The sequence below is a fragment of the Cygnus olor genome, chromosome 4 (genome assembly GCF_009769625.2).
Source record: "Cygnus olor isolate bCygOlo1 chromosome 4, bCygOlo1.pri.v2, whole genome shotgun sequence".
In the NCBI taxonomy this organism is placed as follows: Eukaryota; Metazoa; Chordata; class Aves; order Anseriformes; family Anatidae; genus Cygnus; species Cygnus olor.
In genome coordinates, this window is record NC_049172.1 from 59,562,296 (window position 1) to 59,706,474 (window position 144,179).

Here is a 144,179-nt window from a genome sequence, read left to right on the forward strand (position 1 = left end):
GCCTTGATGATTAGTTCAAAAAAAGGAATGTGTTGCTGAAATACTGAACTTCTTGATGTCTGGATATTCACCATCAGTAAATACTGTTCTGATAAACCTATCTAGGGTAAAGGATAGCTGCCATGTAAGCTCTGGTACCAGGTTTTGTTGTAGCTGGGGCTATGCCCTTTTCACAACCATCTACACCGACAACATAAGGCTTATTAACAGTCATCCACAGATTCACTCAGTCTTCAAATGCTCTGCAGCAATATTTTGCATGAATATCAAAAGTCTCAATGATCTTTTCAGATCTCCAGCCCCTTTATCTTCTAAAGACTGAGGTAAGTCAAAGTGATACAGTAAGCAGGATGCCATTTGCCAAGTTATTAATGATTTTGTTGATGTAATTGACTCCCAAAAACATTGAAAGGAATATGAACGGGTTAACTTACTAAATTTATTACATTTTTACATGAAGATACCTCACTGCACATTTTTCTCTGTTATGAGATGCAAACATTCTCTCTCAACTGCATGCTGACTACTGTCACAAGACCCCAGAGTTGGCAAAAATGCTCAGCACACAACATCTTCCATTCAGGCACATAAAATAAAATGAGGATGCAAATTTTCAAAGTAGATCAGTGGACAGCAGCTCCTCAGGAGAAACATAATTCTGATGGGTGCTGGTCACATGGAAATATAATCCTTTCATTAAAATGCCTGAATGGCAGCCCAACTGCTTGTACAAGACCAAAATGCATTGGAAAAATCCTGACACTTCAGAGTATGATAGGTAGATTTGTTCCAATGAAAGTATTTCTCTCCTTGAGAACTGTATCTTTAAAAAAGTTTAGTGTCACATTCAGCAAGGTAACCAAGCTGATCTTTTATGATTTGAATTTGGTTAGTTGGGTAAACTGCTTCCTCTAGGCTGTTCTGTTTTCTATTGCTCTCCATGCCTACATCAAGACAAAGATACTGTCAATGCGCTAAGTACTTTGCAGTGGTGTGAATTTAATCATTCCCTCATTCGATAGGGCATCCTACCAGATCTACATGAAATTTATGGCTTTTCATGGGACTCTGGTAGATTTTAGGTGTTTAGGGCACTGGTTTATTTAGCTACCAACTTGAATGGCTTTGCAATATTTTATCCAAGCAACCAACTCTCTTCCTTTTACACCACCGTTATGCAGACAGTTCAGTCCCTCTGGTTCTAAGAAGGAATTAGCTCACCGTTCTAAAATCTCATGACTTCCAACCTTTCTTGTCCCCCGTTGATAAGACAGAGTTCAGCTACAATTTCTTGGATACACTGTTAATGGCGACCAGCACTGGGGATGCATTTCTAGAGGCTTAAAAGGAATCCACCTTCTGTTCAGATTTAGCAGCGGCTGACATGAATATGTTTCCTAAAGGACTATTTTTATGCTGCTGAGTTCACTGCAAGTTTAAATATCAAAATACCTTAAGCCCTCATATAAGCATTTTTAATTTTGCTTAAATCCAAACACAGCTACATTGCTTTTAAGCCTTTTGAAAACACTAGATATAGCAAAACACATCATAAGCTCTGGTTCAAAGAGTATCAATTAGCCTGCTCTTTTACTAGAACTATCTGGTTTAGTGAGGTAATTGGAAAAGGCCAACAGAGGCCTTGAAGTATTATTTGTTAAGCTAAGAGGCTCCAGCCAGGAATAGGTCTCCATCATGCCAGTGGAATTTAGAATCAGACAGCCTTTGCTTCAGAGACTTGGGCTAAATATACCAAAGTGTTTAAGAACCTTAGAAACCTAAAATTCATTGAGGGTTTGTGGGTCAGCTGCTTAGGAAATGTCTATCCCAAGGAGTTGCTGTATTGAAAACCAAAACTGAAAAAGGTCTAAAAAAGTTGAGAACTCAGCAGAAAGGAGGAGGAAGAAAGGAAAACTAAGCTGCACAAGTTAACAAAATGTAGGCTTAGGAGATTACATACGGTTTGTATTATTATTATCAGTGTGTGAACCAGATATTTTTTTAATTCAAATGAGGAAATTGGTTGAGTAACAAATAAGTCTGTACTGTATTGTACTATACATTCCCAGCAGTGTGTAGGTCCAGCTTTGTGTGTATTGATATTAGACTTCAAATTATCCTAATTGCAAATGACTGATCTTAAGGATTTGTGTCAAACGGCTTTTTTTAATGCAACATTTACTGCAGCAATCAATTATGAACCCCATATATAGAAAGTGCCTTCCTGTAAACAAACAGGTGCAAACACATGCCTTAGCACAGCAAGACTCAATAAGTTTGTTTACAAAGTAATTCACAATAAATCTCACAGGTGGTTTGCTTTTTCTTCCAAGCACAGCACCAAGAAAACACATTAAATTCTGAGGAGATACATGCATGTGCCTGAGAATGCACCCACATAAAAAGGGGAATGATTATATCAGAATTCTAATTTTTGAGAAGAATATTCTTGCAATTTGCAACCCATTAGGTGCAAATACAGTTTGTTTCTGTTACATTTGAACAGTGCCCCATTTAAATTCAGAGAGACTGGGTGTGTGTTAACTGTTGCTGGTGGGACTACAAGTTTTACTACATAACCACAATCTAGGACAAACAATTCTTCACTAGTATATAATTATACCATGTTGAGAGTAATGCTCAACTAGAAGACAATATTTTTTCTTATTCTATTTTTCAAATTATAAATTGCTTAGTAAAATTTATAACATTTAAGCTCAACCAGCTACCATTCATTCTTTACATTTCAATTAAACACCAGTATTGGAAAAGATTTATCCTTTGTGTTAGGGAAAAAAGAGAGAGAGAGAGAAGGATATCTAACTGCATCCCTGAAAAATATAAATGTCAATTCAAAATTCCAGATTGTGCCATACCTTCCAGAGTAGCCTGGTTTAGTGTTTATGGCTGTATCTGTGGGTTAGCTAAAAGTAGAAATAACAGCAGAAAACTATCCTCCAGGAAAATGTGTAGATAAGGGGTTTTTTTTTGGAGACACCCCGAACTTCTGGTATTACAGACATGTAGGAGCATTTTGTCATGGGAAACTGAAGGATTCTTCTTTTCTCCTTTCTATCATCTTTCTCTCACCATCCTGATTCCCTGCCTTAATGCTGAAGTGAGGCAAAACATCAAACTCTCCCAGACCTAATAGCCCCATGCCTGTTGCTTCTGTCTTCCTCCACATCTGCACCTAGTATTTAGCAGCTAACCTCTTCTGCTCGGGGCAGCTTCTAGGGCACAAATAATCATGCAAAAATACTTCAAAACCCTATTTTGATCCTGACGTGTTTTAAGAACAAGACACCTACAGCACTGCTGCTTTAAAATACCCCACCCCCACCGAGCTGGAAACAGAATTGTTTTAAAGGTTTTCAAATGTCCTCTGTTTTAGGTGTGAAATTGGTAGTGAATCTCTTGGTGTGAATGATTTCATTTGAAAGGACATTGCTCTAAGCTTTCTAATTCTTCACATGCTCTTTGTAAAAATGTTTATATAGAAGATGATGGCCTTTCCGTGCTAGGCAGTTACAATTGCTTCAACAGATCACTGCACAAGAGAAGTGAACTCCTGCCTAATGAAAGCTGGCCTACTTGGAGTTCCTCCAATGCCCTTTCACTAAATGTAAAGTTCATAATATTAATCAGGCAACTGCTTATACTGGGAATCGAGTGAACATTTTCTGAAATTATAGCCGAGTTTTGTCAAAATGTTAGCTTTCCTTACCATGTGTCTGCTATCTTCCACTCTGATGACTGAAAAACAAAGCCTGTTCAGTGGGCAGCTCTGTGGCATTGTATGGAGCCTGCAGCACTAGCTGAAGGAATATCAGTACAGGAAGAAACCACAAGGACCCAGCCAAATTTAAATTCAATGTGCCACAAAAAACATTCTGAGGGAAGGACAAGCTGTGCTAGTAAAAGTGGGCCGCATATTGTAAATTTTGGTGGCAAAGGGAAGGCTTCCGTTCAAGCCTCTACGGGATGCTGGCACAGTTTTTGCAGTCATGCTCGGCAGGGGAAAATGGCTTGGTTGGTCTGTTTACAGCAGATCCACCAGCCCCCCCTTCCTGAATTCTTGAAACAAAGGCTCCTTTGCTCTCTGGTGAAAAATATAATCTGCAGAGGACAGACTGCTGCCTGTTGAACAGCCAAGCTCTCCATGACCAAATCCTGCAGAAAAATATTGCTTCTGCTTCTTAGTACAGATCAGAATAACCAAGAGCATTTTCTCTGAAGCCTTCCATTTTTGCAGTCTTCAAACCAGTGGAAGAAAAGAATTACCAAGGCAAACACGGCCCCAGAAGTGCAAAGGTATATATCTTCTTGGTAGAACTGAGATTCAGAGTAGGAGATGGAGCTGAGATTCAGAGGTTCATCCAAATCTGCTTTGCATGTTTTCCTCAGAATGTTATCCTCCCAGCATACAGGAGACCTCAGCCAACTGCTTTGATTCTCCCATTCTTTCTGGTTCAGCTTCAGTTGCTTTTATACTTCACAATTCTCTTTATTTCATCTTTTTTTCCATTCCCTATTTTCTGCAGGGAATGCTGCCATTTCCTTTTTTTTTTTTTTCCTAGTAAGTCACCTTCATCTTTCCCCCAGTCTATACCAACAGAATTAAATAAAGAAATCAGATGTGCAACAAATTTTATACCTGACATCTAGCAATCTGGCCAGCTTTTTTTATGTGCTGTATCCCTTTACACTTATACTTTTATATTATCTGCTGAGGTTGTGAAAACTCTTCTCCTCAGAGCAGGAGCTGTCTTGTGTTTGTCACAGACATAGTTCCTAGCTGAGTCTGAAGAATCCCCTTTAATTCTCTAAAATAAATAAATAAATAAAAATCTGGGAAAAAAAAATGCCCCTCTTAGTGTAAAACAGTCAACATGAAGTTCAGTACATCAGAGTATACTGATAAGCTATCTAAATGTATTTGCCAAATAAGAGATTTGTCTATTGTAAGCCATCCAAAAATATCCTTGTGGCTAGGATTCCTGTGACTAAAAACATTCTGATGAAGCAAAATGATTTAAAGTTACAATTAAACTGAAGTAAGCAAAAATACATAGGAAACATAACACTAATCCTATCCCAAAAGATTGTGCTATCCAAAGGGATCTAGAATATTAATTAGTAAGTTGTTGCAAACCTATAAAAAATCATCCCATAATTACTCTGAAAAAAGTTGCAATTTCAAAGCTACACTGCAGAATAGCATACTGGATTAATTATGCCAGACTGCAGCAATAACCTTGAATTAAAGCTGCAACCTTCTATTTTTAAGAAACAATTGCCTTTCTGGTTGATGAAACCTGTCGTCCCATCAGGTAACAGACGTGACCAGGAAAGAGAAAAGCGATAATGAGTCAATCCAAGCTGTTTGATACATTTCAAATCTTCCTCCCACAGAGTGTAGCTGCCACAAGCTACATCACCAGTCTGGTTCTTGAAAACTCGATCTCCTCCCTGATGGGTGAATGTGTCCCAGACATTAGGGCCCTTTCCATCTGCATTCCAGCCTTCTGCTTGAAAAACAAAACTTGGTTGTTACACTTTTGACATCAAAAAACATATGTTGAATGTAAATATTTACCACAAAGTAGGCACAAAAACCTCAAAATCCTAAGAGCAAATCAAGCAGTATCTCTCTCCCCATGTCATTTAAAGTAACTAGGAACTTTCAAGCATTGGTATATACATTTGCATTACGTTTTGCATTTATTCATATTTTTGCTTGCTGCTAATTATTTGAAAATCCTGTTTCAAAAAGCACGAGTTCTTACACACTTCATACTTCCTTAGCCAAAAATCAGATGTTTGCAACTCTGGAGATATTACAGGTTTTCACAAAGGGCATTTTCTAATGCAGCTTCCATCCATAAATGTAAAAGATCAGTCCATATCAAAGAAAGCCTTTAGGGTATGAGAAATATATCCAGCAAATCGGCACTTATGGCTTTCTAGATGTCCTTTGAAAATCCTGACAGTCTGTTAAAAAGAAAGGAATGCCATTATGAGCCATGGCCCTAGGCATATACAAGCTGAATTAATAACACAGCTCTGCAAAACTTCTGCTTTTTGCTTAGCCAAACGTTCACAGAAATGAATTTTAAATGTTCAAAATCCCTGCACCATTTTCTTCACTCTCATAGTTTTGGGAAATTTCTTTACAATCCCAAAATCGAGATAGTGAGATTATGTTTAAAATATTCAAAATTTAGATGTTGTTTGAGATTACACATCATTAACATTACATAGTACTTAAGCCAAATAAATGCACCTTCCTTCCTGACGAGCTTCTTTGTCTTTCCAGAGCAATGCTGTAATGGAGGCAAACATTTTATTTTTAATGTGGAGAGCTCTGTAAACCTACACTCCTGCAAAGTGTGATTTTATCATAAAATTCCAAATAACCCCAAAATGACCAACATCATTTACCAGCAAGATTTTTCAGAGCTCCAGTGAATGCACTGTTCCAGGGTTACTCTCTGAAAACTAAAATGACATTGTGTGTTAAAATCATGTATAAATTAAATATCAGTTGGGTTGTAAGATTAATAACTATATAATAGCTACATATCAATCCTCAATAAAAGTGTTTTAATAATCAATTAGTATCATAGAAATTAGAGATGGAGAAGAACTATTAGGAGGTCATTGAGTCCATCCCCTGCCAACGCAAGATTGCTCCCTTAAGTATATTCAGTACTTAATACACATCTGTCTTATTAAATCTAAGTTTAATGCAAGGTTAAGCATATTGAAGACACTTAATTTAAAGCATTACTAAAATTTGTAATATCACTTCTATAACCTAGCTTTTCAAAGATCATTGTCACATTTCATGTTCTTTACAGAATTTTATTGCAGCACACGAACACCAATACATCTACATTTGGTTGGTCAGTAAATTAAACTCTTATGTGGGACAACCTTCAAAGTAGGTCAAATTTTAGATCCAGACAGTTTGAGTTTCTCTTAATCTCAGATTTTATCACAGACTTTGCACTCTGCCTGTATGGTCTTCAGAAAAATACAGTACTAAGAATTTTCTCTATCCTGCTTTTGATTTCAAATATGCCTGCAAAAATAAATATTCATTTCAGAGGAGTGCATGAAATAACAAACAATAATAATTCTTTGGTGGTACATAGAATGTGGAAGCCTTTAAGAGCAGGCTTCCTGCACCACATCGATATGGTACAGCTCCTTTTCACCACAGTGGGGGTAAAGGGAAGCCAAAAGCTGCCAGAATGGGCAGCTAAGACACCTTCATTTAAGAATCAGAAGCTAGTACAGATGCTGCACCATTGCTTTTTGTGTCTGCCTTCCTCCAGCAAGGGAGGTGAGAGGGAGGGGGAGAAGCATTTGATTTTCAGCACTCTGACAGTACTTCTTTGGTGGTCATTAGCCACTATAAAGCCGATGGCGGCTGTGGCAAACAGACCCACTTTCAAGCATTCCTCATCTTGTTCAGAGAGCCTCTCTGTACCATGTGGAGTACCTGAGCTAGCTAAATAAAGTGTAGGAAGCAATCTAGCCAAGGCAACAGAGAGCTCCACATACACTAAAGTATCCTGCTGAGCCACAATTAGCCTGCACAGAGCTCTGCTCTGCTTCAGCTAGCTTCAATGAACTGAGCCTGCTGCACCTCTAAGCTTGTTCAGAAACCCCTATGCTACACAGCAGTTCATAGTGGAGACATACCCTGAGTTTTAGCAAGCTTCAGGGCCAGGAAAAAACAGCAATAAGGAACTGATTTTACATTTCAAACACACAGGTGAGGTTTAGCTATCAAATCCTTACATAGTACAATAACATGCCATCAAGTGATTAATCTAATGATGAACATGATGAAAGGTGATGCATATTCCCCATTCTCTGCAATTATTACAATAGAATAAGATAGGATTATTTTCCTTTTAAGTGGAGCTAGTGAATTGGGGCTATTACTGATCAGACTATTTTAGTTTTCATCTGCTTTCCAAGTTAGGTTTTCTTCTAACTCAGCTGTGCTTTTACCTTTCAGAGTGAAGTTTTCCTGGCCTGGTCTCTGCCAGGTAAAATTTTGTTTGAATTAATGTAGCTCGTATGTAGGCATATGAAAGAAGTGAAGAAAACCACTTTTACCATTACAAGAATTTTTAGCAACTTTTCCCTCTCTTTCAAAGAAAAAAAAAATCAAGCAGAGAGTTGAAATTTAGCATAGAAATGGCCCTCAGTAAGAAGAAGTGCCTTTGAGTGTTCTGGTGCAAATTGATTTTGATTTGACTGAGTCATGAACCTCCGAAATCTGCACTTTGAGCATGCAGAGTACAATTGGTATGATTTTTTAGCACTTTGAAATATACAGAGTGAAGAAGGTTGTGCTGTGCATAAATACATAGCTGACTAAAAAAAAAAAAAAAGTAGCCTGTCAGCTCTTGCCTCATCTACTGTGTATCTTGTGACATGTGCAGCAACTAGGTTTGGAGTCTACAAGAACTATTGCTTCAATCGTGCTGCCTTTAAGTCAGAAGCTGCATAGCTTCCACAGCTTTCAGGAGGAGGAATTCCCTGTTGAGTTTCTTACTTCTGTGGGAAAAGGGTCATTTGAGCAATGTCTAGACCACATTATAGATTTTTTTTTAACGTTTCTCCCACTCAGAGGCCTTAGGAAAGCTCATTAAAAATACATTAAGAGAACATTAAAGTTGCACATCTAGCCACTCAAAAGGCAGGAAATTATAATGTCATCTGTATGCACACACAATTCACATTTTAAGAATAAGTTAGCAGAGCTCTGCGCATTGCAGGACTCAAGTTAGGATCTGGCCCAGAATATCGATTCCCAGGGACAAGCGAGCTGTTCAGGCTATTAGGTGAAACGAGCAGAGCTCGTTAAAAGGTTCGAGGCATGGGCAAGTATTCTGGCTTTCAGCAATAACCAAGAACTAAAGGCTACATCCTCAAAGACAATTTTAGATCTACAACTCCCATTTAGGCACTGAAATCAATGGGAGCTAAGTGCCTGTACGCTGCAGGGTATAATATGAGAAAATCAGATCTATATGTATTTTAGAGGTCTCTAAACACACATTTATGAAGAGAGAAAGGTTGGGGGTTTACAGCTGTCGGTGTCCCTGTATCTTACAGGTTTGCATTCCCTACTCTGCCACATAGTTTCTTACCATCCTGGGCAAACTACTTTACCAGTGCCACCATTTAGTGTGGAACATGGCACGTGCATGGGGGGGTCTCCCACTGTTAACCTCCCAGTTCACTGTTTTTCATATTCCTTGAAGATGAATTCCTCCCTGAGGACCCCCATGAGTACCAATGTCTGATGAAATAGTTCTCCCATCCGTGCTCTTTTGGAACAGCCAATAGTAACCTACCTAAAGTAGCTCTAGAGAAAGGAAATAAGAGCTAGTGGGAAAATGACTTATTTCTGCCCCTCTCCCCCCCAATAGCTAGTGGTGGAGGTTCCTCCTCCATTTCCATTACTTAACCATATTTCTGAGATCTGAATCACCTTTTACCCTCCTCTTACTGCTCAGGCCAGAAGTGTTTAAGCAGAAGTGCTACATGCATTTGCATCAGAGGCAGCATCCAGGCAGTGAGGCAAAGATCAAACACTCTCCTTCCTGGATCCTGACTTCCTGCTCACTTGAAACTTCTTTAACACTTTGGCAGCTAAAAATTGACACCTTCAATTTGATATGCCGCTGTAGCTGCACCCCAAGCAAATCCAGCTGGAAAAGCAATATCCTCTAGCACCAGCTGCAGAGGACAGGCGAGTACACAGCATTATGCGATGCTATGGAGATGTGGGCTTCGTTTGCAGACAACAGTTTCTGGCTCGATCACTCTTCCACTTGTTACAAGCAGATTCTATATTGAAGACAAAAATAAACCCTGTGCAGCTTCACAGGCTGAAGGGTAAGCCGTGCACTTTGCATATCTCCGGATTAAAGCAGAGAGGTTCAGTTAGCTAACAGTGAAAGCGAAAAAGGCAGCAGTGGAAAAGCCTACAGTGGTCACGGTAAAAGGGCTCCACCTAGTCTGCAGCATTGGCACACAGAGCAGGTTCCCATTCCCCTTCACCTCCCCCTCGTAACCCACTCCCCAGCCAAAGGACTTTGGTGACCCTCTAGTCAACATCACTCCTTCAGTGACCAGGCAAAGAATCCTTTCCACTCCTTGCTAGCTTCAAAAAGCAGCAGTGCCTCTGCATTTCTGGCATCAAATGTGTATTTTTTCTCTCACCATACCAAAACAATTGGCCTGTCCATGCTGTAGTGGATGAGAAAGGACGTTTTAGCCATTGTATGCTTAGCAATGGAAATCAATGAGTAGAAGAATCAGTTTTATGTGGGAGTACATGCAGAAGATCTTTCTCCTTCTTTAAAGTCCCATGGATGCTCTTTTTTTTCTTCTAGAGCAGCAACGACAACCACATGTGCCAGGATCAGCATCTGCAGAGCAGTCCTCAGGTGTCTACCTCTACCTTCTGCCAGCGCTGTTACTGCTCCCCTGCCAGCAGGCAGAGAGGGAAGCAGCAGCAGGAGGACCAGCCTGGGTAAGACTGTAACTAGTGGGATGGGCTGAAGTAGTTTACTGTCCCTTTCCAGAAAGCTGCAACACCTGGCACACTAGATGGCACTACTGCAAATTTATTTATTTATTTTTGAGTTAGAAGTTTTTCTCCCATTTATTACACTACCACAGCTATACTGCTTTTGCCAAGGTCAGTATCTACACTTATTGGACTGCTAGACAATAATGTCTGACAACTAATATTTTTTTTGTTTACTTCTGTTTCACCTTTTTGATTTTGAAACCTTTCCAGGTGAAGACCTACTCCTACAAAGTGTTATACTTGCATGTAATACTTTCTTTTACAAGGAAAACAAGAAAAACCTTAAGATACACAGAAAAGCCACTAATACAGCTAGTGCACATACTTTTCCCAGAAAAGCACACAACAGAAGAGTCAACTTATTAGGAAAATATATTCTTTGCAGAGATGCAGAGAAGCTGATTTAAATCCAAAGTGCACATTACAGAACCAGACAGTGCAGATGCAATGCAAAATGAATCAGGCTTTCACAGCAGGCATGCATTTCCTCAAGTGTCTTTCAAAGGAAAGGTAAAGGCTCTTTGAATACAAAGGAACAAAGGGGGAAATGAGGCACAACATATCAATTTGTTCTCAAAACACACATTGATGCATAGTTCAGACAGACGTACATCTCTCTCACAGGTTTCATACTGATGACTAAAGACTGATGCAATGAATGAGTTAATGCTCTCTGGTGGAAGCAGCCTCCTCAGGCTTTCATTTGCAAGGAGGTAAGCATTGGACAGTTAACACTAAAACTCATCAGGGACATCTTAAATCATGATTAATAGGTATTAATGAACCAGAGTAATTATGCATATTTTTTACATCATTAAATGTTATTGGTAGGTACCTTTTAAAATGTAAGTGACATTAAATCTTTTCCCAGAAAATCATACAATTCAATTTCACAAGAGATGTAATAAATATGTAACTCAATAATATGGGGGAAGAGGCAGACAGGAGATAGTAGCAATAAAAACCCAATAAAAAGTTTTATAAAAATGCTTAACCATAAAAACAAGGCTAAAAAGTGTCACTGCTGATTCTCTGGCAGGAATCAACAGAGACAGAGATGGGTTTTAGGAGAGATTGAGTGGGAGGAAAATATTCCATAAGCAGTCTGGGGAAGAGTGAACAAAATTTGCCTCAGAGGTTAAGGCAGATTCACAGTAATGAGATAGCAGACTATGTCAGATAAGTAGGCAGATACTGAAAGATGCAGAGCTTCAAAATTCAGAGAAGCTGAGTTTCTAGCAGCTAATCTCAAACTCTTCTGGCAGCCCAGTTTCTAGATTTGTGACCCCACTTTGGCTAGCATTTCTGGACTCATGAACCTGTTTCTTGTTGCAGAAGTGGGACTTGCAATCATATTTCCATTAGACCCACTCCATGTCATGGCCTTTAGGATGCATGCCTGGCTCATCCAGCCTTCTTCATCCTTTGGCAATTTCCCCCACATCTAATAAGTAGCCTCACCTCTACCTAAAATTCAGTAGTCCACTGCTCCATTGTTTTGTCCAATACATATGTACAAAACTATAAGAGAACTCAGTTCTACCTAGAGGCAATTTTTTTCCAGATTAGATTTTGTTGGCTTTGTTTGTTTGTTTGTTTGTTTGTTTTCACATTTGTACTGACACAGATTATATGTAACTAAAAGAGCTCAAGCAAAATATCCCTAGGAAAATTTGAGCAGTTCTTGGATATCCAAACACACTCGGATAAACATATTTTTTGGTAAGTCAATAAATAACAAGGGTAATTGGGTTTGATGCTAAGAGTTGGCAACCTATCTTTATAAAATGCTAGGTATTATATAAAGGTCAAGGGTGAACAGGTTTTGGTGTCGGTACCTTTAGTCATGTGGGATTAATTAATATCAGAGGAATTATATCTTGTCAAAATTAATTTTTCCCGACTGATTCTGTTTCTACATATCCTATCCTGTTTCTACATTCCTATCTACATATTATAAATATGTTTAATAACATTTACTATACAATTTATAAATTAAACTTTGGAGGGGTTATGAAAATTAAAATCTCCTGAAACAGTACACTGTGCAGGAACAGAAGAAGGATACAGATGCTTTGCAAGCGTATGTCTCTGAAACAGCCAAAGATAGAAGTTCACATATTCTGCAAGTTGTCTTTGAAATTGCTACTCATAAATTTAGCTTCCATCCCTGGCAACATAATGGAACAGCTATTGAGAAAACAAATTTACTAAAACACTTTGAAGTCTGCCAGACAAAGTTGATTTTTTTTAATTTTATTTTATTGTGATACAAAATTAATGAACAGACAGCAGAAGATATACTGTCATGTGCCTGAATATTATCAGTATACTGTTTTCTTTTGGACATTTTAGCACTGAGCTTAGGTGTTCTCAATTACAGAGACAGTTTCCACCTTGCACTGTTGCTGCAGGAGAGGACTCCTAACTTTGATCCCCTAAATTAAGCCTTAATTAGAAGCTTCTGCTGCGCTGTGGATTAGCCTTTCTTCTCCCATCTCTACTGTGTCAAAATACTGTTCCCAAGCTTAAATCAAATTGGAAATGAACTCTCATGTTGACTGAAATGAAGGGTGATGACAAACAATGAAGGGTAATGATAAACAATAACTTTGAAGGGAGGCATTTAGTGCAGTACACAAAGATTAGTATTAGTTCTGATCCCATTTAATAGCTTCAATAATGAGCTAGAAGAGGGAGTAAATGGTACATTAATGAAATCTGCAGATCTATTAAACTAGGAGGAGCTGAACATACTGCTGAAAATGGAGAAATAATACAAGGGGTCACGGCAAGATTAGAAACACAGTCAGAATATTGTAATGACATTCAGTTTAGAAAATAGAAGAATAATATTTGGGTAAAAAAAAATAATCAACAGATGGTTACAGGTATAATGCTGGAAGAGATTTAATATTAAGAACACCAGGAAAACTAGGCAAGTGTCTGTAACCGAGCAGTAGAGAAAAACAGTGAAATTTGGGCAGAACTAGTAAAAAATAAGCAGTAATGACTCATCTTAAGCAGCTCTTCTGTCATCAGCTCTCCTCTGCATTTAGTCTGGGCACTGGAAAAACAGACCATCTTTCAGATGTTCAGAGATTGTGTAACTACAGAATTTTTTCCAGGAAGAAAACTTAGAAGCAAGCCATCCATTTAACAGAGTGTTGTCCTTCATGGAGTGAATGACATAACTGTGAGCCACTGGCTAAGAGACAGTAAAAGCATGAGACTGAAGAAATAAAATATTCTTCCACTGCTTCCGGTAATTGCATCATGCAGCTTGATTTTTTTTGATATTGCTGAGAAAACTGCCGATGCAATGCCAGCTGCTATGAACTTTCCAATACCAGATATATGTGCACAATATCTTGGAGAGCTAAAGCTAGTAGTGAGCAAGTGAATTCCAGTTGAGGAACTAACATAAATTAATCTTGCTGGGAATAATGGGTCACAAGCTATAGTGGGGTGCCAAAGTAATGTTATATCACTGCCCGTATCAGAGAGGGTTTCGGCAATTTGTCATGGCACAGCATTAGGATGTATAGCATGTATGTAAAGTGATATTCCATATTGGTCATCAGTCATCAAAAGTCCTTGGTAGCTGTTGGCTGTTGAAGGAATCGTCCTTTATTGCTGAGTGCCTCCATACAGAATTTTTAAGTGGGCCTGACCGCTCAAGAGTTTGTCACTGTCACAACATTACGACCCAACACTGAGTGTGCAGAGAGCAGGGCATTGATCCACAACTTTAAATTTGCACACTTCAGTAGAAAAACTGGCTCATGTAAAACCACGCTGTATTCATTTATATCTCGGTGTGTCCTGCCATTCCACGTTCCTGGCTTGTTCACCTTGTAAGTGAACAGGCTTAAAACCAATGAGCTGTCATGCAAAAATGTCAGGATTAAAAAAAAAAAAAAAAAAGTAGAAGAAAGGAGGATGTATATATGAAAACCAATAAAACAAAAACAAAAACAAAAACAAAAAACAGAAGCATACACAGGCATGAGAAAGATCCCTTGAGAATGACACCTGTTTGTTGAGAAAGCACCTTTTCACCAATGTGTCAGGGAGAACTGCCTAAGTTTTTCAGAAATTGTCAGTTTCAAGAAATCTGCCTACTGGCAAAGTTGCTTGATTTGATTTTGCCAAGAAAATATCTGCTACAGCTAATCAGGTTGTTTGAAAGTAGCTAGGATGACATCTGAATGATTTTAAATGAAACTTGTTACCATTTTTAAAATAGAAGGTCCAGAATTGTTACGTGCATTTGAAATCTGTGCAATTCCTTTGTTCATGTCATGATATTTCTCCACAGAGCTGAATTTTCAAATATGTATATCATCTTCACTGCACATACCAAGCTCTGTTTTAAAACCAGTATGCCCCATTTTTCCCCATATGTACACTTTGAAATCCCAATACCTTACCCAAGGGTTACCTCACTTTGGAACATCATCCATGTGTCTGTATGAGTGCAAATCTGCAGGTCAAACGTGACTGTCTTGAAAATGTAGGCCCAGTACCTGGCTGTTTTGATGTCTCCTCTGTGAAACTTCTGCCTTGTTAGCTACTAACTAAATCATATTTATCCTTAGAAACCTGGCAGATCACTTGGGTTATATTCCTGGGTCTCACTTACATGCTCTCTGTATTAATCTCCCACTGTAGCATTCACAACTTGCATATTTCCCTGCACAGCAAAGGTTTTCTTTTTGTTGCAGGTTTCTGAGAGCATATGCCATCAACAAGAAGAGGAGGGCAGGCATTCAGCCAAAGCCAGGCAGAGCTTGCACTGACTGCAGCCCCATGCACACATCGACCTGCAGCCCCTGCTGCCACTCCGTTCTCCCAGCGGGAGAGGCGTGTGCTCCAGTCGCATCACATGGAGGGCGAAAAGGCAGGTGAGAAGTCTGAGCTCTTACAAAGATGATGCAGCTCAGTCCTTGCAGCCTATCAACCAACACCAATGGAAATCACTCACTAGCTTCAACCAAATTTGACAGAAAAATTAACATTTGTGAAAATACATGGCTGAGTAAGTGGACAGGATTATATTGGTGTTGCAAATGATATAAAGCCTGAAAAGTGAGGGCAACTAGAATATTAGGCACCAGAGAATGCACTACAAATGTGTCACCATACCACCTGGGAAATGCTTCACGCAGGATGTGTAAAACCACAAAAAAGCAAAAATCAACACCCCCGATATAAACCCGGTTTTAAAACTTTGAATGATCATAGAGCCACTCTTTTATCAGTTTTGTGAAGATTTTTTGGCTGAAACACTAGCAATCCAGAATTCTTAACACTTTATCTTTCTTATCTTTTTTTTTTTTCTTTCTTTTTTTTTTTTTTTAACCTTTCAGGTATTTTTATTATTATTATTTATTTTAACATGTCTAGAATCAGGTAGAAAGGATTCTGCTCGGACTGATTTTGTACTGGGGATGTACTGTCTAAACCCAATGATTTCAACATTTATGATCTGTATTAAGTCCTGTAAAGTCCCACATTTTGTTTTCAGAATTAGCTAGAAATAGGGAGACAAGCTTTTATAGCAGTGAAACGGTATCTTTCATTTTCTTTTCTTACAGAAATGCTGTTTCCAGTGTCACTGACTATGACTAATGACATTGACTATGACTTTAGCAAATATGCTTGAAAAGCTTCTTCCACCAGTCAGGATTAAGAAATCCCATTATATTAGTGCATTTACATAAAATCCACTTCTCTATATCAGCAATATGGAACTATCTACTATTAAGCAGCAGCACACTATGAGAGACAGTAGTTGATATTACTTTTCAAAAGATATGTGCTATGCCATTATGCTGTAAATATTTTTTTCCTTTTGCAAGATATACTATCCATTGTACTGTTCATTTTTATCCTGCAAAATATTAGTAAATACTACTGCTTGCACCTGGAAAGTGAGATAAGTAGCACAGCAATACTTTAATTTGACAAAGTAATCCAAGTACCTATTTGGAGTTCAGTAAATACAGGTTATTTTTCAGACAACCTATGCTTTACATATATATTTTTGGTCTTCCAAACAGTGTTACAGATGTGCAGTGATGTCTGGGGATGATGTTATTCTGGAAATATTGCAAAACTTGTACCTGACCCTGAATCTAAACTAATAGAATCAAAAGAAAAAAAAATCAATATAACTGTTTAACATAGCTGTCTCTTGCTTGATTTAAACACACAAATAAATAAATAAATAAAAGATTAAAGGATATGGTAGTTATAATGGTGCAGCACTGACCTTTTTATCATCACAGAGGCTGACTTCTTAGCAAAGAAGTCACACAGATGAACACAGTATCTCATTCAATTTAAGTTCTTTAATCTTTCCCCATGTTTTAGCTTTGCTCAGAGGAATCTGAACATTCACATAGTGCAGATGAAATCATGTACATTTTTCCTCTTCTGATTAAATACTAAAGAATTTTATAAACAACACACACACAAAAAATTGGAGTTTATGGGTAAGTAAGTCTGTTTATGTATCCAAGTCCTTCATATATTAACTGCCTCTTTCAAACTAAACTGGTGAATAGACCTAGCAATGGTTGCTGTATTAGAGCTTTTGGCTGTTGGGTGATCAGCTTCCAGTAGGAGGCAATAACTAAAGACATGAGCATGGGAAGGTTGGCTGAACACACATACTGACCTCTTAGAAATGGTTCTGTCTCCTTACATTCCCAAGGAGGCCTGTAGAAAAATAGTGGGTATTTGGGTATAATTAAAGGACTGTATCATGATCTATGACACGGATTGGGAAGGGGGAGACACAGGCAATCTGTTATTTTCTAGCCTTTGAAAAGCAAATTTTGGAAATTACCATTCTGTTAGCAGAATTCATACAGCACTTTATTAAATGTATTTAAAATCCAGCCACTGGTGGTGCTGCTACTCACATCACTTTCCTCTCTTCGTCTGAGCCAAGGCAAGAAGTTGTAGCAATAGAAATCTGTTACCTTTTATGTGGACTATTACTACAGCTTGTCACTGGTTCCAGTTATTTGTTTCCTTGCCAAAGACTGAGGAACTTTACGTTGAGTTCCAAGTTCTGCAGCAGTGTGCTCTACTGATTATAAATTATTTTTATACTCCGCTTCTGGCCTGCATTCCTGATCTTAGCGCCTGTTGGTTTTTTTGAAACAACCTTTGGCAGCAGTAGGAAAATGGCAGGGAATATTTTGTTTAGCCTCTGAACTCTAGAGTGGAGCCTGCTCAGTCTCTGCAGCACTGGCTCAATCCAGGTAATTCAAAGAAGCTGAGAAAGGCTGAGGCATTCTCAAAGTGGACTGAATCTTTGGCAAATTATACAATCAAACTCTAACAAGCTCTCCACTGGGCTTATGTAAAGGGTTTTTCTTCCAAGGCTTATACTGGTTCCAAATTTTAATGAATCTTGCCAGATATGGCAAGAGGCTTATGCTAACGTGCATTTGTCATTTGTGTCCAAATTTCGATTTCCTCCTTCAGTTTGGAGATGCTAAAGCTACCTTTCTTTCTTCCTGTGAAAATCTCATGTTTCAGACACCTCTGATCTGTACCAGGACAAATTTGAGACCAGAAAAAAAGAGGCAAGTACACTTGTACACCAAAACAATGCGTAGATGCAAGATAGAGCTGTTAGCTTAAATGTTTGCAAGAAAAGAGCCTAGTTCTTATGTTGCCCCAGTAGGTTAGAACATTAGAACTAGATGAGTGTCCTAATCAGCATGTGTTGGCTATTCTACATTGAATTTGAATTTATTTATTTATTTATTTATTTATTTATGGCATTCTGGATATCTTATTGACAAAAGTACATCACAGTGCTACATTCTGACTAAATATATCTCAGTTCTACTGGTTCCAACAGTAAATAAATAATAAAAAAAAAAGTCATAATCATTGCTGCTTTTTAAATTCTTTTTTTCCAATTTTACAGTTTTCCTCCTTTTATACATACTATTGTGGAATTCCTCAGCGTGCAGTGAAAAAATGCAAATTCAATCACGGTTCTGACAAGTACATTACAAAAAAAATCCCATTTCAGACTCTATAAGGGTAGAAAGAGCCTCTGTGATCAAAATCAGCACAAGCTTTCCATTGAAGTCATTGGAACTTGGATGAGGTCTTAGCTTTCACCAAAATAAATTATTTAGTCAACCTGAATGAAAGGAAAGGAAAATACGACACATGATGGTACCCAAATTTTTACTACCCGCAAAACATTTTTTTTTCACACAACTGTAGCTGATATTTTAAAAGCTATTTTCTCAGTCTTCTTTTAACCTGGCTGCACTGTCACTATTGCAATGGGTTGTTAAATGGGTATTGCAAAAAGGTTTGGGATTTTTTTCTTTTGCTGTCTCCCTCCCAATCAAGATTAGCCAGCTCCTAGTCAACATATGCTATATATAATATTTCTAAGGGTTTTCTAAAGACTGCAGGTTGTGTATACTCAAAAAATCTGTATTTCTCTTGCAGTTCCAGCATAAAGTCTTGGACTGATGCCTAGAACAGACCCAAGATGTGTATCTCTCAGCATGCTCTGTCATGTGCTATTGGTTATAAAGCTTGCAATTGTTATACAGCTGGAGTAGTGCCTTAAGCATACCTTTGCCTTTCAAGGAGAAGGTTCAAACAAAACAAAACTTTTGTTCTCCCAGGAAATTTCGATGAGAATGTCAGCATGACAAAGAAAGCTGGGAATATTTTCTTAAGAGAAGATCTCGTGATTAGTATAACTTTTGTTTCTGGCAATATCTAGCTATTTGCATGGAATACTTTACAGACATTAATTTATGTAGGCATTGGTTTATTTTCTTCCCAAATTCTTATTTTCGATTAAAAAAGGGGTGACATGCATTTTTGAACTTTTTTTTGGCATTTTTTTCCTTCCATGTGCTGAATTTTCCAGTGAGAAGAGTTCCCAGATGGAACGAGAACACAGTAAGTTGGGAATAACACTGTCAAAGGAAAAGTACTATAAAACAAAAACAAAACAACACCAGTTGTTTACAATACAGTAAACAATTTCCAGTGCAAAAAGATTCCAGTGCTGTTATGCTCAGATCTTCTTTCTCTGTGCCTGAAAAGGTGCTATGAAGGAGAAGAGAGTCCCTAGAGAAAAGATAAATGATTTCTCAAAATCCATATAAAAGCTCAATATCAGGATTAGGAAAACATTTAGATCTTTCATCAAGCAAATGTCCTTTTCAGGGGACAATACCTACCTATACATTCTCGCCTCTACTGTAAAATTATTCTCTCTCACTATGCACATTTCTGAAGAGTTAGGAAAATGTGCAGATATATGTTTTGTTCTACCATACACAATTAGAAAAATGGAAATCTGGAAGTTTTTTGTTAGATTTAATTAAAGTAAGTTACTGTGCTGCTTTGTCCTGGAAAGCATATGCGTAGAAATGCTCAACAGAATATGAAGCTCGGAATAGCCCTTCAAAAATAGACATTAACAGAGCTTTATAACTTAGATGTTAAAATGTCAGAAAGAAGACCTTAAACTCAAAATCATGTATCCCAGCTCTCCCGTTCTGAATATTTTGTATGCAGTAACTTGTATGTACTGCCAAGTGGATGCTGAAATGTATCTTTTCATCCGTAACGTTGCAATGGCAAGTCTTCTGTACTAAATTTACTTTGCATTTTAAAAGTTAAAAAGTTGAATGATTGCCTATTAAATTCAATACTACCATATCTCAGCTCCTGTGGAGAAGTAAATCTTAAAGGCTTGTGTTCAGTATACAACCAATTCAAACACGAACACTGTAAATGATGTTAGAGATTACCTTTTTATCATTCAAATTTCTCCTGTGAATCTGTCAGGGAAAGAGGTGGTTTTATAAAAGAAATAATTAGAATTGCCTTTGAAGTGAGTTGTGATCACAATCTAATAAGAAGGTAGATAAGTATTTGATGGTAGGACTAGAATTTTAACAGATGCAGCAAATCTATCTGCAAACAATAGCTTTTTCATTGGACAGCATCAGAAAACTGCTACGCTTTTCTGTTGTGGTTTCCCTCTGCTGTTGTCCACCTATCACTTTAAAATTTATCCCCTTAACAATCATTAAAACTTGAATACAAACTCTTCTCAAACTATGTTTGTGTATACATAGTGTAGCTATTCATCACTATGATAAATGAAGGGAAGTTTCTGTTGAAAGCTGGAAATAGCCCCTTTTTTTTTTTCCTTTCCTTTCTTTTTTTTTTTTTTTTTTTTTTTAAGCTATTTGAGCCTAATTCAAGGAAATTTATAGAATAATGCCATTACCCAATTCACTGCAACCTTCCATGAGATCACTCATGCCACTCACTTTTTCAGGCACGATGTCTCTTTATAATTCTTTGACCACTGTGGAGTCCCTCCTAGGTGCTTATTTCCTAAGTGAAGTCACTGCATCACTTAGTGAGATAAATGTTTGTGTGCACTTATTCTGAACACATGAACCTCTCCAAGAGGAGAGGAAGTAATTCAAGTTTCCAAATATTGGCAAACACATAATTTTCATTAGTTTCTTGAAGTTCTATTTCTTTCTGCACATGGTCCATACTAATGAAAAAGAAAAATAGCTTGGATAATCTGTATAACTCTATCAAATAGGAATAGATTGTTAATAAAGCACTGAAAAGAACATGGCTAAACTAAGTACATGCCAAGCTAAATTTCAAAGTCTTCAGATATGAGTGTTGCTTAAAATTGTGCAGGCAAAAACACAATCCTTCATATGAAAAAAAGGAAACAGTTACATGACATATGATCACAAAGCTGGATGAAATGATTTTTGTCAAAACTTAAAATAGTAAGTGACCAGGATAAAACTGACCTTTGGTCAGTAATCATAACTGAGAAATTTCAGCTGTAAAGGTGAAAGCTTGACAAAGTTATAAATAAATGAAAAGGAAAGAAAGAAAACATTAAGAAAATTATAGCTGTCAATATGGTCTCTATCTGGAATACTATTACTGGTAGTTTTTCGATATAGCACAGACAGCAGAGTAAGGTGATCTATGGAAAAACAATCTGTCATTATTTAAGAGGAAATGAAGACTGTAGTGGAGATGAGATCATGGACCATCCAGAAGACCAACCACTGAAAAAAAAAAAGGGGGGGGGGAAGGTCTCTTTTAGCCAACTTCAGTGTTTTACTGAATCGACCTTTGAACCACTAAGTCATCAGTTTCCAAATATCCAGTTTCACTGGCAAATTACTCAGCAGAATATGACATGATCAATGATCTGAAAGTTTTCAGCTGGTTGTATTGATCAAATATATAAACAAAACACAACTGTCAGCTGCTCTGAGTTCACTACTGATTAAGTGATGTTTAAAACAATTAATGAATAAATGCTTGAACACAGAAGAAAAAAGCCTAAGTGATATAAAAGAGTAAAGATGTTTATTGTTCACTTAATAATTTGCTTTATAATTGATTTTTTTTTAAATCATTTGACTGACAAAGCAAAGGTGTGAACTATAATTACTAGCTACATACAATTACTCATTTTTTAGATTTCCGTTACACACATCTAAAGTGCAGAAAGCAGAATCACTGTGGCTGCCAAACTCTCTTCCAAATATTGGTGACAAAAAATAAATCTCAGACAATGCCAATTATTACAAAAATGTGAAGGTTGATTACGTTTTGTACAAAAAGTCACATAAGCAAATGCTGTAGAACGCTGAGGCAGGGCTTGGGCGCACAAAGGAATTATCGTAAACTAATGAGCTTCCAGGTGTCGTCCGAGCTTGGGAAACTAACAATATTCGCACTCTTAGCCTGAAGCAAAACTGAAGCAAAACAAGTTAGATTAATCTTCAGGGAGAGCACCCTCCGTTAGCAAGACCAGCCCCAAACAAGAGTCTAGTTTGCAATGATGCACTACCTCATGAAGAACACCTACCTGATTCTCCCTTGTCCTGATCTGACAATAGGAATGATTTCAACCTTTAATTTGGGAATTTAATTTCCCTTAGACGTCAATAGAGTGATCCAAGACTTAGTTCTATCTTGCCTTTGCAGAGGAAGAGCCTATAAAACAAGGGCTGCTATAAAAGAGAAACTTGGAATCAAATTCCACATTGGTCTCACTAGAAAACTGAATTTATGTCTTTCTTGGCCAGTTAAGATGGGAGACAATCTAGCTGTTAGAAAATAAGGACCTGAGTTAAAGAAAATGGAGGGGGAGAGAATCTACTGTGGAAAGAATGCTGTTTAAAGAAAGGGTGAAAACTGAAAGATTAGCTTACTGTTACTCTAGTTTTATCTCTTGTAAGTACATTTTTTAATTCTTTAAATCAAAGTTCTTCTGCTTTATGTCTGCTGCTATTATTTCCCTGGAATTTAAAGTGCCTGTTTTGTTCGGCAAGTGGCTGTTAGAAATCTCAGGCTATTAAAAGATGGTGCCAATGTTAACTATTATACGAAGGATTAAATCTTAACTAAGTAGTATTAAAAAATGACTGTATAAACCTTTAGGTTTTTGGTACTTCCAAGATTTTTCAGAGAAAAGAAGACCAATATGAAGGATTAATAGTTAAGGTTATGCAAAATCCACTTAATCAGCACAGCTAATTTTAGCTTAAACTAAAGCTGCTGGCAACTCTATGCATTTTGCTTTGGGGCTTTACTTTTGAAGGGAGGGATGAATGTATTTTTGAGGTAAATCTATCTTAACTGAGAGTCTACCTAATACTGTTTAATTGCTGAAAAGGTGATTTTAATAGCATTTGCATGTAGGAAAGGAAAGAGGTCTTCAGCTGTATATCTGTAAGATCCTAAAATAAACATTATATTTTTCACATTTTTATAATATACTGTTTGATTGTAGAATAGGTAAGTTTTATAAACAATACAGTCATCAACATGGGCATCATTTATGAAGACAGAATTGTTCTGATATTATATACCCTATTCAGAAAAGAGCCTAGGAAAATTGGAGCACACTCTGAAGATATGAATATAATAACTTGCCAGACTATCTGGGGTGCATATACTGAGGATGAGTGTGTTTCACTGACAAATGCTACCTAAGCAAGGCAGATGATGTACAGAGTACCAGCTCAACCACTCCAAGCATTTTAAGCCAAAAATATAAACTTGCTAAGACTTACAGATCTTTTATCCAGCTCCAAAATCACAAAGGATTATTCAATGTGAATGGTTATGATATGGTTATGCTCTTAGTCAAAATAACATGATATGACCGCTAAGTTTCCTGACCACTGAGAGTCAGACAAAATCTGGCTGCATCTCAGATTGGTAGGGTAAAATGTGGAGAAAGCAAGGAGATAGGTATTTGATGGGATTACAAAGGGCTTTTTCCTGTGGCAAAAGTGGGTAAGATTGTTGAAATAAGACTTGATTTACAATGAAGTTACTGCAATTGGAGCCCTGAGTGAAATCCAGCTGTGCTATTATTTATAGACCTAACGTAACTATGTTGAAATGTATGTCTAGATCCTAGTGCACTACTACTACAGTATAATTTATTTTGAAGTCTTTTTAGGCACCTTCACTTTTTTTTTTTTTTCCTGTGTCACGAATAAATTAATTGTAATTCATAAAGCTTCACCTCCCTATGCCTGCTCTCATGCCCTGAGAAGGTCATCCCAACTTTCCATCTCTCTTAGGGTTTTCACTACTATTATTTTTTCACTGAAATCTGTTCATCAGCTAGGAGCATAAGGGGTGATATACTGGACTGGAATCAGTGCATCCACCGTTGTGTGTGTATGGAAGTGCTTTAGAAGATACTTCAGACAAAGGACTGTGAACCCCCACTGAGCTAATGAACTTTCTCTCAGTCTAAACTAATGCTTGGAGAAGGCTTAGGCCCTGTGGACCAAAGCTGAAAATTGTATGTAATTAGGTCTCCTCACCCTGTGTAAAATTAGGTAAAGTCAATAACAGAACCAGAAGCCACTTCAAGGAAATTGGGAATCTGAACAGCAAGTCAGGAGTGATGCTCTTCCTTCTTGAAGTAAATCTATGCCGTAATGAAGGTTATGTTTAACTCTGTCCACTTACAGAGGTTAGAGTTTCAGCTAACTAGCTTAAGTGCTGTTAGTCGTGATACTGTACCAGCAATTGTGCTTAGCAATCTACTAAGGATTTGCATAAATACTTAGATGGCAAGCCTGCACTGATCTTGGTGTTGGCCATTTAGCCATAGACATAAAGCTATTCACAGCTCTGTTATGAGTTGCCTCTGCTATAGCTAGCATGTGCAAGAGCTAGTGTTCTGTTTTTTGGTTTGTTTTGAGTGCAGCATAGATGTTTTTAGAGTCTTGCATGTCTTGGATATATGTCCCACAAGAGGATCAAATCATGGCTGTTAGAAACACCCTCTTCCAGATTGCAAATGGAAATTGGAATGACTATACTCAATGAAACAGATAATGTGTATTGTAGTATTTCCCTTGGCTAAATGTTCAGTATTACAATTCTGCCTGTTTAGAATCTTCCTGTTCCTGACACCTGCTCTTAGTCAGATATGGCCTTCGATTTTTGGTTTAGGCCATTGTGTAATGGATCACTGTGCAATACTCTTCACCGCACCTCAGAAGAAACTGTACCTCTTTGATGGAAAAAAATGTTGGTGGAGATTTGTGAGAGGTGTCTTTGAAAATAAATTATGCTGATAGCTCACTTAAGAATCTTCAGATTCTGGCCTCTCTGTTTCTCACTAAACTGGCACTTAGAGAATAGTAATTATGAGCAATGAGAATTTGAGCCTGAAATTTCTTACACTGCTGTAATTGAAATCTCTTCACCTTCAGCATACCACAAAACCCCTATCTACTTTTTTTTTTTTTTTCTGGAAGCACTCAGAAAGAACATATCTATAACCACCTTAATATTTGTTACCTTGTTTTCTTGTTTTACATTCTTACATATGATTAAGTGCCAAATGCATTTCTATGGGGTTAAAACAATTAAAACAATTTAAAGCTCTTGGAGAACTATTTATCTGTGTGTGTTTGTATATACATAGTTACACTACAGCTTCTCATTTATAAAGGAAAAATGTACCCTTCCAAATCTTCTAGGAAACATTCCTTAAAACATATTTTGAGCTATAATCTCTGACCAGACCTCCCAAAGTAAGATGCTGTATGGTTCTTTTAAGTAAAAATATTGTTACTTATGAATAAATCTGTCTAGGTATGCTATAACAAATTATTTTAATTCTAGAATAGAAAGTCAAGTATTTAAATCCATTATAACTTATAAGGAAGAACAGTAAACTTAAGAGTACAGAGGTTTACACACTCTCTACCCTGTGTGAGCTGCTTCAAAACACCAGTGTGTAAAAGAAGATGGTAATTAGCTGGCATATAAGAATGGGGACATCTGATTGAGTACACCCTTCCCAGGAACTTTTGTAAAAAGTGCCTGACACATCGCATCATCAGAAGGAAGTACTGGTGCATGTGGACTTCCTAAGTGGAAGAGTACTGAAATATCTTGGTAGCCTCTGACTTGGAATTTGAAGTCTTATAATGTCTACTGCCAGGAGAGGTTAATTTAATAAATCTCATGTCTTCTATTTTGACACAGCAGCAGCATCTGTAGCCATAGGTGTCTCCAGTAATAACAATTGCACAGTCATTTGTATTTACTTTCTACTATACTCATTGAAAAAAAAAAATCCTCTCTGCAATCTCCCTTTGTTCTCAGCAAGTACTATTTTCCATCTAATTAATGTACATAGGTATTTGTAGGTTATTAAGCTTTGTTTTTATTCTTTTCTATGAAATGAATATGCCTATGAGTTATTGAGAAATTGAGTTATAAAGAAAAAAAAACTAAATCCATTCATTTTTATTATATGTTTTGGACTCTTAAATTTATCTTCAGGTAATATTGAAATTGTACTAGTATGTACATTGAGGTAGCATTCATCATGGAGGGGAACAGAGTTACCTTATTTTTTGCATCTTTACTTGCCATACTTTAAATGAAGAAACTTAATGAAATACTTCTCTATACCCTTAAATATAAGCATCCAATCTTGTAACCCCAATCTATTTAATGATATTTTATCCTTGCCCTTTTAAACATTAATTATTCAAGTCATGTGGTACTTTGCTGAAATTAAAAGGCACAGTGCTTATGAGTGCAAAGCCATTCCTGATGAAATCAGATGTGATTTTGCATTTTTTTTCAACTTTAATGCTATGTGGACTATGTGCAGAAATGGACTGGGTGCAGAAATGACTGTGACAGAAGTTTTACTGACTAGGATTTTATTTGTTGCCTATATCTTACTGGTTCTAATCAATATACCTTAAAATAAGCACTACTGCAGTCTGTATGGACAGACAAAATCAGCTGTTAACACAATGGTATTTGCTTTTTCTTGTGTAAAACACTTTTTTTATTGCATCTCCTTATTCTCCATGCTTTGGATTTCTTTCTTTTACACATGTTGTCTCCTTTCAACACTATATTTCTACTCTAATATCTAAAATACTTTTGTTATCTTCTATTGTTAGATCTGATTAGTGCACACTGTTCAGGTTTGTGCTACCCTTCTTACTTGGGAAGATTGTTTCATAAGAATCTCGAAAACTAATCTGATAATCCTTCTTTAAGATTTCTAAAAAAAAAAAGAGGTTCCTTTCCCTTAAAAGCTATGAAAAATCTTGACAATGTTGATGAAGCTGATGTACAGTTGCTACAATTGCTGTCTATAAAGCTTACCAAGAATTCTCAGATATCTTGGGCTCTCGCATCTCTGGCAAATGTTGTCTCCAGTCACATTTCAGTGATCAGCTTTTGGGACAAGAACAAGATTTTGTTTTATTTTCCAAAATATTCTCTTACGTGTCAAAATGCGTAGGTGGCTAACTACCAACAGTGTTCCTATTTGCTGTGGTAAAACAAATGAATAAACATAAGAATCTTTATTATGTTTCATAAAGAAAACAGAGCAAAAGTTCTCAGAGACTTGATGCTACTAGACATTTTTCTCACTCAGTCACAACAACAAGGCATAAACATTTCATGAATCATGCAATTTTTAGATGGACAGAAATATCAGTCAACAGAAGCAACGTCAATAAATAAATTTGAGATAATCCTGCAGTAATCAAAGCTCTATTTAGATATTCTCTGGAGTATTTAATATGTCTAAATAAAGAAACTCAGCTGTGTAGCAGAAAAACGATGCTGATGTAAGCTATTTGGTGCTGGCATGGAACCAAAATGGATGACATTTCTGCTGTTCTGCTCAGTTTCTTTATTTAGGTGTTTCTTACGCTAGATGCTGCTTTATGATAGTTTTCTTTCCCTTTTTTTTTTTCTTTAAAAAAAGCAAGCAAAACACCCTTCACGTCTAAATTGATCTATGTGGGATGTCTGATCATCTAAAATGTTTTTGATCTCTTCCTGGCTACCAGCTCAACTGTTCATTAAGATTCTCAGTGTTTGATTTATTTACCTGTGTAGTCAATTTATGGTGGTTTCACCTAATCCAACTTTATTTGGCTTCTTTCTAAGAATGCAATGAGCAACCATTATCAGTGTCTTACTAATATTAAGAAGTTCTGTGTCTACCACTTTTCCTTTATGCATTCGTTATTCCATCAAAGAAACCAATTAGTTTGTTCTCACTTGATTTGTGCTTTTTACAAATGTGTTACCAATTTATCACTGTATTTTCTTCAAGCTGTTTACATACTGATTGCTCTTGCTTTGCTAATTGTTTTAGTTATTTGTCAGGTATTGAAGTTAAATTTAGTGGCCTATAATTCTTCATCTTTCCTTATCCCTCACTTATTCTCTTCTTTAAAATTTTAATATAAATTTAACCCCAATCCTCCTTGGTCTCCAGAGGCAAAGAAGTAAGTGGAGACAGATTTTAAATTAAACAGTAAACACTAAGTAAGACTTGACTAATAAAACCTACTTTGAGCAATAAATGACTTCAGTGGGCAAAGAAGAAAGTTGTACACAAACTGGATGAGAGGAATGGATTCTGTCTTTGGCCTACAAGGCCATACCCTCTCTTGTTGCCCATACTTCTTGTTTTCCGTAAGTGTGCATATCTGCAGCAAGGTAAAATGTTGGCGCTGCTGTGTGCGTATTATTTTTGGATCATGAATCAACAAATTAAAGATCACTGCTCTAGCCAAGCTAGAGCTAGGGCTACAACATCAGTGTTACAGCACTACAGGAAGAAATAGCATGGCAAGAGCCAGAAATGATGTAATGTTTGGCTTTATATGAGAAAGAAAAATTAAGTCCTATCAAGACAAAGAAAATAGGTACTGTTTGAAAAGGGCAGAGTAATATAAAATATCTGGTTCTTAAGTAGCTGAGGACTGATTCACAAAGACATTTATTACTTAAATCTCATCAGCTCTCTGGATGTTGGCCTTAAACTCAATGTTCAGCTGCAAACAGCTAAACATTTTAAAGGACAGTAAATCTGTCTATTATTCCTTTAGTTAACACAATTTAACTCTCTTTAAACACTCCCTGTTTCCAAAGACTGGACAAGATTATGAGGCCTGTGCTCTTCAAGGCAGTTACTGTCATCAGCTCCCTCAATATTCAGCTTTCAAGGAAAAGAGCTCACAGGATAATCACGACATGAGAGGGAACTATGGAAGAGCCCTTACCAATGCTATTTTATTCCTGCAGCAAATATTGAGATCTATTAAGTTTCTATCAGATTTGAAGCTAGCCAGCAACAGGTAGTTGACACATTTGACATGCAGTGGGTGCAAAAACTACAACACAGCATTGCAAACTTATGGGAACACAGCCTGGCTGCAAGATGATTCAAAATAGGAACTAATGGACAAATGTAGCAGGTCTGCATAGGAAAGGAGAAAATACAGTTCAAAACTACATATTTCATATTTGGAAGTCTTGTAAAAATAACACACTTGGTTTTGAGTCATCACTGTGACCATGAAGAATGTCATACATCTATGAAGGATTCAATTTTTTTGCAGTGCTCAATTGACCTGTGGCTGAGACTCCAAGGAGAGTCTGCTAAGCATAGCTCTTACTCAGAGATGATCGCTTTAATATGTCTTGTAAAGCTGAGTGAATTCCAAGGAACAGAAGTGGTAGTACTGTTGTGACAATATTCAGAGCATAATGACTTGTATGAATTTTTAATCTGGAAAAGTATAGCAAAAGTCAACACAGGATTTAATTGTTCAACAGAGAAAAATTATAAATTAACATCTGCCATTTTTTAAGTACACCTCTTAAGTGTATTTGAGCTTGTTCTTTCTTGACATAAAGTTTGAACAATTCAGGTAACTTCACAGATGTAATTTCTCTCAGAGTGCTATTACACCATACCAAACAGCATTCTGGTTTAAAAGAAATCAATGCTATACATTTACATTAAGATACATGTTATCTGGGTTAAGCGTTCAATAATTAATACACCTAATGTTTCCTTACACTGAGATGTTTCTCATGTGTCTCATTACAGATTTAGTTCTGGAATCTGGAAAACGTAATGATGCATGATAGTGATGGATAATATATACAGGTTAATAATACAGATTCTTTAGGATTGTAGCACAGCAACTTGCAAGGGACTTAGATCAGGTTGTTTGGGACCTTATCTCGTTCTTTACAAATTCTTATCCAACACAGGAGTTGGTTCTGTTTAGAGCTGGAGTTCAACCAAATGACCTAAAGAGGTCCTTTCCAACCTAAATTACACCATGACTGTAATCTGAAAATTGCAGATTTCAAGCAGGAACTGTATTGGCAGGAAGAGCTGGAGCGCTGTTCTGTTGTGCTTGTGGTTTGCCTGTTAGATGTTGTTATAGCACCAATGCAACAGAACTCCCAGACATCAGAAGTTTTATTCAGAAATAAGGAGTCTTTCATGCAAAAATAACATGCACTATGGGAAGCAGCCTGCTGTGCTCTTTCTATTTAAAAATTTACATGCATCTTCATATTGCCACATACACAGATATATACAGGTATTCTACCTAGACAGGACAAAGAACTCAAAGTAGATCTACAAAACCAAAGACTGCTCAGTGGGCTCCTGAACACTGATTCTCAAAGGACAATGGCAGGAAAACAAAACACAGGCAGTGGAAATATAGAAGGAATGATGAGTGGGAACAAAGAAGTCATATGGCCTTGATGAGATTAGTATTGGAATATTGTATATAATTCTGGTGACTGTGTTTTTTTTTTAAGATATGTTGAGAAACTGTAGAGACTGAAGAAAAGATCCACAAAAGGGCTGGCAAGCCTTCTGTATGACAGAGACTGGCTTTAAAAAGACTGAGAGGTGATATAATCAGGGTATATGGATAAAATAATGAGGATTAGATACAGGGTGCTGAAAAATGCCTTTATAGTTATACAGTATTCTAAAAATATAAACATGAAGGCAGAAAAGTTCAAACTGGTATGTTTACTATAAAACTGAAGGTAAACAGTCATTGGGAATGCATTCTGAAGAGAAGCAATGGCTTCTCTAGCTCTGGATGTTCTCAGAAATATTTTGCTAGAGAGCTTGTATTGGATATAACTTACTGAGGTCAATACAGGCTTTTGATGTTTTTTTGTAGTATATGTTAGGCGGCATGACTCAACAGTTTTTTCTGGCATTTATTTCAGTGAATCTTGTCCCTTTCTCCAATGACACAACTTGGTTCACAGATCAAAACACTCTGATGCCAGTTATTGCTCATCGCTATGCAGTCTTTATCAAAAAAAAAAAAATCTGAAGTCTAAATCTAGCATTATGCTAGCTTCTCACATTTGTTATTCAGAAGACTGCAAGGGATACAGTTACTATTAAATCAATTCTGTGGTGATCCTGATTCATTTAGAGAAGAAATGTATTCTGTAAATTTTCAGTCTTACATATCGTCCTGAGAGATGGCCATTTTGTAAACTCACAATGTGCAAATCCCACAGCCGAATTTTTATTCAATGATTTTAATGAACTGCTGAATGTCAGTTCTTGCAGTCAAAAGGGTTTACCTTTCCTAAACAAATATGTGATATTTTATTATCTTCAGGTAATGCTAATGACACTGAAAGGAAATGGGAGAGAATCTTTAATATTGCTATTAGCAGAGAAGCTTGGCAGAACGTGATTCACAGATATTCAGAGCACCTAGTAACTATGTTCTAAATGAAACAAATTTACTCAGTCTTTAAGACTAATTTTAATGAAAAAATATGAAACAAAGATCAGATCTGCTGGGAAAATAAGTAACCTTTTAAATTAATGTTCCCTGAGCCACAATTGATTTAGATTTAATAGGACAGTTAATGTATGTTATTTGAATACTGATTATTAAACATTCACAAAGGATTAAAAGTTATGTAATAGATTCATAACTGTGAAATTGATATGGACCTACTGCATAGCCATAATACTCTGCAAATATGTTTGAGTATGTAGTTGCTATTTATTTAATATATATTAACTGTTTTATGAAGTCTAAATTAAATACTTAAATCTTAATTGAAAATGTTTCCGGGAAATACAAAACAGAACATGGGATATGTTTAATGTGCTGTGTTTATCTAGATAAAATCCCGTTGCTTCAAAAACAACCAAAAAGTGAGTAGTCTGTGCAGCCTGCTTGAGTAAAGGTTTTCAATGGATAGTTTCACTGTTGAAATGCCTATGGAAGTGAGTGGATGTCAGGATGATGAAGTGTCCAAAATGCAGGATCCAGAAGTTTTGCTGATGTTGACATCAAAATCCTTTGTTTTCCCAATCTCCTTCCTCCTCGAGAAGCAAACCTATAATGATGTATTAATTGCTGTTTATTATGCTTCCTATTGCTTCATTTTTTATGGCTTGTGGTTGCTTAACAGAAGTAAAAGTAATCCTATGGATAAAATGTATTGGGATAAAAGATCACTGCAAGTCTTACTGCAGATTTCTTGGATATTTTTATTGTAATTGAAGGTGGCACAAAGATCACTTCTCTAATGACAAGAGAGCTAGCTCTGTGACCAGACGAGCATGCTATACCTACTGCTGTGGCTCCACCTGCTGAAAGGTATTGGTTTGAGTTCAGAAGGAGTACCATGGTAAAACACATTGCTTCTCCTATCCACTTACTGTTTTTTAGCATCTCTGCATGGTACTGTGTCTACTTAGCATATAGGGTGTAGATGTATCTTGGTTACTTGACAACAAGAACACAGCCTCTGTCTCAAATGCAACTTGTACCTCTTGCCTCCAACAGGCCTGTAACTCCTGCTCCATCAGCTGGATCTGGATGTAGGTACACCTCTGAGCCCCGATGTGTGGCTGGGCTGGCACAGTCCTGTAGGACATTGTCTGAGCTACAGTCCCATGTCAGTATGGTACTCTGAAATCACTTGCCTCTGGCCAGCGTAGCCTTTTTATTTCAACTACCATATTAGCCTTTCTCATTTTTTTTCTTCAGAGTTTTCTGCCTCAATTTGAGGCACTTTGCAGGGGAAGAAAAAGAGAATCTCTTGCTTCAGGCACCATTACACAGCCAATAAAGTTGGGACTTTTCTAGAGTTAATGTTCTGTAAAATCTAAGGTGATAAGATTTGGGAACGCAGGAAATTCTTCAAAGTATTCATGTTAAGGAAGTTTAACTTCTGAACCATTTGAATGCTTAAGCATCAGACAGCTTTTCTTTCATATGCATTGTTCACACAACAGTGCAAATCCCGATCTATCTGGCTAGACATAATCACTACCATCTTGGAATACCATTTCCTTCTTTTCAGCCATAAGCACTGATGTGTTAGTAACGAAGTAGTTCAGCTTGTATTTTCCCTGCTAATTCTACTCCCTTCCCTAAATCTGTGTCTTTGGATCCTACTTACATTATAACATCTTTTAGAGTATTTAATGACATATGACAAGGAATAGAAGGAAAACTACTTTATTTCCATTTTCATTAGTAGCTTATTGCTTGGAAGTCTATTAATGCTGAGTAATGTGCCTAACAGATGCCAATCTTTCCAGAAGGGGTTAAAATGACAGTTACACATTTTAGCAACATTTTCAATGCAAGGTCTTACAAGAACTGCATATCCTCGCACATGCAGATATATATTTCTATAACTTTTTTATTTTTATTTCATTGAAAATTCACATTGGATATATAAAAAGCCAAGAGGTTTCAAAGTCACATGAAACATTTATTTGGAGGCCAAATACTAAAAAAGTGGTAATTGGATAGCATGTCAGAAAGAAACCTGGCACAATATATTTTACACATTTCTTTGCAGTGTACATTGCTTTCAAAAATTTAGCAGTGAGACTGTATTTCATAGCCAGTCTTCCACCTACAATTATAGACAGCAGAGGAGGAATGAGATCCCTGCATGAGTCTGCTGAATCCACACGGTACTTTTTTTTCCCTTTGCTCAAGGCAAAGAAAAATCAAGCATGAAGATCTTCAGGGCTGACTGTTCTTTCTGCAGAAGTGCATCTGGTGATATTTCAGGTTTTAACATACAAAATATCACTGTCTAATTCTGGCTTAATTTGGGATTTACTGAAAACCAAAACCAGAGACTTCTAAATAAACAACTTAGAGAGCAGTCTCCTTTTAAGCATTTCCAAAAAGTTTTCCATAAGAAGTTCACAAACTAAGCCAACTAATGTTTGGGGTTCTGCCAAAGCATTCTTGAAATACTCACGTCTACTTAAAGGAACAACCAGGTAAAGGGAAGTAGTGTTTCTCCTCAGTTTTCCCAACTGAGTCTAAAACCTATAATTTCACCAGTTATATATACTACTGACACTGAAGATCCTGACCCTTGAACACAGCAGTACCCAAGTTTGTTGTGTCCAACATGACGAACGTCAGCTACGCATCTGGGAATGCCTGTGTTTGTCACAAGCCAACAGCAGAGCTCGGACAAAGTAAGTGAACTGACAGAGGCAGAGATGTAATACTACAACCTACAGTTGCGCAAGATGTGCTTGTATAAAGGTGACTCTGTGCCTGCTTGGATTTAGTGGTTAATAGCAAGCCAGTGTGTGTGCCAGCAGTTATCATCACCTCTGTCTACTTGGAATAGCAAATAACCACAGTATTGCAGACATAGCTAAGAGCAACCAAATGCTTCCTCTTCCTTGGTGATTGCTGTAGCAAACAAAACATATGTCCCAATCCATTAAGGAAAGAGATGAAATGTGGTAGGTAGAAGACTCCATGGCAGTGAGAAGTAGGGGCAGCATGATGGTCCCTTGTGAGGAAAATTAGGGAACAATCATTTTGATGAAGGTGATGATAGCTCAAGAAAAATGTGCAGGGATGTGAAATCTGAACTGATAAAAGCAGTGGACAGGAGTAAGCAAAGTAAAGAATCAGAATGAAAGACAGACAAAAAATCACTTAAGAGCTCCTATTTATCTCTCTACCCTGAGGACACATGAAGGATTTGAAGTGCTGCCAAAACTATCTTTGTTTATACATAAATGCTGATAAGAATTTCCTTCACCCTCCCCTATTTCCCACCCCCTTCCTCCTAATTTCTTGGATACAAAAATTTTGTAATGAGTAAACTAGAATGAACAGAGAAAAAATTAATTTTCAAAACTGAATGTGTTAGTGGTAAATTTTATGAAGGGAAGGAAAACAGCGAAAAAAGGGCAAAGGATACTTGTTTGCAATCTGGAAGCAAAACACATTTTAAAAAGTTCAAGTCTCACCTCAAGTAAAGCATTACCAACACCACCAAGATTTCCAACACTGACAGAGGATTACAGAATTGAGGGAAAGAAAGGTTAGGTTTTTTTTGTTTGTTTGTTTTAATTCATTGTTTAAGAAAAAGAAGCATAGATTGCAGAAAGAGAGAATATTTTTGAGTAGTCGCTATTCCTACTATGTCCTGTAAATTTTGGGTACAGTTTTCCATCTTTTTTGCAGCCATATCACCTGCTATAAGATATTGCCTCCCCCTACAAATCTTGCCTTTCTTTAAGTTATATATTCTGGCTTACTTTACTGCTAAGACAGGAGGTTGCGCTCCCTTTGATAGTGTTCTTGCCTTGTTCCAACACTGGTAATCTTTTAGTCCTTCCCTGAGCTGATTCAACTCCATAACCTGTCAGAAAACAGAAAACAAAGGAGAAAGAAAAAAAAGAGGGTAGGTTAATTGTTGAGTTGAATGGGTTTATTGTACAATCAGATTACTACCACAGGTAGACCAAGAGACAGGGTATATAACCTAAAAGGTAAAATGGTTGTGGGAAATCTAGGAGGAACAGGACTTTCTGGTTTTTGAAGCAGCTGCAGAACATAATTTCATCTTCATATCCTTAGACCACCACAACTACAATACAGGTAGTGATCTAATGAACATGAAAAAAAAAATTACATTTCAAAAGAAAAAAAAAAAAAGCTGAAATATGTTAAGTGATTCCCGTGAGACATGTTTTGGATGAAAAGCTTTTTTGAGTCAATGTAAAAAAATACTTTTTCAAATCTTTAGCAGAAAATGGAAGTTGCAGTATTTGCACAATGGAGGAAAGATGACGGTAAAAGCACAAGCCTTCAAGAACAGTCTTTTGCTTAAAGCTTTAAAGCCTTTTAAAAAAAGGTGAGGAACAATATGCTTTGGAATTAGATTCACTGCAGAAGCAGAGTAACTAAGAGAAGACAACAAAATAAAAATCAACAAATCACTTCGAGGTTTCAATAGTACCAGTTTAAACAGAGGCATCACTTAAAATGGTAGGAGCTTTGCAGCTGGGAAACATAGTTAGAGACCTTAGCAGGGGTGAGCTCAGAGAAGTGGTGAGAACAGAGCAGATTGTTGAGAAACACCAAGGTCAAGAAACACATGTGAATCTATAAAATAAAAGGAATGAAAGTGGACGGGACATTAATATGAAAAATAGTGGTGAGAATTTGTCTCTTCAGGATTATGGGAAAATCAAGAGTTAAAATGGTCTATGACTGCAGTCACCAGAAGAAATAGTTCCTCGTCACCACTTCTGTCATCACCTTTATGTTATGAGACAATGTAGATCACCTCCCTGATGCAACTGGAGACTAACGTGGTCTAAACAATGAATTACCACAAATGCAAGGCAAGGGAGAAGAACTAGTAGCTGCAGAAAAAAATGGGAATGTTCTCTTCAGTAGCACTGAAGTGCAATCTTGATTAGCAACGCTGAAACTGAGGTGATGCTAAACCAAAACTCTGGTGGTGCCAACGGTTTGAAGTGACATACTCTGCCAGAAGCAGCAGCTCCATTACTCCATGTTGACCTTCGCATGTTATGCTTCAGCCAGCACTTACCTTTATGTAGCTGTGCAGTGAACCATACCATAGAACTGACATAGGTGAAGGTAGAAGTAGAAAACGTGAAGAGCTGCTTAACTCCAGACTAATTCTGAGCAGAAAAGTTATCTTGGGCCATGTTTTGATAGAGTAAATCCAGATATAAAGCTCCTGGTGGCAGATCAAAAATAATGGGGCTCCATGATGCAAAGCACTGATTCAACAGAAATTCACTTTCCAGTTTGAATTTGTTTAAAACAAAGACCCAAACTGAAGAATTGACTTTATACTGCTGAGCTATATGCTGATCAGATATATATTTTCTTATGGTTGCCCCAATAGCATCGTAAGAGCACAGACATTGTCATTTTGTATTTCGTGTCCTGACCTAATTTGGTTCAAGTATAATTGTGACTTCGCATCTCATCCAGATCAGGCTGGTCCTGCTGAGTGACTCAGTGACTAATATTAAAGTTCAAGGAACTATGGTCTCTTTGTACTCTGGTCAGCAATTTCATTAAGTGAGACAGGCTCCATTTTGATTTGTAAGAGGCCATAAAACAGAGGAGAGAAAGCATGATGGTAGGTAAAGAGTATCCACAACACGCCCAAGTAATTTTGATGCTGTTACTGAAACCTTGTTCCACCTGCCACAATCCACAACTCCAGTTGTCCGCCTATATCTTTTATTAGGTTGCATCTAAAACTGGGCTGCAACCTGAGGTGTTCCAGATCATTTCAAGGCAACAGTATGTTAAAGATTTTCTTATCCTCATTGTGGCAGCTGTCAGTGCCAATACCTAGCATTGCATTTCTCTGTAACAATGGGTATTTTGAAGGGTGTTACTTGCCAGCACTCTTCCGCAAGGACGTGGCTTTGTGAGTTCTTAGTTAGGGACCAACAACTTCCCATTGGTTCTGGAAAGTTTTCCTTAAACTTTTAAAGTAGGTGCTGCCAGTTCTTGTAATTTGGTTGCAAGTTAGATGACAGTTATTTTATTAATCTCACACATACTGGAGGCAAAGAACGCACTGAGAACTTCTACTGTCATTGGCACAAAGGCATTTGGGCCTGGCCAGCCTGGCTGCTTAGAAAAGTGCAAAAATGACCCGACAACACCCAGAAAAGCAGTCTCGAGAGTATAACGAAAAGACTCATTGTACGTATGCTGTTTTTGTTTGTTTAACCTGTGAGATTGATTATATTGAAATGACTTTTTCCATCTTTTGGCTCCTCGGCTGTGAAGTGGGAGTAACAGTTGCTTGTTTTTACAGGGATGACCTGAGGAGGACAGATGAATTAATAGGGCAAGACATCATGACAACAAAGGCCATTTAGCACCTAGGCACAGGATGACCTTTTTTCCATGAGGCACGAGTGGAAACAGCCCCTTGTGGACAAACGAGGATCCAGAGCAGGCGACGAGAGATGAGGCACACATGCATAGCAACGAGGGGAACGGCGCCCACAAAGCACCGCCATCCCCCACAGCGCTGGGAAGAGTGCACTCCCCCAGACAGGGCGCTCGCAAGAGGAAGGCACCGACGGCAGGCAGTGCCCCACAGCGGCAGAAGGGCGGCCGGGGGTTCCCCGGAGGAGGCGCTCACACGCCGGTGAGGCACCACGGCTCTCCCCCCGACAGCAGCACCTCCCCACCCCGTCCCCTCAGCCGGCGAGGCGCAGGCGCGCTGGAGGCCGCCCAGGCGGCGGCGCTTGCGCGGTCAGGCCGAGGCCCGGCGGGGGGCGCCGGCCGCGGGGTTCCGACACCGGCGGAAGGCGGCGCTGCTGCCGCTGCCGCCGCTCGGAGCCCGCCCGGCCCCGACACAAAGACGAGGGCGGATGCGGCAGCGGTGGCGGCTCCTGCCCGCCCGCAGCCCCCTCCCGACGCCACATGGCGGCAGCGCCCCCGCGGAGCTAGGCCACGGCGAGCCGCGGCGCCCAGCTCGCTGCTCTCCCCCCCGGCTCCTGCGGGAGGAGCGGGGCCCTGAGCGCCCCGCGCGGCCCCGCCATGCTGCCCCCGGGCCGCCGCGCACCCTGCCGCCCGCCTCGGCCCCACCGCCACCGCCGGCCGGCCCGGCTGCTGGGCGCGCTGCTGCTGTTGCTGCTCCCGGCGGTGCTGGGGGGCGGTGGCGGCACCGCGCTGCCCCCGGGCTGTAAGTACGACGGGCGACCCAAGAGCGCCGGGAAGGCGGCCGTGGCGGCGGGCGGCGGCCCCGTGGAGGTGAAGGTGGTGTGCAGCAACCTGCAGCTCGCCCGGGTGCTGCCTCCCGAGGCGCTGCCCAACCGCACGGTCACGCTGTGAGTACGGGCGGTGGCGGGGGGGGGGACCGACGAGGCGGGGGGAAAGGGTCCGTGCTGGGGCTGCCTGGGAACTCCGGCATCGCTTTATCACGCGAAGAGTCGCCTTTAAACTTCTAAAGAGCTCTGTGGTGTATTTCTTTCTTAATTTTGAACTTTCTCTCAGGGGAAAGCCAGCGTCGGAGTACCGTAGTTGTGTCCACCGAGCGTGAGTAGGGAGCGTGAGCCGCGCGGTGCGTGGCAGGCAGGGAGCTTGGCGGTAACTAATATTGTCACACAGCCAAAGGGACTTAGTTTGTTTCTTAGGAAAACGTCAGTTTACTTTCAGGTAACAGTAGGCGTGTTGTTTTTACCTGGACTTAATCCTGGCTCGTCCGTTTGAATAACAAGTTCAAACTGGGTGTGCAGCTTACTCCAGAGTAAGAAGTGTATTGCTGCTCATCTAAAGAGCATGCACATGCAAACGAAGGATATGCAAGTTGTTTTTTTCTTCTCTTTGAGACGTTCACCAGGCTCTATAGCAAAGAAGATACGCAGCAACACTGAATCTCATCAGTGGATGGCCCAAAAAGTGCAACCTGTGTTCATTTTTTTAGGGAGCCTCTGCAATTATGGGGAGGTTCCAGTGCAACAAAGTAGCATGCAAGGAAGTTTATGAAAAGAAACGCTATTATGAGGTCTAGCTTAAGATACCTATGCCAGTCCCGTGGATGTGGACCTATGAGAAAGGGGAAAAACAAAAACGGGAGATGATCAAGGCCGAAGTAGTTATGCTCAGCTTGTCAGTATGTGAGGGCTCAGAGAATATTTCTAAATGACCTGTGAGAAGCGACCAGAAATATTGATGTGTGAAGTTTCTGAAGTAGACAAGAAAGCAAAAGGTGAAAGGTGACAGCTGTTTGATCAACAAATTAATTTTAGCCTTTGTTAGCTGTAAGAGATTTGCAGCTGATTAGCTGTTAAGCATATAGTATTCACAAAAAAAAAAGGAAAAGATAAAAGTATTTCTTAGTCTGGGTGATATGCAGAAGTTGGCAGTGGGGATCTTTTGATTCAAAAAGTTTGGAATCACAGCTGTGATTGCTGTGAAAGACAAGCAGATATCAAATACAGCAGCCTTGTTGTGAATGGACCTTTGTTCATAATTGTAGTCACAGAAGAATTTGGAAGAATGGTTCATCTTTCATCTTGATTCTTCATACTCCTTTGTTATCTAGAGTGTATCTAGAGCATATCTACATACAGTAATTAGTTGCTTTCACTTTTAACTGGCCTTTGAAGATTATGATAACTTCTGAAACATTTTTTCACTTAAATACTCTTAAACTTTTAATAGACTTAGCAAGAACATGTTTTTCCATTGTTTACTCTAGTAAGTATCATAACTACATTGATACAATCAATGTGAACACATACTTTGAAATTTTACTTAAATATAAGGCAAAGATTATTAAACCAATACTCTTTTCTAAGAGACTGGACACAGTAAGTGTTGTGGTTTGGGATCATTCAAGTTTGTTCACTTCTGAGGCGTGACTTTCCATATCGTTTTTCCTGAATCAGTGTTAACCTGGTTAGAAGATTCTGGTGATTTATGAAGTGGGTTGCCATGTGCCATTATGTGCCATTTCAATACCATGTTGATTAGTAATGGCTGGGTTAATTGTTACCTAATTGTCTGCCAAAATTTCTTGCTTTTTTTTTTTTTTCCCCTCCAAGCTGATACTTAGAACTGCAATACTTGGTGGGAAAGGTTGTCTGATTAGAGTCAAACTGCCCTAATTTATCTTGAATCTTGATTCTTGTGGGATCCTTCTATTAAGATAAATACTAGTTCTGTTATAGCTTTTTGGATTAGTGGATTGCTGTAGAGATAAGTAGCCGAAAATAGGTTACTGTTGTGTAGATCAGCTGTGTTTTAATTGTTAATTTTCTTTTATGTTGACTCTTAATTTGCAGAAAGCAATCTTACATATAAAAACTTTTATAAAGTTTTATAATTTATTACACTTCTGTTAGTGAGCTAGGAGGGGCTCAAATTTAGTGATTATATTCTTCTTGGAGATCCTGTTTCCATCTTCATCACCGGTCAAACTCTTAGACATTCAGTGGGTGAGCTGCTGTGCATTTAGCATGCATATTTCAGTATTTTTCCTCCAATTAAACACTTATGAGGATAAAACTCCTTACAAAGTAAGGAAAGAAGAAAAATAGTGGAAATGACGATAAATGAGTAGCATCTGAGGATGTTGGCCAGGCTTTTGTAGGTGGCAGTTAACACTGGTATTGGTAAGTTTGGCAAGGTCACTTAAATTATGAAGTGCTTGACATTTGTTTGCCACAAAAGCTTTCATTGCTTGTAATTTAGGTCTGTACTAGTTACGGTTGGTTAGAATATTTAGTTACCATTCAGGAAGAAATAACTTGATTTCAATTAATAAAGGACAAAGTAAATTTGCTTTATGGTTGAAGAAGGAAAGCAACTGCTGAAGGAAGAACATTAAAGTATGGAGAGTTGTGTACAGGAGAATAAGTAGTGTTTAGGATTTAAAGCTGTACTGTAAACTGAGATTCCTTTAGAATCTAATTAGAATTAGCTAGTGCTTTATGAAGCAGTAACTCAAATTCACTATGGAATTTGACCTCTAGTTATGGTTATAGTTAGTCCCTAAGGAAGGGACTGACTATTTTGTAGCCTTATATAATAAAAATGATTGGGATGCAAATGAAGGGTGGTGTACCTACACTAACATCCAGAGATGGCTTTGACCTTTGTAGTTTAACCGGCCAGATGAGATGCTTTTGGTGTGAAGATAACATAACTGGGTGAATGTAGCTATGTGCTTTTGTCTACTGTGTTTCGCTAGATACTGAAGTCAGTGCCATGATTCACATTTAAGTAAGGAGCATGCTATATTCACGTATACTCATGAGATAAGATAACTATTGCTGTTCTTTCTTTGATGCAAGCTCAAATGATGATCTCATAGCTTGTTCTGTGAAAGAGAACGTGTAATCCCGCTGAAGACAAGCCAATGAAGTCATAATCCTTGTTGAGAACCTTGGTTACTGGTTACATATAGGTTATGCTATAGGAATCTAAATAAACAGAGGAAAAGCATGTATGTTCAGTAAAGAACTGTTACTGAAATAGGAGCCCTACTGGTCTGCAACTTTGCTTACCCACCTACTCTGATAGGAACGTGAGTATCAGTGTTGGCACTTACAAGCATTAAGGTTTACAAGCCAGAACATTAGTCTGGATCTGTGTTCAGAACTGTCCAAAGATATGGTTAACTGGATTGCTGTTAAGAAACATCTTAAAATGTCACACTTCTTGCCCAGCTTCTAAATATAACCATATTGAACTGTATCCATTAAGCATCTGAAAGGCATATTTTTTTGTCCTTTCAGGTACTTCCAAAGCCTTTCCATTTTTGTAACACAAATTCTTATACTCCCAGATTTTCAAAGCAAAAGGTCACTCATATCACAAGGAGTCATTCCTATCACGGTGTGCGATGACATTGTAATTACATTAATTATGCGTAGTTACATGAGTAATTTTTTCCTACTTGCAGTAAAAGGACTTCAAGCTTTTAAAATAAAGCACATTATTATTATGTAGTGACTTATATTCATAATTTTTTATACTCCTTTTTTGAGGCATTGTCTGATGCTTTGCTAAACTGTTTTGATTTCATTTGCTTTACTTAGTTGAGCATTTCTTTATTGTGTCTTAGAAAAAGACGTTCATTACCAACAAACTGACAAACGGCAAATACAGGCATAGTAAGTGTATTCTGTGGAAGTTTGCTGCTTCTTTTAAAGTACATTTGCATTATTAATTTGAATGGTTCTCTTGACAGCTAATCCCTTTTTTGTGGAAGTAGTCTGTCTGGGACTGTTGTAAGTGCTCTGTACTAATAGCTGATAACATTTTTTGAAGACACAAAAGGCTAATAACTCCCATGGAAACGTATCTTAACACTTTCTTCAGCCAGTGGATACATGGACTGTGTAAAAATGTTTTCCTCAAGAACATGTGGCAGAACAGAGACAGAACAGTACTTGAGAACTGTCATATCCACGTTTTAGTCATTTGCAAGTACTTGTGCATGCCCATCCACCAGTGGCATCCAACCTGGAAAAATCGGTAGTGATACTTCATTATTTGTTAGGCTTGTACACAAAACAATAGGTAAATACTGAAGAAGTCTACTAGAATATATCTTTCTCTTTGTTGAGAAGATAGCAATCCACAATCAAAATCAAATTAACATTTTGCCATATACCCTGTTTCAAAACTGATATATTATTGTGAGGTTATTATTATAGGACATTGAAAATACATAGTATTCTTTTATGACCATGTATGCCTACATCTATATTTGAGCATTGCAAGAAACCTAAGGTCACAATTTGAACAGCTTTTTTATCTGATTTGTAGTATTTTGTTCTGCCTAAATAACTACTGAACTTCTGAAGGCATCATCATGTAATTATGTGCACACTGGGACAACCACTCAGTTTTGCGTAGTGTTCTTGTTTCTTCTCGTGTAGTAGTAATGTCTTCAACGTAGATGGTGGGTTGTAATTGGTAATAATCTTCATGTGATAATGATTATATTAATACTGATTTTTTTGAGATTCTTGTATACAAATGTGTTTGAATTGTTCTAGGTGACTTTCAAAAAGAGGTCATTGTACTTTTAATTAAATACATGAAGTAATTAGAAATACGTCTTTTTATCATAAATACAACTGTAGTCGATTGTTACAAGTCTGAGTCTCAGAGCTTTAAAAAAAAGGCAGGAGGACAGAGGTAAGTTATGCAAAGTTCTGCAGAGCAAATTTAAAATTTTGTAATGAGGCCAAATTCAATTTTTTTTTTTTTTGGAGAAAAATATTTATATAGAATTGCCCAGAACCTTTTATTGCCCATGAGGATATCCATGAAAGCAACACCTTTTATATGTTCCGTAACCTTTCAGTACATGTCAGATGTTCATTGTGTTGTGCAGTGTTTAGCTCAAAGAGTGGTGTTTTCATCTTAAGGATTAATACTTTCTAATTCTTTTATCGTGGACTTTATTGATCAGTAGTATGCCTGGTTTTGTTTGTTCTGCAAATCTGCAAAACCGTAGAACTTTGCATTTGAAAGTTAAAGGAATGTAAATAGATTTTGTGCTGCATTGATGAATGAAGAATGAACAACTGCATGTCTTGTTCCTTCTTGCTTGCAGTTTGTTCATGTTTCAAATGTTATTGTTGTAATTATAAATAAGTACGGAGATGTAAGATTAGATTTTTCAGAATTTGAATGTATGTACTTGCATGGGCCAGATAAGTTGCAAATTCATGGTTTTGTCATTACTGTTTTATTTAGTCTTTATCTTGACTGTTACAGTCTCTATAATTTTCAAATCTATACGGTTTAAGTGCGTTCATTGTACTAGTAGTTAATCCATGCAGATTAAAACCAGTTGAGCATTTCTTTTCATTAATAGTAAATTGTTTTAAATTTAAGAACTTCAGAGAAGATAAGTAATATAAGTATTTTCATTATATTTTGCTTTCTGCGGTGAAATAATTGATGAATTTTAAAAATATGTTGTAAAATCAGAAAGAAATCATCTGTTAAATATCTGAAAGATTCAACAGTAAACAAGTGAGAGAATTTTATTTTCATCCTTGGATTTCACGGTGTAGCTGTTTAGCCGTGAAAACTACCATGTCTTGCTGCACTTATATTCCTGCAGTGGCCATTAATTGCTGTTTCCGTGGATCGCCCTGTTGTGGCTCCTCTGACAGTGATGTCCAGATACCTGCCCTGTGGATATCCATGCTGCCCTGGAGTGAAGGCGAAGGAAGGGCTGTAGGAACGGAGGCAGAAAGCTGTTGCTGGCAGCTGGGGAGGACCTGAGGTGTCAGGGAGAGTTTCTTGGGATGGATTTGTTGGTTATGGAGTTGGGAAATCAGCTTTGGATGGAATGGAAGGTAGGGTAAGTAAGGTGCTGAAGGGGGTGTACAGTTGGTTTAGTGAGACAGAAGCAAGAATTTTTGGAAAGTCAGCAGCTATGGAGGAAATCTGGGTAGGATTAGTAACAGGTTGCCAGTAGGATGGGGATCATATAACAATGTCTCGGAAAACTGTTCTGGTATTGTCCACATGATGTATTTCCATCTGAGGAGATGAATGTAGACTTTCTGTCAGAAAAGAACGCTCATTATGAGTTGACCCGTGTTGTTAAAGAACAGGTTTTACCATGAAACTTAGCATCAGGCAGAATTTACAAATTGTGCCCCGATTTTTGAAATCATCCGGTAAGGTGTCTGGAGGATCTTAGCCCATTTAATACCTCAAATTTATTTAAGGGTGACAGCCTCTGCTGTTGACAGGCATTTGCTCAAAACTGTGCCGATGGTCTCGTTAAAGAGACCCCTGCCTGGTTCCTTGCGCAGGCGTTCCAGCTCCGTGCTGCGGACTGGGGGTCCCCTTCCTGCCCCCCTCCCTGCTTTTGGCACGGGGATGGTGTGGTGTGAGGGAGAGGGGAGTGGGGTCTCTCCTCTGCTGGCAGGCAGTGACGCCCCCATTCAGCTGCTTCTCAGGTGCCGGCCGGGCCTCTCTGGGGCCTTTCCTCACTGCTGTGCTGTGTCTGGCTCCACGTGGAGTCAGTTTGGGGAGCTAAATTGTCCAAAAGCTGTTGACTTCTATAGTATTAAGATATAAATTTTTATGAAAATGTGTCTTCATGTGTTAGGAGTTGACAGGGAGTACTTGCTAACATGTCTAGACAAATCATGTCTAGACAAAGCACTTTCTTATCAGGTAATATGTGCGCGCTGGAAATATAAATACATGACACTGTGGGCTTGACGGCATGGGCTATAATTACTGCTTCTGCAATAGGGCGTACAGAACATATAGGTTGTAACAGCTTAAGTTGGGAGGGTCTGGCTAGACTTGTGTGTCTGCAGTATTTCCCATGAAGCGAGCTCTTCTGGTGCATGTTTGTGTGGAGCTTGAAGGGGTAGGGTACACTGGAACTAAACTGCAAGGGAGAATCCTAAAAAGTGTATAGCTGCTGGGTAAGAAGTGGGAAAGCCAGGAAAAGGGAGAGGAATAAGACAGGAGGGTTGCTACAGAAAAAGTCAGTCATCTCTTAAACTGATGTAGTTGCTACAGATACGGGGAGGGGAGGAGAGAATTTGGAGGAAGCTCTGGGAACATTGTGGTCACAAGGGTTATGTTGCCAGTGCTTTTGGTTAGCTTTAGGACTGGCAACATGGAGTTAGTGTTGGAAAAAAATAGACGTTGCTGTGTTCTCTTGACTTTTCCATCTTATCCTAGGTTGAAAAACTGAAGTTCTAGAAAGAGGTTTGGTTGTTAAGCTTATAATTTTGCAAGCATTTCTCTTCATGATAGTGTGATTTTTTTCAGCAACGTTGGTACTCATTCTTGCATTCTGCTTTGTCCCTCAGTTGTGTTATTTTTCCAAGATTTTTCATTTAGTATTTTTTTTGATTAGAAAATTAATTGAGGTAGTCCAGTGATGGGCACTGCATTTCACTGGAAATCAAGAATTCTGTCCTTAAAGGTAATAAAGAATGTGGCAGCACACTGAGTATCAGGAAAAAGTCTTGAATAGCAGTGCACAAAATGAGCATCATTCCTTTTGTAAATTAATGATACAGGGATTGTGCAGAAAAAAAGATTGGTCTGTCATTATATTGTATAAAGTTAGTATGTTCCTGGTTTAAAAAAAAAGATAAATAGATACAGGTGTAATTCAGTAATCTCATTAGTTTAGTGTTTTAGTTTACAATGTTAATATTGCCTAATGTACATAATAGTGAGATAGCACAGATCTTTTTACCTGTCACAAACTTGTATTTTCGAAATGTTTCATTGCTAAACTTCCTCATATATATATTTATGTATAAAAATATAAAAAATTGGAAAATGCTCTCTGCTTTAGTAGAGGCTTTAGAAAGATTCATCATTCTTTTTCTGTATAATAGCTTGTAGAATGTTTTCGTTTCAGGGATTACTTTTAAGCAAGTACTGTTCAAGTTCTGCTCAGTGTATTACTTAATGTTTCTTTACCTTTGACACCAGTAATTTGCTAGAAGGCAAAGTACTAACTGTGCAAAATTCAGTTTTCATGTCCTTGTTAAATCACAGTTTGTACAAGATAAACTTTGATAAATATATTTATTTTTGCACATTCACTGCTTTCAACAGAAAGCATTTTTCTTGGTTGTACCGATGGTTATTTTAGTCCATTTTTTGCTGGTGGTCACGTTCCTAGTCCTTAAGAGTATACAACCATTACTGTGAAATGACTTGCTCTATTTTCTGCTTCCTAGCTTGCTGTTGGACTCTCTTAAATCTTGTTCTGGAAGCTACTTCAACGTTCAGCTACAAGTTACTGTCTCCCAGTCTTCATACTTCTTGGAGGCCATTTTGACTATTTTGTAATAGTGTTAATGGATGTTAATGTGTAATTTAGTAATATCCTACGAAAGGGATTCATTTGTGAAGTTTGAAGATGTATTCTAAATTCCTGATTAGTTGACTTCTGTTGTAATAATGGTTGTTTTGTTGCTGACAAGCCAAAATTGTTTTATAGAACAAAACTTTTTTCACTTAGTGTTTTATTACCTCATTCTAAAGGTAAAAATAGAACAAGCCTTGATTTTTTTTCTTCTCTGTCATAAAGAAATGGCTGATTACATCACATTTAATGGCTGCTGTTAAGTAATTGCATGAAGTAGATCCACATCTCAGTTTGTGTTCTTACATAAGGGTTGGACAGTGGAAAAGCAAAATGCATTTCTTCCAAGCAGGTACCGTTGATCGTTTGAAAAACAAAACAAAAAAACACACCCCAAATCTAAACCAGAAAAAACAAACCAACCAACAGAAAAACAGTGACTCTAAACTGGAGCTTATGAAATGTATGGAAATCAGCATCAGTTATGTCTGAGGTCACTTCTTTAAGAAGAGTTGAACAAGATGGGGTTGAGTGGAGTGTGCACTCATGCTCATTTTCCCACTCACCTTCTTAATGATGCACAAGTTCAGGTATTTTTGCCTCTTAGGAAGAACTATGGTCTTAAACTGATAAATTAAAATTATTATTGATCACAAAATAATTGTCTGTGTCTAAGTGGTACCTAATAGTTCACTTCACTGCACATTAATGCACAGGAATTGTAAAAGTGGATATAAAATGTCTACTTTGAGGTGAATGCTTTATTGTGTTTTGTCATCTTATGCTACATCCCTAAACACTTCTAATAACGTATAGACTAAATATATTAATAGCAAGTTTAAGCTGCATTTTTTAAAGATTACACTTACAACATTAAGTGTGATGAAATGTCTTACGTTATATGGAGTGTTATAAAATCTATCATTTATTGTACTAAACCTTTATGGTTAAGCAACTAACAACCTCTGCAGAAAAAATACTAAATCAGGCTGACTATAATTTGTACATCACACTCCAGAGAGAAATTTACCTAGTGAACAGATATTCAGAGGCTTCTACTTTAGGCCTTTTGTTTTATAGGCAATGTCAGAAAACTGATTATTTATTTACAGAATTGTAATTTTTATTTCATTTAAATTTAGTTCAGTCAGTTATAGCTACTTCTGAAGAGGTTTCTGCTCCATTTTGAATAGCTATTTTTTCCTGGAAAAAGTACAGGTAAAATCAATATTTCATGAAATGAAGTCAGTTATAACTAAAACAGAAAAGATTTCTGTGCCACTAAAGATTGTAGTTTGTTTGCTTGTGTCGACTTCGATATTTTTTTGTTTGACCCTCATGTTTTTTTTTTTATTTGTAACATTTTTTTCTGCTGCAGCTGTTATGCCGTATGCTCAGTTTGCATTAAGTAATAATTTTTTATAAGCTTCTTTGTTCATTTCTTTTTATTCCATTTTTTTCCTGCGCGTTTCTGGAACCAGGATGGATGTTGAAATAAAGATGTACTTTCCTGTAGATTTAGCTGGATGGTTTAGATTTACAAAATGAATCCTGTACCTGCCTTTCTACTTATTGTCTAGGTTGAATCCTTTCTCTCTTTGAATAGAAGTAAAAGTAGTTTCAAAGGTTTTAGGGTATGTGATTTTAATGCTTCAGTTAAGTATTAATAGTTTTGCAGGCATTCTGTGTTGAAGATAGATTAAAAAAAAAAAAAATTTTTTACTATTAAAATGTCTGCATACTGCCTTGCCAAATTTCAGCCTTTCAAACGTGTGCTGTGTTTCTGTTCTGCGTTGGATCTTCCTTGATGCAAGGACTCCTTGAAATACCTGCTGATTTCTGAAAAGATTACCCTTGTTTCCTTGATTTGTTTGTCTGTCTTTAAAAAACTCTCTGCGTGTTTTCATTTGTTTGGTCAACTAGGTTATCATAGATGCAGCCAAGGGGCAGTTTTCCTTCCTTCCTATAAGATAACTTATGCATCTGACTCTGGAACTGTATTTTTGCAAGAGCAGACTTTCTTAGCTGACACTCTAGTGGATGTTACAGACATAGGCACACATACCAGCATATTTTTGATATACTTTTAAACGTATTTTTCTTATCCTTTCACCTTTCCGCCGTTGATCAGTTTCCACACAGGACTGGCTGACTCTGTAGAGCACTATGTTGATCACAGTTCTCCAATTGACATGTAATTGTTCATGTAATTGACATGACACCTCTTGAAAGTTCCCCGGGGTGTTTGTGCAGTTTAACTTTGCTTATGGAGCAGTGGGCACCAGGGATGGCTTTGGATGGGCTGCTGAAATATGTGGTATGGGTGGAAGAGGAGGAGAAAGAACAGGATCTCCTCCTCTTAGCATCAGAACTGTTACCTTGGTTGAATGATCCAGTATTAACTTTAAGACTTTTCAAACCTTCTGCCTGTCAGATTAGAAATGGAAAAATTTTCACAAAAATTGTTCAGCTGTCTCAATTCTCTGCATGTGTGTGATCGAGAGAGATTGACTCAAAGCCAAAGCTTTGAGATGAAAATTGCCTTCACTGTTTGTCTAAACCATAGACGCTTGAGGCAATCTTTGAGAAACCCGGAGAAGAAAACTGCTTAATGTAATATATGGCTGTGTCAAAAAGGTGCTGTTTTCATAGACGGTATTTCTGTATTTTAGTTTTGTCTTATTCATGATGAGCTTTGAAGTACTAATGCTTGTCATCGGATAATAAATTTTATGCATTGGAGGAAAGGTGTGTGTGTGTTTGTTTTTACTGTTACTGTAAAGGATATCTGAAAGATGTAGCAGACTGGAAAAAAATCTCCTAGTGGCAGTCGTTAGTGCTGAAGTAGTGTGATCCAGCCTGAAGATATAATTGGTGTGAGTGAAGAAGAGCACGGACATGCTGGATCTGCAAGACACATTTGATAGAGGATCTGTCAGAAATTGAAGTGACTGTAGCAGAAGTTATGGAACAAGCTGACAGTGAATAAATTTGCACGATGAGCTGATTTTCACTGGAGAGCTTTTAGAAGAACTCGGGGATGAAAAAGTCAAATGATGAATGTCTGAAGTCTTGCTCAGAATGAACTTGATTTCTGAAGGCTGGAGGGTGGCAAATACACTGCTGATTTTCAGAAGTGCACCAGTTTTGTGGAACTACATGCTTCCAAGTCTGATGTTTGCACTGGAAAAAGTGAGAGATACGCACCTTGGAAAACTTGTATCTGCTGTAAGTCAATGGTCAGTCCTCTCGATGGAGTGGAGTCTTGCAGACCTGTGTGTATGATGTATTTATTAATGACCTGTAAAAGAGGGGGGTGGGGTGGGGTGGTGACAATTTAAGGCTGAGGGTAAATCGAAGAATTTCTGAAGAACTTTATGAAACTAACTGGGCAACAAAATGGCAGAAGCAGCACAATAGAGAAGTAAAAATTGTGTTGGGAACAACAATGACAACAATTGTCTTCATATGTGAGATGATGGGCACTGAGCTGACCAGAAAACTTCAGTTTTCAGTACAAATGGTAAAGGCAGATCATGTGTTAGGAATTGTTAAGAAAACCATAGGAAACAAAATAGAACATGCTTACGCCACCGTCTGAATTTGTGACTTGTCCATGTGTTGAGTACTACTTCAGTTATGGTACTTCTGTCCCCAAATTTTTGGGGTTTAATAAAGCTGGAGAGAGCTCAGAAAAAGTTAAGAAGGCAAAAAATTACCTTTGTGTGAGAAGTAATTAATGAAAAAGTCTTCCATCTGGCAAGAGACAATTGAGGTTTCTACATAATTGTGGGTGGTAAGGAGAGGGTAGATGGGGAGTGCTGTTCCCTTCCCTATAAAAAGTAGGGAGCACCAGCTGCAGGTGGTAGAAACTGTGATCCAAACAAATGAGATGAGGGGTTCCTTATGTAACAGTTCTGCACTGTGAAACCTTCTGTTAAGGAGTGTTGTGGATACCAAAATGGCATTCATAAATGGTTTCAAAAGAAAAACAGGAAAATTTAGTGACTTGGATATAGAAAGCAGGACCTCCTAAGTAAGGAAGCCTCCAAGGAGTTTCTTAGCTTAAGGATAAGTTGCATCTGCAGATGGCTGCTGGAGACACGCTGGAGACAGGATACTTGGCTAGATGGGGCTTAATAGAACCATTTAATCAGGTTGGGAAAGACCTTCAAGATCATCAAGTCCAACCATTAACCTAGCACAGCTTACCACTAAACAATGTCCCTAAGCAACACATCTACACATCTTTTGAATACCTCCAGGGATGGTGACTCAACCACTACCCTGGGCAGCCTGTTCCAATGTTTCACAACCTTTTCAATGAAGAAGTTTGTCTTAATGTCCAACCTGAACCTACCCTGGTGCGACTTGAGGCCATTTCCTCTTTTCCTATTGTTTGTTACTTAGGAGAAGAGACAGACTCTGACCCCACTGCAGCCTCCTTTGTAGTAGTTGTAGAGAGTGATAAGGTCTCCCTGAACCTCGTGTTCAATAACCTTTGATCCAGTTATTTGTATGGAAGAGAAAACGTACAGTGATCTGGTTCTTCAGGGGAAGAAGTAATGGATAGGCAGAATGCTTGCTGATGTCATTTAAAGGTGTCTTAAAAGAATTGCATTAGGTAGAAAGCTGAATAACTGAGGGAATGCTGGGACATTAGGTACAAAAAAAGGAAATGGACAATGTCCTATGTGTTTTGGAAAACCAAAATGGGTGCAACACAACATCGTGCTGTGTGTGTAAACTTTTTGGTTTTTTTTAATGCTGCACTTTCTATCGCACCAGTTATAGCGTTTCATTATGGTGATCCATAATGGTGTTTTCGGTGTTATAGTGATTCATACAGTGTTTTTTCTTTCACGTTATGACATGAGCTTGCATGTTACATAGGGCGCTTAACATAAAAAAATCTTCCTTTTTCCTGTGTGGTATTTGGGCAGTGTTGCTATATAGCTAGGTATTGTAGTTTTTAAAGACTGCTAAGCAGAAAGATTGTTTAGAAGTCTTAGCACCACAAGTGTAAGCTGCAGCAAATAATTTGTTATCAGATATGTAATATATTGTTCTTTTCTGTTCTTGTTTACAGGATTCTGAGTAACAATAAAATAACAGAGTTGAAGAATGGTTCCTTCTCTGGATTAAACCTTCTTGAAAGATTGTAAGTACTTCTTAAAAATCTGTTTTCGCTTAAAAAAAAAAAAATATTATATACTGTTTATTTCATTAATAGTTCTGGTAACAAGATATGTTCCCATTGTATTTTGATACAACTTCTTGTGTTTACAGAGTTAATATAGTGAAGCGTTTTCTTTATGAAAATGAATTTTATGTCATAGCCTAAAGGGAGCTTAGTAAAAGCTGTAATCCTGAAAACTAGGTGCAAGTGAAGAAAATGCAAAAACAGCAAAACAACCAACGCGTGCCCCCCCTGCCCCCCCCCCCAAAAAAAAAAAAAAAAACAACAACAAAAAAAAACAACCACAACTCCAGCAAACAAAAACCTCTCCACTTTTTAAAGGGTGGTAATGAAATCTGACATTTTACAGGAAAGCTGTAGCTCATAACCCGATTTGGGTGAGATTAGGGCATTTCCAGTGGGTAGTTCACTGGAACGCTATGATGGACTGGACTTGTTTTCTTGTTGGCCTTATAATATGAAAACTTAGGTTGTAAAGAAAGCTGTTTAATTTCTTTTCTTATGAAGTGTCAAGCCCTCTATCAAACAACTTCAAAGTATTTGTCTAGGGGAAACGGGTATATGACAGCCTCTAAAAGAGGCTGTATGCACTGTAGGTTTGTTACTGACATATATGTTAACAGTTTTGCGTGTTACTATACAGTCCATGTATATGCCAAATGTATGGGGAAAAATGGGAGTGAGTCTGATGGGAATAACCTCTTTGACACCTTTCGCTTCTTATTTTCACTTTCCCTTTCAGATGATGTATTGCCTGTGGGATAAGAAGTGTTATAGCTTCTGTTACAGTCAGCTTTTTTTCTGGCTGGTAGAAGGTCAGGATTGGCAGGTTGATCTACCTGGGAGCAAGCAGAAACTTTAGAGATAGGGATTTTTCTAGGCCATTTGACTGGGAAGGTAGCCAGTTTCATAATAATCTTGCAACATCTAGGAAGAGTTCCAAAGGACTTTTGGCTTCAGGGGATTAAAAGAATTTTATTCATCCTCTGAAACTTGAAAGCTGCAATCCCAGTCACCTGGCCTAAATAAATTCAAATGCTACCACCGTTCCATCCCCCACATGCTAGGAGAAAGATCTGTCTTCTGCACTGACAGATGAGCTCTATTGTAGAAATAAGCCTTTGCGCCAAAGAAGCAAGGTTATCAGCAGGGACGGCATTCTGGATCTTTGCACGTTATTTTGGCATCGTTGCTCTAGGTAATAAAAGCATCTGCTGACAGTTGTTAGTTGTTGAAACTCATTACAATTTTCAGACAGGAAATACTTGAAACTCTAATTAGTTTGAGGTGATCATTTACATTTGCTCTATGAATCCAAATCTTAATTTCATTTAATATAATAACCCAGCTTTCTTCCATTTAATGCCTGTCGTTTGTAAGGATTTTTAGGTTATTTTTATATCTCCTTTCAAGAAAAGGAAAAGAAAGCAATAAGTAATCAATCATGTTTTGAACATTTAAAGTGATTTGGATAGGCAGTATTTAGATGGTATGGTGATGTAATTTGAATGAGATAACACACGGTGTACTAGTGTAGGAATTGATACACCAACAAATGATTATTGAGGGTAAGGTGTCTCCTTCGTAAAGGAAGGGATAACTGGCATGACGCTAGTCCTTAACGACCTTTCTTTCTTGTGTGTGTGTGTAAGACCTTATGAGGGGAAAGAAGTATTTAGAACAACAAATAAATTTTTCTGCTTTAAATACTATTAAGACATGTGCATCTAACTTTAGGGCAGAGGGTAAGATTGTAACTGAAACAATTTTTCAAACTTAAATTAATAGTCATTCCCTTGAGACTATGTAGCACGCTCTCTTCCTGGGGAAACTGAACCTAACAAGGTACCCTTGCCCAGAGGAACCATGAGTCTTCTGTGAGCTTTTCATCATTATATTTAGCAGTCCAAACGAAAGTATTGTACTGCAGTTGGTGTTTGAACGATTTAAAATAACACCTGACCTTTGAATTTCTCAACTTGAAAGTTTAGCCACTACCATATTCTGGAAGGGTATCAAGGCATCATTATGTAACCGTAGTTCTTAATTCTGTCTTCTGTGAACTAGACAGTACTTGTTTACTTGTAAGCTCCGCTTCTAAAATTATTGCAAACAGTTTGAAGAATGATGATTATACATTTGTTTGAATTTATTCTGTAACCCCTTACGTGCTAACCTGGATTTAGAAATGATAATTTGAGAAAATAATAGAGAGCATTTCTCACACAGGTCTCAATGTGCCTCTCGAGTATGCAAAATAAAAGATATACTGAAAGCTTAGCATAATTTATTTTTTTCCTACCTGAAATGTTTGAAATGAGAAAGATTTACCCCCCTATTGATCATCCATCTGGAAACATCTATTGGTTATAATTCACCCTTATTTCCTTCTCGATTTCCTTCTGTATCTGTGATATTTTAATGTTATTGTTATTTTTGCTGTTGTAGGGGTTCTAGACTTGGCCATGACACCTTCCTTGTGATGAAAACAAGATACACAATTGTTGTCTTTTAAAAACTTCAGTTTTAACATTAGCTTTTGCTGACTGACAAGGTGAAACAGTCTGTTTTCTGTATTCTTTCAAGGAAATGAAAAGATAACATGGTATAATACTACATAAGAACATTCTTGCCATTACCTTGATATTGAAAGCTTTCTAAAATGTGGGAATTGTAACGGAGAATGTCTAAAAAAGATTAATGGGTGCTTCTGTGAAAGAGAATATTTTGATTTGTGTTGGAATTATGAATATCTGTGTACTGTATCCTCCAAAAATTCTTGTTAAATGTTGTTACCTTAGTAGTAACAGAGTTCTGATGTGTGTACATGTGTGGCAGGGAAAGTAAGGAGGCCACAAAGCTTGACTGCCTATGTGCTGCTGCTTTGCAAAAGAGGGAGTACGCTTACAGTGGTGTTTCTCTGGCCTTCAGCACTTCTGGCCTAAGCTGGAGTGCTCAAATGTCTGCCTCTTTCAGACATAACAGAAACACCCTACCGATTCTCTAACAGTGGGTCTCTGTTCAAACTGTGAAGCTGTTCTCAGGGCTCTTGTTCTGTCCTAAGAAATCGTGGATTTCAGTTTTTCCCACTGGACTCTTCCTCTTAATATAAAAACTTCTAGAAGTTCAGATGAGGAAAACTTTATTCAGTGACCTAGAAAGAGTAGAAACAAGACGAAATATTTACATTTGGTAGTAAAGTTTGTCCTGTTTTGAAAGGAGAATATAATTACAAATATGCCAGTATTTGCTAATGTAATCCAGTGCTGAGAACATTTCCAGATATGTTTGTTTTAATTTTCTTGTTTGTGTTGGACTGTGCCCATTGTCATATGCATGAACACGTTAGTGGTTGATGTAAGTACTACTTTGACCTTCCCTCAGTTAACTGTCATTTCAAATTAAGCATTTTAAATAATTTCTTCTCACTTTCCAATGAGGGAATTGTCACTTTATTAAGACTGTTGTCTTCCAGTGTGGAAAAGATACAATTTCATGAATAACTTAATATTACTGTAAGACATTGAAATAAATCCTCTTACTTTTTCCAAAATGATTTTTGAGTAAGCGTGAGCAGGCTACAGAAACATTTTTTTTTAAAGTTATGTAGAGAGATATTACCAAAATAAGAGTTTTATTTAACTGAAGGATGGAATGTTTGTTGGGAGCATCTAATAGCTTTTTGGACAGTGGCATTTTCTGATTTTAGTTCCTGTTGTGATAGTGCTGCAGAGCATGTGCAAAGAGGGACTTGTGTTCTTCTAGTAGCAGAACTGATTTTTGTTATATTTTGAAGTCTTTTTAAAAGTGATCAGTGTGTTTCTTGTTTGAATGACACTGAGCAGAGAAGTGGTTTTATGGGTATTCAGAAACTTGTTTTCTGCTCAGATACTAGGTCTGTTTTCAGTTTTGAAAGCCACATTTCTTTTTGTTACTTGCAGCTCTTCCAGGAGAAGACTGGGAGTTTTAGGCTAACAAAATCGTATTTGTTTGCCCCATCCTTGCAATGCTTCAGAGAGAATTTTTGAAAGATTAGTGGTAAGAGGAAAAAATGTTCCTTTAGTCTCTGAAAAGCCAGTGCTCCAAAATTGAATAGTTTGGAATGTTCTGAACTGTTGGAAATGGCATAGAAATTGAAGGAAAGGGAAGAATAGGGCTTCTGGTGTGGGCTGTAGCTTTTGTGTATACCCTATAAAACTGGGAGGGAGAGGTTGGCTTTATGTAATGATTAACCTATTTTTATAACTTCATACTTTGTCATTTCTCCCCATTTCCTTTTTGAAAAGGCATTTCATAAAGTACGGGTCTCTGTAAGCTAATGTCTTTCTTACATTAATTTTCAAGCTCAATTCAGAAAGAAACGATTATTCAATAGTAGTGGAGAGCTAAATGTATACTGGCCAGTAGGTACATATATGCATCATTTGTGCCTGCAGGATGCTTAAGTAATTGCTTAAACAATCTTTGTGTCCTGAGAAAAGGATAAGTTGTAAATAGGGTGTATTTATACATAAGTAATTTTTAGGTACTTATGCACATGCTTTTAGGTCATTGACAATTGGCTAATGAAATACAATTTTAAATTCTAATGAAATAGATTTTTTTTTTTATGGCAAACCACAGTTAAATCCAAGTATTCTTTCATTGCTATTTTGCATGTTATATTAACCAAGTAACATTAGGGGTTCATTGTCAGGCGTCAACATTTTTGCTTGTTAAGATGGTATTTGCCAGCTTAAATGCAGATTTGGGGGGGGGGGGGAGGAAAGACTATTCTGAGCATGAGAAAACCCTTCCTAATGAGAATGATTAACACTAGAAGAAATTGCATGATAAGACAGTAAAATCTCCATCCTTTCAGGTTTTCAGGACTTGACTGGGTATCACAGTGGAGCAGTTCATCAGGTTCAGTTGTGCTTTGAGACAGGGTTGGACTGTATGACCTCTGCAGATCCCTGCAAATCTAAGTTTTCCTATGATGCTAATCCCAGTTAGTCACCTCTGCTGATAAATACATGGGCATCCTCATCTGCAGTGTCATGTAGATTTAAGGAAAATTAACATTTTTTTATAGCTTCTCAGTGCAAGATTGCTCCTCTGCCACGCTTGTGGTTTTTGTTGTTTTTCAGCAGTATTTCTAATTATTAGATGGAATATGTAGTTACTGTAAAATAAAAGATGTGCCAATGAGATAGAGATTGAAGCTGTAATACCACCCGAACTGAAACCATTCTAGTGGATTTCCGTGTTTTAAAATAAACTTTTATTTGGACAAATTAATATCTATCACTATATCCTGTTGGTTAAGCTTTGCCGAAGAAAAAATAATTAAAATCAGTGAATAAGGTGATTACATTCCATTTGCTAAAAATCAGTTGTTCTGTTGGCAGATATTAAAAGTGGTAAGAATAAAACAAAACCCTTAAAAGCCAAACACAACTTTCTAATGAGATCGCCTTCCCCACCCTACCCCTTTGATGAGGATGTGACCAGTCTGTCAGTTTGGCCACAGCTGCCACTTCTCGAAGCTGTCCCAGATCCTGGAGTCCTGGCAGCTGCACCACCTGGGCATCAACATCTCTTCCTATTTTAGGAAAGCTGCCAGACATGTCAGTACTGTGTTAATTTGTGCTCTCTAAATGTCTCTTACGTTTCACAGTTTTCATCTGCTAATGCTTTTAGAGAGCTGAACACATAACTAGTCTTCCAAATGATTGCCTCGGGGAGTGGGAAAAATCCCAAAACGCAGACTCCCCAACTGTTGTTGCAGGTTGAGAAAAAGCTAACGCTTTGGGTATTTGGGATGTTGTTTTTTTGTTTGCTCTAAAATACTTTAATATACCTGTCGATTAATGCTTTGCTATCTTATTTAAAAAATATGGAGTATCCATTGAAAAAGTTCTACGAAAACATGACAATTGTTGGCATTTCTTTTTTAAAAAAAATGTTAATTCTGGTTTAATTATCCCTCTGGAACTTGTTTTAAGACCTATTATGAGGAGGAAAAAAATACTGTGTAAAAACCAGACTGGTCACTTTTTATAAACTAATCTGAAACACATTTTGGAAGTAATAAAACTCTTATAATTCTGAAACTACATTGTTGTGGGTTGGTTTGTTTGTTTTTCCACTGAAGTGTGGAATTTAAGTAAGAGATGTATCAGAGAGTACGATTTAAATTAAAGTAATGAAATTAAAGATAATCTAAACTAGTGGATTTCCAAGGCGTGCTGCCAAGGTTTTTTCTCCCCGAGTGGGAGTTGTATGATTTCAAATTAAAGCTTTAAATATGAAAAGGGACTCTCATTTTTCTTCATTGTCCAAAGACCGATGGTAAATAAGTGATGACTAATATTTCATATTCTCAGATTTGTCACAGTCTCGGGGCTGGATTTGTCAGCCTAATGAAAAAGGCTTAAAAACATTAGATTTTCAGATTCCTAATACTGCCTTGGATGCTGCTGGCAGTCCCTGCTCCACACAGGGCAAGAAAATAAAGTTGAAATAAGAACAGAATATACACGCCATAGTTTGATTTAAAACTAACTGGTGATACTGCAAGGTAAATTTGAAGTATTTCAACTATTTAAAACGTTTATTAGGTATGGCAGTGAGGCCTGATCCATGTGCCCTGGCATTGTCTGTTGTACCGTGTCTGACTAATCTGGCTGCAGGAAATGCTATTGTGAAATCTCGGGATGAACTTGTATTTTCATTCATGCATATCTGTGTGATGGTAGGTGTAATCCTCTTGTACTGTTCTTTTTTTTGGCAGAATTATTAATGTTGTAGATTTAGGAGCTGTTTTTCTACCCCAGCTAACTAAAACATTGTTTTTAATTGGAATTACTAATTTTATTTTCAAATGCGAAGCTTTCCTGCATTACCAAAGGATTGAAAACTTTTCCATGTTACAATAAATGCCTGAGACATTTCAGTAATAATACAGTACAAATATTAGATGAGTAAGAAGGTAAAAATATTCTTAGCAGTGATAAAGTTTGTTCAAAACTCTGTAGATGCTGGCAGACACTACTTGTGATCTTTCAAACTAAGCCATGTCTGCAGGATATCTTAATTCACGAATTGAAACTATTGTACAAGGACATCACTTGTACAGTTAATAAACCTGTTTAATGACACAGTCACTTTATATCCCTACAGTCTCCTGTTCTAGAAATTAAAGATTTAAAAATCTGTGCTCTGAGTCTTTTCACCATCTTTATGTGGGATTTTCAGCCAAGGCTTTGCTTTTTTTGCTGGTAATGGTGGTGGAAACTTTCAGTTGTCTGGTGTATTTTTAGGATCTTGTTTTGCTGCTTTGGTAGATGTTGGGCAATACTAAAGTATTAAAATGCGGGTAGGTTGAAGAAAATGATACTGAACTGGAATGTATTGTACTATATAATGAGCAAATGTAATACATCTTGAGCAGCTGTAATTTATTTGGACAGTATGATAAAATGTCTTTGTACCTTTTCATGTACTAAGAATCGATAGAATATTTAAAGGAATATATATGCTGTTCATATTCCTCTTTCTAATTAAAATACAGGTTTGCAATTTTCAAAAGATACGTCAAAAATTACAAATGTGTTGTATGGGGTTTTGGGGTAGCTTGCAAAGTGGCTAAGGCAAGCTAGGTGTATCTTCATGTATTTATTTCCATATTTAATGGATAGTTTGATTAATGTTTTAATTTTTCTACACAGGGACCTTAAAAACAACCTTATTAGTACTATAGATCCAGGAGCTTTTCTGGGACTTTCATCTCTGAAAAGACTGTAAGTAGCTGGTCAGTTTATGGGGGGGAAATAAAAATAAAAAACAAAAAAAAGAATAAATTTTAAGTATCTGTTAGAAGATGGATATATATCACAGTCACAGAATTGTAGGGGTTGGAAGGGATCTCTGAAGATCGAGTGTGTATGTATATATGTGTGTATATATATAGTTTTGCTGTCTAATTGTATATACGCACACTTACATCTATATGTAAATATAAAACAGTCTGCTTTCAGTCTAAAAGAACTGCTGCTTCAGTCTTCAGACTGAAGAACATCTACTGCCTGTGGCTTGGCAGTCTCACTTGATCTTACTGGCAGTCTCTCTTGTATTTTTCCTCTCTTTTAGTATTTCAGTGACTTGAGACAACACTGGGTGAATGTTCACTCAGAGCTTTGATGCCATCAAGTGTTGTTTTATTAAATGTTAAACTCCCCGTGTTTTTTTTTTCTATGGGTCACAGTGGAACACAGAGTCCCTTGCTATTAATGTTACGCTGAATTTACTATGCTGTTAATGCTGCTTTATTGAAGGTTGTGTCAACATTTCCATTAACGCATTTTTTAGGGATTTATACCTTGGCTGTAAAAATTCTGTCTTAGATGAAACTTGAAAAACAGGATATTGGTGTGACAGCTTTTTTTTTTTTAACTCTGATTTTCAAAATATCTGGGACAGCTTTTAACTCATGGAAGTCTTAGTGATTCTATTTTTCACAGGCCTTTGGTCAGCATGCGACTTTTGCTCTTAAATTTTCATCGTGTGTATGTATGTTTGTCACTGTTCAGGTAATCTGGCTCAGTTAAAAGGAGATTTTGTTGCTAATTGCACTTTCAAGAACCTCAGAAATAAAGCTGAAGGACCAATTCTGGAACTTGCGAACTTAATTTTTATTCCTTATTAAGTCTAAGATTTACCTCCGTAAATTATGTAATGTTTATGTATTAATATAAATACTGAAATGTTCATATCTGCATACAATAAATAAACTGGTGTAGATATCTTTGGCAGGCCAAAAAAAAAAAAAATCAGTGAAGTAGCACATGAATATACCACACAAATGCAAAAATATGCTTTGTAGTGATATAAGCCAAGCCTGTTCTGAGGGGACTTATGTTAAGGTTAGGCTTACTTTACTGTATGTAGGCAAACCATTATTGCTTTAGATATGGAGTAAGGAGTCTGTGCATGTGCATACATCCATAGAACAATACATTTTGATTTTTGCTGAAAAAGGCTAAATGTATATATGGTACGTTCCATTACTCATGAATTTTAGTTGAAATACTTTAGTTTGCAGACTTGTTGTATGTCATTTTGAAATGAAATAGTTTATTCTGATTTTTGCTTTTTTCCTATTGATAGAGACCTAACTAATAACAGAATAGGCTGCCTGAATGCAGACATATTTAGAGGCCTCGTGAATCTTGTTAGACTGTAAGTATAATTTTATTGTGTATTATTTCACTTAAGTATTTTTCTCATGTAAGTTAATGTTCTTTGTTTTAAATGGACTAGTTTGTTTTAAGTGTGTGCATGAAAGACATGCGCTGATTGTGGTCAGTAGCAAGCTTAAAATACAAAGAAAGGAGCAGGGCAGGGGTCAACCAGCAGGTTACTTACTACTCAGTCCTCTGCCTCCCTTGCAACTGTTTTCTAGTTCTTTTAAAAGTATAGTGGGGAAAAAGAGTAGCAGACTGTACAAAATATTTTCTGTACAAATGTATGTTAGGCTTACACAACCTTGCCTTCTTACCATAGCATCAGTATAGTTGTTTTGCTGTCTTTCTTGCATATTTTGTAAATATTCTTCATTTATTTTAATAAAATAACATTTAAGATTATGGAATGTTACTCTGTTTTAGCTATATGTTTCTTACAGACTTTCACTGACTTTGAGGGGAAAAAAAGGGATGTTTTTGAAGTATTCACTGAAGTTTTGCTATATAAACTTTTACAGCGTATTAGTAACATCAATTCACTGCAAACAATGAAGTTATTTTAAAAATTCTGGAAGCGTATACTGAATATGTATGTGCTAGTTGTTTTTAATAAAGAATATGCTACCAAACCTTGTTCCCAATCTTAAAATTCCTCAGCTAAAAAGTATTGGGGAACAGTTTATCAGGGGATTTTTGCTATGCTATCAAACTTCATATGATTCTTAGTCTTGTGAACTATGGCGGTGTACCATAATAGTTACTTGTAGGCTTTAAAAATAATGCTGTGTTGAAGAGGGATCTTCTTGTAAGTAAGTTTCACATTGATCTCTTGAGCATGAGTTGAAATCATTTTACTTTTATTTCTCAGAAATCTTTCTGGAAATCTGTTTTCTACACTTACACAGGGAACATTTGATCATCTTGGTTCACTAAAGTCTCTGTAAGTATTGCATCTAATTTTAAAATGATCATTTGTGTTCTTAAAAAAAAATATGTTCTTAAAACATGCTTCAGTGTTTTCTTGGAATGGCCTTTTGTGTGAAACAAAAATAGCCAAATCAAAACTTCCACAGTATTCCAGATTTTGAATGAGACTTTTACATTAATGTGAGCGCTCTTGCTTGCTAGTACTTCAGTTTCTTTTTTATTTTTAAACATCATAATAGCATTTTTTAAAGCCTGAATAAGTGCATAGGAAATGTGCCTACAAACATACAATACAATGTAAGCACACAGTACTCTGTTTGTGTGTTTATAGAAAAACCTTTAAAAATGTTCAATGTGCTACAAAGCTCTGAGAGAACAAAGCTATAGCAGCTTCTGGACTTCTGAAGTTTTACTCTGTATGTATGATTCATACATAAATACTTCATACTAAATAGGATCATACACCTTTTACTAAAAAAGGATTAAATGGGTTTAAATAAAATCTTAGTCTTATCTTGAAGAATGGTATATTTTTGTTAGACATAACAGTGGTTACATCTCAACCTCATTACTTTGATTTCATGAGTTGTAATTGTGTGTGGAGCAAAGTTAATAAAAAAAAAAGTATCAGTGTTTATGACTAGCTTGCACTGTACTAGGACGTTCATAAAGGTAAATGTTTCCTTCCCTCTTCCAGCTCCTTATAATTGTTAAAAAGTTGTTATTCCTAGAATTTGTATATGAAAAGGCTGCTGTCCAAGATCATCACAGGTCTGACAAGAGAATCTGAAAATAACTGTTGCTGTTTAAAATGTATGTCTGGAGGAATGCCTGCGAACAAAGACCAAACGGAGTTTGACAAGAATGTTGGTTTAGTGTTTGAAGTGTTCAGCCTGTGATGTGCTATCCTCAAGACATTTGCAAAAATAGAAATAAATTGTTTTTAATAGAGGTAAAAAACAGCATAGGCATAATGATACATTTTGATCCGTTTTAACTGTTTCCAAACAGACTCAATTTTTCTGTAGCTGACTACAACAGACACCTATTGGGGATTTGGTATATTGTTTTAGTAGAAAGTATTAAGATATACAGAGATTTTATGAATCAATGGAAAGCCTTATGTGATTTGCATATAAAGCAGAATAAAACTATCATTAAAATTGTGTGAGTGGTGGCTCTCGTAAGAGAAATAAATGAGAGGATGCTTTTTATATTTCTGTTGATTTTTAATGTTAAAGCATTTGATTGCTAAATAAACCTGTCAGTGAAGCGTGCTCTTAAGTCATGGTGATGCATATTCAGGCACGTTATTTAAAAATTACTAGAAATTATTTCATACACAAGTATTAGATGTTATCCGTATTTACGGCGAGGATTTTCCTCAAGGAGTGTTTGGTTTTGACGTGACACCAGAGCTTGCAGAGTTATTAGAGTATCTTCCAATACGTGGTAGTAGGCCATGCGGCTGTGTTGTGGCATTTGGTCATCTGTCAACAGCGTGTCTGCGGCTGCAAGAGGCATCTACAGCTGTTCTGTAAAGCTTTCAGACCTCTGAGTGTCTCATTTCATCATTGTGAATACTCGTTTTGCATTGCAGAGAATTTCAGACTGATTATCTTCTTTGTGATTGCAACATACTCTGGATGCATCAGTGGCTAAAAGAAAGAAATATAACTGTACGTGAAACTAAATGTGCCTATCCCAAATCACTTCAGTCACAGACGGTGATGGGTGTTAAGCAGGAGCTTCTGACCTGCGGTAAGCACTTCTGACAACTGACACTTATTTTCTAATGCATTTGTCACTGTGTTAATATTAGTGGACAGACTTTTTTTAGTTTTATTTCCTTGAAATTCAGCACTTGTATGAAATCTGGTAATAGTGATTCGTTTTTAAAGACTTGGTTTTATTCCTTTTCCAGTGTTGTTTGTTTTTTGGAAATAAGTTTTTGATTACGGATATTAGTCTGTAGAAATTAAGGATGAGTGGCAATGCCTGGAGATAAACTCCTTTTCCTTTTAATACTTGTTTTAAGTGATTTTTTACCTAAGCTTCACGAGAGGAATCAGAAACTGATATTATTTTTTTCCCCAGTATCTGCCTTCTCAGATACACAAATGATTCCAAGCCAAAGTCTGAAGTTGAAAGGTCTTCATCTTATCAGTGATTTTATTTTGTGGTATTTTATTTATATATATATATATATATATAATTCTGTTGTTGTTTAGTCTCCAATGCAAATAAGTAAAATTAGGGTTGGGAGAGTCAGTGTAATAATTTCCAGGTTGGTTATGTGATTAAGATACATACAAGAAAAACTTGTGAGAAAGTAGCTTTATCTAAGAAGGTGGGGGAATACCACTACACTGGGTTGTTCTTAAAGTAGTAAAGCTTTCTCTTATTAGAGAGGGACTAGAATGCACACTGAACTGAGATTATTTTTCGGCAGGTTCAGTCTTTTTTGTTTTTTGGCTTGGTAGTCTTTTGTGCCTAACAGTAGATCTGCCTCAACTAACCTTTCAGGGCATGTCCTGTGGCTTTAGGAAAGGAGGAAAAAAGCATTGTATTATCTGTAAATTGCAGTATGCTTGCCAGTAGTGTTTCAGAATAACTGAAATGTTTATAGAGGTGGCTTGCTTTTTTTTGTCAGACTTCTGCTAGAGAAGCACATGGCTAGTTTAGTTGCTGAGATGGAGCTCAGCCAGGCATAAGCATCAGTTGTGGTGCTCTGCCAGTGGAAGAGGATATCCTGAGAAGAGGACAAACAGATAAGAGGAATATGAACTTCATAAGCTTAATATTATATATATGGTTTTAAAATATTCATGTTGAGAAATTATAAAGAAATAAAATGCATAGGGATATTTTTCTTTCAGATTTATATTCATTCTTGTGAATGTAGGCTGGCAAATGACTTAGGGAATGTACTACATTAAAGGAATATACATTTTGAAAAAGGGTATAGTTTGAATTTCTGATGCATCAAATGTAGCTTTTTGCATATAAATTCTGCAAACCGTAGCTTACAATGTGATCGAATCAATAATTGATACACAGTTAATGAATTTTTCTTGTCTTCTGAAGAATGCTTATAAAACATATTTCTGGCCATTAATTGTGCTTTTATTTCTTGAATTTAGAGCCTCCTCTTGAATTACCGTCTTTCTACATGACTCCATCTCACCGCCAGGTTGTTTTTGAAGGAGATAGTCTACCCTTCCAATGTATGGCTTCGTATATTGATCAAGACATGCAAGTCTTGTGGTACCAAGATGGAAAGATAGTAGAAACTGATGAGTCCCAGGGTATTTTTGTTGAAAAAAACATGATTCATAACTGCTCACTGATTGCAAGGTAAATCCCTACAGAGAAACTGTGTTCCCCCACCTCCCTTCCACCCCTCAGCCCCCCAGCAGTTTCTTGATGTGATTTGGTGACTATTTCAATGACCAGTAAGGCTTTCTCATATCCTTACAGAGTGAGTGTATGTAGAGAGAAGCTTCCTAGCAGGGACATAGTAATCAGTTAATCAGTTAAATCAGTTAATTTAAGATATGATGTATGACGTTACTAACTATTTAGGAGGGAGCTCTAGAGATTGCATAACTCTCACATGCAGACACACACGGATTTCACATAAAACAGCTTTGTGGTACAATACACTTGTCTTCTTAGGACAGTAAAATTACAAGAACAGGATTTTTAAGTGAACTCATTAATTGTTCCCTCTTCCTTTTGACTACACCACAACTGGTAATACGGAAGTTCTCCATCAGAGATCTGTATCATTTAAAAAAAAAAACCACTGAATTCTTTGTTAATTACAGTACACTTATTCATAGGTAGCTGTGATCTTACAAGATCACTCACAGTTTTATGTAACTGGTTGTTTCTTCCATTGTCTTTCCGTACCTTATTCATCTTTTGGTAAAAACTGACTTGAATCTTGTTGCAAGACTGTTGGTTTTTTTTGTTCATTTATTTTGTCTTCCCAGTGCACTGACAATCTCAAACATTCAAGCTGGCTCCACAGGAAACTGGGGTTGCCACGTACAAACCAGGCGTGGGAATAATACAAGGACAGTAGACATTGTGGTATTAGAAAGCTCTGCACAATACTGCCCTCCAGAGAGGGTTGTGAACAATAAAGGAGATTTCAGGTTGGTAACGTCAATTTTTTTCAGAAAAAGTCCATTTACTTCTGTTTTAAACTCAAGCATTTGTAAGTGATACGTAATGGATTTTTAGCTGTTTTTGATTAGTATGTGTTGAAAGAAGTGCACACAACTGAAATACTAAACTTTGAGCTTGTAAACTCAGGTCTTTGGAATAGATGGAAATTAAACTATGATATCCAGATATATGTAATTTAAATTATTAGAATAGATTAAAACGTTAAAAATGAGCTGTGAGTTAGAATGCATACTGGTGGATTGGGTTTTCCACCAGGTTGTCATTCTGTTTTAAAAGCTTTTCCTGCTTTCATACAACAAAATAACTATATAAGAAACATATAGTCGTGGTTTTTTCTTCTGAGTATTCAAGTGAATAATATGAATGTTGCTTCCTTTTTATGACTGTTGGGATTGTAGTGCTAGTTGTGATATTCCATTGTGTTGGATATTGCAGAGTATTTTGTCTTTTGTTCTTACCTCTTCACCTGTTTTCCCTTTTCTGATCTTTCTGCTGCTGGTCACTCTAACAACACGTTACTCCTGGAGGTGCCAGCTGTAACAGATAGCTTCTGTATAGATTCTCTGTATGTAAGGTAATTCCCTTTATAATACTCTGTGTTGTACCTCCCTACAGTAGTTCCTGCTGAGAATTAGTGTATGTCATAGCATATATTTTCACTACAGTTTGTAGGGTTTCTTAACATTGTAATAACCGCTTTTCATTTATGTTCCTTTATGCTGCTTGGCTATGTTGATCTGTTTACATTTATAAGCTTTCTTCCTTTCCCTGTGTACATTAGGGTTCTTTAAAGTCATCTTTATATAGAAATAATCTAAGACCATTAACATTTTAAGAAATCAAAAGCAAGTTAAAGCATGATGCTAGGACATAGTTTGTGGGGGGGGAGAGAAGACAAGCTTTTCAAGTACAAGAGGCCTCCAGTTTTAGCAAAAATTCAGGTAAAGTACCAGCTGAGAACATTTGTGTTGAGTTCAAATTCTTGTTCATCAGCTGGACATTTTTGAGGAGAAAGGTAGTGGCCATCTGGGTACTAGGGAACTGTTAGTAGGGGAAGAAACATTAAGATCAACTTGCTGCAGAGACAATTTGGAATTACTGAAGAGTTTCACTTTCACGTTGTAATGAATTATTTATGTAGGAAACAATGTGAATATCTTCCTTTTACACTGTGGTGGTTCCTAATGCAGGGATGAGCACTACATTAGCAAATGAGAACTTCCTGCTTAAGATAAAAGGTGAAGAAAGTCAAACAGATGCATGCTGTATTCATCAAAGAACATACACATCTATTTAAATCACTTACGCTTTTTTTATGATACAAGCGTGAATTGTTCTTCTTTGATTTGCCATTAGAGGTGAAAACAGATGGTAAAGGCTTATTTCAAAGTGTTTTCCATTAAATTAACCTGTGCTGTTCAGTGACTGTTCAGTGTAATGGGATTTACCCCCTCTGGAATTCAGTGAAAAGAAATAAGATATCAGGAAATGTTCAGCTTATCAAAAGCTTCACTGTGTCTGAGTTCACTATAACAGTCTTCCATTTGTAGTTTAGGTAGAGTAATAATGAGTAATTTTTCACCTTTGAGACCATATGGAAATATGGCTTTGACTAGTGAGAAAATGGTTCTGAGCAGATGGCTGTAAATGATCCTAGGTGAATTTGATTTTATAGTTTTTTAGTTGGAACTGGCTAGTCATTTTAGCTGAGGAACTGCTTCAGAATTGGCAGCTAGATTTTTATCCCTTCAAAGATGGGAGAGCGAAGTGTAGCGATGGAGAATGTTTGTCTTTAGTTGGTGCAGTAATGATGGTTTAGCATGAGTTCGTAAGGATTAGGTAAAAGCTGTCTTCATCATGGGAATGTTTTTTGTTGTGTTTTTTAATATAAGTATTCTTTTAAGTCTTAGCAGGCATCCCAGAATACATTACAATCCATGAATGAATGGAAAATATAATTTGTATGTTAAAATATAACCTATTGCTTCTGCTTCAGTAAATCCTTCCAGTGTTGTTTGGCATAATTTTCTGCTGGTAGTTGATAGAATTCTGTCATAAATATAAGAATTATCCTTTTGAAAACTGTTATAAGGTTAAATTAATCTTAAAAATATAATTGTTATGTTGAATTTAGAAAATTATTAAGATGTAATAATAAAAAAGACTACCTGTAAGCTAATGAAATTACAGTATCAAAACCCATTGTTACTAAAAGTTATTGTTCAAAGAAATAAATGCTTTCAAAACAGCTTTAATAAGCATGAAAGAAAGGATGCTTCTATAACCTCATGGTCTGGCTTTTTCTTCGTGAAATGAAATTACAGTACTTAAATATAAATGAATCCTATTTCCCCCCACAGCTGTCTACTCTCATATATATATGATAAATTTTGAGCACCTATTTATAAACAGTGATGAAGTAAGAGTTAATACAGTCCAAATGTGCACTTCTGCTAGCGTTGGTTAAAGTGTGAAAGACATTCAAGTTCAGGCTCACAAGAAATGAAGAATGCAGCCAAACTTACGCAGCCTTTGTTCCATGATGAGAATTTCATATCGCTGTTCACCTTTTGAACCCTGCTTCAGGGAAGAGCAGAGTACTCATCTCATGCACGTATTGGGGAGGGAAACAGTTTATGGCTGAGAACAGTTAAGATTAATGTTCACTAAGGAAAAACGGGGAACTAAGGAAGCGTAGCTACAGCTGGAGTCAGTTCCCCTGTCTGATTCACTGCTGGGCTACAGAGAAACTTACACCTGCACGTGGAGTACTGGGAATGGGAGAGGGAAAAGGGCAAGGGACTTCAGTTCCCCATAAGGTGCTTTTAGTGACTGTGCTTATTTCTGTTGGTTTTGCATATGTGAAGTTACGGCAGGAAGCTTTGTAGTTTAAACTGGACATAAACAGTAGGCCATTTAAGTGGAAAGCTTTCTAAATCATTAGATAAATAATGTATGAGCTTTATTAGCAAATTGTTTCTGTAAATGATTAAATTTGCTAGAAAAGTAGCACTGGCTACATGACTGATGTTGCCGGTCTTTTGAGAAGATTGTGGTAAAAGACAATAAAATGCTATGTAGGGAGATGAATGAAAAGTAAATGCAGTAGGAATAAAGGGACGGTGACAAAAAGGAAAGAGATGCGTTAAAAAAAAAGGGAAGTATAGAGATGTGCAAAGAGAAGAGAGACAAATCATCTTGTGATTATCTAATAATCTTTGTTGAATTAAGGAATTAGTGTTATACTGAAACTCACTTCTTTCCATTTAACAGCTGCAGAAGTTCCAGAAGCTATATATGGCTTAGCAATGATACTTGCTTAGAAATGTAATAATTAAATGTAATAATTAAAACTGTTGCTGGAAAAAAAATGCTTTTTAGTTGAATCCTGCTGTTTCACTTTTTTTCTTTTTTTCCTGATGTTCTGAGTAGTGAGCAAGGGAATTGAATGTGCCGTTTTCCAATTAAAATAGTTTCCTGATCCTCTTGGAGGTCATGTCATACAATATCTGGTAGGACCGCAGAGTTTAAGTTAGTATAACACCACACGGCACTCAGTCTGTAATGCAGCGTATTCAGTCAAAACTGAGGCAGCCACGCTTCAACTTAAAAGCCTTTGGAAAAATACATCTTTTAGAAAATTGTGTGTAAAGAGATGTAGATATACCTTTAAAAGTGCTGTCATTGATGTAGAAAACTAATTTTTTTTAAAAAAAGATCGTTTTTGTCAAGGAAATAGCATTTTGGAATTTCAATGTCAGTGTTTCTGGAAACCTGAATCTTTGCGTTCTGGAAGCTGTGTTTTGGATATGTTCCCCAAAGTGTTCATGGGCCTGCATGTCATCCAGTATCTGTGTTAGCTGATTTTTCAGTTGTCTTTTATCTGCTTGCTTTCTTTTTACTTCATCCTCTGAAGGCTTTTTGTATCTATAAGAAGTAGGAAGTAGATCAAATTTTACTTGTTTTTCCCCAAATCTACTCAGATTGGACTATGTTTTGATTTGTCCATGAAGGAATTTCAGTGACTTAGAAATGTTTATCATGTTCTGGTTAGTATATATTGTACTCCCTTCCTTGCTTCCCAGCAGATCCGTAACTTGCTCTGTCCACGATCAGTTGTCCAGACATAATCCAGCACCATTACTTCTGTTAGCTTACAAGGATGCACATAATGTTGCTCTAAGTTTGCAACTGGGATTGCAGCACTTCACAAAGGGTTCTGTGATTTTTTGTAAGGAAGATTTTGTCCTTTCTGCTGGCTTTTCCTCTCTACAGGAGATAAGATGATAAATAATTACAGAATCTATACCTACTCTTTGAAATTGTTTACGTTGTATAAAACACCGTATATAATTGCTGGCATTTTCAATCCCTGCTTAATTTTTTCGTCGTCTTTTTAACATCCTCTGTTGCCCCTAATTCTGGTATAAGTTTTCGTTCCTGATGTAGGTTGAATAGTGACACTTTCGTTAATTTCTTGAAGTGGCCCTTGAGGCTCTGAATGTACTAGGCTGAATGAAGCTGTACTACAAGACCCAAATAATCACCTTTCTCCTCATCTAGTACTCAGATATTAGGGTGATGGTCATATGAAGTCTCCATATCTTAACTCAATTATGTCACTGCAGTATGGCGAATTGACTTGTAATGCCAAGCTGTTAGAAATGCACAAAAATTTAAGCCTTTGTTTTCTCTTTTGGTTTATTGTAATTATATTGTCTAATCTTTTCCATTAGATTCCTTATTGACTTTTGAATTTTTGTGGTGATGCCATGACTCATGCGTTTTAAGGATTGTCATTTTAAGCTATCATTTTGTGAGTTGCTTGTTTTGACCAAACCGCAGTAATCTCTGCCAAAATGCCTGCAATGCTTTTTCTTCCACTGCTGAAGGTGCTTGATGTGGTCTCTTGGAGTTGACTAGAAATTCACAGGAGTTTGAGATAGAGGACTTTCAGGATACTGGAGATGGTTAATGTCTTGCATCATGTAAGACAATTTGATCATAAACCATTCCCTGGAATTGTTGTTTATCAGAGAGGACTGTGATAAATCCCCATCGTCTTTGGTATGAGAAGTTAATTGACAAATAAGGAAGGAAAATGGAGCCGACTAGAATTCAACTTCTATGTTTTGGTAATATTACTTACATTTTACTTCCCTGAAGTGGAATATTCTTCAAGGTATTTACTCCAGTCTCCTTCAAATGCAGAAATGTGTATTTTTTTCAAAGTTAGGTATGTTGTACAAATCCGTTAATTTAGATAATAGCAGTGATTAATTGGCCATTTACTGAAATACAGTCCAGATATATTAAAAAAAAGTTTTTTTTGAGTTTTGTATACAACTGCTGTGTGTAAAGATATTAGAAATTCGTAAGACTGAGAAAAGTGTGTTGGTTCTTCAGGCTGTTCAAAGAGCTTGCTTTGGCTTGACTTGATTATGGTAGAGAAAGCCTGGGGTGATGGAATGAAGCTTTCTTTTGCTGTTGGTTTTAGTTGCACCTTATATGTTAGCTTGTAAGATTTGAGATATTTGGCTTTTTGTATCGTAGGTATATGTGGTTTTGCATTCAATTTTAAGCATTAGTGTTCTGAATGTAAGCAATATTTTATTCGTGTCTTAAGGGGGAGAGGGCAGGAAGCATGGCAGACTGGCTGGCATTCCTTGTCCTTGCCTTTCTCAGTGTTGCAGCTTAATTCAATTGTGGTTTCTTTATCTTCTTATATCTCCTTTGAAACAGTTCTTAGGTTTTGAATGATCAGTGCACTAGACCTGTATTGCAATTTAACTTTGTGTTTATTCTTACTCGTTTTTATCTGTGTGTATGCACCTATAGATATACAGTAAAATTACAGAAGAGAAAATGGAGAATATTCGGGTTTCCTTATCTGCTTAGTTCTCTGTTCCTTTAGTTAAAGGAATCCTTTCCTACTTAACATTATGAACATTTCCCTCTCATGTTAATTTCTATTTGGTATATGTTTGGTTGCAAAATCAGTCAGTGGTTGTACTACTACCATTGTTTCAGAATTAGTTTGAAAGTTGTTTTTTGCAGTTTAGTGTTGATACGAATGAAGTCATTTGGGAAGTTACTGATGCATGTGAACAGGACAAGCAGAAAGTTTGCAGGGCTTGCTACTGTGTTTTTAACAACTATTTAGATAGCTTTAATACAAATTTTTTCATGAAGTAGGCTTGTTTTCTTTTATAAGAAAATCTGTAAACTGTTCTTAGTAATTGTATGAGCACCTTTTTCACTCCATCTGCAACCTCATGAAAGAATGAAGAAAAGCATGCTAGTGTTAGTACTCACATTTTGTTAATAGTGCTCAAATATGAACAGCTTGAAAGGACTGAAGGTGAGCCAAGGTGGCCCTTTAAATAGTTTAGAGATGCTTAGTTTTGAGTGGCTTTTTATTTCATGTTGTGCTTAATCCTTTTATTTACTTGTCATGTAAATTTGTCTTTTTTTTGTTTTTGCTTCTGACTCCCCAGGTGGCCTAGAACATTGGCAGGCATCACAGCCTACCTGCTGTGTACACGTTATTCTGCTGGCAGTGGGATATATCCTGGCAACTCACAAGATGAGAGAAGAGCTTGGCGCAGATGTGACAGGGGAGGATACTGGGCAGAGGAGGACTATTCTAGGTGCCAATATGCAAACGATGTGACTCGAGTTCTTTATATGTTCAATCAGGTAATTTGTGCTAATCTGTGAAATCAAATTCTTTAATGAAAATAAAAACTCAGCCTATTTTTCCATTTCTTTTACGTTGGTAAAACTGGTGGTCTTGTTGAGTTATGAAAAACGAATGACTCTGAGTATGCAAGAACTCAGAGGTTAAGAGTTTGATCTACTTTGGGTGCCCCAAGTTGGAGAGCATGAGGAAATTCTATTCTTTAGTGTGCTTGTGTAAAGCATGGAGAGGATGAATGGTACATGTCTTGAATATATTTGTCAGCTGGATGCCCTATCCTGCCTGTGTTCTATAAGGAAACAAGGCTGGTTCAATTTGTAACAGAACAGCTATTTTCATTATAATAACCATAAAGTGGGCAAAGTCTGCTCAGCCTCTGTTGCAGTAAGCCTGTAATAGTTTTTGTGGTTAATAAGAGTTTACTAGTAAAAGTAGCAATTATTGCCTAGGCCTCTATAATCTGATTGTATTTACTAAGGAAAAAATAGTGTAGCTTTGAAACAATATTTTTCTGCTCCAAACTACCTTTTGAGGCTTATCTCTAGCTAATGCATGCTTTTGGTACATCACTGCAAAACAGTGTATGTAAACCCCGTGTGTATAGGCACTGTATTGATGTTCTCTAGTACATAGTGTCAGATCACTAGCACCTGTGCAACAGGGAAATAGGGAGGTCTGAGAAAGTTATTTATAATACAACTATACCTCTTGAGTTGATGATGTTGGTAGCACAAGCCATGGTGCTTGTCTGACCTCGGAGGGATTACCACATGTTGCATCAATTCATAGCGTTTCCTTGTGTGAGCTCACATTCCTTTAGAGAAAACTTCCGTCTGTGCATCAGAAGCACTGCACCCTCTATATGGGAGTTGAGATCTAAACCAGTATGTGCTCTTTAGATGTCTTTGATTTACACGTTTGAGTGCTTCCTGTCCAGAGGCTTGGACTAAATCTAGCCTGAGGTAAAAGCATTGAACTGCATATTGTGTAGATTGGTAGCTGCTGACTTGCTCCCTCTGTATACTTAACAGCACCAACTTACTAGCATTTACCTTTCTGCTCTGGTTCCCTGGGGATCAGTGAACACTGGTGTAAGATGAGTGGGAGGGAGAGAAAGGGAGAAGACTGCCTGTTGTGGCCCAGGTTGAACTTGGGCTGACATAGCTGTATGTGTAGTGCTGCTTTATATTCCTAGCATGGGAAGTGCATGCTGTGGCTTAGTCACAAGAAATGTGGCTGAGGGTTGAAGGGGGGGAGTACTCAATAAGTGGTTAATAGGTGAGAGGTGATGCCAGGGATCCCGTTATTGTCCCCTCATGGGACACAGTAAGGTCAAGTATTTGCTTATTAAGACCTTTGATGTAGCTGGGTTGTTTTTTCCTCACCTGGGAATTCACATTTTCCAGCAGGGCCTGTAACAGCCCGGCACTGCTGACTACATGCTGCAGCATCAATTTATGGCTGCAATTGCTCAGGAGCCTGGATGATTTCAACCTGTTGTAGCTGTTTTGTTAGCCAATGTTTTTCAGGTTGTGAAAGAACGTTGCCAATTTTGTGTTAGGAAATTTAAAATGAGATTGATCCTTCTTAAAAATACAGGAACAGGTAGTACACTGAAATAAAGCTTTCCATTCTCTTCTTTAAAGAGAAGTGGCATGTTTTGATTTTGGAGTTGTTTTTTACTCATTAGAGCCTTCCTCTCTTTATGTGTAGTAGGTCTGGAAGTCTTTCTAGCAGTATTCTGCACAGAAGTTTATTGTCTCTTTGAGACTAACATTAAATGTAATAATGATATAACCATCATTAGAGTCTTTGTACACAAAGTAGTTGATGAGCTGTTTTGAACGTTAGAACTCTGTCAAGTAATTTAAATCGAATAGAGGCGTACGTTTTAAATGGCAGGAAACCTCTGTAGCATAATAAACGTGTTTTTATATAAATTTATATGTAAAGGTATAGTTCTTGGTGAAAAGAAATTAATGTTTAAAGTTCAAAGAAACTTCACAAAATATCTGAATTTGCAAGTTCACATTGTTCAGTGTCTGTTATGACTTGGAACACTGAGTCATTTAAATTGTAAATGGTGTTTTGGAAAAAATAATCTTCCATTAATTGTATTCAATTCTATGTATATGAGCTAAGACCTGCAGGGACTAACGTATAGCCATGTTTACATAGCAGATTGCAAATTCAGTAGGGCAGACTGTATGTCCAGACTCCAAATAATGGAAAGAAGAGAGGTCTCTACTTTGGATCATCGTGTATAGACAGCATCTGAACACGAGCGGATTATATTAGCACAGTGCTCCACTGTCCTGTGTGAAATTTGTCATTTTGGGGCCCTGCTACCTCAGGCGTGTTGGAGTTGTGTACTGTTTAGTGGTAAATAATTTTTTTTGCCTGTACTTGTTTCAGGAATGAAGCGATCAGATTTGTTATAGAGAGGATCTGCTTCGGGTTTGTTGTTTATGCGTGTTCTGTTCCAAACACTTCCAGTAATTACAGAATCAAGAGTGAGTGCTACAGCAGTGGTGTGTTGGAATTTCTTTTGGCTTCTCTTACTATAAAATGCTGTATTTTAGGAACTTTGCATTACTCAGGCTCTCATGCAAAGCAAAATAAGCATTTAACAATAGCGTCTCTTGCTGTTCTTGGTGCAACATCTACTTTCCAAGATAACTGGACAAAAAAGGACTTGTGGCTGCAGATAATGTTGGTTCTTTGGCTTATTTTCAAATGTGGTGTTGCTAGCAGATATACTGGTAGTTCTGGCTAGTTCAAACACTGAACTCTCGCATGATCCCTGTGAGGTTTGTTAGCCTCCTTGGGAAATGCTGGTTTGTTAATTGCTGAAGTGTTTCCTCTGTATTGTACTTACAATTTTCACTTTTTTCAAATGTTTTTCTTCTTTACGTAGATGCCTCTCAACCTCACTAATGCAGTTGCAACAGCAAGACAGCTCTTGGCTTACACTGTTGAAGCAGCAAATTTTTCTGATAAGATGGATGTTATTTTTGTGGCTGAAATGATAGAGAAATTTGGAAGATTTGCAGAAAAATATAAAGAGGTAACTGGATAACTTGTCATCGCTTTAAAGATAATCAAAGTGTTGGTCCTAAAGTATTCTGAGCAGTGAAGCCTTTTCAACAGTAGATGCAGGCACTGAGTTAGTGGTTTATTAGATGCTATTCCGTGTTTTTGTTTGTTTAGTAGGTCCCTGAAGTTGCTGACCCATGGTCACAGACTTTGCATTGGCGCTGAGATCATCCAGCATTCACTGGACCTGTAATGTGAGTAACACCTCTGGTCAGCACTGGAGCAGGGAGATAGGTACAGTAAGTCTGTTTTTATTTAATATGGAGTGGGTCACACAGGTTTTCATTGGTACGTTCTTATCTAAAAAGATAAATAATGAAAGCCTCAGAGATCCTCTCAATAATGAATAAAACAAGACTGACCTTCTCCCCTTCCACTGTGGTAGGATGTCTATTCAGTATTGAGCTGTATCTCTAAGGTTTTCGGTATTCCTGTATCTTGCAGGATACAAGATAAAACATGAGAATGAAATCTTAGAGAACGCTCGTTGTTGGGGAGAAAAATTTCAGTGGTTAAATAGTCCCACCAGTGGGCAGGAACTCTGTTTCACTGCTGAACAGAGGTTATGTTGATCTCACTGTACAGTGCATGTTGGGCAATTGTAGACCACAATGCCTTGGTTTTAAATTTGTACACAAAAAAGCATCCAAATTTCCCCCTCCACCCTCAGCAAACCATAAATGCCAGCTGTCCAAGAGTTCTGCAAAGAATTTACAATTTTCAGTCTACAACTTGTTTTTACTATCATAGATTGGATTTTTTGTGTATTTTGGAATTACATAAGTAGTTCATTAAATAGCTAGTTTTCTATCCAGCTGAAAGAAGAAACATGTTTTAGATGGCTGCCTTGTTACATTATAAGGGTATTATTTTCTCAGCTGTGACTTATTGTCTGTAAGGTGACACAATCTGGCATTGTTTTGCCATTTTTGAAGGTAATAGCTGATATGAAAATGTCCTAAGTTAAGTCTGAAATTACCAACGAATTTGTCTTTGATGTATTTTTATCTTAATTGGTTTGATTTGAAATCAACCTTGCTGATATGTTAAAAAAAAGAGTACAATTTCATTTAATACTCTCTATTAATTAATAAAATTCTTGTTAGTCTTATTCTACAAAACTCTTAACTATGGATATGATACTGTATTGACTTACACCATCTCATTTTTAGTTCTTTAATTTGCATTACAGTGGCTATTCTGAAATACAAATATTGTACATTATAAAATGCTTCATTTAATAGCTTTTTGATGTGAAAAGAAGAAAAACTGAAGATATTCAGAAAGTTCTCGGTAGATTGTCTTAGGTTAAAATGCAGTTTGAGAAACATATGCATACCTTGATAAAGTGAAAGAATAATGTTTAATATTTAATGTATGAAACATGAAATAACTTGAGTCCTGTGATTTCAGGATCTTAACACTGATAATTTATTGTAACAACACCATCTATTGGTGTATTAAACATGGTAACAGCTTTCAAGTAATAAGTAATAATAAGCATCTTATGTTAATATAATTTTGATTTGTTCTTGAAAACTTAATGAAAAGGGCTGTAGCCTGCAAGTTTTGCTTGATGCTTTGTTAGCTGTGGAATGTTTCCTGACTGTAGGTTCTGTCCCTAAAAGAGTCAGTTCATAAAACAGTTAATATTTTTATATTCCCATTTATACCTTTGTTCTTTTTCGAATCTTTAAAAATGACAAGCTACTGTGTTCTCTACTTATTAATAATATTCCTTCAAAACAAAAAACAAAAAACCACCACAATCTGGATCAAAAGGTGATCACTTACCAACCCCACCACCCTGTCAGTTTAGGCACTGTGAATTGCATTTCATTCAGTTTTGTTAGAATTACATGCGCGTCACTTTTGGTGCAATATTTGCCACTTTCTTAAATGCGGTGAAAATCCAATGTAGGCCAATATAGGTACTTGATAATTTTGGCACAGTTGTGGTCTAAGTGAAGGAATTCCCTTCGTTGGTTTGTATTTTTGTCATGTAGGAGGCCAGGTAGGGAGTGTGAGCATCCACTTTAACAGTGTAATTGGTGGTTTGGAGTCAACTCTGGTACCTTTCTGTATTTCTTGAATAGCCTGTGACCTAAAACAGTCCACACAGAACTGAAGGTAGGCAAGGAAGGAATCAAAGGAAAGGCAGACACAGCAAAAGGAAGAGAGGCAGAAGGATTGTGTGCTAATTCTTCCTCTATTACTCTTTTCTTGACCTGCACACTGTACTATTGCTGATTTATAGCTATTTATTTTAGCTTTAAATTTGATTATAAATTGTTCTTTAAAATAAGTTGAAAAGTAGAAGTTGGTGTATTACACCTTTTTCTCTTACTGAAATATCTGTATTTCTCATGGTTTTGTTCTGTAGTTCTAATGCAATTACTCAAATTACTTTGGTATAGTATTTGGATGGAGGTAAATGTGGTATAGTATTCGGATGGAGGTAAATGTCGTTGTATTTCAGTATGTCAGCTTGACAAGCAGTGATTGAAATAAGGACGTCCAATTCCTTTTTCTTATGTTGACAAGTAGCGTATTTTCTGGTAATGATCCTGCTTGATGCATGTTATCAAAGATATAAAATAACCTTATTTCTTTTCTCTGCTAGCTTGGTGATGTGATGGTGGACATAGCAAGTAACATTATGTTAGCTGATGAACGTGTTCTGTGGATGGCACAAAGGGAAGCGAAGGCTTGCACTAGAATTGTACAGTGTCTACAGAAAATTGCTATGTACCGGCTTGCAAATGGGGCTCAAGTTTATTCAACCGTAAGTATAAATTTCTTTAGAAGACATGTTGTTGGCTCTTAAGTTTCAATAGCTTTTTATTTTTCCTTGCTTAATAGCTTTTGGCATTATCTTAATCTCTGCTCTTTCTGTAGGAAGAGGAAAAATATTCTGAATTCCCTGCCAGATATACAGAAGTAGTTTTTGTTTTGTTTTTGTATACTGTTATGACAGAGAATCCCTTAAAGATTATTTGTTATTCTTCCTGTAGCATGTAACTTTTTTTATTTGATTTTTATTTTTTTGTCTCAGTATTCTCCAAATATTGCTCTTGAGGCTTATGTAATAAAGGCTGCTGGTTTCACTGGGATGACGTGCACCGTATTTCAAAAAGTGGCTACATCAGATCGTACAGGACTCAGTGATTATGGGAGAAGAGATCCAGATGGAAATCTAGATAAGCAACTAAGCTTTAAATGCAATGTTTCAAATACACTGTCAAGCCTGGCTTTAAAGGTTGTATACTCACTGTTTTCCCACTGTCTTTGTAATAATATCATAAATATGAATCACTTGGAAAGCAAGCTTACATTATGAATTTCTGATGTTAAAGTAGCATTCTTATGTAATCCAGAATGGCACTGACAAAGGATGATTAAAGTGACACAGGATAATATAGTTTGCTTATGGGATAATTTCTTAATGGACTCAGTTTTTAATGAGTGGGTGTGGTTTCCCTTATTAAAACATCTTAAGTGGAAAGATGCTTTCAGGCTGTTTGTAGGTATAGATATTAAATACTCCCTAGTTCATAATAGTTCTTGTTTATTTCAATCTGTCTTATTTCTAGAATACAGTTGTGGAGGCTTCTATCCAGTTGCCAGCTTCCCTTTTCACCCAGAAGCAAAAAAGAGAAATCAGACCAGCAGATGAATCTGTCTACAAGCTTCAGCTTATTGCATTTCGCAATGGAAAGCTTTTTCCAGCAACAGGAAATTCAACAAATCTGGCTGATGATGGGAAACGTCGTACAGTTGTAACACCAGTTATTCTTACCAAGATAGGTTTGTTTTTTATTATTACACTTTTATGATCTTTAAAAATAAGAAGCTTTTCTTGACTCATTTCTGTCAGGTAGCGTATATCTAAATTTTTTTCTGCATTTGGCATATTGAGAAATTTATGTGCAAATACATTTATTTTGTAACAGATGGTTTAAACCTAGCCAGTCACCACATTCCTATAAATGTGACACTGCGGCGCATTGCGCATGGAGCAGATGCTGTTGCAGCTCAGTGGGACTTTGATCTACTGAACGGACAAGGGGGCTGGAAGTCTGATGGCTGTCGCATTCTTCTGTCTGATGAAAACATTACTACCATTCAGTGCCACTCCCTCAGCAACTATGCAGTTTTAATGGTATGACACTTAAAATTACATATTCTTTCTGGAACTTAAAAGCATTGGAACTGCAGTTCTGTTTTTTGTTTCTGCATTAAAGTAAGCATTCCCATGTTGTTTTCACAGAAAACTACACATAAGAAATGTTCAGTTGTTACTTCTGTTAATACAGATTTGGATGCAAGATGAGGTTTAAGTGGAAAACTGTCAAAGTGTAATTAATTGCTTAGTATGCTGGAGAAAAAAATTTTCATACGAAAAGAACGATGCTATAGGAAGCCATTCTAATGAACCATTTAATTAGATAGGGTTTTATGAACTTCAGTCTTACAATGGCAGTTTAAAATAAAGAACAGATAGCATTGGAGAAAAAATGCATCTGTTAAAGAAAATTTGTTAGCTTTGTCTGTTAATAGGAATGCTTCCCAGTTGTTTTTTTGCTATAATCTATAATCAGGGTTAGCTATTTTACTGCAAATTAGCTATCCATACACTAGTATTAGTGAATGGAATAGTATTAGTGAATCTGGTTCACTAACAGAAGAAATGAACTGAAAAGGTAAAAATAAAAAATAAAAAATTCTACAAAATAATATCTTATTCTTTTAAGAAACCTAAAAATCTATATCTCAACATTAGTCTGCATGTATTGATGCCAATAAAATGGTTAACCAGTTGTAAAATACGATAGATGGACAAAAAAAGAGGGAGGTGCCTTCTCGTGCACTTCAGTTAGAAGAAGAATTTCTTTTTTGCTCCTGGAGTGCTTCATTTCAGAAGCTTCCAGTTTACAGACGGTGATTGATACCCTGCTCATCAGTCATCACCACATGTAAAATGTGATACCTTAAAAATGGTACACCAGTAGGAAACAGGGCGGAAATTTTAAGAGCTTTAGGAATACTCTTAACTTACTAAGTGTAAATTTGGTGTGGGTTTTGTTTTGTTGTAGTTAATGTGCTGTTTGAAATTATATATATATCTTTATGTAATCATACTCGGAAGAAAGGGCATTTCTTGATGATCAGTGCATGAGAAGTTGCAGTTTTTGTTGTTTTCCAACTCAAATTCATAATTCATCCTCTTAAGAGAATTAAATAGAATAACAAACAGCTAAATAGAAATAAGCAAAATTAAGATTTGGCATGATACCATAACGTTAAAAAAAAAGATTCTTTTACCTCTGAAGGTACTGTTTTAAGTGACTTCAAACTCTTATAATTCCTTAGCTCCCTTTAATATTTTTAATATATAATCCTTCCCTTAAAATATATGTTCTTTAGAACTGAATTCATCTGTATGTGTAGTATACATGTGAAGAGAGATTATACTTTACATTGGTCACATCTCTGCCATCTGGAGGAAGAAAAATGAAGGGCATACTCAATCTGCAGCTGTAAATGACTTTCTATATTAACACACCTACTGGATTACATCAATAGCTATATTGTGAGGCATATAGAAGACTGTTGACAGCCAGAAGTCAGAAAAGAGGACGAGGCAGCTTTCTTGCTTTTCTGCCAGTGGCTCTTCAAGCAGGCATTCCATTCCATACTCAAAACTGGTATTCCTTAAATATTTAGCTACTTCCAAAAGTGTTAGGCTGAGTCAGGAGAGGAGTCAGTAGGTGGAGGAAGAGGGAGAGTAACTCTCATCTATGTTTCTTACAGTATGCTGCAAAACATCTGTCTCTCTAAGTAGCTGCTGAAGAAAGTTTTCATACTTCCTATGTATTATTTAACTAAAAATTAAAAATAAAATAAGATTATTTTGAGTTCAGTTTTAGAAGTTTGGCTTTTAATTCAGCAGTTATCGTTAACATAAAATAACATGAACAGAAGTGGCAACCAAGGACCTGAATGCAGCATCCATCATTATGGCTACTGGCTAATAACCAGAGTTATTTCACTCTTCTGCACATATACGCTCTAAAATAAAAGGTTTAAAATAGTGGTTTATATACATTTCAGAACATAATGTAAAGTCCTCTCTGATAAGGAATGCCATAACTGAGTGCCCAGTTTCCTAATCTGGTGATCTAGGAACATACAGCTATAAAACTTTGTATTTAGTTGGAAATCATTTTAACTGCTGCTTAATGGCACAGATAACCAGGAGGCTCAGCAGTTCTCCTACAGTTCTTGTTCTCCAGTACTCACCAGCTGTGTGTGACACTGCCTTTGCTTATGCTTGTAACAGCAGTGGGTAGTTAAGGATCTCCAGCTGGATATTAGCCAGGCCGTGGGTGGTGTTCCAATTGGACTATGCTGCCTGCCTGAGGTGCAGTATTTTATGACCGTTCCTAAAGTGTTTTCATCTGGGTGCTGAGGAAAACCAAATACATAAAAAATCAAACTGACAATCTGACTAAATTAGTTTGAAATGAGGTTAGTGAGTGAGTTAGCAACAATAAACTTATATTCTGATAAAAGAATAATTGAAGTAGTGAAGATGCTGCTGACTCTAATTTAATTTTAAGCCTTGATTCAAGAGCTCTTCCCCTGACCGTGAGACCATATAACCCATTTTAACCTTAAAAACAGATTGTGTATCGCTGATTTTTCTCAAAATAAATTGAAGTTTCCTTCTAATGTCTTACAGTTTTTTTGTGAATGCTGAATTTATTCTCCCTTCCATCAGCATGCATTTGAACTTCACTCAAACTTCTAAAAGTTGTGTAATTCTCACAGTGATATCTGAGAAAAGTTCCTGTATCCTGGCTCATCTGAAAATAAAAAAATATATATATTGTTTTCCGCTGAACTTAGTTTTATTTTGTGCTGGAAGGTACTGAAGCTTTTTTCATTACCGTTATGGAAACAGAATCCTAGTAAATCGTTTCAACATGAGTGGAAACTTATCTAACTGCATCCAAATCAAATGAGAGTATTTTTTGCTTTTCTTGTTCATAAGTGAAAATGTCACTCCTGAGATGTTATTTAAAATATTGTCATGCTTTAACAGTTCAAGATTCCATTTCATACTTACTCCTTGAGGAATATTTTGACCAGTGAGTTCACCAAGCTTGAATGATGCTAAAGAGATGTTTAAATCTTGAGTTATCAACTATCTATTCCAGTCAAACAGTACTCATAGAGCAATGGTCTGGTAGGAACCTCTGGATGTCAGTGGGTCCAATTACTGCTTAAAGCTGGATCAGCTTCGAAGTTGAATTATGTTTCTCCAGGTCATATTCAGTCAAGCTTTGAGTATTTGCAAGGATAGCAGTTGTACGGCCTCACTGGGCAGCCTGGGTCCAGTATTTGGCCACTGTCATCAGAATTTGTTTTGTACAACTAATTAGAATTTTCCATGTTGCCAACGATGTCCATTGCTCCTCACAGTTTCACTGAACTCCAAGTAGTTTGACTCAGTCTTCTCTTTCCCAGTATATGGTTCAATATAATAATGAGATTTCTAATTGTAATGATTAGTCCAGTGTAGGAGTAATGATTTCTCCCATCTTCCTTCTCTTAGAGATGAACAAATCCAGCTTTTTCAGCCTTACACATTGTGTGCTTCACCCTGTTAATGATTCTCCCTTTGTTAGACTTGCATTATCCCATGTGTCAGTGTCTGTCTTATACTGGGGAGTCTTAAACTGAGTATAGTTCTGCAGAGGTGGTCTTGCAGTGCTAAACAGAGGGGAGTAATTGCTTTCATTCACCTGCTTGGTATATTTTCACTATTACAGGGAAGCATGGCCTTGGGCTGTAGGGTATGCTGCTGACTTGTGTTCAGATTCTGTCTACCAGCACCCTTAGGTGGTTCTTTTCTTTGCTTTCTATCTAGTCCAGCACCCAGCCTGTACTGTTGCATGCATGGCGTTATTCTATCCAAGATGCAGAACTCTCACATATTCCTTTGTTGAAATTCATGACGTTTTATCAGCCCGTTTCTCTGGCTTTTCAGCATCCATCTGTATATTCTCCGATCTACTGATCATTCTCCCCACTTCAGCATTATCTGCAAACTTGCTGAGGGCACTTTCTGTTCTATCTCTGAGTTGTTGCAGATGTTAATCATCACTGAAACACATGATCGTTCTACGTGCTATACAAAGTTATATGCATTTTAAAAACAAGAAAGTTGTGTTCTGTCTAAGCTGCTAACTTTTTTGTATATTCAGACATACACGAAGTCTGTGCGCTGTAAAGCATGACTGCATTTGTAACGTTCAGTCAGAATAACAGGTATTGGTAGAAGAAAAATAACCATAAATAATGGGGGGAGGCTACAGGGGTATAGTATTATATCTAGAAGGTTCCTGATTCTTTTATTGTCTCGTCTCCCATTCCCACCCACAAAATAAGGAGGTAAGATGGACTAACGTTACTTTTGGTTTTGTTGTCAGGACTTGACAGGAGCTGAACTATATACGCAGCCAGCTGATCTTTTGCATCCAGTAATTTATGCCACTGCCATGGTTTTGCTAATGTGCCTGTTGATGATCATAGTCAGCTACATATACCATCACAGGTATGAATCAAAATCACTAGAGACTAAAAAAAATTACTTTCAAAGTGCTTAGGATCCTTTTCTTTCTTATATGAACGTGATACAGTAATTTGCATCCGTATTTTTTTCCTGTAAAATTTGTTGATGCAGACTGACACTTAAGCAAGTAGCTATTTTGTATGTTCTTTGGTATGGTAATTTAACTCATAACCATGTATCTCTTTAATTCTCATTTTTCCTTCATGATGCAAGAAAAGACCACTTAAAAATGACAGTGAAATTTAACAAAATGTTTAGCTTTTGACATTTCTGTTAATGTCAGTGAAAGCTTGAAGCCTAAGATTTCTTGAATCAGGCCTCAAATACTTGTATAAAGCTGGTTAATAAGAGGGTGTTTTAAATTCTTGTAATGAAGATTAGAGATTATATTTGAAGTCAAACAATCATTAACAGTAATTATATCTCATTTAACATGAATGTATCTTGCTAGTTTCTGAAAGACAATAATGCAGCTGTACTTTATTTTGTCTAATTTGTTTTTTAACAGTGTGATCAGGATCAGTGTAAAAAGCTGGCACATGTTAGTTAACCTAAGTTTTCATATTTTTCTGACATGCGTGATGTTTATTGGAGGCATAACTCAGACCAGGAATGCGAGCATTTGCCAAGCAGTAAGTAAACACAACAGCACAAATAATAAGTTACAATTATTTCCAAAAAAACAATGTTAAAATACTGAATTTTAACTCTTCCATTATTTGGTAGGCAAAGCTGGGCTTTTATGTAAATATGAAGGTTTGCTGTTTTTAGCTCTTATTTATTATAACTGAATATTTTGGAATTGTACTTAAGATCATTTGGAAAAAACTAGTTTTACTAGTTTCATACTATAGGGATATTCATATATATCCCCATGCCTCCTACAGTGCAGTACAGGCATTTTCATCAGAATGTAAAATTTTGATAAAGAATCAATTTTTTTCTGCCTTAAAACTTCTCTCATTTTGACCCATCCATGAGGATAGAACTAGATCATTATTTGAAAACCAAAAAATAATTCAGAAATGCACTGGATTTCTTTAGCCAGAAACGCTATCACAAAAATGTTTTTTACCTGGTAGTTTTATATTTGAGACTCATTTGTTACAGAATTATTATAGAGAGCTGTAGGTGACATTTACAGACCACACAAAAAGGTGATTTCTGCAAATATAAAAATATCCTGAGGCAGTAAAAAATAAATAACTTAAAGGAAGTGACAAGTATTTAAAGTCAAAGATCTGTTCTTTCTATAAACAAACAGCTTTATTGGGACTCCTCTTTTATAATGATTTATTCTTCAGAGATTGAGCCATCTATCATTCAGTTGTGTTTAAATATAATGCAGTTGCTTCTTTGGAAAGCAACTGTATGAAAATTCAGGTTTTATGCAAATTGCATGATAAATGGTTATCTTGTTACTTGGTAAAATGGGAATGTTTGGGGGTTTGTTTGTATTTTTCTCATTTTTTATTTTTTTTAGGTTGGGATAATTCTCCATTATTCCACTCTTGCAACAGTATTGTGGCTGGGAGTGACATCTCGTAATATTTACAAGCAAGTAACCAAAAAAGCAAAAAGGTGTCAAGATCCTGATGAGCCGCCACCTCCACCTAGACCAATGCTGAGGTGGGCCTCTTGTTTGTTTCTGCAACTCTATGTGCCAGGTCACCTTGCTCATATTCTGACCAGAAGTTTTAACAGGTTGATATTGTTCTTTTGCAAGTGCTTTTCCTGTAAGATTTTTCCTTTCAAGTTTACAAAGTTACTTCCAGATTTTTCTGCTCCTCAGCATCATTAATGAGGATGAAGTGAAGGAAGGCTGGTCTCGGCATGTTACAGTTATGATGTTGTATTTCTGATTTGTAAATTAAGAAATTGGTAGTGGTTTAGCATCACTCCTGGGGCTTTGGTTAGGACTTCAGATGGGAACACTTCCCATTAAGTTATAGGGGAAAGAATGTGGAGAACTGTGTTATCAGACAATTAACAAACACTAGAATTCAAGTAAACAGTTTAATATGGTTTTCTGAAAAATTGCTGACAAGTCATTTCAAAAAATGTCAGGCATTGTCAAATGAAAATAGTATTCTTTGTAAAGCATTCCTCTTTACAATTTGTATTTCCAAAATCACTGAAATGCAAACAAATTATCTGTAAAATTCTCTTTATGAAATACTTTTAGTAGTAAAATTAACATAATTCGTACATATAGCTTACTGTGCCTCCAGATACTAATTAAAGACTGCTGAGCTGGAATTCTCCACAAGGTGGCAGACATTGATTAACTTTGATTAGTTACATAGCAAATATTTAGATTAATTTTAAGGTACAGAAAGTGCAGAAAATCAGAAATACTCTTCTGAATATCAACTAAAATTTGCAGTACTATGTACAAGCATATAGAAATATTAAACACACAAGTCAGAAGGTAGGTTAGTATTTATACTACTAAGCACTCCTTTTGCTTTATTTAATTTATTCATTGTTTTTGTTTTACGAAAAATAATCTGTTCCATTCAGTGTAGGATATCATGATCGCCAACTGTTTGCCTTCCAGCAGGATACTGCATGGCTATTTTAACATCTGTGTAATTTTATTTTATTTTCCATCCCCTATTATTTGTCATGCTGGTTTTGCTTTGGAAAAATTTACAGTAATGTTACCAGCCTCAGAGGCTCAGCTTTGTGTAAACATAAACATGCACATACCTTTTCAGATCTGGGCACCTCCTTTGTGACAATGACAGTAGCTCTGCCCTGTTCTTGTACTTCTCTCCAAGCATACTTAATAAATTCTCAGGTTATTCTGTCTCTGCAGATCAAAGATTTCCTGAGTCAACATGTGATGTTTTTGCGTGGGATGGCCATAGAAGGATTTAATTTTTTTTTTTCATTCAGTTGCCCATTAAACTTTTGCTCAAGGCAAACCTAACCATTAGTGGCATAGGGCAAAGAGTTCTGTATAAGAGTTTCTTGCTTGTGTGGAACCACTCACTTCATTTACTCAGGCCCCCGGTTTCTTGAACTGAAAGAGACAAAACCAACCAATTCACTCTTTGCTGCCATACTGCTTAGATTCTTCCTCCCATGTACCCTTTCAGATTCACAAAGGGTATTTTGAAATGGACGAAGAAAAGCCCTGGTAGATGTATATAGGTATATAGTTTTCTCCTCATTTGCCATGTACAAATTATTCTGCTTTGCATTCTTTGGGTTTAAAGAAGTCCACTCTGCAGTTGATAGGAAGCCATTGTGCTTACACTTGGATCTTCAGTTCCTGTAGGTGTCTTATGAGGGTAGACTTCATATCTATTAATCTTCCTTCCTTACTAGCACAGATAAACTTTATTCTTTATTTTGGAAAATTAATTTCATGTAAGATAGTTTTGTTGATCTTCTCTATTCTGTATGTTAATGTGGTTTTATCACAGTTCATAAACAAGATGAAAAAGACTTCAAAACCGATTCCGTGTTTCGTAAAACACTCTAGGCCAGAGAGGGGTTCTGATGTGGTTCACAGTAGCCATGTTGCAAAGCTAGTGCAGCACTTGCACTGGGTGGAATTTCTTAATTGTTTGGAACTTTATGCCAAGTATATTGAATTGCATTGCCATGCCAAGCGAGAGGGTGTGAAAATAACTGTTTCCTAGCTGCCAGTCACAAGAAGGAAATGGAGTTTGTCATGCAGAAATGGCGTTTTGTTGACATGTCTACCAAGACAAAATGAAACAGTTTCAAATTATTTTTACTTTAAAGAATTGCTTTTAAAAGAATATCAAGATCTTAATCGTAGTATTCTTCATGGAAATCAAAATACAATAGTACAAATACTGGGTATGAATGCTCTACTTAAAAACACAAAATTTCACTATTTACATGGTTTTGTTACTGTTGTAACACATTGTATATCCATGTCATTAGATTTTTGATCTAACTGAAGGAAAAAGTGTAGCACAGCATGCTATTGATTGGAATGATTGTTGGTAATTAGTGATTTGATTAATTAGATCCTCTAACAACACATGCCCTCATCCTTGTGAAAGCATAGAGTTTTCATTACAACTGCACAAGGAAACAGGAAGTATGTGGTACAAGATCAGAGTTCTTTTAAAAAAAAAATACAGTTCTTATGGCTTCTGAAAAACAGCTCTTCTGAAAAGTATCCATAATATTAGGCAAATTCATTCTCCAGGAACAAGAGAGAGAACACTTACTATTTCATTCTAAGTTTCCATATTCTCTTCTAACAATTTACAGCTTCTAACTGTCATCTTTTTCTTCTTCCATTGCCATTATGCAGCCAAGTGTTTATATATTGGTTTTACTTTTTAGGTTCTACCTTATTGGTGGAGGGATCCCAATCATAGTTTGTGGAATAACAGCAGCAGCAAACATCCGAAATTATGGCAGCAGACCTAATGCACCTTAGTAAGTACCATATAACTGAGAGCTCTGTCATAATGTTTCACAGTCTTGCTTTTCTGAATACTACTTGCAATTAATTCTGGTAGTTCCAGTAAATGTAATGCAGCCAAGGTCACTTCACTTTGTTTTGAACTGATAAAGCATAAATCTCTTGTGAGAAGGTGTTCATCCTGATTTTTTTTTTTGGTTTGTTTCTTTTCCAGTTGCTGGATGGCTTGGGAACCTAGCTTAGGAGCATTTTATGGACCAGCTAGCTTTATAATTTTCATAAACTGCATGTATTTTCTCAGCATATTCATACAACTAAAACGGCACCCTGAACGTAAATACGAACTTAAGGAACCAGTTGAGGAACAGCAGCGTCTTGCCACCAATGAACATGGGGAACTGGCTCACCAAGATTCGTTGTCAGTGTCACTAGTTTCTGCATCTGCTTTGGAGAACGAGCACAGTTTTCAAGCACAGCTTCTGGGAGTGGGCCTTACTTTGCTTTTGTATGTTGCTCTGTGGATTTTTGGAGCTCTGTCAGTTTCCCTGTATTATCCTATGGACCTGATTTTTAGCTGTTTTTTTGGGGCAACTTGTTTAAGCCTTAGTGCCTTTCTTATGGTGCACCATTGTGTTAATAGGGAAGATGTCCGGCACGCATGGATAACGACTTGCTGCCCTGGAAGGAGTACGTACTCTGTGCAAGTGAATGTTCAGCCCTCCAGTTCCAGTGGAACCAATGGAGAGGCCCCCAAGTGCACCAACAGCAGTGCAGAATCTTCATGCACAAATAAAAGTGCATCAAGCCTAAAAAATTCTTCTCAAGGTTGCAAACTAACAAATTTACAAGCTGCAGCAGCTCAGTGCCACCCTACTTCTCTTCCACTGAACACAGGTCCTCAGCTTGATAACAGTCTCACTGAGCATTCAGTGGATAACGATATCAAAATGCATGTAGCTCCATTAGAGGTGCAATTTCGGACAAATGGACACCCAAGCCGGCATCATAAGAACAGAAGCAAGGGACATCGTGCTAGCAGGCTTGCAGTATTGAGGGAATATGCATATGATGTTCCTACCAGTGTGGAAGGAAGCGTGCAAAATGGCTTACCTAAAAGTCGACAAAGCAACGGTGAAGGGCATTCAAGGAGTCGAAGAGCTTATTTGGCATATAGAGAACGTCAGTATAACCAATCCCAACAAGATAGCAGTGATGCTTGCAGTACGCTTCCAAAAAGTGGCAGAAATACTGAAAAAACAACAGTTACCAACAACAAAAAAGATATTCTGAGGAAACCAATAGTGGTTGAACTTGAAAACCAGCAGAAATCTTATGGCCTAAATTTAGCCATTCAGAATGGACCACTTAAAAGCAGTGGACAGGATGGACCCTTGCTCACTGCAGACAGTACTGGTAATATTAGAACTGGCTTATGGAAACATGAAACTACTGTGTAGCATTACAACTTGTGGGACAAATCCATGTGAACTGTGATTACACATTCCTTAAAGCTATTAACACTTTTAAAGACTGTTTACAAACTCTAGGTACTTTATGCAGGGAGGGAACAAGGATAATCTGCCAAACAAAAGATTGTATGCATTACCTTCACTGTTCTTACAAGGATGAACTTCTGCTGTTTTTGTGAAATTTTTTTGAAGTATCAATCTTGTTAAGAGATACAGAACACAACTTTGTACATTTTTTATTTTTTATCTGTAACCCTGCATATGTGTCCACAACACATTTCAAGTTTGTATTTAAATGTATAATAAATAGTATTTTCCCCAGCAGCCCAATGTTGCACGCACTTGTTGTTTTTCAGTTAAAGATTATTAAATTCCATGTCATCTTGATTTTACTACTTAAGTGTGATAGTTTCAGCCACCAAAGAAAACACTTGGTGTCTGAAATAGACAATGCAGATAGCTTAATTACATCAGTTTGTTTGAAATGCAGTTATAATTTATAGAGAATTTACAGAGGTTTTTCTAGTTTACAGGCAACTTAGGTACTCCAAAATTACTGTCTTGTGGTTGATGCATAAGTTAGTTATATTTTCAGATAGTTGTGGCTTACTTCAATATGTACTTACACAGGGCTGTAGTATGCATGTCCTGGTAATGTATTTCGAAAATACAATTTTTCCCTCTTAATTGCCTGGCTGGGGTCTTCTGGTTTTTAATTTGATTTAATCATTTGTAATTGAGAAAGAAAGGGTGTGTGTGTGTAAATTTTCAAAAGGGACTTTTTCCATGCAAACAATCATTTCTTCAATGTATAATAAGACTTGAAGGTGCAAGTATTTTACATCCTTCTGAATGAGGAGCTCACTGTATTATTATTTGTTTGTGGGTAATGCGAAAGAATGCGTTAGCCTTAAATGCTGATTACTAATTTTAAATTTCTGTAGGTTAAGAAATGTCAGGTGCTGGGGTGGGGAGGGAGGGGACAACTTCTTTTCATGGAGTGCTTTTATTTTTATGTTAAGATGTATTCCATTTTGACAGTTCTGTATTAATGCTGTGCTGTTTACTGAAATTCTGTTTCGTGTTGTATTGCTGCTTTTTCACATCCCTGAGCAAACAAAGATCAGTGGGAGTTTTTTGCTCACAGTTTCTAGATTTTAAACAATGTTTGCTTCTAAATCTTAAATCAATAGCATAGATACCAGTGAGAAATTGCCCTTGTAGTTCAAGATTCATTTATAAAACATGAAGAAAGTTTGCGTAGTAACAAACATCTTGTGAATTTTTAATTCTTGCTTTCCAAAACAGAGGGACCTGTTCTCCTGTGGGAGTTTGTTTTTTCGTTTGAATTTAGTTTATACCTTATCTGGTTCCAAGATTGGTTGGATGGTTGAATATGAACATGTGGGGAGATGGGGGAGGAAATGAAGGGGTGGTATCTATGAATATAAAATTTGTTTTATATGGAAGACCTAACTTTTGAAAGTGATCAGGTTAACAAGATCTGCAAATATGACAAACTTCCATACCTGTAATACTAACCCACCAATGCCACCTCGCATCTGAACTCACCTCCATACAAGTAGATTGAAAATGGCAGTAGGCTGTGGTCCTGAAGTAAGGAGGTGAGGAAATCAGCTTGATATTTACTGTTATACCTAGCATTTACTAACCTGGTACTTTTAATAAAGCTCTTGCAGAACTGGCACTGCTGACCAGGCTTCTATGTTGACTGCAGTTGTGGCTTACCAGTGTATCATGGACAAAACCCTGTGTCAAGTGGAGAATGTCACTACACACTCAAAAGACAGCAGCTAAAAGGTCAGTGCAGAGATAGGGTTTTACAAATCTCTGAAAGTGTGCTTTTTAGTCAAGCAGATGACTGGTGTGACTTCAGTTTAAAAAATTAATTTTTAATCACTGCAGCAGTCTGCAATGAGGATGGTTCTTCTTGAAAATTAACCAAAATCAAACCCCAAAATGCACATTTTTTATGTACAAATGAATACTTAGCTGAACACATCATCTCCTCTGAATTCAGCACTTAGTATAATGGTGCTTATAAATCTTGCATTCTCTGAGCTCTAGTGCAGTAGATGAGGCAGGACTTAAGATTAAGTGAGATCAAATTGTGGAGAAATTTTGTACTCTTTATTAGATGAAGATTGTTGAAAATTTGCACTTGATTTGCACTACTTGGCTGTAGAAAAGTTTAGTACACATCTTTCAGTGGGGCATCACTAAAAAGCCTCAAATCCAATAGTTAAAAATCTAATAGTTAACTTTCATGAACGAAAGAAAATACTAAATGTTGAAATAACAAATAGAGGAATGTAAGAGTTTAGAGATTTTCAGAGAACATGCTTCTCATAAAATGCACGAAGACGAAAACATTTATATAAAAGAAAACCTGTTGTTAAATGTGAACTTCTGTTTTTGTTTACAGGAGGAGGACTTCATCCCATTTCCGAAGCCTAAGGGACAGGTGTGTAGAATCTATGTAATTCTTGATGTAATTAGCTATGTTTTGTATAATACATAGGTGGCATTTGCTTCCACTGACATCCACCTAAATTCTGTTCACTGGCTGATCTCTTTCTCTCAAATTCAGGTGTTCCCCCTGCATCCTTTTCACTAACCTCTGCTGAGCTGCAAATGAATTCTGTGTTAGATTGTGTGCTGCAGTCCTCAGCACCCTTCTTCCTATCTCGTTAAGGTATCCAGCAACTTCACAAACTGTGGCAATTTCCCTTTAAGCCACAAATGAGTGAGTTTTTCCTCTATCAGAGTCTAACTTTGAGGAGCAGAAAGGTGCACTATGCAGAAATTTAATTTCCTCTGTTAGCTAACTGGACGCAACTGATGAAACAAATTTGTATGACGGTTTTCCTTCTGGGGAGGAGGGATCCCTAGCAGCATCCAGAGCGACTGAGCAAGTTATTTAAAATTAGAATAAATACTGATGTGCCATGCAGCCAATCATTAGCAGACATATTTATAGAGGTGGTAGAACATGCAACTTCTGCATGTTCCCACGGAAGCCATAATATATGATGAACTTGTTTATTCTGTTGACACTTAAGAGCACTTACCCAAATCAGACCACAGTTTAATCTTCAGCTCTGATGGGCTGAAGATGTGCTACTGTTATGAATTTTCATGTAAAACTGTACTTGCAATTTAATCATTTGTTAGTAACTACAGGGCAAATAATGTTTGCAGAGGAAAATAATTTGATGTAAAAACAGAAAAAGGATAGTTAAAAGACCACTTTTACTAACTATGCTTGTACATACAAAAATACCTATTCCCAGACCATTACAGTTTCAGTATCTGGTTAAAAAATTGATGCAATCACTCCCACCTGGTTCCTTTCTTTTGTGGATAATGAAGAACCTAGCAGGTTGCCCTAGGATGCTACCAGTCTGGAGTGACACATGGAATTGCCCAGTACTGGAAGATGATCTGGATATGGGAGCCCATCACCAGTGTAACAAATTCCTTACAATGACTTACATTACTCTAACCTATGTATCACATCACTGAAGTTTTCTCAGCCTTGTGGACAGTACGAAGGAGCTTTTAAAAAATCCTGACGTACAGTTGAAATGGTTTTATGTTACCAGTTTTGGAGAAATGGATCTTTCAATCTTAAATGAAGTAGGGTGCACAAGCGAACCTTGGGGGTGGAAGACTCAGTATGAGCTTTTTCTATTACATGATTCAAGAGCTTTCCTAGTACCTTCAGTAGCTATCAGAGAAGTGAAATCTGCCTCCATCTTTTTGGCAAAAGTGTTTTGTAGTTTGAGATTTTTTTTTCTTGTCCTGTTTTTATGCAAGTTCCTGTCATCAGATTTTTCAACACTATCAGCTATCTAACAGCTATCACTAACAGTAACAGTAACACTAACAGCTATCCAATCAGTTATATCCATTAAAGAGATTAGCTAAACAGGTGTGATTTCCCCTTCCCTGTTACATCTGCTACCTTATCTTTCCTGTTCCTGAATCTAGGAACCACTAAATAAAGGCAGCTTAGTTCTTGATCATTAATTTTGTAATGAACTCTTAAGTAGCCTCATGTATACAGAAATGCTCGAGGAATCTGAGGAGAATTTCCTAATCCTGTGATCCTGTCCAATATTTCACATAAAGGAAATAGAACAGTTTTAATCCAATACTTGACCAAAAAAAACCAAAAAAAAACAAAACAAAAAAAAAACCCTCCCTGCACAAGGGAACTAAACAGATTCCTGATGCGGATCTAAAAAGGAAGGAGAGCAAAATTTTAATACTAAATAGGTAAAAATAAGTTCACTGTGGCAAAGATGAAGCTGTTTCTTGCACTGAGGTGCCCTTAGACTGAACAGTGTTTAGATATGTTGTTAATGTTGGAATTTAATGGATGAGAGCTGAGATACTAGTTCAGCTCCTATTTGCCTATTTTGGAAGGTTTTGTCTGAAAGCAAGCAAGTAGACCCAAGAGTGCCACTGAAAATGACATGGAGTGAAGTTACATGTTAGAAATACCACAGCAATTAATGACCAAAGCTATCCGAGGGCTGATATTCATTTGTTCCCAAAACATCTTGTTTTAGAACAATGTAATTACTATAGTCCTATGACTGGGGTAAAATTATTTCCTCCCTTCTGCCAAACAGTTGATACTCAACTTGAATAGGCACCTGATTTGTTTGTTGCCCCCACCTTGCTCACCCATGAAGCTATCAGATAACAGCTGTTAACTCAGCAAGTTAGTGGCTCGGCTTGTACAACACATGTCAAGTACCTTTCCTCTCCTAACATTAACTATCTAATTTTCTTGCTTCCCAAAACACTCTTTCTTCTTAAGATAGGTACCTTGATGGGCAAAACTCCCAAAAGCCAGTCTTTCCCCCCAGGAATCCTGGCTTCTGCTGCAGGCTGTTTTCACTTCATCAGGAAGTGTTTTATAAAATTTTATTCAACAGTACTGAGATTGAAATGTAGATGGTATATTTCTGCAAGGCCATGGGCTTTCTTCTGTGAGATAACTGTTCACCTAAGAAAAAGTGATAGACTCCATGGTAGCATGATGCCATGAATTAGTCTGGATCAGAAATTTGAAAGATCGTTTGGAGGTCTCTAAGACCTGCTCTGTAATTTCTGTTAATTTCCCTAGGTATTCTGCTTTTCACCAAGTGTCATCATAGCCTTGTCTTCTCAAGAGAATGCTAAAGCAACTTTCTTAATGCACAGGAGAAAGCTTAAGAAAATAAGCCCAAACCTTTTATGTCTGAAAACACACCACAGAGAAATTCTAAATTTATGCCTGTGTAACTTTAAAAAGACTGTTCAGTGTAACTATTTAAAAGACAAACAACAACAAAAAAAGACATACAGACTTTCTTAAGGCAAGTAACTTTTCTTTGCAAAATGTGCTGCTGCTTACTTTTATCCAGACAGCTGATTAAATCACCTGCTGAAAAGACCAAGGTTGCTGTTAGGCTGTATTTTTACATTGTCGAGTCTTTCTGTTCTTTACAGAATAGGTGTCCACAAGCACAAAGCTCCAGAGCGTGCCTGTTAGCGCTCAGACACTTGTCCCCTTTGTTCTCATCCCACCGTTTGCATGGCACGTCCTGTACAGACAAAAATCAAAGGTGTTTCAGAGCTGCCAGTACCATGTGCCTGCTGGTAATGAAGCCCCAACTCCTCTTTTCCTAGGTGTAGAATCCCAGTGAATTTATATTCACTCTTGCCATGATCAAATCCATCCCTTGTAAGCCATAGATACCTGCTATCTGTAAGCTATTACTCGTAGTTCTAGATACATAGGTTTTGAAGAGGAAAGAATTCAATCAATAGCACTGTCAAAATGTTTAGTTCTCAATGTACAACCTTTATTTTAAGGAAACTTCCTATTTAATAAATAAAATCTGATCTTTAATCGTGCAAACATTCCCTTCTCCACAAAGTCAAAATGAAAGTTGTTATGCTTCAAGTTACAAGTTTCGATACATTTCCTTTGTTTGGATTTAAGCATAGTGCTTTTCAGCAGCATTCCAACCTTAATCCAGTTGATAGTGAAGAGTCAAAAATGCCCTAGAACTGTGTCCCACATATTCATGGGAAGAAAAAGCAGGAGGCAAAGGAACATAAAGAGAGAGATGAAATGAGAATGGTAGTGGAAGAAGAAAATGTGAAAGAAAAGGCAGTTCTTACAAAGATTTTTTGTTTAAGCTGTAGCATGGGGGCTGGTGTGTGCCAATAGATCTGGACCCTGCAGATGGCTGCTGCTGCCTCCCAGTGTTTCCGAAGGGCCTGTGAATGCTAAAATAATGTCAAGGGCCTGAAAATAGCCAGGAAAATTTGAGGAGTAGGAGGGGTAGAGGTGAAAAAGATACAAATATATTGTAACGCTGCTAGTGACAAGCCATTTGCATCAGACAGAGGCAAAATTAAATGAATGGGAATTCTGTCATCACAAACATGAGGAAGTGGCGTAATAATTAAGAAATGATTTGAAGTAACAATATGAGTAATAGCAGAATGGTAAGAACCCAGCGGAAGCCCGTCACAATAGACAGGTTTGGTCATGGAGAGAGTGTTGCTATGGATTTCAGTGGAGTGCAGACTTTCAAAGTTGCCTGCAGTCATGGAAAAAGTTCCAAATTGAGAGCACGCTCAACATCATCTCCAGAAATGAAAGTCTGCTTCTGCTATACTGAAAACAAAAAGCACAATGCAGCTGTGTTAAGAAGCAGATAAAGCAGAAAATGGGTAATACCACACTCATAAATACATACTTTTAATATTTTAACTTCTTCTAATGTGCACTAGAAAACTGTATTTGCTTTCTGCTCCTTCTGTTGTTTTTAGCTCTTCAAAATCCTGCACTGCACTGTCCATCCTGTCCTGATGGACACCTATTCTGAACCTGATGCAAGAGAAAAAAATAAAGGTTTAAAAAAAAAAAATCTCAAACCCCAAAGTCTTTGTTTGTGGGTTCTTATAGAAATCCTATTAGAACAACAACTTACATGTACACAACAATGTTTGCATTATTTTGTGGGTAGTCTATTAAATTGCTGTGATGCTTTCATTGATCTGTGGAGCGAACAACAAACTCCAAGTACTTAAAAGGTCCAGTTACGAAACCCAGACGCAGAAAACACGAGCTTGCTTGCCCAGCTCTGACCAATGTAATCATTGCATTAAGGCAGCTGATTTATGGTAAGTGACGTCTGGCTCTTGCGTGTGCATTTTATGTCTTAAGAATGGAACCAGAGAATTAAATAAGGTGATTCACAATCAATAAAAATCAGCATTCCCTAAGCATGTACGAAAACACTGAAGTTAAAGCTGTAGGGATACAGGTAACAGTTGGCCTCGGAATTAAAGCTGAAGTTTGCTTCCACTGTTAATACCATGATACAAAGGCAACACAATGCAGAAATGCCCCTCATGCTATTCCTGTAGTCTTAGATAGTGGAAAAAAAGCAAAGCTTTCACTCAAAATCACTCAGTCTTATATTGTTTTTTTTTTTTGTATACTGCCCCTGTATTAAAGAGCCAGTCTAACATTTAATGTGTTATGTCTGATTCTGTATTGCACAGGAAGTTAATCAAAGCATAGCAGGCTCTAAGATCCACCCAGGAAAGCTTTTGGACTCTAGGTCATGGCTAAATGTATTTGTGAGGCACAGGAGAAGTTAATGCACAAAATGATCCTTCTGAGGGGCTTATGTGTCAGTTTATTGTAAGCTGTAAATTGCTTTTGGAGATGAAAGACGTTCTTTTCTACTATTAACTATAACATAATGACGCTTAATGATTCTGAAATTGTTTCAAAGCCAGGGACAGGAACGTGCTCATCTCAATGCAACCCAGCACTCCCAAAAGAGCATGTTACTGAAATACCTTTCAATCTCAGAATAGGAATGTGTGGACACAATAACAGAACCCTTGCTATAATATACATGCCAAAACAAATTTATTCGTCTGGATTTTTCATGGCCACTTTCACACAAACGTAGCATTCTTTTAAGATTTGTTGTGTAGACGAACAGTCGTGAGGTACCAGGAAACACCAAGAAATGAAAACTTTACATAGGCAATGCCAGGAGAACAGTGGAATTCAGCCTACATACATCTCACGTAGAAGAGGCATTTTTATATTGTTTAGGGATTACTTGTTGATTAAAGTACTAATCAAACCATGTAATGCCATCACTAAATCTGTGCAGTTAGACAATTATTGCAAGTTTTACCGCACAAACCTCCTTCACTATTGAGATAGAAACGATATATAACCGAGATTAACATGCCAGAAGCATGAAAGCAGGATGTTCAAGTATTCATTGCATGAATAACTTCAAAAAACAATTTTGCAACATGACCTCATGAATGCAAAAGTTGTGTATGTGTTCACCATACCAGCCTCAGTTGAGTCACACCAACTTCGTACACGCCATGGACTCCAGTGGTGTTCCAGGCCCAACAACAGTGGTGAAAGCTTATTCAGCAGTGCTTAAGAGCAACTGAAACCTAAGCCAGGAACTTCCTTGGCTAATTCTGGCCATTCTAGATTTTTACTGATTTCTTAGGATACATTGCAAATGAAAGCAAGGGTTGTGTATGTGAAATCTATCACCTTTTGCAGGTATCCCCAGTTTCCTATTGGATATTTTCAGATGCCAGGTGATTCAGGAACTAAAAAAATTACTTGCACAGATTTTTGCTTCTGCCTCAAAATACATACTCTTAGAGCCCATCCTTTATTACGTTTAGAATATTTTTAAGAAGTGGTTATGATTTTGTTTGTTGCTGCTGCCTTTTTTTCTTCTTCCCCTACGTTTTTTTTCCTATTATATATTTTCCTACATTGGCAAATGCCCATTTTTTCCCCCAGAAGATAGCACTGAAGGCTGTAGTGCGAGGTGCACGTATTTCCTTCCATACTGCGGTGTAAAATACTTTCATGCATGACGTATTGCAGGCAGCTGAGCCAGAGGAATTTGCAGCCAATATGCAAATAATTCCTAGAGCACAGCCCTTTATTGTCCCAGTAGCCTTACTGCACCAGCCACAGTCAGTGCATCTTTGCATAACTTGTGGGCAGCCTTGGTGGCAAGGGGAGCTCAGGCTCACCCCAGAATAATTTAGCTTTGTCTTCCTACCACCATGATGCTGTTTAAAGAGCAGTTCTTTCTCCCAACTCAGAGCTAATCCTTAAAAATATTGTAAAACTTCAGATTAATCTCAATAACAGACAGGATAAGTTCCACCCAAAATTAGATTCTTTGCTAAATTAAAATCTTTTTATACCTCTCATCTGTAAACAATTAACAAAATGCAAATCCTATTACTTGTCTAGGCAAACACAGCAATAAGGAGAGAAACTTAATTTACCTTGGCAAAACTGAATTTTCTCTCACCTCCAATCCATACCCAAGAAGACAAAAGTATGATCTCATGCTGTGATCATCTTGAATTGAATTGCTCCAAGAAAAGAGCTGGCACTGAGCAAGCTGTACCATGGTATTATGTCTGAGTCCATGAATTGAAGTAAAACAGCAGCAGTTTACTTACCATTTTCAAAGTTTTGCCTCAAATTTATTAGTTTATTGATTGGTCTGGGGCTTTCATTTTAATTTCCTGTTCATTTTAATTTTCGTGATAACAGCAATGGCAATTCTAGGATTTATTATCATTGTAAAAAATGTTTTGAAAGAAACTGCGATGGATTCATTCATTAAAACTGCTGGAGTTTTACTTCGTGTTGTGGAAATCAGGGTGGTAATGGTTTGCATTACAAATGTATGAAGTAGCACAAAAATTCCTTGACTGTGAATTTGTACCTCATCGCACTGCAATAATAATAAAAAAGCAAATTAATGAGCTTTCTGCATCTAGGCTAATGACTGGAATATTCTCCAAGCAAATTAATGTTATGTTCCTTCTGTTTGAGCTCTTTGAGCTCACTGCAGGCAAAGTTCACCAGCAAGTTACAACCCTAGGCCCTTCCCTGTTTCTGCAAGTCTCTTGGCAATGGGCTGTTAGTGTCCTGAGAAGGTTTTGCAGGCTGGCATAGAACCAGATCAACCTTCAGAAATGTCCTTTGTCAGCCGCCACAGTGGGCATGTTACAGGGGTGCCTCTTCCCAGGCAACTAGCGCCTCGTTCCATTTAACACTGTCTCATTTAGAGTACCAAAGCATGGGAAGGTCTTGCCTTGACCCCCCCCCCTTTAGAAAAACTTGGAATAAAGAGAGAATCTTAGACAGCATTTTCCAACCAAAGGTATTTACATGGTGTGCAGGAAAGAGTGAAACTGAATTTGCTATCAGTGGCACAACAGCCCTTGGGGTCCCTCAATATGAACCAGCTCCCTGATATACCAATTGTCTTGGGGGCAAAATAAAATAAGACATAAATAAAATAAAATAAAATAGGAAATTAGATATCTGCCCCCAAAACTTACCTGTACAATTCCTAGAGATCATCATGCAAACTTGCAGTTCGTTTCAATGCCAATGGAATCTCTTCATGAACCAACTTTCATGGCTGATGGAGACGAAGTTGATATTCTGTCTGTGCCAGTCTGTATCACGGTCTCTTTTATGCAGTTGTGATGCATCAGTTACGATGCTTTATTTTACAAAACAGTCAACAGAAAGTAGTGATTGAAGCCTTCTCATCAGATTGAGAACAGGACTTGCTTGCTGGAATAGACTGCATGCTGCTGCCTGCTGCAGAAATTCAGAGATGCTTTTGAACAGTTAATATCGCCGCGTCATAAAAATCAGGTTTTCTACCTGTGTGATTAGCAGCAGCAGACACTCCGTCTTGTTCTCTGCCATTGTCAATGCTCTCACCTTGCTCCCCAGGAAGGGCCTCACCAGGAAGCAGACCTTGTTCACTGGTGGTTTATGCAGAAGAACCTCACAAAATTTGGCACTTTTCAGACAAAAATTTCTTGACTGTTTCCAAAAGGCTCTTGCTCCTGTTGGTTTCCATTGCATTTGTTACACCATACCAGCTATCAACCTGTAATGACCTCATAGTACCCTGCAAGCAGCATCAGAACAGAGAATTGAGCAATTTCCTCACTGCTCCTTTATTTTTTCCAGCCCTCAGCTTTCCTTTTGTAAGGTAGGTTATTAGTACTTCCTTTTTTTTTTTTCTTTTTTTTTTTTTTTCCCCAAATGATCATTAAAGAAACTAATTGCATTACAGGCAATTTTAGCTTTTTTCAAAACTTGCGAGGAACAGAGTCAGATTTTCATTTCAAATCCAGTAACTAGAATATTAGCCAAAAGTGTCCCCAAAGTAAGTGTGAATGTGATGCATACTAGTTAATATATTAAGGTAGAATTTGGTATGTGGTTTGTATTGCTGGAAGATATCTTCAAAACCCCTTCAAAACAGTGTAAAGCTGATGATGAATCACATGAATAAATGCACAGAACTAACATTTACTGACACTTTGAATATTTTGGGGTTGTTCTCATATCTAAACATGATTTTAAATATTTTGCTACAAAAACCTTGGTGTTGTCTTGTAAAGCCAGCTGGATATATAATCTCTTAATTACTGAAACATGAAGTCCAGAAGAAAAATGGAAGATTTGGAATAGCACACGTCTCATAAAACTGGAAAGGGTAATAAAAAATGGAGAAACTGAATAGTTTTATAGACTTTTTAATGTTGCAAATCCAAACATAATTTTATGACAGTGGCAAACTCTAAGTGATGAGATGTGAAAGAGAAAGGTAGATCATAAGTTCCCAGTAGATATTTAAAATGGGTACTGCCAACCAGAATTTCACTCAGAATTTAGGTTCTAGATGAGGTTTTATTAAGCATTAAGAGAGTTAGAGTAAGTGTTTTGATGACAACTGTGTTGAAGTTTCAGGAGTTCTTTATGTAAATAGAACTTCTTTCCAAATCTAACCAAGGCAGTTTTGACTTGGTGCTGTTACTCCAGGGATGCAGTGACATTAGCTAAGAGAGAAGCAAGTGGCATGGTTGAGTGGTCTCCAGTTCAGGTGTACGTGCAAGAAGGTAAGAAGTAATTATAAGCTATTTTCATTCCAAAGCAAGGTGAAATGCCCAGATCTCCTCAGTTGCCCTAATGTGACTTACAGACACATTCACATTAAGACAAGTGCTAAAGAAGTAGCATTTGAAAGCAGCAGCTACAAGAACATAGACTTATGGGGCACATCCACATCACAAAACCATAGAATCACAGAACTGTAGAATCACTGCATGGTTTGGGTTGGAAGGGACCTTAAAGATCACCCGGTTCCAACCTCCCTGCCATTGGCAGGGACACCTCAAACTACACCAGGTTGCTCAAAGCCCTATCCACCCTGGCCTTGGGCACCTGCAGGGATGGGGCATCCACAGCTTCTTTGGGCAACTTGGTTTATTGCCTCAGCACCCTAATAGGAAAGAATTTCTTCCGAATGCCTAATATAAACCTACCGTCTTAGTTTAAAGCCATTCCCCCTTGTTGTATCGCTACACTCCCACAGTCCCTCCCCAGCTTTCCTGTAGCCCCCTTCAGGTACTGGAAGTCTCTTTGCAACCAGTGAGACCATCAAACTTCAGTACAAGTCCATGGCTGTTGAGGATATGACAAAATGTCCATGTCTTTCTCCCTTTCCTGCTAAACGTGACTGACAAGACCAGAGAAGGGGCCTAATATGCTTAACTAAGTGGGTTACTTGCAACAAGCAGGTAGCATCAGGGAGATCACTTGCCTTTTCTGCAGGCGTGGAAGTAGTTTGAGGGAGATGACCTGTGGATATTATGTAGCCTTTCATACCAGGCAAGTTGCATGCAAGCAACCAAAGCAATTTTTCATTTGAGAGGGGTAAAAATGTCTGTCTTTATCCTTTCTGCTCTTATAAACTCCTCTTATAATTTTCTGTATCATAAACCTCCCTTCTTTTTAGAAAAGCAGAAGATAAAAGATACATTTGGGGCACATTATTTTCAGAAAAATATCCACCTTCACCTGTTTCAATTTGTATGATCTATTCTTCTTGGACTGCCCTGGTAATTTCAGGTTTTTGCATACAAGCGCTTGCTAGACAAGCTCGCCTTGTACTCTAGCAGGTTTGTATTCAAAACACCCACACACTTTTACCAGGCAATAATTCCCTAAGGTTTCACTAATTACCTCTTCTTTGCAGTCTGCATCATTATATCAACCAACTGAGCAATTCTTCCTTTTGCATCACACTTACATAGAAAAGTGAGAGGTCAGTGCATTAAATTTAATGACACTAATTTTTGCTTGCTTGTTGTTTTTTTTTGTTTTTCCACACACCTTTACATAAGCAGATAAGCAAATGATCACAAATGTAACTTCTGTGTTTATGTATGTATAAATATCCAGCTGGATGGATTACAACCAAGCTGTTTCCCAGCGTGATCAAAAAAAAAAAAAAAAGAATTTTACCTACCAACGTACAGCCGTAGGGGGTGAGATAGAGGAAAGGGCTGGCACAAGTTGATACTGGCTTTGGTGAGCTTATGGGTATGTTTTTATTCTCCTAATAGAAAAGAGAGAAGCAAATAACTTGTGTTTGTGGTAGGCTTTGAGGAGTGGGGGTAGGGAACACAAAGAAATTAATTCGTAGCACTCAAATCCATCAGAGAAACAAGCTTCTCAGTTTTAATTTGTTCTGGCTTATAAATATAGTGATATTACATTCCATGATATCAATTTAATCTACCTTTCTCACCCACTTTCTATAAATAATGAGACTGAAGTAACTTTAAAAATAGGAGGTTTGAGTTCCTGTATTCAGCAAGGTAGGTGATCCGTGGAATATTGTCCATTGGAAAATTTTAATGACAAACTGAAAAACACACAGAAAAAGAATAAGCAGATGTTAAATGACTTTGAATCCTCCCACGTGGATGAAGTGCTTGATGTCAGGGTTTCAGTAAGCCTACTGAATTTTAGAAGTGCACATTGAAGCACGCAGTTCAATAGCAGCATATCTGTGGCACTCAAACAATTGCAGTCCACATTAAAATCATATTCAGAACAACGGCATGTATTATCGAGAGAGAAAATAGAGCTGTGCAAGATACAGCAAAATAGAATCTCAGCAAAAGCTCCTGAAATGCTGATTGTTACATATGTAAAGTCTTCAGCATAGGCTTGTTGAAAATGTTTGTGAGCCTTTCAGATAAGCCTGACCCAAATTTAGAATGAAATTGGGTTGTTAGGGAAGCCAAACCTAAACCAAAGAAACAGAAAACCAACAAAAAGTATCTTTAGACTGGTTTCCTTAGGCAGTGCATCTTATACAATTGTGCTCTGTTTTTCCTTTCCAAAACCTTTTTGACACTCCTAGCTGTTTTAGCTCTACTTAAAAAATGGGTACGTACCTCAGAAGACGGTACATTTTTGTGTTTTGTGGGTATACACAGGAGCAACCAACATAATGCTGATATTGAGGACAAACTAACACTCTAGCTAAACCTAGAAGTATGCCAACTACCTGAAAGCCTATTCCATTCTGTAGCTGGACTAATACAAGTCCAACTAGACACAAAGTGTGTTTAAGCTTTGCTGCACAGACAACCACTTGTTTTTCAACGTTACAGCAAAAACTCTGCCTCTCCATACATTTAGTTTTTATGAACTGGCACACATCTGTTGAGACCAACAGGTTGCAGGGGGCGGGGGATTGTTATTGTTCAAGGCACTGTAAGCACATAAGTCACGTCAGCTGAGTGACAAAATCCTGCCCCAAATCAAAGTTATCAGAAAACAAAACAAAATAAAGCCTCACCCACTACTCCCATATATCCCTAAAAAAATCACACAGGGTACCAATTGCACCAATAAATGTTTCTGCATGATCCAATGAAACTTTAACTACCCACCTTTGTCTAATTAAAATGTATATGAAATCAGAAGAAAGAACTGATGACCATGGCTAATGTATTGGCAAGAAGAAGAAAAAGGGCGAAGGGAGTCATAAATGTGCCTCTTCGGGCAAATCAGTTGGGCTGAGACATGCTGAAGCATATGCTCCCCTGGAATTAGTAAAAGTGAGCTGGCAGATGTGAAATTGCAGAGCTGGAGAAAGGAGTTAAAGCACAGAGTGAGCACTTCTCCACTGAGCTTCTGAAGCAGATCACAATCCTGGTTTGTTTCAGTGGAAGGTGACTTTAAATCATTCTCTGCAATGATTTCAATTGCATTTTCATGGATATAGTGAATGAGATTATCCTGTTCCCCTATTCTGTACGTTTCTTTTGCTCTGTCTCTTTCTTATTTCCATTTCTGTATGCAGAATTCTCCAGGTTTAAGTTTTCAGGATGCACTTTTAGACAAAAAGGAAAGATGTTTCAGTATTGAAATCTCTTTCTTATAATTTAATCTATATATAGGCAGGCTTCTAAATCAAATTCTGTTTTGCAACTCACTGCAACACTTCTCCTTAAGTCAATTTTGTTGAATTCAGACACTTGTCATGATGATGAACCACTGAGTAATGGTTAAATCTGTAGTCTCCAGCTGTTAATTTCAGGAAAAAAAATGCAGAATATATGTCAAAAATACAGAAAAGAATCTGGAATGAGTGCTTGTTCTGTTCATTACTTTCACAAGACTCCTACACAATAAATTCTTGATATGTGTGAAGAAGTCATCTTCAGCATATGTCATTCAATAGCCTTTTAGAACTGCCTCATAATCAGTAAATGTGAGATTGAAAGCTAATGCCATGTATTTTAGCACAGTAACTGTCTAACAGCTTCACTTGTAATAGGATTGACAGAAATTGCCATATCCAGAGGAATCAGAAAGGACCAGACAAGCCCCACTAGCCACAAGTATACTTGAGGAACAGTGATAGAGTGCTACTCTCCTCACCACACATGAAACCTGGAGAAGGTATGAAGATGGCAGGAGGGCTGGAACTAGATGATCTTCAAGGTTCCTTCCAAATCAACCCATTCTATGATTCTTTATCTTTCCACTGCCCATCCCTAAAATGTGGCCAGAACTGAGAATGACCAAAGGAAATAAATTGGAAAAAAAAGCAAACAAATGTGAAGCTGGTATGAAGGAAAGGCAGAGAGAAGGTAGCAAGTGCCTTCAATCTGCACTGAGAAAGTTGGTGACCCTCAGTCACCAACACTTCACTTTTAACAGTATCCTAAATTTTGATGTTAACTTTACCTGCTTGCAGTATTTTGAACAAGGATAATTTAGTCTTTGGGAATCCTGTTTATTACAAAAATCAAACTGTAGGGAATACTTCAGTCAAGTAAAATTGAATAGGTTTGTGGGAACAGAGGGGAATGAGAAGGAAATGAGCTGTGAACCTATAAACTTTGGTAAACTTGAATGGGTATATTACTTAGTTGTCTATCCTTTATTTAAACGTGTAATTTGGTTTTATATTTACAGAGATTTAAAGGGTCATAAGAGCAATACAGGCTGCATAAAATTGGACTAAATGCTGTGAAACACAAAAGACAGAATTTAAGTAACTAATGGATTAGCTAGATAGGAATATTTTTCTGCCTAGAAAAAAAAAAAAAAAAGATTAAGTTTTTTTTCCAACCTGCCATCTGACCTTTGATAATTCTTCATGAATCACGAAAGGGCATTTAACTTAATCTCTGAAAAAAAAAAAGCCAGAATCTCAATGCACCTTTTGCTAAGTAACTACTTGAAAGGAAGTGAACTGGTGAAGTCTGCTGTCCTGGGCCCTGTTCTTAAAAACCCTTATGCTGAGTGTTTCTTAACTCAATCAATTTCCTTTTCTATGAGACTAGGAGAGAGTGTGAGTCACTATCAATAATTCCTAGAGTTAATTTTTTTGAGAACATCTTTGTTCCTGCAGACAGTAAATGTGGGAATCACATACAAGAGGATGTGTCCCACAGGCCCTCTACTGCTGAGATGGAAAAAAAAAAATCCAAGTTAAAATAAGATACAAAAATAATTCATATATTTTGTGAAGAGAGCGAAGTATGCGAGCTCTTTGCAGCATGATAAAAGTTTGTTTGTTTTTAACTGGCAAGCCTTATACAAAAGCAGGTCTTCAAGTTTTCAAGGAGTCAGGAGGTTGCCATGTGGCTGATTCACTCTTAATTCACCAGTCCCCCTACTCTGAAATCCATGGTCTACCTTCCTAATATCCAAGGGTTTTGGTGCACATAAGGACTTGCTCCTTCTTCTTTTCTTATCCTCCATTTCTTTTCAGCTACAGCTTCAATAATGAATTGCACTACTTGGAATTTCCTTAAATGCCTTGCTGTTGTACCAGTCCATACCTAAGACTCATTAAGATCCAAATAGTAAGTGTTTTTATGCTGGGATGTCGAATAATCTGTGTCCCCAGACTGTACATAGCATTTGCAGCAGGCAGGCTAAACAGGGATCACAGTACTGGCAGTCATATTTGGGATGGAAGAGCTGACTGGCAGGGAAGCAAAGCTAGGTTCGGGGCATACCCCCAGGCTGAGGAGTTCAGGTCACCTGGCAAGAGAGTGTCAGCAGCCAGTGAGAGAAGACCTCACATCCTCCCTGTGGCTGAAGCTGAAGCAAAAGGAACCTAAGATCCACCAAATGCAAAGAGCTGGGGAGAAAATACACATGGGAGCACAATATAATAGTGAGCATTTATAATTGCAACACTGGTTGGAAGAGCAGTCATCCAGGGTACTGCTATTGTCACTGCTTTCAGGACCTCTGTACGGGTCAGGTGCATGTGCAGCTGTCACTGGCATCTCCATCCCTGCTGGTGAGCATGCTCTGAGCAGCAGGAGGAGGGTCCCTGTGTGTCACCAGGTGCTCCAACACAACCTGTCAGCATGGGAAGCCTGCCTGCAGACTGACGTGAAAGGTGTGGAATGGCTTGCACTCAAAGCCTGGTGCTTAGAGTACCGAGGAGATGGACAAGAGTCTGAATCCCCCAGACAGACCTGGAAAATTAACCTGTGCCTCCTAACCAGATGAAGCACTTGAGTAACTTTGTAAATAGATAAGAAAAGAAGGAAACACTCCCTACTGCTGTCCTCTCCTCACCCCCATACCCTCCCAGCAGGCTTTTCTTTGAGATAAGTGAGCATCCACGCATTCCTTGGAGCAACTATTTCTAAGGACAGAGATCTGCCCAGGGACACCTGTATCTAGCACCTTGATTCTGCAGAAGGAAGGCATTTAAGCTACCACCATGTTCATGTTTCTCACTTTGAAAGCTCTAGAAGCTGTCTCTTTTGGATCTTATTTCGAGGTGCCTTTCACTTCCCCTGGAGTCTTCACAAGGGCCAGATGCTCAGATTCAAGCCCTGCAGGGCTTTTTTGGTGGGTGTGAACATTATCATATCTGGCTGTAGGAGCTTTGCAGTGCAGAGGAGGAAGAGGGCTAAGTGGCTTCCATCACATACACCAGCCTTTACCAGACTTGGGAAGGACAGAGTTGAGGTTGTTTTTCCTTTTTAACAAAGTGCAGAAGTGTGCGTGTGGGCAGGGAGTGTGAAGAAGGGGAAATAGTATAAGGGATGTGACTGAGCTGGGGTAGCTCTGAGACCACGTATGGGAACAAGACTAGCATGGATATCAGAAACATCAGGCTGATCTCCCTAATGCAGCTCAAAAAAAAGCTTGTTTTTTCCTAACACAGAGCAGAAAAGACAGTTTTAGGAAACTCCAGTCAAAAGCAGATTTAGTGATAAAGAAAAAAAATAAATACAAAGCCTCAGTTTATAATATGGTTATTATGAGTAAAGGCAGGTCTTAGGTAAAGAATATTTGCCTCTGTTGGTTACTACAGGAACACACTGATTGAGGAAAAGGCACTGAAGCCACTTTAGCCTGGTGTGTAGCCCGTTCTGATAGATTTGTTCATGTTGGGTTTTTGTTACATGAACACAATTCACTCCTAGATAAATGGAGTATTTTATTGACTGGATTATATCTATGCTAGGTTTTTGTTGTTGTTGTTGTTGTTTTTTAAAGACAGATCTGTCAGAGGTTTATTTTGCTTTGATTTGTACCTTACCCAGAATCTATAGCTGTAGTGTTAGCAGGCAAGGTGAATCCTAGCTTGTAAGCCAGACGTAAACAAAAAAGCCATTAGATTTACCCACATTTTGAAGTACATGCTGTATAATGAGCACATTGGAAATGAAACCCATCATTGCTTCAGAAACAAAGATGATTACATCCCCTGATTGTCCTGAGCTTCACAAAGTACACAAGACAATCACATGTAATTGGTATAAATTGAACATCCTGAACTGCCTGGAGCCTAAATTGAGAAAATGGAGAACAAGAGCAAAGACCTATAAAGTGGTAATGTTTTCATGAATAGAACGCTGAATTTATATTGTATGCTTCAGTTTTAATTCCAAAACTTATTAAAGTTTTCTCTCCTGCTGGTTGAGACATACTTTTATCCAAGCTCTGAACACACAACACTGCTTAAGATCAGCTTCTGAAATTTGGTGGTCCTATTCATACATGAGATGTCACCAGTATTAGTCTGTGATGTTTAAAGGTAGGTGTTAATACTAATATGTTAAGGGTGGAGCAGAGGTTTAATTCTTAAATTTAAAAACACCTGTACTAAAGAGAAACACAGTATTTTGCTGTCAGACAACAAGGGGACATCATACCTTTGTTTCAGAGGGTCACCCTCCATTTCCTGCTGCTGTTATATTTTCCTGCAAGATGGACTAGCTGTTATTATTAATAATGTGGTCTAATAAAAGAAAAATTAGGAAAGCGTTCTTCAGTAATTGTTCCTCCTATTCCAGTTTCAATTCTATTGGTTGTCCTGTCTAAAGACTGAAAACAGTATTTTTCCCATTACTCTAAATTGCCATTTCTCCAGCTGGATGTAGCACACAAATCCGACGGGATGCTAGCCAGACAGAGGATTCTGAGGAGCTGGGGAAAGGAAATAGTATATAAGGATGCAGGTCCTAAAGATGTTGCAGCTTACTACAGGCATCTGCCAGAGTGGCATCTGTTTCCAATTCACGTGATGCTGATGTGATCACACTGCTGGAAACTTCTCACACTTGGATTATCACCCCATGGCTGCAACTAGAAGCAAGACAGCTTGTCATGCAATTGCTGATGCAGTCCTTTCAGCAACTGGTAATCTAGTGTCTATTCACTGTCATCGTAATTTTATTATTTTATTTTGTTTTATTTTATTTTATTGTATTTTATTTTATTTTTTCCAGAAGATGCAACAACAACATTTCTTATGTGTACACAGGTCTGCCTCAGTTTATTGTGAAGTAACTAAAATACTGAAAAGGAGATTTTGGAAAGAAATTCAGAAGAAATTTAGGAGAGAAATAAAGACCCACTGAGAGTGACCCAGTATAATTAAGTGATGACATCTTTAGGGTCTATATGATTTTCATCCAGTCCTAACCTACCTAGCAAATGTGTCTGTCTTTCCTGCTTAATGTATTTGCTGGAATATCAAAACAAAAACTGTGCACTGCACAGTGTCCAAATTAGGAGACTTTCAAACTGTTTTTTCATAGTGTTTTTAGAGGTCATTTGCTGTTCCCGTAGTTTCAGAGGTGCTCTAAATTGAACATAGTGAGTTCAGTATGAAAGAAGACAGTCACACCTTGGCTGAATAGTTTAGAGGTACGATTTAGAGTCTTTGAAGTTCACTGAGTTGATTTGCAGGTTTAGTTGCATTTATTCACACAGGAATTCCACTAGCCTGAATAACACAGTAAATTTTTTTGGGGAAAATTTCAGCTTCTAGACAGTTAAGCATTAAGTTACATGCTCTCTACCAATATAGTAAGATTAGTGTACATTGTCACTTTCTGCATTAAATGGGTACAGAATTCCATTACTAGGAAGAAAACGATTTCTGTTCAGAGCAACAAGTACCTTGATTAACAGAGCACATCTTGTAATTTTAAAAAGTCTCAGAGGAGAGTGAAGAGATTTCTGTACTGGAACCTGATTAAATATTATATCATTTTTGTGAATTCCAAATACTATTTAGAGATCACAGGTGGGAAGATTAGTTTCAGTTGGAAAGCAATAAGATTGTTTTATGACATTATATTTTGTTAGCCATTAAAGTTTATTAAAGATACCATAAGCTACACTACTCCTCCATTTGCAATTTATGGTGGATATGCCACCAGAATACAGTAGAGCAGGAAAGTATGTTGTCTAAAGTAAACAGCCTGTAAATGGATAAAGGCCATGCAGAAATAACTACTGATCCTGCTTGCTGCTGAACATCTCTCTCAACATTTCTGTAGGGGCAATATTTGATAATATAGTTCCAAAAACTTAGTTTCTGGAAGATAATGTAAGAAACTCTTACTACTTCTACCAATTAATCTGTGGGTAATGCAGTTTCTGTTTCTGCAATCACAGTAGTACTGCACAGAGCATAGAACCAAAACTCCTAAACCTTTCTCAGTACCGATATGTGTATGTCTTGTTAGGATCTACATAGATTAGATCTTTTCCCACATATTCTTAAACAACCCATTCTGCAGGATTCTGCAGATATGAATCTAACATACTGGAGTAAAACCCATAAGACTCTCTTCCTTCCCTTCACAAGATGATCTAAGTCACAAAGGAGTCCTTTTGTACAGTGAGGGACACTACAAAACGCTAAGGATGTGGCAAACATCATTCAATCTCCCATGTCCATAGCAAGGAAAAACTTACATTTATGGTTTTCTGGCACATTAGATTAATGGGTGCTCCATCTCCCCTTTGTTGGGGCTATAAAGCTTTGAAAAGCAAATCTAAAACAACAAAAGTATCAAAAAAAAAAAAAAAAAAGAGAGAGCTCCTGATCCAGAGCAACATGACTATGGCTTTCTCATGGCTAAGGTATTTTCACATGGAAAGGGGACAGATTTCAGTTTATGATTCACCAAATACAATAAGAACAGTGGCTACTTTTTTTTTTTTTTCATTGTTTGCTTATTTGTTTTGCTTTCCCTGCTGATTTTTGTAAATTTGGTCCTCAAATAATTTGTTCACTTCATGCATGGTATGAAGCCAACTCAGAACTTATGCTGTGAGATAGTTATTTAAGGTACAATGATGTAAGCCTTGATTATAGTAAGGTCTTCTTAAAATGGGCTATTTTTTTTCTTGGTTAAGGATGTTTGTTTGTTTGTTTGTTTGTTTTTATTGTGGTTTAAATACCTCAATCTTAAATATCCTAACTCCCAACTGAATATTTGAGATTACATATGTTAACTCTGTTTAAAGTAATATCTGCCTCATAATATAGTTTCGGTCTATCCTAGTAAGACTTTTGCTTTTGCAATCTAGATGAAGACAGACTTTGTTCCTTTCAGCCCCTAATTGCTAACAGATAGCTAAGTCTTCACCAGGTCATTTCCATCAACTATCAGTCTGATAAGGATCTGGTGTTTCTTTGGTACACCTTATATAATTACAAAGCATACACATCATATCTTCATTCCCAGATCAACACTCTCTATGGAGCTTTCTGAACAGATAGAAAGCCTACACTCATCTGATTCTTGCTGGAGAACCCATCTCCCATCCCTGTAATTCACAAGCAGAAAAGCTGAGGATCACAGAAGCACATCCTAAAACCATGCAGGCAAGTTTCTGTCAAAAACATAGATGAGCTGAAACAAAAACATGTTTATATTTCAGGTTCCATACATCACAAGCTACTACAACTTTTTGAATTTTTCTCCTTGAAGCTTGAAGTTGTATATCTTTTCTTCCCACCCTCTGCCCAACTGCATAGCAGTTGTCTGTTGTTTCCTGTCTGTTTTTATTGCAAGCTCTCTGGAAGAAGGCTCTGGTGCAGAGACAAATCTGTTGAAGGAATGATTTTGGTTACTACTGCAATATATTTAACTATCATAAGTCCTATTGACAAAAATGCTGACACTAGCCTGAGAAAGGAGAGACATGGGGCACAGTGACTCTACATTAATTAAAACTGTTTTACTTAAAAGAGCAATAGCTTATCAAAAGGAGCAGTTTGTTACTCTCAGCCAGTTGCTAAAGTATGCCAAGAAAGACTATAGTTAAGTTTTTTGTTGTTGTTGTTGTTTTAAGATAATTAAACTCATACGAGAATAGACACTTGTATCTTATCAATGGGCCTTTCTCAATGTTGTTATATATATATATATATTTTAATAAAAAGCACTCAGCTTCTAGAGCATGAAAAAGAGTGCTAGAGACCAAAACATACCAAGAAAGCTTAAACGAGCAAAAAAGGACTGAGAAGCAACCTGCAAAGTTTCTTACTCCTGTGCCTGTCTTCCCTCTTTTCTCCAAATTCTCTTCCCTTTTTTCTTCTCCACACCCAGAAAACAGTGCAAGTGATTTACAAATAAGTGAAAAATGTCAATAGATCTGCAAATAAGCAAAAACTGCATGACGGATCAGGGTGGACTGTAAAATATACAGCAAACACTAGCTGAATACTCTTGACTATGCATTTCATTTACTTGTTTCTCAAGGAAATGCCAATGAGTCTAGCCACAGAATTCCCTTACTTACCTTGTCTAGTGTTGGGGAGGCCAAAAGAAAAACTTATTGTTACAACTTTGGGAAAGGCCCAATGTTAAGGTCTTCATATTACTATACATTTCACATAAGTTTCCTTATCTCAGAAGTCATCCCTTCCTCACTGTTTTATTTGCCTGGAATACACTTTACTTCAGAAATGCAATTACTGAATTTGGATGTCGTTTTCTACATCTTTTTGTATGTGTTAATCTAGGATTTTTATAATCAGAGGGATGCACAAATTCAGTATCTGTGTTAATATATATGAAGGATACTATATACCTGATCAAAATGTTTGGAGCAAGCCACACTAAGAATGGTGAAGTCAATATCTATGTAATGATGTAGCAGGAAGTTCAAAATCTCCTAAATTAACCCAGGTAACCACAACCCCAAGGGACATTTTCTGTCTCGGACAGTAGTGTCATTTATCAATTTTCCAGATTTCTGTATTTATTACTCTAAAAAAAAAAAAATATGGAGTCAAGAGCGAGACAAAGCACTCCATCTTCCAGTTTATTTAACACAGAATTTGCTTAACTTACATTCTTGTGACTTACAGGTGATGAAAAAGTTGAATTTTCTTCCTTATTTACTTGCTCATCAATGAAAAAAGAAGAATTAGGAATTAAGTGTTAAACCTACAAATTGTGTTAGGCAAGACTATGGGTAACTGAAGTATGTTGAACTAGGCACATATCCAGTCAAATCAATGAGGCAAGGCTGAGAGAAATTCTGGATGGCACCATGTCCTTCCCAGAAAAATGTTTCAACACATTTCAAAACAAAAGATGTGAGCCAAAAAAGTAAGTACCCATCTGGTATTTATCTGCAATTCTGCAGAACAACTTGCCAGAGGAGCAAGTTATGTTCTGCTTGATCAAAAGCACATAACACCCCAGCAAACTTTTACATCCCTGCCTTCTCTCCTCCCTGTGCAATCCCCTCCTTCCCGCCCCACCCAGTTAGACATCTATGGTAACATAAAGATAGTTGAAGAGCTAAAAACAACATTTGGAGACAAAACCCAGAGCACACAGTTATCCAAAGAGTTGAAGAGTTCTCCATAACAATCAGATCTGCCAAAGCAGCTTCCATTCCTGCCTGCAAAAATCACATCTCCCAGCACATAACGTCAGTTGATTATACCAAATTTGCTATTTTACTGCACTTTGAAATCTGGATTTTCATTAACAGTAAAGACAGCTGCCTGCTTGCCTGGTTTCTCCCAGTTCATACTCACATCTCTTGTGCTGTGGGACCCTCCTTTCCTCTTCGGCACTCCATCTGCCCCTTCATACAGGTCTTTGATTTGCCATCTGTTAGGTTATTACATGAAAGGAGGCTGTACTTGCTCTTCATTGAAAGGACTCTTAGCAGATACACTGCAGCCAGCACTGGAGACACATCCAAGGCATGCTGGCACCTCTTCCAACCTGTTCTGTCTCACTCAAACTCCATTTTGCAGCTATAGTACCCAATGTAGTTTAGCTAACCAGCATTTCCCATCCTATCAGCAAACACCTGCTCTCTTTAAAGTACCACAGTATTCTCTGTGCTGTTCACTCCTCAGAGAACCAATTGAAAGCAGGGATGCAGGTGTCACAAGTAGCTTTTTTTTCTTCTTGAACAGTGAAAAGACGCTGTTCTGAGTAACTAAAGTGTGTGAGTACATGAAGAGAAACTTGCAGTAGTGAGCAGAACTAGAGTGGGTGGTATGGAGAAGCATTTCTCAATGTTCCCGAAATGAATCAAGCTTCTCTGAAACTGTGGATAATGCATTTAATCAACTTGCTGTATGAGGTGAGTCTCTACATGTAGAGACTCTTCCAATAAATCAAGGTAGTCAAACCCAACAGTAGTACATAGAAGGTATCTGTCATTCCTAACACTTTACAGAGCTTCTGTCTTAACGCTCAACCATTCATTTAGCCTCCTCCAAGTCTACTTCAAAATTTGCATCACTGCATGAAAATTTGCCCTTGTGATTTACTTGCTTAAAAATAAATGTGTTGATGCACAAAGCAATGAAAAATAACATTTCAGGTGTGTGATATATTATATCCCATCTTCAGCATATTTTCTGAAGGGTAGATTACCTTCTTGTTTTCATACATGTGATGGATATAAATACAGAAGGAAAAAAATACAAAGCACAGTAAGGAACAAAGATAGAACTATTGTTGAATTAAATTATTGCACTTTGAGATTTATCAAGTGGAATGATGTTCATATAATCACAGAATATCCTGAGTTGGAAGGGATCCACAAGGATCATGGAGTCCAAATCCTGGCTCCACACAGGACCACCCAAAAATCAGACCCTGTGTCTGAATGTTGAACTCTGTCAGGCTCAGTGCTGTGACTGCTGCCCTGGGGAGCCTGTTCCAGTGCCCAACCGCCCTCTTGGTGAAGAACCTTCCCCTGACACCCAGCCTGACCCTCCGCTGTCCCAGCTCCATGCCGTGCCCTCGGGTCCTGTCGCTGTCCCCAGAGAGCAGAGCTCAGCGTCTGCCCCTCCGCTCCCCTCGTGAGCGACCTGCAGGCCGCCATGAGGCCTCCCCTCAGCCTGCTCTGCTCTGGGCTGAACAAACCAAGGGACCTCAGCTGCTCCTCATACGTCTTCCCTTCATACATATTCTAGGCCCTTCACCATCTTTGTAGCCCTCCTTTGGACACTCTCCAACAGTTTTATGTCCTTCTTATACTGTGGTGCCCCAAACTGCACACAGTACTCAAGCTGAGGCCACACCAGTGCAGAGCAGAGCAAGACAATCCCTTCCCTCAACCAGCTAGCAATGCCGTGCTTGCTGCACACCCCACGATACAGTTGGCCCATTTGGCTGCCAGGGCACACTATTGATTCATATTCAACTTGCCATTAACCAAACCCACCAGATCCCTTTCTGCAGGGCTGCTCTCCATCCTCTCTCTCCCCCAGTCTGTAGGCATAGCCACGGTTACCCCATCCCAGGTGCAGAATCCAGCACTAGTTCTTGTTACATTTCATATGATTGGTAATTGCCCAGCTCTCTAATTTGTCAAGATCTCTCTTTGAGGCCTCTCTTCCCTCGAGGGAGTCAACAGATCCTCTCAATTTAGTATGATCTGCAAACTTAGTATGAATTCAAATCCTGCATCCAGACCATTTATAAAAAAACATTGAATAGAACTGGCCTTAAAATGGAACCCTGGGGATCCCCCCTAGTGACTGGCTGCCAGCCTGTTTACTATAATCCTTTGAGTTCAACCCATCAGCTCATTGTTCACCCATCTTATTACGCACTTGTATAGCTGTATGCTAAATGTTTTGTCCATCAGATTACCATGAGAATGATATAAATGTTGTCCTCATTATACATAGGCTGTAATTTAGACCTCATGACAACACATTCAAACATCACAAGAAGGGAAGAACAGTGCCTAATATCTAATTTGAAATATTTTAAGTATCTGCCATCTACTTTGGACTTTTGATGAAGTCTAAAAGTGTACCTACAGTTCATCCTGTAGTTACATGTAAACATTTTAATAATGGAGGCAGAGTATATTTTCAAGGCATTAGTCTCTCCTCTTTCCCTCTGTCTCATTTGTCTCTCTCCAGGGGCTTTTGTGTTTAGGGCTCCTCTGCACTCCTCCTACAATGGACCTACATTTGGTTGTTTTATTCAGAATTATACAAGGAATTAAGTCAAATATTATTTCTGGTGCACATTTCATTCTGTAAGCTACATATATTCAATAATTCATTCACTGTTAAAGCTTGCGATAATGATGTAAGGCATATGAAAAGCTTTTGACCTTTATGATTAAAAACTCCAATGACAGATAGGTTTTGATTAAGTGAAAAACTTTATAAAGTCATCAGTTATATGTCCAAGGACAGAAAGTTCCCAGCATCAACAGAAAAATTCTTGCAGTTAAGACTCAGACTCAGGAGGCCTTTGCTCAATTACAGTACTGACAGAGTATTCCTGTTTGATCACAGCACAAGGCATTTGGGATAATTCTCAGAAGTAATTAGGCTTTTCAGTGTCTAGGGTCATGTATCAGTGTCAAGTTTAGAACTGAAATTTCATGATCAATCCACAGCCTGAGCAAGACATCTAAGGAAAGGACCTTCATGAAGAGGGAGGAGTAAAACACAGAAAGGACTTCAGCACTTGTTAGCTATGCCAGAAGGGTGTTTTCATTTTAAACACCAAAGTATAACAAAAGGCAGGTATTTTTCAGGTTTTCAGGATACCTATAAAGGTAACTGAGTGGCAAGAAAAGCAGAGGATGATCTCAGACTAACTAGTTATATGATGCCAGAGACATTTATTTCAGATATGTCCATTCATGACATGTTGGTGCCTGCAGTTCAAACGCCTTGTTTGGCTGCTGGTTTGAGAAATCAGTAACGCCCAAAAGGACAGAATGCACAATTTCAGGGCTGATTCAAAACCTCATAAAGTTAACAAAATCTTTCCACAGACTTCAGTTAATGCTTGATTAGCAACATAGCTGTCAAGAGCATCAAGTCTTGTTCAATACTACTTATTGAAGTAATACTTTCCAAAGGCTGTTGGTAACAGCTGAGGTGTCCCCATATGGATATATTAAGCAACTATAGAAGTACCACATAGGTCATGCTAACCTAACTACAGTAATTGACAAACAACCATTGCTTCTACTTAGTTGGATTAACAAACATTGAATTTTCACCACTTATAATGATTTGCATCATGGCTTCCTTTGATGATCCATATCATCTTATTGTTACCATTTGTTTATTGGTTCCAACAGGGAAATTCAGTTGCAAAGATTTAGTGCACAGGGATGTCTGACTTTGAAGTCTTTTGGAAAAACTGTGGTGAAGTTTAGTCAAATTGAGCAGGACCAGAAGCAGCAGTGCTTACCCAAGACATTTAGCCTACATGATAGAACCTTTCCTAACATTAAACAACAACAACAAAACAGTTTTTCTTGAAAAACAGACATGATTTTTCCTCTCACTATTGATCATTCAAAGTATTTTTTTTTTTCTTTTTAATGACCTTATAGGTATATTCATTTTCACATTACACAATGAGCCATTAGCTAGCTAAACTCTTAAATGCTTATTGCATGCATTTGTAAGTTGAGATAAAAATGTTATCAATTGCTGTGCCAGCTGGTATCTTTCTCAACTGCACAGGTACTGGTTTTCTAGTGGAAAGAAAATACTCTAACCTGCTGCACATTAATATGCAAGCACTAGTTCATCTTTTAAAAAATTGTCTGTCAAATAGCTTTTCTCAGAAGTTCTCTAGTGAGTATTTCTTTTAAAGTGTCAAGTCCTTCTGTTCTATGTAATCTTCCCTGCATTACTTAGTATTCAACTTTATTTTGAAGGGAACTTTGTAAAGTAGTACTTTGGTAGCCAACAAACCTCTTTCCTTTGTGTAGTCATTTTTTTTCTTTGACATTTTAAACAAACACTTTTCCCATTGGAACCAATATAGTCAAAAAAGTGCAAGTTGGAACCAAGTTCTCTTATAATGATCTATTTTGTTGATGAAACACTTTTGGAATATACCTTTCAAGTTATTCTAAGGCATAGATATTCATGAGATCAGTTTGGCTTGCAGACTATTTATGCCACCTGATAAGCAAGATGAGAGGGGAAAAAAACAGTGTGATTGCCATATCCCAGACTGAGTCTGCAGATTAGCAGTTAGAACAGCGTACATCTAAATGTGGGCTGAAATTTGTAGAACAATGAACATGGAGGTCACCCAAGTCATTTGGTCAAAATAAATAAATTCCAAATGCTCCCTGTTTATTCACTCACAGCATTAATGACTCCAAGGTACAAAATACAAATCAAATATTAGATATATGGGGGTGTAAGAGGGAAAGGGCAGACCTCTAAACAAGTAAGGTATAGAGTTTGATAAAAACGTATCCAGATAAAATGGGTAACTTCAACTCATTAGCAGAGGTTCAGTCCATGGTTGCTTTATCCGGCAGAACTCAGGATAATTGCCACTTCTCAAATGCGAATGGTCATCCTTCATATTTCAGTGAAATGCTAGCCCTTTGCTTTAATGTCTAGCTGGATAGCTACCATTAGATCTGTGTTAGAGATTTGACTATGAAAAGCCATTATTTTTAGATACAGATTTTTAATTTCTGTTGTTGTTTTTTTTTTTTCCCTTTAGCATAAAAGTGAGCTTTAATACCTTCCTCACATGCTCCTATATCCTTGTATTTCCACCCTACTTCTCAACATGAAGCATGTCATTAACAAGCTCTCATAAACAATGCAGTACACCTTTTGCCATTTATAAAGCTCTTCCCAAACAGAAACATTTTTAGAAACACATTGTTAAATATGATTGTTGGTTTTCTCTGCATACCTAACTGAAAAGATGTTGCTTTTCCCTATAGGAAAAAAGTACTCAAGTCTTCCTGACCAGACTCAGTTTCTTTTCCACCAGCTATAGTTAAAACATTTTAGTTTACTGTTCTGCAGGTGTGCATCCCTTCCCCATCACTGAGCTCTTAAATTACTTCCAGTCTCATCTTTCTGGCTTCTACACACCCATCCTTTTGCAGGTAGCTTCTCTCCCCTCTCATTATCTGTGTATGTGACAGGAAAGCCCTGGCATTTCTTCCCTCTTTCTAGCACTATCAACTTTTAGGCAAGCACTTTATCAACTAACAGTTTTCTCATTCAATGTCCCCTCAACATTTTTCTTTTCCTAAAAACATCCTGTTTGGAGGCAAAATAAATCATTACAGTAAATACTGATATTTGTATAGCATGAATTCACTGAGACAGATATAGCAATGACTGTCTACAGAGGCACCTCAAGAACAAATTAAACTCACATATCTGTAAAGGTAGTAAGTCACTGTACTGGGTTTATGTGGCAAAGTTTTGGTAGCAGGGGCACTGCAGAGGTAGCCTTTTTGAGCAGAGCCCAGCAGCTGCCCCGTGTTAGATAGGAGCCAGCTCCAGCCAGCTCCAAAAGGCACCCGCCGCTGCCCAAAGCCAAGCCAGTAAGTGATGTTGTTTGTGTCTCTGTGAGAACCAATTTAAGAAAGGGAATACAACTGCTGCAAAACAGCAGCTGGGAGAGCGAGGAGTGAGAAACAGCCCTGCATACCAGGGTCAGTGGAGAAGGAAGGCAGGAGGTGCTCCAGGTGCTTGGGCAGAAGTTCCCCTGCAGCCTGTGGAGAGGCCCTTGGTGGAGCAGGCTGTCCCCCTGCAGCCCATGGGTCCCACGGTGAAGCAGATCTCCATGCTGCAGTCCGTGGAGGAGCCCCCGGTGGAGCAGGTGGATGTGGCCTGGAAGAGGCTGCGGCCCATGGAGAGCCCCTGCAGGAGCAGGCCCCGGGCCAGAGCTGCAGCCCCACGCTGCAGCAGGGGCAGAGAGTGACCGTGAAGGAGCAGCAGAGATGAAGCCTCATGGTCTGACTGCAGCCCCTATTCCCTGTTCCCCTGCACCACTGAGGGAGAGAAGATAGAAGAGGGTGGATGGAGGAAGGTATTTTTAGTTAGCTTTTAGTTTCTCGCTGTTCTAGTCTACTATTGATAGGTAATAAATTATATTAATCTCCCTACATTGAGTCTGTTTTGCCCATGACAGTAATTGTCATAAGCAAAACATCCCTGTCCTTATTGCAACCCTTGAGCCTTTTCCATTGTATTTTCTCCCCCTTTTCCTTTGAGACAGGGGAGAGAGAGAGTGGTTATGGTGCAGTTCAGATGCCCACCAGGGTAAAACCACCACAGTCACTCACACCTGTCTATATCATATCCCAAAGAACTGCCATGGAAATTTCATATTTAAGCTCAATACAAAACCAAGATGCATCCTGCTTTTTCTCTAGGCCTAAGTTTCCATTCAGTAAATCTCCAACGGAAAGGATCTTTCATAGTACTTTGCTACTGCATTACAAAGTTTCTTAGTTTCTTTCGAGTGTTGGGGTCTTTGCAGATGGTTAAGTCAAAGGTCTTATGTCAAAGGTCTTAAGTCAAAGAGATATTTGCCAAAAAATATTTCATCTTCTAAAACCCTTTTTAAAAAAAAAAAATCTTGTATTATTTTCAAAAATTAGAACAACTAAGCAATTCTAAAATATATTTTGCCATTAATGTAATTGCTTTCAGCCATATTTCTTGGGCATTTTGTATTTGACAGAAGGAAGGAAAAAATCATGCCAATTTATTATATGCAAGCAGTGAACTTGATGAACTCAGCCTATTACATGATAGCCTTGATCAATTTGTACCAGAAAAGAAGTGAATCACAAGTTTTTATCTGGAATGAATTATCAAAGGAAAAAGATAAAATGTTGACATTAATCTTTATCACAGTAAATAGTGTAGTCACTACTTACTGATGTTAGATTGTGTTACAGGTTATGACGATGCTATGGAGACATTGTTCACTACAAAGGACATCAGGTACGGGTGTTTTTCATTTTTTTTCATTGGTAGGGCACCACACCTCTCAGAACACCATATGGCAAGTAGCATACCTCAGAACCTCATGGCATATGATGAGTTCCAGACAGATTGTAGGCAAAATGCATTTAGTAATTTTCATCCTCCTCCTCCAACCACCCACGAGTCATTTACTGCCTGGTTTTCTCTCTCTCAAGTTCACCACAGTAGTGAGATGGCACAATAACTGAACAGCTAGTCTTGAGACCTCACAACCCACAGAGAATCTAACTAGCTACTATACACATCCCTCTTGAAGTCAGAAACAGGCCATATTTTGTAACAAAAAAAATATTAAAAAAAAAAAAAATCTTCATTCTTTGCCAGAAGAATTCAGCCCCCTCAGCTGCACCCTTATTTGGCCTCTGTATCTCAGAGTTCATTTCACACATCAGCTAACCAGAGGCAAAGTTCAATAACATTCACCTTTCAATGTACCCACCTGGCACAATAAGACCAGTTCCTGCTGGCACCTTATTTCTGGGTTTCCCTTCAGTTCTCAACCAATTCCAACTCATGCCTGTTAATTACAAAACACACCTCTCAAGTTCTTTCTCTAGTTAAATGAGTTGGCACACATGAAAGGTATTTTTATGAATTCAGAGCCCGTTTCCCCTGCCAATTCCTGACTTACATGCAATTTTTTAAGCTTCCTCCTTTACTGTTAAGAATTTTCTGTCACACTGTTTTTCAAAACGAACTTAAATGAATGGAAAGTTTGTTACCCTTCTCGCTGCATTTTCTGTGCTGATTTAGAAAGGCTCAGCCATGTTCACAATTCCTACCCTGCTCTGAGTAGTAGAAAAGATATACCTCTCCTGACTTTTGTCCTTCTGCCAGGAGCTTTTAGCACTTTGTCAACATGGAAGACACTGATGTTATGACCAGCTTTATGGCTTCTGCATTCTGCAAAGTTCCTACCAGCCCATTGTTCTCATCAATCTGCCACATTTTCTTGCATGGTATCTTGGTGACCATATTTCCTTTCACTGCCATTTTCTGCTTGCAGCTTCCAAACAACACTTTTCCTTCTATTTCTTGAACACCTCTTCACAAAGTTCGTTTTAATAGCTGCCATCTTTTCCCCAATTCACATTGCAGTTATCATAGAACGGTTTGGATTGGAAGAGACTTTAAAGATCATCTAATTCGACCCCCCCCTGTAATGGGTGAGGGCACCTTCTGGCAGACCAGGTTGCTCAAAGCCCCATCCAGCCTGGCCTTGAACAGTTCCAGGGATGGGGCACCCACAGCTTCTCTGACCAATCTGGTCCAGTGCCTCACCACCCTCCTAGGAAAGAATTTCTTCAGTATATCTAATCTAAACATACCCTCTTTTATTTAAAGCCAGTATCCCTTTTCCTATTACTCCACTCCCTGACAAAGAGTCCCTCCCCATCTTGCCTGTAGGCCCCCTTCAGGTACTGGAAGGCCGCTGTAAGGTCTCCCCAGAGCCTTCTCTTCTTCAGGCTGAACAACCCCAAGTCTCTTAGCCTGTCTTCATAGGAGAGGTGCTCCAGCCCTCTAATCATCTTCATGGCCCTCCTCTGGACTTGTTTTAATACTTCTGTGTCCTTCGTGTGCAGGGGGCCCCAGACCTGAACACAGCACTGCAGGTGGGGTCTCACAAGAGCAAAAAGGGGAAGAGGGGTGGAGGGAAAGAATCACTTCCCTCACCCTGTTGGCCATGCAGCCCAAGATATGGTTGGCTTTATGGGCTGCAAACACACATTGCCGGCTCATGTTGAGTTTCTCATCAACCAACATCCCCAGGTCCTTCTCAGGGCTGCTCTCAATCCATTCTCCACCCATCCTGTGTTTGTGCTTGCAATTGCCTTGGCCCAAATGCAGGACCTTGCACTCACTCCTTTTTTTTTTTTTTTTTTTTTTTTTTTTTTTTAAGTAAACATGAACGTAAGCAGAGAAAAGTCATTAAAAATCTGGAAGCTGTGTATTCTAGAAATAGATTCTAGGAATATATATATATATATATACACTTTTTTTTTTTAAATAAAGCTATTCCCTTAATAAGATGAAATGTCACCATCCTGGAACTAAACGTGACAGAGATTTCAACATAGAATCATAGAATCATCGAAAAATCAAGGTTGGAAAAGACTTTCAAGATCATCTGGTCCAACTATCACCCTACGACCAATGTCACCAACTAAACCATGTCCCTTGAACACCCCCAGGGACAGTGACTCGACCACTTCCCTGGGCAACCCGTTCCAATGCCTGACTACTCTTTCTGAGAAGTGTCTCCTAATTGTTTTAATTGTTGAAGAGTAGAGCTCTTTGTTCAATTCTTTGTTTTAATTGTTGAAGAGTAGGGGTGTGACGCTTCCATTTTTCCACTCACCAGGGACATCACCCAAATGCCAGGACTTTTCAACTATGATGGAGAGAGGCTTGGCAACTACATCAGCCAGTTCCCTCAGGACCCTGAGATTCATGTCGTCAGGTCCCATAGACTTGTACCTGTTTAGATTCATCAGGTGGTCTTGAACCTGCTCTTTACTTACAGTGGGTGGGACTTTGATCCCCCAGCCTCCGTCTATGGGTTCAGGGAAATGAAAGACTTGGGAAGTCCTTCTACCAGTGCAGACGGAGGCAAAGAAGTTGCTGAGTACCGCAGCCTTCTCCATTTTTGTCGTTACCAATTACTCAGATATAGAAACTCACTCCTAATATAAGAAATTAGCCACCTATAATTGCTTACACACTACTATTTTCACCCCTCAGTCTATTTTCACAAATGTTAAAGGTGCATGGTGGCCCTCGGGGACTCCTCCTGTCACCCCAGTGCAGCAGCCTGAAGGAAGCTGGGTCATCTCTTATGCTCTTCCTTGAGGCTCTGTGCAGAAGGGATGCCACCTCTCGCACAAGGGCTGGGGGATGGGAAAGAAGCACTCACACAACCCCTGAGAATCGGCAACAGAGTTCTTTATTGCCAGGACATCTTGCAGGTAAGCCTGCGGTATGTCTGTGGTGTTTGGTGGCTCCAAGCTAATGCTTGGGATGGAGCCTGAGCGACAAGTAGGGAGCTCGCCGGGCACTGTTGTGATGTTGTTTGTGTGCTCTGATGACAAAGAGCGAAGACATGCCAAAGTAGTCCCAGGTTTGATCTGACTGAGGTGGATCCACTTCCATTGGTTCCTCCACATCTTCTGGTGGATCCAGCTCCATGGGCTCCACGGTGTTTGGCAGGAGGATAAGCCAGTTCTTGCCTGGGACTGCCCAAACAGGATGCCTTCCATCTGGAATGTTTTCAGGCCAGGGTGCTGAACCAGGGGGTCATCCAGTTCCATGCTTAGGTCCCATGCCACTGTCTAGTTCATTTCCATGCATGGGTTTGACACTGCCATCTTGTTTATGGCCATGGCTGGGTCCCATGCTGTATTCTGGACAACTCTGCTCCCCACGGCTGTCTGCCTGATGCTCCTGCCTTCGCCCCATGCCACTGTTGCGCCATTGGGAAGGCCGAGGCCCCCTGTCGCTGTGTGGCTGAGGGGGCGGCCTGTTCCCCGTGTCGTTGCGGTGCCAATGATAACGCTTAAAAGTGTCTATGGGCTGCGCGCCAGAGGTCCCTGGAGCACTGGTGTCTGTTGTGCCGCAGGCGCTACCCCTCTGCCTATGACATGTCTCCTTCTTGTTAGATGCCTTCCTTCTCGGTGCTTCCTTGGACTGCATTGCTGTCCTCTCACACCGAGGAGGGCTGCCTCTCACCTTACTGCTTCTGCTCATCTTCCTGCCACACAATCTGGCTTTCAGAGAGCCTGGAAGCTCAGCGAGTGGTGGGCCAGCGGCAGGGGGTCCTGTTTTATAGGGCCCAGAGCAAAGGCGGGGCAGTGGTGGCCACTGTGACCTCCTCAAGCCTCTGTGACGGGGTGGCCCATGTGTGGCCAGAGGCAGCTGTGTTAGGAGTGGCCTGGAAGATGCCCTCATGTGGAAGAATGAGGAGGGTTGGGGGGGCTGAGGGCCCCTTTTCTGGGGCTGGCTCCCCTGGGCCATTTGGCTTGCCAGAGAGAAAGGCTGCCCCTTGGCCACAGGGACTGCCCTCCACCTCCCATCCTGTACCCTGGGTTTATTTTTAATACTGGTTTTTAGGTAATTAAAATTAATTTATAGAAAAGAACAGAAGCAAGGTACATCTTCAGCCCTAATTCCCATATGCACTTTGTGCTCTGAGTAAAGAATTTTTTCCTCACATCACATCTAATCTAAATCTTCCCTCCATTTGTTCAAAGCCATTATTCCTTGTTCCATCGCTACACTCCCTGATATAGTCCCTCTCCAGCTTTCTTTTAGGCCACTGTTATGGGTTAGGTTAGGTGGCAAAATGGCAGGACCTTGCAAATTGCAGCCTTACCTACCTTGTTCCACATGTTCCACATGACATTCTCCAGCTCAGGCTCTAGCCTTTCATCAGTGCAACATAGAGTCACAGAATCATTCAGGCTGGAAAAGACCTCCAAGATCATCTGGTCCAACCATCTTCCTACCACCAATGTCACCCACTAAACCATGTCCCTAAGCACCACGTCCAAACTTTCCTTGAACAACTCCCGGGACGATGTCTACCATGATCCCCAACACCTTTTCTGCAAACATCACTTCCAGCCATCTGGCTTCCAGCACCTCCTAGTACATGAGTTTTCTCCTCTCCAGGTACAGGTCTCAGCATTTGGTTTTGTTGAACTGCATGATGTTCCTGTCAGCTCTATTCTCCAGCCTGCCATACTGAGATTATTTAATTTCCATAATGATTAAAATTTATTATTGCTGAAGAGTCACTGCAAAACACATGAATTGCTTAACATGCTTTAAATCTCTCTCTTAAGTACAAGAAGATGTCTTAAATGGGCTTCTAACATTTTACCGTTATTTTATAAGATACATGAACATGAAGGCAGGTATCATCAGTATTGCATGATATATATTTGACCTTTCACAAAACGGAAAAGTTCCAAAATATGATTTCTCTCAGGGACAGCCCTTTGGGTGTTCTGAGCAATAGAATCATCAGAGCCATCATAGCTATTTTTTTAGCCCTACTTTTTATGAAGGAGAAAAAGTTTTTCCCCATAGCTTCCTTAAAAAGGTCTATCTACTAAGTGTAGTAGACACAGTACTACTATGTGTAGGTTCTGACATGCAGTGCTTATAATCATTCCATTTGAAGGATCTCATTAAACAAAGTTTATCTAACTCTAGGATTTAATTAATAGGCTTTTCAAAGCCTTTGATATGGTCCTTCACCATATTCTTCTCTCTAAATTGGAGAGGTATGGATTTGAAGGATGGACTGTTAGGTGGATAAAGAATTGGTTGGCTAGTCACAGCCAAAGGATTGTGGCCAACAGTTCTATGTCTGGGTGGAGGCCAGTCACAAGTGGTGTCCCTCAGGGGTTGGTCTTGGGACCAGTGCTCTTCAACATCTTTATCAATGACATAGACGGTGGAATCGAGTGCACCCTCAGCAAGTTTGCAGATGACACCAAGCTGAACGGTGCAGTCGATACAACAGAGGGAAGGGATGCCATCCAGAGGGACCTGGACAGGCTGGAGAAGTGGGCCCATGAGAACCTAATGAGGTTCAACAAGGCCAAGTGCAGGGTGTTGCTTGGGCTGGGGCAATCCCAGGTATTTATATAGACTGGGCGAAGAAGAACTTGAGAGCAGCCCTGCAGAGAAGGACTTGGGGGTCCTGATGGACGAGAAGCTGGACATGAGCCGGCAGTGCATGCTTGCAGCTCGGACGGCCAACTATGTCCTGGGCTGCATTAAAAAAGGGGTGGCCAGCAGGGAGAGGGAGGTGATTGTCCCCCTCTACTCTACTCTTGGGAGAAGTCACCTGTAATACTGCCTGCAGGCCTGGGGCCCCCAGCACAAGAAGGATATGGAGCTCTTGGAACAGGTCCAGAGGAGGCCACTAAGATGATCAGAGGGCTGGTGCACCTCTCCTATGAAGAAAGGTTGAGGGCACTGTGCTTGTTTAGCTAGGAGAAGAGAATGCTATGGGGAGACCTTATTGTGGCCTTCCAGTACTTGAAGGGAGCATATAAACAGGAGGGGGAACGCCTGTTTACATGTGTTGATAGTGATAGGACAAGGGGGAATGGTTTTAAACTAAGACAGGGGAGATTTAGGTTAGATATTAGGAGAAAGTTTTTCACTCAGAAGGTGGTGAGGCACTGGAACAGGTTGCCCAGAGAGGCTGTGGATGCCCCATCCCTGGGGGCATTCAAGGCCAGGCTGGATGCGGCTCTGGGCAGCCTGCTCTAGTGGCTGGCAACCCTGTCCAGAGCAGGGGGGTTGAAAGTAGATGATCTTTAAGGTCCTTTTCAACCTAGGCCATTCTATCATTCTATGATATGATTCTTTTCATATTTGTTATGACAAAACGCTTTTACTCTGTGTCCGTTTTATTTTTGTTTTCAGAGGAACTTTAAAAGCTGTACAACACATTTTTATCTTTCTTATGGCCTGCTGGTGTCCTTGCAATAAGATATAGATTATTTTGTTTTGAGAGCATATTGCAGACTGCATTCAGAACCTGAGACACCATTTTGCTAGCTGCTCTGTAAAACCAATAGAACACTATACCAAAGTTTTTTCATTCTGTATGGAGAAGACAAAAATGCTAAACTTCTATGGATTACCATGGTGTTTCCTTATATCTTTCTGTGACCCCTAAGATGTATCATGGTGGTAACATGGTGGTCACATCCTCAGTTGATCTAAATAAATTTTTTGCTCCATACTTGATCAGTTGAGTGAAAGCATTTTGCACCATCTGAGAAAGTGGTCCTTTTTATAATTTATATACTCATAGAGTATTTAATTTTATTTTAAATAATAGGAAACAAAAACAAAATTACCTTATGCACTGTGCTATTCATATGTGGACAGAACACTAAGATTGGCCAGTTAAACGACTACCCACCTGCAGTCTGTCAGCTGCATTTGTTCCAAAATACATCACACAGCCACCATCATATACTGTGTCTGGCTGTGATGGAGTTAACTTTCCCCACAGCAGCCCATACAGTGCTGTGCTCTGCACTTGTAGCTAGAACAGCACTGGTATCACACCAGTGTTTTGTCTATTGTTGAGCAGTGCTGGCACCAAGACTCTCTCCAACCCCCCAAAAAACAGTAGGCTGGGGGTGTGAGCAAGAGGTGGGGAGGGAACATCACCAGGGCAGCTGACCTAAACCAACCAAAGGGATATTCCATACCACATGGTGTCACAGTCAGCAATAAAAGGTGGGAAAGGGAAAGGAGAAGGGGGCTCTCGTTATGAAGATGTCTGTCTTCCCAAACAGCCACTACATGTACTGAGACCCTGCTTTAGGGAGGTGGCTGAGAATCGCTCATTCATGAGAAGTAGAGAATAATTTTCTCTCTATCTTTCCTTCTGTACGGCCTTTGCTTTTTTTTTTTTTTTTCTCTTTCTTTTTCTTTTTCCTTTAATTAAATTATCCTTCTCTCAACCCATAAGCCTTTTTCTTTCTCATTATATTTTCTCCCCCACCTCCCTTCCCTTTGAGGAGGGGGAGTGAGAGAGGGTCTGTGGAGTTTAGCTGTCTGTCAGGGTGAAACTACCACAGCAATTTATGAAATTTTCCAATATTGAAGAATGCATTTTGTCATAGAAATGCCAACAAAAGTTATTAGATATTGGTTAGCATTGAAAACAAATTTTCATTGGTTTTCACTTTTATTTATTTATTTATTTAATCTGCTATGCAATAGATTTTAATAAGAAGTCAGGAATTGGTTGATGATTTGGCATAGGAACAAGCTTCTGCTTTATTAAATTAATTCAGTAATTTTTATGTTTTATTTTTTGCTTTACCAAAAAGCCCAATATTTCAATTTTTTTTTTTCCAATTTGGTAATTAAAGAAGCTTAAAACAGAGACAGTTCCAGGACTAAAGGACTAAAGGCCTACATTTTAGATTTATAAAAGCTGCTAGGGCCCATATTAAGGATGAGAACAGCTCATTACCTATGAGTAGCCAAGGGGAGCATCAGGAAATGAAGAGAACCTAATAGTACTTCTATAATACAGAAGGAATTAAGAGGTAAATGAAAAGCAGAGACAATTCTTTGTCTAACAGACTTCAGCAAATTTCCAGTCTCTGGTTAAAATTGAGAATAATAGTACAGACTCTTTAAAGAAAGTGCATACAAATATAAGGATAGAACCAGCCTCCAACCTGAAGACTGTATTTGATAATGAAAGTCAGAAAGCATCACAAACCTGGGTATATCACCCTTTCTTTTTGAGATGCAAGAGAACAGCGAAGTGGAAGATGTGCTGGGCCTCTTTTAATCCTTAATACCTAGAAGCATGTTAATGGTTCCATAGAGTTACTTACAGTAGCAGTCCAGCTATCAAATCTTCAGTGATCATCTTCTGATAGTTGGATTGCTCTTACTTTCTTTTGTGTTCAAATATGGCAATGAAATAGAGCTTAATAAAGTATCTCCCAGCCAAAGCTTTTCTTAACTTGAAAACTGTCATGTGCTTGGTATAAAGAATAACACCCAGCGCTGCAGTTTACTCCATAAGACCCACGTATACCAAAACATCAATATTTAATCACAGCATAGAGTAGTTTACAATGTAGTAGTCTTAAATTTTCCAGGTATTAATTTTTAAGTGTTTATATCAGACTAACACATTGCTCAGGTTCACAGAACAGGTAGTGATCCAGGACTCATTTGTTTGCCCATCAGCATCACTCATGCTTTCCCAACGGTTGCTGCCTTTGAAAGAAACTATTAATTTTTCTCAGACTTAGAGAAGAATGTATGCTAGAGGCACACAGATATAGATAAAAATGTACTTAACACTAATTGTCGTTTTGTATGTCATAATTTAAAAATATTGATTGCAGTCTATAATTGTGAATACTTGCATCTTCTTAGGTATAATAAGACATTATTATTATTATTATTATTATTATTATTATTATTATTATTATTATTATTATTATTATTATTATTATTATTATTATTATTATATATTATTATATAAGACAAGATATTTAGGAAGTGAAGTTTTCCTCTCTCACAGGCATGTTAGGAAAAGAAAAATATTCAGACTTTTGTTCTTTTTCTTTCTGACATGTCTTTGTATGCTGATGGAGAATTAAGATCACAAGAATATGATTGTAAATATATTTGCTTAATAAGTAAGCAAAACTTTTGGATAGTTGGGGTCTGACCCATTGCTCTTTCTTTACTGATATTCCACTTCATTTTCATTATCCACATAATTTGCATACTTGCCTGAAGATGTGTAGCAAAGAAACTGTCTTTGAATGATCTCGAATTTGTATCATAATTATAATTCACTCGATTTTGCATTTTAAAGTACCTACTTTACAAATTCTGGAATGTTAAGTCACTTTATATCTAGAAACATGATCTCATTTTACATTTGATGACCTACAATTTCTGACAGTAAGGTATTTCTTTGATTGAGATAGCATACAGGTGCCATGAATGAATACATAGCATAAATATGGAGGTTTTAATATGCTGAAATTAAACTTCTGGATCAAAAATCTGTAAGCTTTATTTCATATTGAGAAGTGGAGGAACACTATCATATTTATTATTTTAACAGTCCAACAGTTAGAAATATAGGAAATTAAAACTCGATAACTGAAAATAAATTCACTGCTAAAATACTCTAATAGTTAATCCAGCGACACTTCGTAAGTAAATTGTCCACTGAAGCTTGAGTCTACGTTCTGTAAATTCCTATAAAAACTAACTATTATCTTAATACCTTTTAGAATATGTATTAAAGTGGGGATTGTGAGCTCTTTGGGACCAGAAAATTAAAATGCAAGCCTAAGAAAAAAAAAAATACTTCCCTGGGGAATATCTCTTTCTACTTTTTGTGTGGAAATCAGCATAATGCAGGTGAGATTTTTCCACTCCAGTATTTTATTTTTTTCAAATTCCTATGAATTTATGACTATACTTCTTTTTATCCTATTTAAACTGTTAACCATTTTAATCGCAGAATTACAGAATAGTTGAGGTCAGAAGGGACCTCTGGAGGTCATCTGGTCCAACCCCACATCCTTGATAAACTTTTAGGATCAGTGACATTCTGGCAATAAATTCCACAGAGTAGTTCTGATTCACACTTTAAAAGCATTTCTATTTATCAAGCTGAAAAGCATTTTTTGGTTTTGTTTTCTTTTATTTTACAGTACAGTCCGTCATTCACCGATGAGAAAACAGAAAAACAAAATGCCATAGATGACAGTCTCAAAAGACAGAATATAGATCAAATTCTAACTACGCAACAAACTCAACAAATTTGCATCTTTTCCACAGCTTTAATGTTTACAAGGTGAAAGGGGCAGGTTTGTTCCCTCTAGATCTATGAATTTTAAAATATGGATATTCTAATTCAATAGAGATATCGTCAGTAAAATACTGTATCAGATTCAGGTAATATACTCTGCACCATCATTTAGATTAACACATGCATATTATTAAAAGGTGGCATAAATATTAGTGAATCTGACTTACATAATGCATGCTATAATGACATTTTGTTATTAATATATAATAACATATATAGTAGATTATTCAGTATATAATTATACTAGTATATATATTATATGTCTAATAGCTTGATTATATAAGTTTATGATAATCACATAGTATTAACATGCTATATAGTTATCATGTATGCTATATAATTTATACATGATTGCTGCAACTACGTGTAGTTGATGGTAGGGAAAGGGAGTGTAAAGTTTGTTACACTGCTTAGAAAAATGCATGTCACAACCAGCTGCTGACAGTTAAATTCTGCTGCACTTATCCTAAGAAATTGAGTATTATTTGTATTACATTTATTACTTTTCATGATACCAACAGTTGCGAAGGTACTTTGGAACTGTTGATTCAGTACCATTTATAAGGTATTTGTCTTTTCGGTAGCACAGACTTTTTCAGATCAATAAAATATGAAGATAAATGGTGATAAATGAATAGTTTTTAAATTCCCTTTAAATCTAGGTTTATGATCACACTTACTTATTGTGTTAGTTCTTCAAAGCACAAAGAAGCTGCCTCATCCTTCATATCCATTGAAGGCTATACTCTTTTGCAGTCCAAAACACACCAATACCAGATTTCTTATTAAAGAGATTATCACGGAGGCACTGTGTTATCTGGCAAATGAATCATAGACCTAAAAATTAAGTGTTATTACTCTTACTAGAAAATCCATTTAATCCATGTGTTTCTGTTTTTCTGTCAATAGAAGGGGCACTCATTTTGTCTCTCACAGCTAGATACAAAGCTTAATCAATGGGTACAATATTCTGCCAGTGTTTAGTTCTTGCCTGAATCACTGAAGCCTCACTATTTTTTCCAAAAAACGGGAATTTAGACTTGACACTTGGGTCCTGAAATGGTTTGGAAAAAAATATGTTTAAGCCATCCATTGGTAACACATCATTTTTACTTTAGATGGATCTTTTTTACTCACAGAAAAAGTATCCCCAGCTTATATGTACAGAACTGGTTAGAAAATTAGATAGTAACATCTGTATAAATATACACTGATATTATCCTCTGCCCTGTCAATAAGAGGATATGGAGGCAGATTAATTCTTAATTTTAATTATCTTTTTATTTCATTGAAGTTTAGTCTTTTTTTTTTTCTGCTGCTTTTGCACCTCATTAGTCATGATCAAAGTGTATTCCTCTTAATAGTGCTTTAATGTGATGCTTTGATCACATTTTCTGACTAATTTGAAAGTCCGTTAACTAAATTACAACAGAGCCTGGTGCATTTGAAGTTTTTGGATCCCTTTTCCTGAGGCCATTTTACTCCAACAAACTTGGGGTATTTAAATGAGTTTCCTAGGAGCCTAGTTGCTCTGGACTTCTGCTATAATTGACAGAAACACCTTCAGTGAAATGTGAATCAAGGATCTTGAGAAGATGATTTGGCACATCTATGGTCCAAACCGTTCTCAGGTGATTTCTATTGACTAGAAAAGATGTTAATGGGAACCTGTACCTAAAGTTAGGAAACCTATTTAAAAGTTCCTAGCAATAACTAGGATAAGTTTGGTTTGTATTACATGAATTTGGCTATGATCCTTGTCTTACTTACAAGGGACTATTTTAATAATTCTTATTTATGGCTATCAACCAACAATGAAATACATTCATCCATGAGCTATAAGAGCACCTCTCTGTAGGCTCAAGAACAAACACCTTAAGCATAGGTCTTACATATATATGTATATAATAAATATATCTTGCACTTCCATACACAGTGTAGTCTACCAGTTTCAACTATTTATATGCTTTCTTTCTTGGAGACCACCTTAAGGCCATCTTCAACCTTGCTAGCAGAAATCTTTTATCCAAAGGAGAGGATGCAGCCCAAAATTTTGCCACAAAAATTTACTCAAATCAATGTTATCCCATATAAGTAGTTCTGTTGTCAACTTGTTTCTACCTCTGAAAAGTGTTTGGAGAGGGATCCATCACATATGGGCATATGATGGGCAAGACAATGGGCATAGACACAGCAAGGCCACATGATCGAGTACCACATATTCAGGAATCAGTAACTGCTTCAGATGATGGAATAAAGAAGTTTGGTAGGCAGTTAGGAACCCCCACAGGAAAAAAGTGTCAAAATCCTCATTAGTTAGAGGTTGATTTATATTCCCACTGTGATAGCTCAGTGGTAAATAATTCCTAAGCAATGTTATATATATATATATATTTTTTTTTTTTTTTTGCTATCCTGGAGCCATATTCCAAGAGGTGTCATTCATCTCATTGCTATCAATAGTCAACATACTGAGTATTAGGTGAATTAAGGCATAGTAGTCGTTAATTTACAAAACTTAAAGGGGAGAATCCTTGCAGTGTATCATATTCATTTCCATGCTAAAAAATGGTGTGCAGTCAGTTCAAGTTAAATCCTGTGACACTACTCCATGAAAAGCCATGCCATACTCTTCATCAGAAGCAACCCAATTCTGCAACACAGGCAGTATATGAGAAGCAGGGAACGTATCCTTTGCATCAACATTTTTTTGTGTGTGTATGTCTAGGCACCAATTTCTTGGACATTCCCTGCTTATTTCATCTTGGTGGTCTCTGGGGCTGAAAGTGTCTAGAATTAGGGCTACTAGCCTTGCTAAGGAGCTGTAGGAGCACAGATGCAGGACAAATAAGTTGACAGCAGCACTGTGTGTCTTCTGACTGAATGGGATCACTCAGAACAAAACTGGAGATATGGCAGGCTGTAAAAGTTCCATCCACACAGCGATCACATTTACATAACCCAAGATACTGTTTAAAAAAGCAGTAAGTGATCAAAATAAAACTAGTTAAATATGAGACAGTTCATCAGTGGTTTTCAAAGGTTCTCCTCCACTAGTGTTTAAGCACACTTTTTCCTATAATTCTTGGAATGTGCTCCTTACCCTGTAGCTTTGTACTTTGCAGTGAGATTTGATTCTCATCAGGACAGTCTTTGCATCTCTTTCCTATTCAGTGAATACGTATTTATTGTTAATTTGTGTAGCTGCTCAGACACTCACAATTAGCACTTTCATTTTCTGCCAGTTGTTTAGTCGCATCTAATCATTGTGAAAGGTACAGAAAATCTTTCTGAAAAATCATTGAGTTTTCAAAAATGCATCCTGACAGTTATATTTGGTTTTATAATTTATTGTGTTCATTTTCCTACCCCTGGCAATGAATTCTAACACTTATTGCCATACAAACCTCAGCTGCCTCTTATTCAGCTGATATATGCTCCACATAAAGATGCCACTGAGTCTTTAATGTCTTTACTAAGGCAAAGGGTGGTCGGTTCAGAGTGATAGGACCTGGTCTGTCTCTGTTGGATGAAATTATACTCTGCTTGGGTAAAATCTTCCATTCCCAACACTGAAGCTTGCTCCTGACTATAGCATTAAGCCTTATTCCTAAAAAAATGTCAAATTTTAGCTCTTGAAAATCCAATTGTATTTTTTGTAACCATTTAGAATTAAAAAAAAATTAAATTCCAAAGTGCCTTAGACTTTGTTAGTGTGATCTTAACACATATCAGGAGGAACTGAGAAGATGCCACTAGTTCAAGCACAGGCATCAAAACAGCCCATTTAGAGATTATTTCACTGGTTTATTTGATGATATTGGATGCTTGTGAAGGAAAGGTAGAATCTCCAAAGACAAATAATGTAAAACAGTCCTCTTGCTGCCGACCTAGCCAGGATGCACAAGCAGATGTGTTGTCTTTCTTGGCAAACCATCTTTGGCAGTTTGACACATACTCTGAGAAGGCAGGAATCAGAGCAAGGGCAAACTGTCAGAAAGCAGAAAAGCTGAAGTTTTACAGCACAGAAACAAGAGAACTCCTGAAACAGCCTATGAGATGTTGGGTGCCTCTCAGGCTGGCAAAGAGTTCAGAGCAGGATGTAGAGAAGCTGTGAACACTGCAGAATGAAGAATTGAGAACTGCTAACGAGTCAGCAGATGTGGTAGCTGGATTCTGACAGATTCACATTTTACATAAAGGAAGCTGAGGTAAGATAGAGGCAAGCCTCAAAGCTTGTGGGACATAGGGCTTGGAGCTAGCCCAGGCTTTAAAAAAATAATAAAAATAATGCTTTGGGCAGTGAGTTAACCCAGATCAGGAGATGCAATTGCTGTCCTACGAGCCTTTATTGTTAGATCTGCTGCAGTTTGAACATTATCTACTCCTAAAGGAAGTTCTGCCACAAGAATCTGTATATGTCTCTGGGGAGAATATGTCCCATCAACCAAGACAAAACAGAATCTGATTTTGAAAAACAGATCTTTAAAAAGAGTGGACAAGCCCTACCTTCAAATTGACTTTACCAGAACTTTCCCTGAAGAGCACAGGAGAAAGGGATTTTACTCCATACTGTTATAGAACATCTTCAGCAAGGATACATACTCCCCTGCTTACCCACCCTGTGTTGTATCCAAGTGATTTTCTAGCAGCAGCTGAATCAATTCAGCACTTTCTAGCTCTACTGAACATCTCAAATAGTTTGGACTATGCCATGGGAAACCTATTGTCTACTTCAGGTCATTCTCCCAGGCTTAAATCTTCCCTATAATGAACTACTACATGGTAAAGAGGCTGTTAATCTCCCAGCATAAAATTCTCCCTGTACACAAATTAAGGTTTTGAAAATGAACTTAATAATTAAATAATAACTTTTCTGACTATATATCATTTTGTCTTTGCTTACACATAAATCTAAGTGAAAGGATAACATGAAATTAAGTAATCATTACACAAATTTACCTTTCATTTTGCATAGTTTTGATACAAATTTGTATTCTGCCTCCATGTATTTAAAATACAAGGGAGCATCAGCTTGGTCCTAGTGGAACAGTGGTCCTAGTTCAGGTCCACTGCTACATGTGTTCAGCTGCACAGACAGCAAAAGTAGCATAATGCTTTATGACTATAATTCTAAAGCATAGAGAGGAGATGCAACAGAACTGGGAATTTATCTCAGACATAAGCAAGTATGAAATTCAGTAAGATATTAAATCACATCAGCAACAGAAATGACCGTTTTTCATTAAGACACTGAAACTGAGGTGAAGTAGTCTGAAGAGATAGATAATGAGATGACTCAAACATCTGACAAATGTCAGTGGGCTCAGGTGTTCTTTGTATTGAACTTGTTGGTCTTAATACAGCAAATATGAGCATTTATAAATATATTCAAAGTTTCACCAGCTCACCAGCAAGTAAACAAATAAAAATAGCTCATTGATTTACAGATATGTCAGGGTTTTTAAAAAGGGAAATTTGAGTAGCTGGGTGATAGAACAGTTTCTGCAGTAGCTACCCCATTAAGCATTTTTTTTCCCAGCCTAGCTTAATTATCTTGTTAAAGAGGTTGTTGGCATGTTTTGCAGCAGCACCAAGTCTGACAAAATCTGACAAGAGTTAAGATTGCATATATTCTTCTGTCTCAGTCCTTGGAAATGATGTGAGGAATAATAGGTTTACCTAGGTTTTAGTTGCTAGAGGGGAAGCCAAAATACATGTGGATAGGAAGCTAGCGTGTTCCTCCCAGAGCATACTTGTCCATAAACTGCTCCCCAGGCCATCACATCTCTGGCACAGGTGACTGCCAACAGGCATTTTAATGTATCTGGGTAGTGAGCTAGATCATGCAATGTTGCCTGAGTTGTTCAGGTTGTGTGATGAGTGTCCTTGCCAGCAGGTAATAGCAGACTGCAGTGAAACTGTGTTTCTCCCGTAGACCCACCAGAGCATGTAGACCCAAGGGGAGGTGCAGTGTCACCTGCAGCTTAGCATCACCCATCTTTCCTACTCGCAGGCTCCCTGCACTACGTGCAGCTCATAGTGGGAAACAAGCCACTTTGCTCCATGGTGAATGTGCTGTGTAGCTGTGTCTGGGGGGAAAGAAAATGTTCAAGTCCCCCACTGACACACAGAATGAGAGTTAAGAGGACTGGTGACCACTGACCTGTGTTAGTTTGGTTACAATAAACCATAACTTGAAACGCAGACAAAGGAGAAAAGGCTCCATCAGTGAAGAAAGACAGGGAGGTTTGTGTTTTGATGGGGTGCCTCATCTGCCTTGAGCTGTAAGAAGGACTGGAAATATCTGCTTTTGTCACACATACCAAACAATGTGTGTGATGGGAACCTGCCATATAGCAGAGTGAGTGAACTGTTCGTTGGACCTTCTGCCAAGAATCTTGCTGACCTGGACAATGTTTTATATAATGGGAATTATGACTTTCATTTTATGACAGAAATGGCTTTTTCTGTTTGAGATATTAACTTTACCAAACTAAATTTTACATTCAATTTACCAAAATCATATTTTTACCTGTTAGTAATAGATTGGCAATGGTCAACAGATACCAGCTGAGCCATATGTCACTGCTGATTTATCAGTGACATGAGACAGAAAGGAAAAATTTCTTTGAGAGCTCAAACTAGAAATAGCTTGCACACCTTAAAACCCGTGGACCCAAGGGAGGTGTCTATTTGTGCTATACTTAGGTCCCTCTTACTGCAAGTGAATTTTTGTAAACCCAGAAACTTTGGATATGAGAAAATGGCAGTCAGGGAAATAGGACCTCAGCAGATACCTATCATCATATGGATGAATTAATTAATTCAGTGTTATATGGTTGACTTATACCAGCTAGACCATTATCTAGCCTCTTGCAGGATATTTTATGCCTACCACATTAAGAGATAAACAACTTATGTTGACTTTTTTTTCCTTATTAAGAATAATGCACATCATGAAAGCTACTGTAATCTTATCTACTTATTTTGCTTAGAATAAAATATTAGCTATTTTTTTTTCCATTTTAGAGTATGTGTCTATTAAATACTACGCATACTGCTTTGTAATTGTCAGTCCTACAAATGAATGAAAATATTAGGATGTTGTTAGACTTCTATAATGTCTTAAAGTAAAAGGTAATTTTCCTCTGTTGCAAACTGTTTCTTTCTGTAGCTGGGACTGCATAAAGAGAATGTAAATTTTAAGGAATTAAAGTTAATTATGAATTAAATGTTCTATGAGTTTTCTGGGACATCAAAGCTGCACTAGGTTGCACATGCTCTAGGTATTCCCTGTGGTGAAGGGTATGTTTAAGTCTCGAAACCTAGATCTTTTAAACCCCAGATGCCATTTTGCACATGCTCTCAGTTTTCAATCATGACATCACTGGGTTCCTGTGCATACATATTTTTGATCTTTTAAATCTATCACAGCTATTACCAACTGTTTATTCAACCAAATTATTATTTATTATTATTTCAACTGTTCACTAGGAAATGGTCTGAAGATACAGCCAAATATTAGCGTGTGAAATGACAATATATTAATATCTAAAGTCTGTTGACTCTTAACACTTCCACTAAATTAATTCTCAGAGCACCTAAATGACTGACAAGAAGATTTTGCTTCACCATAGAAATTTTGCTCCAAATCAAATATATTGCTTGCACCTAACTCTGCCAGGATTTCCTTTAATTCCCCACATTTTTGCTTTCCAGAGGATCATTGGTTATCTATACCTAACTCCAGACAAAGGACAGCAAGGAGAAGAATGTGTCTTCTCCCTGCTCCTTCAGCCCTGACTCTTACCCTTCTACCAAATGAGTAGGGAGAATGGAAAGAGTAGGAATATAAGGCCTTACATTTCTTTTCTGTTTGTGGAAGCAGAAATGCAAGTTTCAGAAGAATGCTGCAACAATTAAACTGAACAGTTATGCAAAACTAATATTGGACAAGGAGGAGGGCAGAAAATAAATCTCTTAGCATAGACATCTGGAATTAGGGGATACTGTTTTCAGTGAATACTCTAATGGATGTCTTTATTTTCAGCTATCCTAGCAGCTAGCTGAGGTGACTTCTTGTTCACCTGAATGTCCATTGTGATTTGTGCTTGCTGCATCCCAAACTTCCCCTGTGTTTTGGAGAGAGCTTTATAAAATTCACGGAGCTAAGCACATGCAAATTCCTTATAAAATATAAAAGAGCTATAGGCACTTTAGGAGGGATTAGAGGGAGAAGAGGATTAGCCACTGTTCTGAGCAGGAAAACTCAAAAAAGAAAAAAAAAAGCCGTTTAAGGATTGAAATCAATCAATCAAGTGTTCGAGGTAGAGTGGCATTTTAAATGCCACTGCTGCTGGAACAGGGCACATTTGCTCTAATCTCTTCTTTCTCTAGACATCTAACTCATAACTTGAACTCTGCCAGGCACCCAAAAAACAGCTGCTGCTAAACCTGAGCTTTTAGCTGTTAGGATTTATCTGGTTTGTTTTGTGGGGAAGAGTGTCAGTTATTTTGTGGGTTTTGGTTGTATTTTTTTTGCTATTAAAACACTAACATGCTTTAAGGTGATAATTAATTATTTATAATGGTTAATTAAGAAGTTTGCAAGTCAATTATGCTGAACGTTAGTCTGGAGAGAAAAGAAAGTATTAAAACAGAAATGACCACAATAAATGGTAATAATAATAATAAAAAATATTAAATGTAGGAATTGCAAATTGGATGTGAACATAGGACCTCCTTTGTATCATTCACAAACAAAAATAATTTGAAATTAATTAAAGACATTTCACTTTCTGGTTCTGAAAGACAAAAACAAGAGAAACTCTGTACAGATGCAAGAAGTACAGGTCTGTAAGTTAATTTATTTCAAATCAATTGACTTTGTGGTGAAATCTGGATGCTGAAAAGGACATTGGAACTGTCTTAATTTAATTCAGTGAGAAGCTTTCACCACTTCCAGAAAAATACTTCCCATGCATTGGTCACTTAAAATTAAAATTAAAAGGAAGTGATGCCAAAAACACACCATATTATAATAAAGCATAAAACAGACAGTATTTTTATTCTTCAGTATTTTATTTCTTTATGTCTACATTTAAATATCTATTAAGTATATTGTGATTTAACTATGCATACCCATTAAGGATACTTGTAAATGGTGATATCATTGCAGTTTGCATTAGAAAAATACCAAGACAAACATCAATTCAGATTTAAATTAATATATACATGCAAAGGAACTAGCTCAGTAGGTCTCTTTTCATATATTAAAAGATTGTTTTGTCTTCAGGAAATACAAGGGACCATCTCTGAATTGCTAGTCATTTTACTGATTTGCATTTTGACAGATCCTAAAATGTATCTGCTGGTGGCTATACCTGTCAGAAGATATGAGCGGGGAGACTTTGGACTTAGTTTGACTTAATTCAATCCTGAAGTCCTAAAAAATTCCACTGCCCTGCCATCTAATCCTCAAAATGCCCTCTGTATAACAGTTTAGTGGTTACAGCTTCTTCCTTTAAATTACACAAAGAGTTTTGCATTCAGAAACCAGAACTGGAGGATCTGTTCTTCAAGGTGAAAAATGCTGCAGCCTAACGTCACAAGAAGATTCTCATCTATGCTTAATGAATCCTTTGTTTTCCTGCCTTTGGCACAGTTTCAATGGAAAGCACAGAAAATTCGTGCGGTTTGAGAGTCTGGCTGTTCTTCCAGGACACAGGTTTTAAAACTCCTCAAGCAGAGGATGGAAACGTGAGCTTCCTACTTCCTGAATATGTGGTTCCTGTATTAGTTTACTGTACTAACCTACATTTTAAAACTTACTCTTTGCTTTACCAAAAAAAAAGTATGCTACCACCCTTGCAGGTTGCAGCATCTAGATCTTGACTGGATAGATATAATTCCCTGCAACTTTGACTGTACCATGCCAAAGACAGGCTTTTAGAAAGATTTTGGCTAGTTGTAAGCAACTGCCAGCTAAGTAAATTGAATTTGTTGAACTTTTAGTTCTGCATGCTGAACAGAAGTCCCATTTACTATCACTTTCCAAGGCTCTGTATCTTAGCCATGTGGGTATGTATGGGGTAGTTAAGGATGGCCCTCTGTATTCTTTGTTGGTTTTGTCACAAGTTAAAAACCTTATTTGAAAA

The 144,179-nt window shown here is 37.7% G+C and overlaps 2 protein-coding genes and 3 long non-coding RNA genes across 7 annotated transcripts; 1 reads left to right on the forward strand and 4 right to left on the reverse strand.

The window, feature by feature from the left end:
• Positions 1-97: 97 nt before the first annotated feature.
• LOC121069350 (cytosolic beta-glucosidase-like) lies at positions 98-10,313 on the reverse strand. The gene is given in 6 exon segments (XM_040555452.1): positions 98-306; positions 309-349; positions 351-393; positions 5,295-5,528; positions 9,696-9,768; positions 10,260-10,313. Coding segments are annotated over 6 exon segments (654 nt in total).
• Positions 10,314-33,657: 23,344 nt separating this feature from the next.
• LOC121069503 lies at positions 33,658-39,033 on the reverse strand. Of its 2 annotated transcripts, XR_005819463.1 has the most exons (4): positions 38,948-39,033; positions 38,102-38,195; positions 35,628-35,731; positions 33,658-34,870 (listed from the first exon to the last, which is right to left on the reverse strand). It is a non-coding gene; the product is annotated as an uncharacterized LOC121069503 (long non-coding RNA). The 2 variants fall into 2 exon arrangements; XR_005819462.1 differs by lacking the exon at positions 38,948-39,033 and having other exon boundaries at positions 38,102-38,583.
• ADGRA3 (adhesion G protein-coupled receptor A3) lies at positions 38,679-91,911 on the forward strand. Its single transcript, XM_040555776.1, has 19 exons — positions 38,679-39,212; positions 52,803-52,874; positions 60,626-60,697; positions 62,064-62,135; positions 63,009-63,080; positions 64,668-64,828; positions 66,211-66,424; positions 67,066-67,230; positions 73,762-73,963; positions 76,882-77,031; positions 79,684-79,845; positions 80,116-80,319; positions 80,654-80,867; positions 81,014-81,222; positions 85,559-85,683; positions 86,210-86,333; positions 87,185-87,330; positions 90,037-90,132; positions 90,333-91,911. Exons 1-19 carry the CDS (start codon positions 38,923-38,925, stop codon positions 91,573-91,575), a joined length of 3,993 nt encoding a protein of 1,330 aa, XP_040411710.1. The 5' UTR covers positions 38,679-38,922; the 3' UTR covers positions 91,576-91,911.
• Positions 66,431-71,911, reverse strand: LOC121069502. Its single transcript, XR_005819461.1, has 3 exons — positions 69,790-71,911; positions 67,723-67,798; positions 66,431-66,850 (listed from the first exon to the last, which is right to left on the reverse strand). It is a non-coding gene; the product is annotated as an uncharacterized LOC121069502 (long non-coding RNA).
• Positions 91,912-98,411: 6,500 nt separating the features above from the next.
• LOC121070147 lies at positions 98,412-102,711 on the reverse strand. Of its 2 annotated transcripts, none has more exons than XR_005819925.1 (3): positions 102,446-102,711; positions 102,052-102,319; positions 98,412-98,506 (listed from the first exon to the last, which is right to left on the reverse strand). It is a non-coding gene; the product is annotated as an uncharacterized LOC121070147 (long non-coding RNA). The 2 variants fall into 2 exon arrangements; XR_005819924.1 differs by lacking the exon at positions 98,412-98,506 and adding an exon at positions 100,189-101,438.
• Positions 102,712-144,179: the final 41,468 nt, after the last annotated feature.

What these genes read in the sequence shown, in the direction of transcription:
- ADGRA3 (XM_040555776.1), top strand. Translation starts at nt 38,923, where the DNA reads ATGCTGCCCCCGGGCCGCCGCGCACCCTGCCGCCCGCCTCGGCCCCAC. An exon ending in AACAATAAAGGAGATTTCAG is followed by an intron (nt 67,231 to 73,761) that starts GTTGGTAACGTC and finishes CTGACTCCCCAG; the next exon opens with GTGGCCTAGAACATTGGCAG. An exon ending in AGTTATTCTTACCAAGATAG is followed by an intron (nt 80,868 to 81,013) that starts GTTTGTTTTTTA and finishes ATTTTGTAACAG; the next exon opens with ATGGTTTAAACCTAGCCAGT.